General features: G+C 44.5%; 3 protein-coding genes and 1 pseudogene across 5 annotated transcripts; 3 read left to right on the top strand and 1 right to left on the bottom strand.

The window, feature by feature from the left end:
- The first annotated feature begins 30,443 nt into the window (after nucleotides 1–30,443).
- On the top strand, nucleotides 30,444–36,643 carry TEX55 (testis expressed 55). Its single transcript, XM_010719730.4, has 4 exons — nucleotides 30,444–30,563; nucleotides 31,609–32,054; nucleotides 32,326–32,388; nucleotides 33,144–36,643. Exons 1-4 carry the CDS (start codon nucleotides 30,461–30,463, stop codon nucleotides 33,255–33,257), a joined length of 726 nt encoding a protein of 241 aa, XP_010718032.2. The 5' UTR covers nucleotides 30,444–30,460; the 3' UTR covers nucleotides 33,258–36,643.
- A 1,191-nt stretch (nucleotides 36,644–37,834) lies between these two features.
- On the top strand, nucleotides 37,835–41,174 carry LOC146545457 (uncharacterized; annotated as a pseudogene).
- A 6,269-nt stretch (nucleotides 41,175–47,443) lies between these two features.
- On the top strand, nucleotides 47,444–59,828 carry UPK1B (uroplakin 1B). 2 transcript variants are annotated; one of them, XM_010719288.4, is made up of 8 exons: nucleotides 47,444–47,610; nucleotides 52,803–52,890; nucleotides 53,413–53,613; nucleotides 55,113–55,187; nucleotides 55,952–56,074; nucleotides 56,366–56,545; nucleotides 57,899–57,982; nucleotides 58,607–59,828. In XM_010719288.4, exons 2-8 carry the CDS (start codon nucleotides 52,822–52,824, stop codon nucleotides 58,655–58,657), a joined length of 783 nt encoding a protein of 260 aa, XP_010717590.1. In that variant the 5' UTR covers nucleotides 47,444–47,610; nucleotides 52,803–52,821; the 3' UTR covers nucleotides 58,658–59,828. The 2 variants fall into 2 exon arrangements, with proteins under 2 accessions (XP_010717590.1, XP_003202774.1); XM_003202726.5 differs by having other exon boundaries at nucleotides 47,444–47,645.
- Nucleotides 59,829–65,524: 5,696 nt separating this feature from the next.
- On the bottom strand, nucleotides 65,525–122,771 carry ARHGAP31 (Rho GTPase activating protein 31). 2 transcript variants are annotated; one of them, XR_795304.4, is made up of 13 exons: nucleotides 122,025–122,771; nucleotides 89,950–90,052; nucleotides 89,306–89,450; nucleotides 84,219–84,301; nucleotides 83,414–83,521; nucleotides 81,681–81,826; nucleotides 80,352–80,550; nucleotides 78,527–78,651; nucleotides 76,098–76,157; nucleotides 74,662–75,288; nucleotides 74,047–74,351; nucleotides 70,312–73,168; nucleotides 65,525–66,349 (listed from the first exon to the last, which is right to left on the bottom strand). XR_795304.4 is itself a non-coding variant. In XM_010719268.4 (12 exons), exons 1-12 carry the CDS (start codon nucleotides 122,122–122,124, stop codon nucleotides 70,703–70,705), a joined length of 4,467 nt encoding a protein of 1,488 aa, XP_010717570.2. In that variant the 5' UTR covers nucleotides 122,125–122,771; the 3' UTR covers nucleotides 65,525–70,702. The 2 variants fall into 2 exon arrangements, 1 of the variants encoding a protein (XP_010717570.2); XM_010719268.4 differs by having other exon boundaries at nucleotides 65,525–73,168.
- Nucleotides 122,772–140,567: the final 17,796 nt, after the last annotated feature.

Here is a 140,567-nt window from a genome sequence, read left to right as displayed (position 1 = left end):
CCCAAATCATTACAGTAGGTGAATTAAATCTTCCACTAAGCACCAGCAAATGGTGGTAATGACAAGTCTTCTAAGTAGCACACCCCATAAAGCTCAGAAAATGAAAATCAATCACTCTTTCATTTTTTTTTTCCAGAACTGCTGAAAGAATTTATTACACACAGCTGTGACAGAAAATAAATAGATGGCAAAACTGAGAAGAAATACATTGAAGTTTAGGACTCATGTGGACATATTCCTGTAGTTGTGATACAAAGTGGATCTTAGACAGAGAATCTTGTTGAGTAGCAGCGTTGCCGTAGCTGTGATGGTCTCAAGATATGTGAGGCTCAATAACTTCTATAGAGAAGCAATAACTTTTACTAGAAGAGCTGATGTAGCTGGAAAACAGCAGTATGCTTCTGGGCACGCTGACCTGAAGAAGGACTTCTATGCCTGAAAACTCATCTTTACTGTGCTTTGCTTTTTTTTTTTTTTTTTCCTTATTGTATCCACTGGTCTAATAAAATATACTGCAGCTTCCTACAGTTCTTAACTGCTTGATGTTCACTGGCAAATAGTAGCTGTACAAAACATCTTTTCAGTCCCTTACTTGCTTTTGCTTGTATGGGGTCTAAAAATGAATAGAGCGCCCTGGGAAAAAAAGAGGCTGAACTGTCTGGGGCAGTGAATTTATGGCCCGCTGTTCTTCATCCTGCGTTTGCTCATGGTGGCTTTATTGGTAACATACTGGATTAGAAGTTACTTTTACAAGTTATCTAGAAAAGCCAGAGATACCTGAGGAAATGTGGAAAACCCAGAGGCATACAGCACTGTCTGCCATGCCCACAGAGCACTGTAGGTATCCCTGTAGCACCAAGGGTTGCTTGGCTCCGGAGTATGATCTTGTCTGTACCACTCTGCAGCTGAGCTACACCATAGCTGTTGTTGTACCGAGGCACGAGACAACTCAGCCATTTAGTATCCACAGTGCAATGTATTCATATGGAAATAGGTGGCCCATGCAGCAATGAGGAGTTATGCACTATTGGTTGAAAGGCTGATTTAGGCAGAGTTCCCCTGGTGGAAAGGGTTTTCCACATATAAAATATGATGCCACTTATCCCTGTCATATCAAAATTACTGTTAATTTTGGGGAGAATGCACCTTATTGCTTCCATGTGACAAATGCTAAAGATCTTCTGGGTCTGCCTTGATCCCCCAACAAACGGAGCCAATCACATCCCAAGGGCAACCCCTCCAAAATCCAGGGAACAAACCAAACCTTCTCTTCTAGAAGCAACATAAGAATAAAGCAATGTAAGATGAAAATATAAGCTTTCATTTCTACACAACTTGCCGGTTAACATCTCTAGCTGCCCATGCCCTGCTTCAGATTCATGAAACCTCTCCTCTCAGTGGTATTTGCTGTGGTGGGAGGAAGCTGTTCTGAACCCATGCCAGCTGACTTTCCTTTCACCTGTTCTGGAAGGAGTCTAAACCACCCTGTAAATCACTGCTGACAGGAATGCAAATTTCCAGGCTATTATTGACAACATCGCCTGCCGTTGCTTAGCGGTAGCCACAGGCTGTGTGGTATTTGTCCTGAGGAGTTAAAGCGTCTTGGATGCGGGCAAATTTAGCTCTGCTGAGCATACTGCTTTGGCACAGTGTTCCATGGCTCCCCGCACAGTTCAGGGTGTGCATAATTCCCATTAACCTACATCAGAAAGGGTTTGTTTCAGGGAAAGAGAGGCAGAGCAGAATCATCCTCTCTTAGAGACCCTATAATGTTCACGGCATAACGAGGCCATGGAGGGTGGCTCCATTAATGCCAGAGTTTAGGGCAAACCCTGGAGCCAGAGTCTCCAAAGAGCCTGAACTGAGGGCTGCTTTTGGAGAGCTTTTGGCTCCAATTCTAACACGAGGCAGGTTTGCCCTTCCCAATCTCCCACCGCAGCCTCACAAAGGCAGAAGGTGAATTATGAAATAAGTTCATCGGTGCTCTTTTAAAGGCCTGTTCGGGGACTGTGATTCCAGAGCCCATTACAGTAAGCAACCATAGGACAGAGCACCACTTTCCCATATTGTACTCGGGCTTGGTTAGCAAGGCTTGTGAGCATCCTTCTCATGCTCAGATAGAGAGCCCGGACATTGAGTCCCAAGCAAAGAGAATGTTAATTGCTAGAAGGTTTTCCTGCTGAATGTATCCTCAATCAATTTTTGCTCCCCTTTATGTACATAGTGAGGCATTTTCTTCTCTTTCTATCACACAGAACCATCTTTATAGCTGGCAACTACGGCACCAACACTGGAAACTTGTCAGGCTCATAGACTGCAGCGTCCTCCCAGCCTGAAGCACGCTTTCTGCAGGTCAGTGCAGGAATGCAGCCATAGTCCCACTATTATGCCTGCAACTGGGAAAGCAGGACTTGGGTCTCCAGAGCAGAGCTGTCAGCCCCAGCACCTCATTTAGCGGTGCTTAAAAAATGTATGCTTAAAAAGCAAAGTTTGGTTGGCTAAGTGCAAAGGGAAATCTCTTAATTAGCACTCAAATCAAAAGGAGGGGGAAATGAAGGAAAAGCGTAAAGTGATTTAACATTTTCAAGTGAATTTCCTGGACCTTTTCCCCCTCCCTCCATCTCCTTTTTTTTGCTGAAACTACCGAGACAGCCCCATTGGGCCAGCTGGACCGAGGAGTGCTGTCTGTAAGGCAAGCCACGGGGACTGCCAGTTCATTTCATCCAGGCTGAGCTGATTTATACCAATGCCCGGTCAAGGATTAAACCCTTAATCAAATTTTAACAGCCTCTTGTCTCTTTAACAGTCCGATTTTGAGCAGGAACCCTTCTTGGACCCTGCATGTCTCTATGGTAACACAACAAGATTGTTTTGTTCTATCTCACCGCATTGTGTGAATATTGAAAAGCGCAGTTAAGATATTTTGGAGAGTCCAGATCAGCCAACTCTGAAGCCTTGCAAGAAAAATGATTATGCAAATGAAACTCCTAAAGGTGAATGGAAATGAATGCTTTCGACAACAATACGGGTACAGTATGAGAAATGAGAACAGTGGTCTCAGCGAGGTGCCTCGCTCAGCAGTACAAAACCTACTACACGGCTTGCCTTTTTGCTTATCTCAGCAAAATGGTCTGGGACGGAATGGGTCACACCGGCAAAAGAATTTCTCAGTTTTGGGACTGTGGTTGCAACACAGCGAAGATTGAGCACATCCATAGACTGAGCACAGAACACAGAAGGTTAGTCTTGGGAACATTAACTGGGTCCTTCTCACGTTAAGAAAAAGGAAATAAAGGTGGAAAAGGGCAGACATAGCACACAGAGCCCTGAGTTCAGTAATAGAATCAGTAATTTAAATGTTTGCTTGCCTCCATCTTCAGAGGAAAGCTGCATCTCACATACTTCCCTAAGTGCCATCTGACTTGCAGCTGGTGGCTGTCTCTGGTGCCTCTCACTTGCTGGTTTACCCAAAAAGTATCATCCCAAAAGGAGCTTGGCCTAGTGGGATACTGCACTTCCAGAGGACAGGAGAACATGTTTCATGCTGGAGGGCACAACCAGAGCCCAAGGAAGTTACCACCCCTTCCAGTCACTGTTTCTTTTCTGTTTGTTTGTTTTTTGGTGTTTTTTTTTTTTTTTCATAGCTATCTTTCAGCTGTTTGACTGCTGTTATTGCATTCAAAATCTTGTTATAGACAATATGGAAATGGATCTTATGTGTAAATCCAAGAATTTGCTGTCAGCATAATTGAAATCTTAACAATCTAATCAAATAATTATTATTTGCCCAGATCTCATTATTGCAGGAAAAAAGAAAAGAAGGAATATTATTACCTAAAAAAAAATCAGAGTGCTAATTCATCTGGAACTATTTTACACTTTTGCTGTCAAACACCCTTTCTTTCTCTTTGTCGGGAGTAGGATGGTGCTGATGTGTTCCTTCTCTTCCATCTAAGGTCCATATGGAGATGTTTTGATACATTTTCTACCAATGTTTTACACCTTACTCCTTCTTCCTCAGTCTATAAGTCCACACTGTATCCAAATTTACTGCTCAGAGAGAGTTATACACATGTTGGAATTTGTTCTATTTTATTTTTGATAACCCTAGGACTGTTTTTACCCAGCTCTGAGGCCCACATTTCTTCATCTCATTTCTAGCAAGCAATTATCCTGCCCCTTCTATCTTATCACACCATTCCTGCTTTCCTCTGCAACGCATCCTCTGTCCCTTCTTTCAAGGTCTCGGTTATCACACCATGCCCGCATTTCCCTCTGCTGCATCAGGAGCAGGGAATGTGTGACTTCCACCAAGGCTATCCTTTTGAAAAATGGCAGCTCTCAAAAGACAGGAGGTAGAAGCAAGTGGGTGCTGGTCAGCCAGAGACTGTGTGTTCTTCTGGGGGAACACAAAGTCCTTCACGCACAGCTGAAGAAACCAATTCTGGAAACCAATTGGAGTTTTTGCATTGGTAGCACAGATTCAACTCTATTTAGCTAAATTAAGTCCTTAATAATAAATTCACTTTTTTCTTCAACTGTATGTTCTTCAAAGGCATGCACTGGACCAATCTATGGGGGGCCTTATTACCAGTGGCCTCTAGGGGTGCAATTGGAATATGAATATGAAAAAATTCTGAAGAGTCCTAGATACTGATCCCAGTACCATTCACTGTGTACAAACACATCTAAAAATTGAGCTTCAAGTTTTTTAACTTGAACTTTTAGAGAAAATGTTTCTATTCACATTGCATCTTTTTGTGGAGTGCTTCTCCAATAGAGAAGAGATTTAAAAGTATTTTTTTCTTAAAGCTTTGAATTAAGAGTGTTGCCTATAAGGCAACTAAGTTGAGGGGAAGGAAAAGAATAATTGGCAAATTAACAATCTCAGCAGGGTCAACCTTCAATTCAGATTAAGCTCCTCAAGGCTTAGGCCAGTCAGTTCTTCAAAACCTCAAGGACAGAGACTTCACAACTTCTCCGGGCAATCTGCTCCAGCCATTAGTTATCTTCAATAAAGAGCCTGTCTCTGCCTTTTTGATGACCTCCACGTATGCAAGGACAGATGGCTGTTTGGTCCCCTGACCCCTCTCTCCTCCAGGCTGAAGAAGTCCAAGTCCCCCATCTTCTCTTCGTTTGCATGTGGTAGAGAATCAAAACCTCTACAGCACTGCAATAGTACTTGATCTCAGTCTGATTTAATCCATAGAGAATCACACCAAGTTCATAATGACACAGGGCTTGCTAACCAACTAAAGTTTTCTCAGTGTGGCATATGCTTTTTCTGAAGTATCCACCCCCACTCACTCAACTCCTGGTTTAACACGCCACAGATTTCTTCTTCATCGACTCCAGTTACCAGGGATACCATGTTCTATACAAGTTTCAAAGCGGTGTCATCTCCAAGGATGAATCCTTCTCCTGAAAGAGAACAAGGCAGCTGGCTTTCTCTAGGAAGGCAAAAGCAAGCAGATGCAAACCAGATTTTTCAGAAGTACATCATAAATTTGACTTTGATGTTGCGATGAGACAGGTACATAGTCCTTATCTTACCTCTACCAGAAGGATTCCAGAGCCCAGGGCAGACCCTCATGCTCCCCAGACAAATAACACTAGCAACTATTTGATAGTGTTGTTTGCCCCACTCCATGTTAAGTATTGCTATTAAAACTAGAGAGCTATGCAATTATGCATTCATGATGTTAGAGACAAAATTTCAAACCTTCGGCAATGGATTAAGTAAATGCAGCAAGTAACATGCAACCAAGGGCCAGAATATGCCTTGGCCTGCAGCCCAATAAATGAATCCTTAAGGAGCTGGCATCTCACTTCCACACAAATATAGCACTGCGGTCTTCTCTGCTCATTACCATTCCAGTCTGAAATACCAGGGAAGACTACAGGAAAACAGACACTTGGCAGAGACGCGAAGTTATTTCCCTGCATGATGATTTATGCAGCGATACTTCCTAAATCACTAACACGGAGAGTACAAACTGTGCAGTGAACAGGAGCCCCGAGGCATGACATGAGGTGCACAGTGGAGCTCCCACAGCAGCCTTGCATGTCCAGCCAGTACAACAAGTGAGGTCTTCAGTGCAGTGACAGCAATGAGGAGTTTGGGCTGGAATCCATTTAACAATTTTGTTGAGTGTGAATGGGCAGAAGTTTAGCTGAAGCCTGCTTTCCCTCAGTGCCTTTACTGGGCCGCTAGACATGGACACACAGGAAGAGTAGCTAATGCCCTCACAGGAGCCAGGAGCTCCAGCCAGCTGGTTTTCCTTATCCCCTTGGCTATGACTGCAATGAGGCACAGCAGCCTGTTGCTGATTGAGACAGGTGGCTTACTTTACAGACAAATTTGCAGTCCTGCATTGCAGTTTCAGCCCACCAGAAGGCAGGAACACACGTGGGCCTCACAAGCAAAACTTCAACATCTGGTGATCTCAGCACCCAAAAATCTCATCATCTACAGCATCATCAGACATCCATCTCCGCACTTCTTCTCTTGCCCTCTTAAAAAGCCTTCCTTTTCTTGTTCCTGGGACCAAACCTGGCCTCCATGATGGGAGGGAACAACCACGAAGACAAAAACTGGGGAATTTAGGGAAATGACCAGGAATTCATTATGTGTTAAAGTTTCACAAGTCCAATATTTCACTAGTAGCAGCACCGCTTTCCAAAACAGTCTCAGTATGTTTCAGGTGCTGTCTCTCACATTGTATCTTTATTTCTGATTGTACAGCTACAAGCATGCTGGAGCTGACATTCAGGTGTAGTACTTCTCAACTTTACAGTCACACAAATAAAGAATGTGATATGCCTAATTGGAGGTGTTTTCCAGGCTATAAATTATATAATCCTGTCAAAACTGAATTAATCACGTATATTTCACCAGCTCAGCTCTACTCTATCCATTAATCCCTCTTCACTGAGATGTATTCCAGTGTTACAAATAACTCATAGGTTTCAAAGGCATTTCTCCCCAGATCATCCCCACTCAGGATAGACAAGATTCAGATCGAGCCTTGGGCTAGTAGTGCTTTTCTAGGCACAAAAACCCTGTATAACAAAAACTCTCTCATCTTTGATGCCTGATAGTCATGAAGGGTTAGAAATGAGAGGTTCATGCTATTATAGAAGGGCAATTCCCAGCTGCGTTAAAGGGATACATGTCCTGAAAAGACTCATGATTTTAATGCTATGACATTTTTGTGATAGAAATGCATTTGAGTCATTTTTAAATGGTTGCACAGCTAATTCCCTTTGAGTTCTCCACAGTTGGATCCATTGAAATGGAGGCAACTGTGTTCACAGTGGTACTATTGTTGCAGTTGTGAAGGCTTTAGGCTGTAGACGAGACAAAGTTTATAGGGGAAGGAATTAATTTTTATTAGATCAGCTAAGAAATGGAAAAACCAAAGCATCTTTTGGGCACGCAAAGCCTTATTTAAGATTCAGAACAAAATCTTTGGAGCTGAACACTAGGGAGCAGGGAAGTAGAGAATTGTTTCAACAAACATTTTAACTTCACTAAAATATTCCAGTTTTTTGTTTGCTTGTTTGCAACAGCAGTTTGCATGTGATGGGCTACAGAGTCATCAAAGCTCCTTTAGGATGAGCCACATAGGTGAGCTTACTTTGGGACTTATGGAGAACAACTCCACTCCCACTCATTTCCAAAAAAGCTTATCTGCTGCACAGCTTGCTCTCATTCATACAGCACGACGCACAAAACACTTTCCTTCTTCAACCAAAACACAGCACAAGCAGGTCGGTCTTGGCTGAGATAATAAATGGTTATTCCAAAAGAAAACATCTTCAGCTGGAGTTCAGTTGAGTTTTTGTTGTACTTGTTTCTAATAAAAGAAATGCAACAAGAGATGGCATGAGGAGAAATAGTATGTATTTAGGAAGGTCGAAGAGAAGCTAAAGCAGGAGAATGTCACAAATTCAATTGGCAGTAAGTCAGGATTCCAGGACTGTCAGCCTAAATTTTCACAATGGTTGGGAAATAGTGTACAGTTTCATGTTCCTCTGAAAGGTGGCAAGCTCTGCACTCCATAACCCAGTGTGATCAACCCTTGTTACAGAAATCACATGCCTTTAGGAAGGGAAGAGAAGACTTCACTTGGGAAGATCATATATTAAATGTGTCTATATGCAATCTGAGCCAAAAGTTTTTGGCCTTTTCTAAATGCATGATGTAAGCACCCCCTGCTAACTTTGCATCTTTTGGGTCTATAAAATTCCTACAGCACAGAAGAAGGGAGAAAAACCTCTCACTCAAGATTACATTTGAGCTGAATTGAACACTAAGATGTACAAAAGCGCTAGCAGAAAGTCACTCCACTTTTTTCTCTAGACACTGCTCAGTATTTTCAGTACAGGAAAATGCTGCCCTAATGTGGGGCTCAGAAAGGTCTGCAATTGCCCACCAGTGAGTGCCAAATATGCACAGTGAAAAGAGGCAGAGCAGAGTCCCCACTCAAAGGGAAAGCATTTGCCCAACTCTTCCCAAAGCAGACGGTGCTCGGTAGCTTGCCTGGGCTGGAGCTACAGCAGGACCTTACCACAGGAACCAAACAAAGGATTTTTTGGCTTCTTTAAGAACGTCCATTGACACCACAGACGACTCAACCCAGTTTCACAATCAGCCTTGTTTATATAACAGCAACCAGCAGCAAAGCTGCAAAGGAAGACTTTCGAGGCTCTGTGCCTGCCTCTATTAACAGCATTTCTTCATTTAGCCCTCACAAGTTCCCTAGCAACATCCTTGCATGCATATTAACACATGGATTGGAATTTGCACCTATAGAACAATCATCTATGGGAAGGGCTGGAAAACTTTGCTTTTATGGTGACTCCAAAGGGCAAACCCCTTCAAAGTGGCAAAAGCTAACATTCTAGTAACTTATTTGTGAAACCACGGAGCCTTTAGGAAAGGGAAACCTGTTGAATCTGATTTCATTATTGGCATTTGCCACATAGGTAGGCAGTGAGTTACCCCTTCCCTGCAGCTTTCAAAGAAGATAGCTGTCAATACACAGAATAATGTTATGAATAACACATAAACAAGTCTGAGTGGCCAGACAGTCAGACACTATACTTGGGGTCAAAAGGAGTAAAAAATCATTCCTATGCAACCTATGCCAAACCCTGTGTGTCTCTCTGTCTACTTGGGCAGCCAGACGTTATCCTCATTTCTCACCACCTGAGGCAGGTGGGCTTTCTTGCCCAGCTAGCATGTGGGTTCACCTTGCCCAGTACTGGTTCACTGAATCCAACACAGAAGCAGGACTTTCCCATTCTGCTGGGTGGATTCAAGCCACTCATTTTATACATCATAAAGTGTCTGCTGGTCTGGGAGATGAGGGTTCACCAAGTGCCCAGAGCAAAATCTCTGTAACTTGTGGAAAAGAGAAACTCCTCTTTCTTAAATCTCGCTTGCAGCAGACACATGGATGAATACCACATCTGGCTGGGGCAGGGCAGAAATCATGCCAAATTCCTCATACCACTGAGGTATAAGAGCACCTCCCAGATCAGCTGCATTTACCTACCACATTTGCCATCCACATAACACAGAGCTGCATAACTGGCTCAGGCTGAAAACAGTAGGAGGTTCCTAGGCAAGCAGGGAGTATTTTGGGCACTTCTCAAGATCATCCAGTCAACCCTGAGGTCATAAAACTCCCAGTCCACCTCACTTTGTGTTTCCTTTCACGGTAGTGTTAATCTGAACTATAATTTTCCATTCAGCTGGAAAGTGATTTGGAGAACACTGAGTCCCAAACCTGTTTCTTGCCCTGCTGAAGCTTCATGCGGTAGAGATGTGGATGGTGCAAGAAAATTGCCTTGAGCTGAAACAAATGGTTTAGGGAGAGCACTTTGCTTTTGAAGCTAAGACAGCATAGTCTTGCGTCTTACCTAGAGAGTTACTGAGAAACTCCCTGATTTGCTGCTGCCTTTCCAGTGGGCTTTCCAAGCCCCATGAAAAGCTGATGTCCATGTGCAGTTCCTTCAGACTTGCAGGAAAGTTGGTGCCTTGCAGGTATGTGCCCTGCAGTGAGAGCCCAAAGTAAAGCCACTGTCAGGAAATGTGCATGTCTCTGACTAATGCTCTCAACCTGTCTGTTGACAAAAGCAGCAAGAGGATTTGCAATGCCTAAGCACATCATCATCACACTTTGAGAAAATCCATCTCCAAGAGACAGTGTAAATAAGTAAAGTTTTACAAGTTAACAGACTCTCCTAATTGAAGTAACACTTGTAAATTAATAACACTGAAGTAAATGTGCAAAGACTCTGCGGAGTTTCTGGAAGATGTCTAATAAAGTCCAAGTTTACTGAACTGCCCAGAGGAACTGGTCCCCAAATCTTAGCGTAATTTGCTGAGACACTAATGATAGCTAACTCCTAGAGGTTTATTCTAAAGCGCAGGTGTGAGGGCAGGAGAACCACCAGTAAGCCTTTCCTCCTGACCCAGCCAACTCCTTCCACTCCTATAGCCTTGCAGTCTCACAGTGAATGGTGGGGCCCTTCTCCTTCCTTCAAGGAGTTCCTGCAATACAACAGTGAGAAACCAGCCTCGGGGCACCCCTCAGAACCAACATGGAAAGTCTCAGGGGCAACTCTGCTTGTCACTGTTGCTGCCAGAGGGTGCTCCATCTTATAAAGATCACATCTTCCCACCCTCTGAGAAGACATTTGGTAGTTTAGCACAAGTGGTGAAACATGAAAGAATGTTTTCTGTTGCTTTTCTTTCGTACCTTTTGTTTTGCCTTCTCCCACTTGAGCCACTGCTATCTCAGTTGACCTAAGGAGAAACTGCATCTGAGAGAATAATCTAGAGTCAATGTACATTTTTAAATAAACTTTGTCTTTCTTTGCTCATGGATGTTCATTTACAGCAGTTCTTACTACTGCATTCACTGTTTTAAGCTATGAGGCCATCCATACTGTATTTTGACTTTAATGGCTATGAATATTCATGTTTTCAATCATTTTGTTTGGAGCTTATCCACCATAAAACTTTCCTGGGGTTACATTAAGTGGAAGGCTCCTCTCCTTTGCTATTACTCTAGAACTGGAAATTGCTTGTGATGATCCAAGTTAAGTTTCTAAGAAAATTAGAAATTAAAAAGCAGATCTAAGCCACTTTTAACAGGAATGGCAGTGCTCAAGGTGGAAGGAGATTGCTCTATTTTCACTAATCCGGGGCAGGGCTGTGAGTGAGAATGGTTTCAGGCCATGGACACGTGTCTTCTTTCAGACAGCCCTGACAGTAGAAACGCAGATGTATCTCAGCTTGCTCTTGCTCCCCCTGCAAGGACACTGAGATCCTGGACTTCTAGGAGAGCAGTTCATAGGAGCCTCCCCAGACTCAAGCCATGGGGAAAAAAACAGCACAAAACCAAACAGATTAGTTGATAACATGAATGATTTTATACAGCTCAGGCTGAGGAACAAAACATTCACAGCTTCTCTGGCAGATTGACAGGGCTGGTAAATCCCAACAACTGGCAGCATGTTGGAGCAGCTGTCTTTCCTATTAGTACAGCAACCTCTGCTCACCTGTAGATGCTTGAGGTGAAGTCAACTGGCATCAACCCCAGACCAAAAACTGTTTGATTGCCAATGCAGCACACTCCACACTTGCAGCAGTGGACTGCTGTGCCCAACCCAGTGGCAGTGAAGGGAAGGATAAAGGCTTTCACTATATGTAGAAGGGCTTCCAAGCTCCAAGGATTTCTGCATCTCACCTGCTCAGGTAGAAACTAATCTGATACACAAGATGAAACCTAGCTCAAAAGCACCACGGGGCTCTGTGTGTGCTTGCACTGAAATGCCTTGAACTAGCAGCTGTAGTCTAGTGTAGCCTGTTTCTAAGTCATGGGCAGCTTGGGTCATTGAAATATATCTGATTTGTGACTCTACTGGACTGCAAGATGTGACTGTGTGCTCCCCCTGCTCCCCCTTACCACTTTCCTTTCCTCAACTCCCTCCTTTCACCTGCCTTTGCAGACAAGGCCTTACACAGTGGACAATGAGCAACAGCATTGACAACACTTTTGCTAAGACAGGTTAATGGCCATAAATCTGCCTCAAACTTGAGGGCTAAAAGAACTGATAACTACTTGTTCAACAGCTGAAGGCCAATTGAGTATGAGCTGAAAAAAAAAGCAACTTACGAATATGAGTCAAACATCTGACCCCATAAGTACTGAGGAGCCCAAGAGCCCCCTTTCAGCTCTCCTAAATGGCACCTGGCTACATGACAAGATCTCCTCTTGAATAGGGACACCCTTTGAGGTTAAACATGTGCAGAGATCCTGTACTTGACATCAAGACACCTTGCCAATAGAGATCCTCAGTAAGTGACCAACTGTTTGTATTAGTCTATCTTAGCCTTGCTAAGATCACATATCTTAGATTGGTTTTAGGCTTTGTTAGCCTTGCTAAGATTATATCTTATATTGGTTATGCACATATAATCTCTTAGACATAAACCACAGACCAAGTCTGGGACTAGGAGCGGATCCAGACACACCTAAGCTCCTTACCTTGGTGGTTCATGGAGTTTAGAAAACAAGGGGGTCCACTTTGAACCTTGTGACTCAGCCTCTTATGTAAGTGTGTTTATCCAACCCTCTATACAGTAAATAATTAAATGTATCTAGCCATCTCAAATCTTAAGTTGCTGCTAAATCACTACGTTATCAATACATATATTGTAGCTTCTCTCTTACAAGTGCATTATAATATAGTTTGTTTCCATCTGTGATGCAAGTGGCTTGTTCCCTCAAGGAGCCCCAGATAAGCACTCCAGCACCAAGCCCAGCACAGACACAGCAGGACAGAAATCTCAGACACGTGCAATTGGATGTGCTGTTCATGGGTTCAAAACAGAGGAAATATATTCCTTTCACTTACTAAAAGCCAAATATTTCTGAGCTTTGCAAGACAGATATGCCATGCCACAGGAAGGTCTTGCTCTTAACACTGAAACATGAGTAACAATCTTTTGGCAAGTAAGTGCCTGTCTGTGGTAGAACAAAGAGACTTCTTCGCCAATGCATCAAGCAGAAGAAAAATTGTACTTGCTTGCATGCCCAAGACACAGTGCAGAAAAAACAGTGCTGAACTCGGGCAATGTTTAAGTGTCAGAGTCAGTTCTCCATATAGGAAATTCTATTCCAGGCTTGTGGCATCTGGAGACTTACAAGCTACAAGTCCCACAGGAAAGCACAGAGGGAGAGATGTTCATATAGGGAGAAATATGTATTTACAATGCATCCATATTGTGGAGCTGCACTGTGTATTATTACTCCAGCTTCTCATTTTTTAAAGTCAGATCACTGCAGAAAGGAAAGAGCTCAAATTCAATGGTCTAATGCAACATCAAAATATGAAGGTTGTTTTTAAAAAAAAAAAAAACAAAAAAAAAACAACCATGAAAGCTGTTGATAAATCCAGCAAAATTGATCGGTGTATATCATTCCAGTCAATAGAAGGTGAAGGAAACAGTGAGAAGCAGCAGCTGAAGGTGCTGATAGAATAAGAGAAGATAAAGGAGCCACTCAGCAGTGTTCCTCTCTTCCCTGAGAAGCTGAGCTAAGCCACAGTCTCCAGCAGCCTTGTATTTCAGAGAACAGGGACCCTAAGACATGCAGTAACCCAGGACTGTCTTGACTCTCACAAAAGCCCAGCCATGCCCATTGCTGCTGGCCACATTTCCAGCCCTGCTTGGCTCCTCACTGTCCACTCAGTGAGTTTCTATGCAAGGGGACTATGCCAAGACCAGCTGACACAGGTCACAGCATTTCAGACCCATGCTGCATTTGCTGGAAGGGCAACCAAACTTTTGCAGGAATGTGAGGTGCTGTGCACTCCTGGCTTCCACCATTCTCATGCTACCAGCTGGTCTAATTTCTCGTGACATTTCTTCCTTAATAACAACAGCAACATGTCAGGATTAATTAAGCCAAACAGTGGGCGAGTCTCAGAAGAGAACATATATCTGCAGTGATTTGCCCTCACCTAAAAGCCAGGGAGCTTAACTGGCATGGGGAGGAAAAGAGGTGAAAGCAGTAGGAATGGCACCCTCCAGAGGAAGGAGCACAGTGGGCAACCTTTAGCCGGTAGGGTGCAGAGGAACACCACCAAGGCTTTGTCACTTGAATCTGATATCAAGCACCAAGACCTGCTAGCACCATCTCCATGCTCAAGGAAAATGAGTCTGGTTCCAATTCCCAGCTGGGAGCTGAGACTTCTATCATCCCCTCAGCTTAGCAGGCCTCAGTGACACTCAGTGCACCTGCAGAAATACAGATCAAAGCAGGAGAAAGGGCACTTTGAGACCTCCCAGAATTTGGTCAGTAATGCAAGAAGATGTCAGTTAGAAATGACCGGGATGTTCTCACTTCTCCTTCCTTTTATTTCCTTCTCTCAATTCCAGCCCTGCTGCAAAGCCTTTCATCCTTCCAGAAGGCAGACAAGGCAGTATCTTCTGTGCTTATGGTTCAGCATTAATCCATACAAGTTGAGCCCTGTCCCTTTCATCAAAGCACCACGTGGCTCAGTAATAAGAGAAATCTGCACATAAATCTGCACACTTGTAATGTTTTAAGGCAGAAAAGGTATATTTTAGTAACAAAAAAGAGCTGTCTCAGTAACCAGCAATATATGTAGGAAGGATAGACATGTCATAACATCCAGTACAGACATAATTATCTAAATACTGGTGATGGGTGATTATTGAAAACCCTGATTTGTGAATCAGTCTTCTGCTTGTCATTGTATGTCAGTATCTAGATAACTAAGGAAATGATAGGCTGAATGTATTCTAATTTTAGCAAAGATTCACATTTGTCCAAAAGACTTCACCAACAGTGGATTTATCACTGTGCTCTTAAAATTAATCCTCTCATCAAAGATCACAGAGAGAGATCTCTGCATAATGAAGGAGACCAACTACAGCAAGAATGACAAGGAATTTACTGCAAAACCTGTAACTCATTAGACAAAATTATTCATTAATAACGTTCAAAGAAATCTATGGAGAGACAACAAGATTGAGGTGCAAGTCATGTACAGAAAAAAAAAAAAAAGTGTTACATAAGCAATGAATGATTGAGCCCACGTTACTAGGTAGTAACACTGGAACAAAAGCCTCTAAGCTGTCTTGTACAGATGCTACAATACAGGGTGTTAAAGGGTTTGACCTTGTTTGTAATACTCTGTATCCTTCAAAAGCTAAGGCAAAGTCTCAGATGAGATACTCAGCCATATTTCTGCTCCACTTCTATCAAAATTAATGTAGCTATTTGGCAGAAGGCACATCAACCAAACCAGGCTGGGTATAGAAGAGCATAAAGGATGTTTAGAGATTTGTGTTATTTCTATATGTGATGTGTTGTAAACGCCTAGAACTGTGGATTCCCTTCCTTGGAACAATCCTGATGTATATTGGTTTACACATACTCATACAGACATGACGGTATATAAAACAAATTCCAGTAAATCTGTAGATACACTCAGATCCCAAAGTTCAAGCCTGACTCCAAATCCAAGTCCTTCCATGCGCCTCCACTTATGAAGGGCTCCATCTCTGTCAGGGTCCATAATAAAGAAGCACTATATCTTCAAAGACAAGGCATACAATTCTCAAGGTCACAGTACATCCTTAGGCACACTCCATCTGCATCTACACCCCACAGCTTATTGCGCTTTAAGCCTGTCCACATGGTAAGTGGTTTTCTAATACTAGCCATAATTTTGCACCCACTTGGCATGTGGAAGGCTATATTAAGCCCAGACGATTAATGCTGTGTTTGCTGAGAAGCAAGAAAATAGTCTCTGTGCTATTATACTCTGTCAGCTTTCCCAAACACTTCAGGCAACTAATTCTGAGGACTTTTTGACTGAATTGACATAAAATGCATCCTTCCCCTCTTGTTGCTTTTTAAATGTGCTAGGTTATTTTTATACTGCAGTCTCAGAGGTCGTTGGCAAGAACACGTTCTGCTTCCCACAAGGCACTCGAGGAAATTTATGAAGACAGTCAGGTCCCATTTGTTCTGGTCACTCTTGGTGGGTTTAAACATCAGCAGAACATGAATGAGCACTAAAATGCTGTTTGTCATCAGGAGCCCCCTGGAGCTGTCCGTGGGGAGACGTTTTGGATCAGTCAGAGTGGTTGTTGCTTTCAACAGCTGCATGAAGAAAATATGGTCATCGGTAGATGTGAAGCTGGAGATAGACCATCTGGAAAGAACTAAGGAAGACCTAGGAAATGCATCACAGCAAAACCGTGAGATGTCATTTACAAGATAAGCAAGGTGGGTGCAAGATTTAAGAGAAGTCCGTATTTGCATATACTTAGCACATACTAACATTCTGGGACTGAGTATTTTGTGAATACATCATTCAGAAGAGATTCCAGCTCATGACTTGTTTTCCAGATCATTTATCCATTCTGCTGGTGTGAAACGAAGTGGAAGGACTGTTCTTAAATACCTAGCTGATGTTCCCAGAGAAACAGAGATTACACTTTGGTAACTTCTTTCTATAGGAACTTGCTGTTATTGATGGACAGAGTGCACGCCAAGGTGAGCTTTGCAGCTCAGGAGTGAGTGTGCAGGGATATCATATATGTAGGTTACTGTTTTGCAGTCTCAGGTTGCTTTGTAACATCATAATCAGCAAGACTTTAATTTCTCTGGTTCATGTCATCCAGGCAATAGGGCTTCAGCAATTCTAAACAAAAATCTGTCTGAGGGCAACCAATCGTATCATTGATTTGTATGCACAAAACGAGGTGTTGCTCAACTGCAACATTTTGGCATCCACTAAATATCAGATACAGTCCCACTGCAAATGAACTGTCTCAGCAGTATTTCTCCTGTCCACAGAGTTACCACCTCTTAGCCAATAAATGCTTTCCATACGGGTGCTGTATTTTGCTTGCTGTCTTCCCATGAGTTTTGTGAATTCCAGCGGTGCAAGCTCCTCACTTGGAATAGAGAGGGTACTGATAAAAGCTGCTTTCAAGTCAGATCCCTTTGGATCAAATGATGTTTGGGAGACAGAGGACCTTCTGTTGCAGCAATTAGAACAGAGTTGGTTGTTTTACTGTGGCTTACGATGTCAGCACAGTCATGTGCACTATGCAAGAGACAAAAGGGCCTATACCACTGCTGCTGTGCACTCCCATCTCAGTGGGAATTCTAGAATCTGCTTAGTTTCTTAAAAAAAAAAAAAAAAAAAAAAAAAAGACAAGGAATAGATTGTTTAAATCTGGTATTTCTGAGTTTGCTCCTAAGATTTTTTCTTACAGAGAGAGCTGGCAGCATACTTTCTACAGCAGCCAGGCGAGTAAATTAGTCCAGAGCAATGTAATCTGTGAGTACACTAGGGTTCTCAGGCCCTAGTATGGTCAAAAAGAAAAGAGCAGTCAAGATATTCTTCTCTTGCCATCTAAGATGTCCTAATATCAGAAGTAATCATGTGCTCTTCCCCATTTCTGACAAATTCTGAGTTGGCAAAGAGGTCCAGGGCCTTTCCTTCCTTTCCTCCAGGACTGCTGGACCAGCTTCACAACTCAAGAACTTACCAGTGGAAATTCTTGAGGGATCAGGAATTTTATGCCTGACGACCATTTACTGCCTGTAGTATTCTCATAAATAACACAGTAGAAACTTCAATATGATAAATTGCATCTTCTTTTTCAGGTAGATCCCCTCAGTGATGTGATTTATTCAAATGCTGAGCAGCCATTTGCCTTCTAAGACAGATGAACGCTATAGAGACCTTTTCATTTATGTCACTGGAATGCTGAAAGGCAGTCTGTTACAAAATCAATACAAAAGCTTTGACAAAGAGGGAGGAAACATTTTGTCCTCCCTACCCTGGCTGTATAGGACAATACACTGACAAGCTGGGCAATGTCAACAAAACACTGTAACAGCTTCACAGAGGTGCAGAGCCTTTGTCACTTTGATGCTTTGAGACCAGCTAATTCAGGATGGATGCTGGTAAAGCAGCCCATGCCTTTTTGAAGGAGATTGCTTAGGATAACTTCTCAAAGTCTCTTAAGGCCGACAGCTGATGAGACGCACCAGGATCTGGTCAGGTTCAGAGCCCCATGAGCAAGCATAAGCAAGCCAGGACAGACAGGATCACAAATGCATTCCTGTGAGATCCACAGCCCATGCTGCCCTTACTTCTGCATTCCCAAACATCTCCTGGAGGCAGCAGGGGTTCAAATGCGTGGGAAGAACAGGACTGCTCCTTGATATTCAAACAGTGGGAAGCCCCCTAGGATTTAGATGGAAAAAAAATAAAAAGCCGTCAGCCTCATGCAAAAGCATTGCAAAACTTTATTTGAGTTACTTGATGCAAAATATCTCTCTGCTCACTGGTGCTGCATCCGCTAAATTAAGTGCATTACTTTCTATAAATCCTTCCCATTGTCAGCGGGTTGCCTCTTACTTATGGCCATTGTCCCTTCTGTTTATATGGAGGAAGGAAACATAGCAGAGTGCTTTTGTTTAATGAGCCATCACATTTAAACATCATTTGTCTCAGCTGTTTTCCTTTTCTCATCTACCTTTGCTCGTTACACTCCACCCTGCTTGGCTGTTAAGAGCATAATCATGGGGAGTAAAAGCATCACGAGATTCCTTGTACCAGTGTGATGCTGTTACCTGCTGCTTCCCCCGTATTCACCATCTCTGATGGGACTGAGTTTGCCTAGCATCAGAGCCAGGGTAACAGCAGTTTCAGAGATGGCTTTCCCTGAAGGACAAACAGCTGAAAGCACACTTTCCCCATATGGAACAGGGTTTTGGCTGGATTTTCTTGGTGCTGCCTGTGACGTTCACCTTGTCCTTTTGCACGTCTGTCGCAGCCGGTTGCCAGCCCCTTGCCTCTGCAGAGGGTGTGGGGTGAGGGAAAGAGCCAGCAGTCTGTTCTGTACAGATGGCACATCAGCTGTGATAACACTCAATAGGGACAGGGAAGGAAAACAGAAGCAGCAAGGTGGAGGCCTGGTATTTGCAACTCTACAAAGAGGTGCTTCAGGAGATACCCCACCTTGAGAGTCCTCCTGTGCTTCCTTCCCCAGCCAGGAAGTACATCAGATTTAAGCCAAGCAACTGGGGAAGCAACATTTTCAAGAACAGGACAAACTTTGGCATAAGACAGTCTGGGGAAGGAAAGCTATTCCTATCAACTATTACATTGGTTCAGTTTCAGCATGAAGAACTACAATGAAAACTCAATGTCTGGTATTTATCTCCATGGCTTAGACTGCTCGTATTTTCTCAGCTGTCTAGCTTGTAGACATTCAGATGCTTGGCAGCACTTTCCAACTGTGAAGACAGTGCCAGGACCAGAAAGGTGCAGCTGTACCCAGTGGAACCTGTGGGTTGCATTGTTATCTGCGTGAAGGAATGTGTCTGATTAGTTTGGTTTGTAGATCATAGCAACTGGGTAAGTCAGGGTCCCAGTGGTGGGAGATGACAGCTGTAGAGCTGGCATTCACCTGGCTGGTGGGCAAACAGCTGAGTCTGGAGTTGATCAGTGAGTCTATAGAGCTTAAGAGACAGCTTATTAGACTTGCTAGAAAGGCAGATCATCAAAGGAAGCGGTCATATCCTCTCACTTGCTCCATTAGGTGATTTTATGTTTCTGAGCTATATCATTCAAATTGAGGTTTTGCTTGGTACTTCATCCTAGGACAAGTTGAAGACCGTCAGTACAGCAAAAAATGAGGAAAACATTTCTGAAAACATACCATAACCAAATCCCTATGGAGATGGTCAAATTTCAGTCTTCTTCCCAGACCACTAGGAATATTCAGCAGAAACTCTAACCTCTCACCAGTGGGGTGGTTAACATCAACCTCAAATGAAATTAATCAACTGGTTCTCATTCAGTCTTTCTACGAGCTGAAGGCAGCCAGGTCAAAAGATATGTACTTTTGGATGATCCCACTTTCTGCCAACACAACATGTGGCAACTGTACTTTGGTCACAAGGCTCACAGTTTTAAGTATTCATCTGGCAGAATGAACAACCAAGAAGTTCCACTTTTCTAATGGTTGGCAAATGCGTTTCTTTGTCACCATCCAAACCCCCAGCTCACATGAGTATGCAGAGTGCTGAGCCCACCTTTCCTAAGGCATATCTGGAGAAATTGGGCTGGACTGGGCTCTGAGCAACCTGATCTAGATGTAGGTATCCTTATTCACTGCAGGGAGTTGGACCAAAAGGCCTTTAAGGGTCCCTTCCAACTCAAATCATTCTATGAAGGCAGTAAACTAAGAGTACCTATGAGCTCACCAGTCTATCTGGAGGTGAAATGCCTGCTTCTCCGAGGTTTAACCTAGCAAGCTCTATGAAAAGGACTGGACCTCTTCCATAATGCAAGCCTATTCCAGTCTCAAAGGAGCAGAAGAAATGCATCTCCCCAACGTTCACTTGATATTCTTCATTTCCCTCTCCTCTTTTCTCTTCCCATTCAGACTGTAAAATATTCTTTCAACCTTGTTATTTATCCTATGTACCCTACCTTCAGAGGGAGGGAAGGGACTTTCAGAACATCATGTCCTACAATGGCACAACAGAGCTGATTCCTTTTTTATGTAGAGCTTGATCCAGAGCCAGGGAAGTCTCTCTTGCTCCAGTTTGGTTCTCATAGTCAAGATCCAACTTATTCTTTTTAAGCTGCATCTTTTTTATGCAGCAAAACTCTCTGCTTTTGTCTATGTGGCAAAATTTTACCCTTGCATGCTAGGCTATAAGAGTGAAAACTATGTAGTTTTACTATTGAATGTATGAATAAAAATTCCTTTCCTCCTTTGTTTTAGTGATGTTTTGGAAGAGGCTTAAATTAAACCAAAAAGTCATTTGTTCTAAAAGAATGCCTGCAGGGGACATAAACCAATAGCGCCTTAATTATGCTTGTATGCTCATTTTGATTGCTTTAATGTCTCTAATTACAGTCGTAACACTTCTCCAGTTTGACAAGCTGGGAAGACTATTTGGCTCAACCAAGGATGCTGGATTATGTGTTATGGGACCACCTTCCAAAATAGCTTGCTTCTGCCAGCTTGGAATGAAAGGATGCTCTCATTGGCATCCTGTTATTTCAGCCTGTTCTTCCTTCAGAGCACTGATGATGAGGTAGCATTTTCAGTGACAGTGCAGCAGCAATGAAAAAGCTGCTATTGTCACTTTTGGCAAGAAAACTTTGTGGGCATATGCAGAATTATGGAAAAATAAAGCTGTAAGAAACCTCAAAGAACAATCTATGCTCTCCTTCCAGGAGAAGACAACATCATTTTGACATGTTCATCCAAAATCCTCTAGAGGCAGAAGGCCTCCAGCCATTTAGTCCTATGTAGTATTACTGTACCATTAGTAAAGGCTTCTCGATGTCTAACTGAATCTTTCTGCTGTTTAAGCCAATTATTCTCCTATCTCACAAGAGACACGGCAAAAATGATTACTTTGAAGCATATTAAGTTCAATACAAATTAAACAGTAAAGACCGGACTGTGAGTGGAGTATCTGACAACTGATACTTAAATACATCTGTATGAAAACCATAGCCCGTGCAATTTTTAAGGGCTCTCCATAGACTCTATAAAGTGCTAAAAAACTTCACTGCAGACAATTTTAATCCAATTTGCTTAGATGGAAGAGAAGGACAGGAGCTTTTTCCTAATGCCTGCAAAGATGTGTTTGACATATATCCAGAAATATGTTAATTCAGATCCCTTAATAATATAGTCTGAAATATAATTTAATTGGTAAGCAATAGATGACATTTCTATCTTAGTAAATTTAATACTTGGTATCTGACTCCTTTTGAATGCTAGCAAGCTTTGAGTTTAGTGCTACCTACCATTCTCTAGAGGTACACCTAGTATCAGAATGACCTCTATTGGTATTCTTTTTCTAGCAGATCCTATGAAATGGTACCTCTATCCTCCAAGGCACTGGTCACTGGGAAGGCATCACTCCCAGAGCTAACAGCATGCCAAGCTAAAACCTGTACCTAATTCAAGGGCTGGGCTGGGGCTAACAAACTAGAGCATATTATTCCATGCCATTCATGGAGGAAGGCAATAAGATCTTCCAAAAAGTGACCTGCTTTTGAATAAACAGCCTATGAAAAGCCAGTATTTCTTCCCACTGTCAACACTACTTCTCCTTCTGTTCTCTTTGCCATCGATACTGTGCCTTTGTATTAAAATTTGTGTATTTCACATTTTCTTGCATGTATTCATTCCCATTACTTTAACTCTACACGAAGAACTGTTTTGTTCATCTTAAATTGTTATTTATCATCTTTCTGGAATGCATCTTTTGTGAAGTGTGGAACACTGCTGTGCTTCACTCCTGTGCCCTCCCAGCTACCAGCAGTTTATGAGGAGCAGTTTCAATCAGAGCTAACATTTTCATATTTAAAGATTTCAGAGGATCATCTTCCAGGAAACACGTACAGAAAGTTTTTAGTCTCTCAGCTTCAAGAAAGTGGTATATAAGGTCGCCAAATAATGGAGAACATATTAATATTTTTCTTTGAATAACATTTCTCTCTTACCAATCCAGAATCTTAAGGGCTTAAGAAATCCCTCAGCACGTTACAAAGGGCTTAACCACCAGCAGAAAGTTCTGCTTCACCCTTCTTGCCTTCGGTCCTTAGTCCTTGGAGCAGCTGAGGACGTACAATGTGGCCAACAGTTACCAGTTTATTATTCCTGAGCAGGTCAGTGAGACACAGCACAAATATACATACACCCAAGTGTTGGACTGAGATGACAGTGCAGAACTTTGCTCTTTTATTCCTTGGGCAGATTTGTGGAGACCTCCCTCCAAACTCCAGTGCTAAGGATAGGTAGTGTTAGGTAACCAACACATTGTATAGCCTACTGTATAGCTCAAAGATCCTGCTGTCCAACCAATGATAACCAGGGAATTTGTCATACATCCATCTCTATTGCACTTATATAGATGCAGTCAAAGGAAAATGTAGCGCTGCTCATCTCAGTTGACACCTCTTACATCAACTAGTTCACCTAGTTACCAGCCTGACCAGAAATAAAATTGTGTTAATGCACATCATTAACAGATGAGATAGGCCAACATTAGCAGTCCTTCACACAAAACGAGTCAAGATTTGGGCACATTCTCATGACCCACAAGAGTTTTGTCACCATTAGTCACTGTTGGGTCAAGATAGCCCAGCAATAAGGGATGGGAAAAAGAAACAAAACAGAAATCAGGAAACTAACACTTATGACACGTGTCAGCAGTTCACTATTTTCAGTCTTAATCCTGGATCGTACACATGCTCTGGCCTATACAGCCACCATCTTAGATCAGCTCTCTCTAGCCACTAGCTCCCCCAGCTCCAAGAAAGCATGTTAGGTCTCATTTCTGTAGGCACCAAACCACTCCTGTTTCTGCAGAGAACAGGAGCTATTCGGAGTCAGGAGGAGCATACACTTGTCCAAGCCTTGCATTCATGAAAGTTAAGGTAAATTAACCGAAGATGTTTCGTGAATGCATATGAATTAAAGCACATTAAGTTCTGTGTGGACATTGGGGGATAAAGTGACCTTGCTTTACTTTGTTTAATTGTCACCACAGTGAATTGAGGCTGTTTTCTTTCTGTATTAGAGCACTCACACGGGGCTTAATGCACTTCGACTTCAGTGCATTAACTCACACCTCACACTAATTTGTCTTAACTCTCCATGTAAACAAGCCCTCAGAGGACTGTTTTTTTTCCTCTCTCGTGTGACAGTTCACTTTATCACAAAGTGAAAAGTGTTGAAGAAAACTATTTGCAGTGATTTTTCCCTCAGTTGTTTTACAGTTACATCTTTATTGTGAATTACTGCAGAACTTCTCCCTCTGATTAAGTTTACCTGCTTTTTCCCACTTTACAACAGCTATATCTGAATGGCTCATAATTAGTAAAGCATAATCCCTCTCTAGGGATGATAGAGGATGATTGGTCTGGACTACAGGTCAGATATGGAGAGATCCATGGAGGTTAACTGCTGAGCTCCAGGCCACACAGGATTATCTGCAGCTGAGCTCAGAAACTGCCCCTAGAAACATCTTTTCTCCTTCCTCAGTGGATTTTTTCTCATTAGAAATAGTCAACGGGCTTCTTCAAACCTCAATATCATGCCAGTTGTGTGGGAAAGAAAACGAGAAAAATTACTGCCATCTCCATGACTCCTGTGAGGAGAGACAAATCTTTTCCCCTTCCTCTCCCCCTTCTCCTCCATCCCCTGTTTTTACTTAAGAGCTGTAGGAGAACCTCACATTACAATACTGAAGCCATCACAGTTGGAACAGACAAAGCCAGAGTGAGGAGGGAGGTGATGGAGGCTGAGACAATGTATTTTTAGTCATTTCGATGAATTATGGAGACGTGAAGTTGATAATTTATTGAAGAAGGGAAACGGGGGACTCAATGTAAATGTTTTCAGATGAATAATTAATGTGGCTTTTTAGCATCAGGGGGTCTTTAATTAAAGCCTCTGTTAAACAAGGCAAGGCAGACGGGCCCATCTCCTTGCAGCAGCTAATTGCACCTTTCCCATGTATAGCTATGATTCAGAAATGAAGCATCATTTGCATCCATAAAGAAGGACAGATCCCACCTGGGGTGAGTGGTGGAAGGCTGTGGAGACCAGCTCAGTGGCCCCGGGGCTGAGTTGGTTTGTCTCACATTTTAAATTAGTTTCACATACAGGCCAAATGAGAAGGGGTACGGGAGCAGGCTGGGCAGAGGAAGGAGGGGACACTAAACACAAGGCACTGAGGGGCTCAGAAAGCTACTCACAGACTTTTCAAGACAGCATTACCCAAGGCCTTGCTGTCACTGCGTGATACATTTGCCTTCCAAAAGCCTGTTCATTGTGGCTCTCTGTCCCAAGGCAAAAGATGGAGTCACAGCACAGGAATATGGTAGCATCTGCAGGCAAATCTGTGCCTTCTCTTTATCTTACTGCTATCCCTATCCTCAACGCCCTCCACAGGCACCACTCCCTCAGGTGAACATCAAGCCTGGATTCTTCCTTCCTGCAGGGATTTCACAGCTGATGTGAAGAGGGTGGGATAAGGGCTCACTATAGACACAAATCAGAACAAAGCATTCACTCCCTCTGGTGCCAGGCAAGGGCAAGAAAAATCTAAAGCCTTTGCCCTTACAAGTGCCTGGCATCCAAGAAAGTTTAGGATCATTCTCCATGGGAAAGTATAAAACTGTGATAGTTCTATGCTTCAGAAGTTGGAAACAGGGCAATCAGTGGATGACACAATGTGCACCAGTTAATATCACTGATGAACTTCCACTACAGTCCTCAAATCGCCTTCTTTAAACTCCTTAAAGAACAGGAGATGAGTTTCCAAACAGGAGGACAAAGTCTGTGCTTTTTTTTTCTAGAGAATGTTCTCTAAATTAGACACAGATTAATTAGTTTTGACACCTTGGCAAAGAAGCAGCTTCTCACATTTTTCATCCATTTTTGCTGCCAATAACATTTATGATAACTTTATAAAGTGAGGAGGGAACAAGAAGGAGACAGCTGAAACTTCATTTTTAATGGAAAAGGGTAGAATATACTAAACAAGTTTCCAAAAAAATATTTCAAAACACTGAACCTACAAACACATTTCTTTCCTGTGGGGTTGAAGGAGACCTCAAGGGGTTACCTAGTCTATGCCACTCAACTGTGAAAGAGATTTGTCTATTTTCTGAAGCCATACTTGAGGTATCCTCTTTTGGCTCTGCATACAAATATAACCTGGAGAGAGGATCTTCTCAAGAAAGGCTCCTCTACTGTCTGTGAAAACCCAGATTTTCATGGAAGCACCAAATTTATGGGATTGCTAGCACATGTTTTCTGTTTGTTCAGACCAATGCTCTTGATAGGTCTGACATGCCTGCAAGCTCAATGAAGGTTGACTGTTGTGTTTCGAGGAAGCAAGCAGTACAAGAAGTCTTGGAGGATGCTCTCGGAGTCCCTTCAAGCATCTGCGAGACTCTGCTGCGCTCTGCTGGGAAATGCAGGCAGAGCCCCAGATAGAGGATTTGCAGAGAGCTCTGCCTTGGTCGATGCATACACACAATCAGGTCCTCTGTACAAAAAATGGACACTTGTGCGTTCTCCCTCAAAGCATTGCTGTAGAAACTGGTCCCCATCAAGGGCTGCTGGTCTAATTCAGCAGCCCCTGCTTGCCTCTCTTCCTTTCACATCCTAGCCCCTTCCACCTCATCTGGGAAACTGTCTCTTTCCATATGGCTCTGTGGCACTTAAAACCACTCTCCCCACAGTTTGTAATGAACTTGATTTCTCAACACAGTGAGCTGTGCCATTATTGAAGCGTGGGACAAGATCACAATGCACTCACAGTCACAGAGCAGTGTGTGGATGGGTAGAGACCTCAGCCACCACCTTGTCCCTTCTTGAAGCCTGCTTTCCTTGGTTGCTTTGTCGTGCCACAATGCTGCCCTTCACTCTGCAGACCTCAGGAAAGCTTTAACTATATCTGGCTGTAATGTTGCAAAACCACAAGTCAGAAAGCCTCGGAGCCACAGGATATGGGAAACCACGAGGCCATGGCCTCTATGAGAAAACAGCTCTTGCACCCCAGAGAGGACAGATCCCACAGCCTGGCAACGAGCGGGGCCCTCTGTGCCTAAGGAAAGACAAGTCATTTTCTGATGTGCTTCGTCTTGTGCATCCCAGTATGATTTTCAAGTAGCAAGTAAAGCGACAGGAGTTTAGGATGGACACTTTCAGGGTTTGGCTCATATACATATATTTACAGCTCAATAAAATAAGTAGAAATATTAAAAGTGAAGAGACTGGGGAAAGTGATTTGTTCCAACTCTTCACTGCAGACCTTCAGGAAACGAATCAAAGACTCTCAGGAGTAGTTAGACTGTAATTTATTAACCCAAAAGGGACCGCATTGTTAACCAACATTATTTATAGTGAACAGCTCAACCATCTCTACTGAACAACTCTGTGATACTGCAGGGACAAATGCAATGAGTTACTACAGAGATAGGACAAAACCAGCAGCAGATCTTTGTTACAGCTGTTAGAAAAAGTGTCCCCAGGAGACAGACACTGAATCTCTAATGGCTATCTTATTTCTGTGACAATTTATTTAAGTTTTAACTTAACAGCAGGAATGATAGCCACAGTTACACAGTGACTCCCAATAAAGGAGCGTATTGCTGATCTGCAGCTGGTGTTTTCTTATTTATTTGAAAGTCTTTAAGTTCCAGACTTAGCATATGGTGCAATATAAATAATGATATAATAATATGGCTTTGCTTTCCATGTGCCTGGGTAGAAAAAAAAAGGTCGTGTGATTTATGTTACATGAGCATTATATTTAAGGCTTTGTTTTTCATGTCTTTAAAATGCATCTTCTGGTTTTTCTGTTGTTGGTTGTTTGGGGTTTTTTTGGGTTTTGATTTTTATTTTTTGTAATCTCTTCATTTGAAAGAATGAACAAAACAGCAATGTTTATTTAATGGAATCATTCATCTTACTTTCTTGTACAAAATCCAAGCTTTCCAGCCTCAGCAGCCAGATTCCTGCAGCAGATAGTGGGGCTGGAAATGGAGAGTTCTGCTGTTTACCAATGAGACACGGATGAAAGGAAAACATGGGGCTCGAGATTTGCCCACAGCAGGACTCTATCTAAAGCCAGCGGCATGCTGAAAACTGCTCAGTCCTGTCCAGTAAAGGAGAGAGAGGAGAAACCCATGGGAGAAGTTCTGCAGGGAGTCATGCTGTGGAGAAAACAGCACTGGGATGCTCAGCACACAGCTGAAAGCAGATGCCTACTTCAGCTAAATCCGCAACTGCAGTTACTGCGGCAAACACTGCCCTCTTTAAGTATGACACAGATATAACAGTTTACAGCTCTCCTTTCAGACCCTGGATACAGCAGCTCTGTGAACACTACAGTCATGCACAAATACGTAGCTGCAGGGAAGAGCTAACTCATGTTTCTGGACTTTGTTTTCTTGGACTGACCGGCAGCAAGATTTCATTGAGCAAAACCTCTTTATTACTACTAGGGTTACAAATGTGAGTTTAAACACGTACAGATTGCTGCAGAACAACAACAACAACAAACAGTATTTCTAAGGTGCATACAAGACAAACTAGTATCCCTAGATACTCGAGCCATTGGTCCTCATCTCCTGGAGGAAACTGTCAGGGTCCACAAACCAAAACTGACATACCCTAACACCAAGCAGTAAATGGTACTCTCTTTCCCCATGTGACAATTAGTGGTAGTTGAAGAAGTCAGATCCTGAAATCTCACTGACAATCCATGCAAAAAACTGCCTAAGACCCGTTCACAATTTCATCCGGCATCTTTCAAGATCTTTCCAAGTGAATACACACAAAGAAGAACTCACACTCAAAAACACAGCAACCACATGATGTCTGGGATTATACTAGTCACAAGGGCAAGCAAGAGAGGCAAGAGAGGCTCAAAGGAGCTGAGTAATTTCTTGACAGCAGCACTTCAGTACAAGAGGATCTTAGCGGTCAGCATATCGGACAGCGTTATGAACCTAGTATGGGAGCAGTGGGGAAGCTACTTCTTATAAAAGGGCAAGAGCTTAAACTGAAAAACACACTCAAAGTGAATACAAGTGGCATCTGTTAGTTTAGAACAGGTTTTGAAGTCCTGTATCTCTGTCTCACTCTCCCCCAATCAAGACCCATGGCACTTTCAACCACTCATGCTTCAAATCCAACTCCTGTCACACTGGAGCACGAACCAGAATATTTCAGAAGCTAGTTACTGTGGTAACCCAGTACTGCTTTAATCTTTTTTCCCTTTCATCTCCTCTTTGGGGGAAATTGGCAAGCTGTTTATTTGCTTTTTCTGAGTTCATCACACATTATATTGCCAAGATTGTAAAACCAAGAAGAAAAATTATCTCTTACTTGGGTGCACATGAACCTTTCTTTCAGTGTTCCACTACCCTCTTGCTTCTCTGCTTCTCTTTACAAGCTATTCACCATGTCCTCTGTGGAGGTCTTAGTCTCTGCTATGGTCTGCCCTTCTCCTCCAAGCCTCTTCACTACTGGGATACTTACTAGTAGGGCCAACAAGACAAATTAGATATCATGTACTTTGTTGCTTTCTTTAATAGAGCTTAGTAAACCAGAAAGGCCTCAAGTCAGGGCCTATTTCATCAAAAGGAGAAAGCCAACGGCACTGAACTTCCAGTGATGTCAAAAAGCTCCCTGTAAAACAAAATGGTTGCTTGGTCTGCAGCAGGCAGAGCTATATACAATTCCCCCCACGTCCCCATTCTCAGGTTAGAGATGCCTGCTTTCACAGTGCACAGGGACTGGCAGCCCTAGGTGGCAAGACATCTGAGGACTCACACCAGCAGTGGCAATGTGGGCCCTAGGACCAGTACCACGACTGAGATCAGCACCAAGATTCTAATCATAGAACCACTAAGCCTGGAAAAGACCTCTAAGATTATCTAGTTCAGTCATCAAACCATCTCCACCGTACCCACTAACCATGTTCCTCAGTGCCACATCTACACATTTCCTGAACACCTCCGGGGATGGTGACTCCACCACATCCCTGGGCAGCTGTGCCACTGTCTCACCACTCCTTCTGAGAAGACATTTTTTTTCTAATATCCAACCTGAACCTCCCCCAGCGCACCGTGAGGCCATTCCCTCTCGTCTTATCACTGTTAGAAGAGGCCAATCCCCACCTCACCACAGCCTCCTTTAAGGCGGTTGTAGAGAGTGATAAGGTCTCCCCTGAGCCTCCTCTTCTCCAGACAGTACAATCCTAGTTCTCTCAGCCACTCCCCATAAGACATGAGCTCCAGAGCCCTCACCAGCTTTGTTGCCCTTCTCTGGACACGCTCTGTGTCCTCAATGTCTTTCTTGTAGTGAGGCGCCCAAAATTAACACAGTATTCAAGAGGTGGCATCACCAGTACTGAGTACAGAAGGCAATCACCTCCCTGCTCCAGCTGGCTGCACTATTTCTGATACAAGCCAAGATCCCATCTATTGGCTTTCTTGGCCACCTGGACATACTGCTGGCTCGTGTTCAGCCAGCTGTCAACTAACACCCCAGATCCTCTTCCACCGCACAGCTTTCCAGCAACTTTGCCCCAAGTTCATAGCATTTCTTGGGGTTGTTGTGGCTAAGTGCAGGACCTGGCACTTGGACTTGTAGAACTTCAACTACTGGCTTCAGCCCAGCAACCCAGCCTCTCCCGATCCCTCTGTAACACCTTCCTATCTTCAGGCAGACCGGCACAGGACCAAGACAAGGACTAGAACTACACCTACAGTTATACCCCTCTCAGCTCTCCCCTTCCCAGCACTCCCGCCCCAACCTGAGATGGCCGCGCGGCACCACCTACCGAGAGAAAGAGGCGAGGCGAGGCGTGACGGCAGCGGTTCCCTCGGCAACCTCTCGGCGTCTTCCATCTCTCCCGCCTACGGTGAGCACTGCAAGAAGCCATGGAGAGCTGGGGGTTGGTGAGCGCGGGCGGCGGCGGCGGCGGCAGCGGGAAATCCCGGGGCCAGAGACCTCGATCCCCCGCACAGACCGGGACGCGGAAGCCGTCCCCTCCGCTTCTCCGGAGGCACAGCGCCGCGCCGCACACGATCCCATGGATTCCTATGACCCCATCCGTCCTCCCGGCCCCAGTCTGCCCCTGTCGTAGTGTCGGTGTGATTTCATGCCGCCTGAGCTCAGTCACAGACCGTGAGTGGGAATGTGGGGCACGGACAGGGAGCATTACCTGGCCAGCTGCTGGATGAACCCCCAGGAGAACCAGTCAGTACGCATGCACCGGGCACAGGCAGTCATACAACATGGTGAAAGCTTGGGGCTGAGTTTAAGTGGCGTTTCTGGGCTCGAGGGCAGAAAGCGTGGCCAGTCACAGAAATTAAAGCCTTTTGGTGCTCCCAGCATCCTAACGCTTGCTCTAAGAGGGGGATATTTCCAGAAGGATGCAGTAATTTGATGTAACTGGTCTTCAGGGCCTCAGCGTAGCCCTGCAGCATGTCCAAAGAAGAGCATCAAAGCTGTGGGGGGTCTGGAGCATGAGTCTTATAAGGAGTGGCTGAGGGATCTGGGATTGTTCAGTCTGGAAAAGAGAAGGCTCAGGGGAGACTTCTCTACAACTTTTTGAAAGGAGGTTGTGGTGAGGTGGGGGTCAGCCTCTTCTAGCAGTGATAGGATAAGAGGGAATGGCCTCAAGCTGAAACAGGGAAGGTTCGGGCTGGATATTAAGAAAAATGTCTTTTCAGAAAGAGAGGTGAGGCAGTGGTGGCATAGGCTGCTCAGGGAAGTGGTGGAGTCACTGTCCCTGGAGGCATTCAAGAAACATGAAGATCTGGCACTGAGGTCTAGAGCAGTCACAGACATGGGTTGACAGTTGGACTAGATGATCTTAGTGCTCTTTTCCAATCTTAATGATTCTATGATTCTATGGTTCTACATTTAAAACATTGTCTTTTTTTGTTAAATATTCTAACAAGATCTCAGTGATCATTCAGAAACTGAAGTGAAGAAATCTAGCATATTGCCAGCCGCTATACCTCCACTTATAGCTGAATCTGCACTATTACTGAAGGACTTATCTGTGATGGAAGCACCAGCATCTGTAGACCAGACATCTGTCATGAAACTGCCAAAGCCTGCAGACCATCTGGTTGTAGGTTCTGAAGACCAATTTCCCATACCTGGTGGAAACTCACCTGAGATTAGATCACCTGTGGATGAACAACTTGGTTTCAAAGTCAAAATATCCATGTCTGAATCCTCACAGTCTTGCAGTAAAATGTCTCTGAATAAATCAGCAGCAGCTGTAGTTAAACCAACAGAGAAAGCATGTGAAATATCAGAGCAGCCAATGGTGTATGAAGACCCTTTTGAAGCCTCCGTTAACTATGTGGAGAAACATAATATTCTGCAGATATTTCAGGTGAAATTTCTCTTTCTCTTCTTCCTGCAAAGGTTTGCTTGAGAAACCGCTTAAAACTAGCTTGTACCAAACAGTCCCTTCCTCTGGATCCTTCCTTGTCCCAAGATTTCTTCAATCTAAATTTAGAAAAAACAGTAGAAAGGGACACTTGGTCATCTCCAGGGACTGAAAGGGATGATTGCTTTTTAAAATTCAGCTACTGTCGGAGCTGTGCAGCCTCTCATCATCTTAAAGATCAATATTTCTTTCCTTCTGTCTGTCTCTGTTTCAGGAGATCACAGCAAAACTGTTGTACGAGAAACCTGATGACCCTTTGCAGTTCATGTTGCTGCAGGTATGGTGTTTTTGTGTTGCTCAGCAGGGACTGCCTGTTACAGGCACAGCAGAAAGCCAGCTTTGCTGACCATGCTGGAAACATGGGGAACTCATGACCCTTTTTCTCTCTGTCTGCCTGGTCAACTGGGAGGAAGAGAAGGACAGGGCAGAACAGAATGCCCAAGGTGCAAGGGTCCACTTGTGCTCTGAAGGGAGAGTGTTGAAATGTACAAGAGGATGGGTGTGTGGAAAAGCATGGTGTTGAGGGGAGAATGGGGTGATTAACTTTGAAAGATCATTATCTAAGATGTGAAGGAAGCTTGAGGACAGAGGTAGGGCTCATCTCTGTCCACTGTGACCCTTCTCTGACTTCCTCTGTCCCATACAGGGAGGAAACACTTTACCTGCAAGGTACTCCAATTCAGGAAAGTGATCTCTGATGATCCTGGAGGAGTTCAAAACAGGAAATTCAGTCTGTCAAGAGAGTGATAGTTTGGGAGTGAATTAGAAGTTAGAGTAACAAGTGTGGGGAGCTCCTTGTAGAAAGACGGAGATTAGAAAAAGGAGAGCAGATAAAAAGAGAGAGGGTCGTTTCCTTCACTGCCATCTAGTCAGTAAGGAGGAGCATCACTTTTGTGATTTGCTGCTGGGTTCATCCTGTACAGAATGTAGGCAGAACCTGCAGAGGAGTGAAAAGGTTGGTTCTCAGCAATGGTGGCAGAGAAGTATGTCCCCAAATGACCCTCTTCCTTTTCTTCTTTTCTTTTTTCCCAGGTGCAGTCCATGATAAATGCCAGGCAGGCAGAAAAGGAAGGAGTATCGGAGGAGCACAAAGATACAGAGGAATTTCTGGGGGAAGTCCTGGGCACTCCTTCGGGATTCTACTGACCTTGCTGTTGTAGTATTTCACAGGGCTTTCCAGCATTGTGCTTTTACAGCCAGTGGAAGTACCTTTGAAAAAGTCTGCCGGTATCTCTGTTTCCTGATTTTTCTGTTGTGTATGTTTGCACTTCCTCTTTTATTTTAAGCTGGATGCGCAAACTCAAACCTGAAAGAGTGCATGGATCTACATGCACATATGGCGCATCTTGAAAAGGCTGGGCTGCTGAACTCTTGTCTGGTCTATACATACTAATGCACAAATTCCACATTTAAGCCACTTGTAGTCTCTACTTTTCTGTGGAGAGAAACAATACACTGTAAAATTAAAAAGTAATCCTGGACAACCTTTCTTTTTCATGAAGCACTGGTGGCGTACTGCCTCAAACTATACAGTAACACCAATGTCCATCTAACAGATTGAAATCCACCCTCAGAGAGGCTGGGTCTGTGGTTTTTCTGCTGCCCGCAAAGCTCCTCTGTTACATGGAGATAACTCTATTTTTTCCACACAAGTGGCAGCAGCTGTCTCACACTTAGCCATCCTTGTTAGTTTCAGATCACTCTGCTTTTTGATGTTGTCTTGCTTTTATCATTGCAAGTATAGAATGTATTTTGATAAACATAACTGTAAAGCAGTAGTTGCATATGTGGCTCTGCGGCTTCAAAAGGTATTGCCAATAAGGAAAGTGAAAGGTGAATAAAACTAAACCAATCAAAACGAAGCACTGGTAGCACAACAAATTCAGAGTTAAGAATGACACTTTGCAAATACATCACTTGAAGTGCTTTTAATTCTCAAAACACTTGCAATGATCATTTTCATATTTTCCAAGTGTTGTTTTTCACCCTGTAAGGGACATTTGTCTTTCTTGACTCTTGCCTGCAGATCACTGAAAATGTGCAATAGCTCATACAATTATTTTGCCGTCATTTCATGTGTATGTGCAATAGGTTCCAGAAAGCTTTTTGTCATTACATACTTCTCTTTATTAGGCAAGTGTTCTGATTTCATGAGGGATGGTAGCATGTTCCCAAAAATCTGTCTTTGGCTATGAAGGGAGCACCACAGAAACTTATCTTCCATCTATTTCTTTGTAGCTAAAAGTCTGATGATCAGATTGGGCCCAAAACATTGGGAAATAACTGAAACAAGTATTTGGCATGCAGATGCTGTGTTTGAGGTAGAGTTGCCTTTCAATCAAAGGCTCTCAAAAAAGATGAGACAACTCATTTTTCCAGGTTAAAAAATCTTAAAACAGATGTGTTAACTCCTGTGTTTCCAAGTTAAAGGCAGGTAAGCACCTCTGTCATTTACAAAGCAGGCAGGTTTTTCAAGCCTAAAGGTAGCTAAAGATCCAGATAGATCTTCATAGGTTTTATTAGAGATGTGATGTAGAATTAGGTGTCTAGGCCCCACTGAAGAACCGAGATGCTCTTGAAAGCCCTGCTTATCATCAGCAACTGGAAGAATTGGACCCCTAATGAAACAGAGTGAATGTTTTTCAACCTCATATATTTCTGATCAAGGGTTTATAAGTGGCCCTGTACATTCACTCACTATGAATGTAGGAGGAGTGCTAATAATGTATCTCCATAAAACAGGAAATGAGTGGAAGATAGTCAACTTTACATGAACATACCAGCTGAGGTCTTTTGATCTCTGTCATCACTTATCAGCACATTTTCCAAGAGATGAAGTTGTTGTCATGTCTTTGAATTTTTTTGTAAAATGGGATTAAGGTTCTTCTGGGGACACTTAGATGTGAAATTCCTATGTTTCTGCCATTTTCATATTGTATTTTCTTGTTCTGTTTTACATATGGAAACCGAGCGAACTGTGATATATTATCATACAATAGATGTATGCCTTCAGCTTCACATCAGTTTTAAGTGAGTACTGAAAGGAAAGATCCTTAATTTCTCCTTCAGATAAATTGAGAGCTGGAAAGTAGTCTTCCTACAGGTAATGGAAGTTTTGCAAGAAAGGCCCTACACAGTGTTCCTCAGCAATCTCAGGGCCTAAATTTTCCTTATCTTGTGCAAACAAAGTCACTATATGGTAGCAAGAAGTTCTCTCCAGTGCCAATAAGCAGCTGTCTCTCCATTCTAAGGATTAAGCTCCCTTTCCTTTGAGAAGCAGCAGTTGTATAGCAGTGTATGTGGCTGCACTCAGGGCAGTTGTGTGCGCCTGCAACTGTCTTGCATGATTGGCAAGAGAAAGCAGTAGGCTTGGGGGCAATACCCTTACCAACCCCAAGTAGGGGCTTTAATAGAAAATCCTGGGAAACTTCGTAAGACATATGAGGGGACATGTTGCTTCCTTCTCAAGCCTTGTAGATAACTGGATAACTGGATTGTATTTTGAACTGTATTTTTTTTTAGAAACTTAGGCTAGGAACTTCAGTTTTGAAAATAAAAGTATTCTTCAGAAGGTGTGCAGATTACTGTGTTTAGGCTGATACAACACCACAGTCCTCTTTGATTTGCTTCAAAGTTTTACTGAAAAACAGACCTTAGCTCTAAGAAAATTCTACCTCACATTAAGGCACTAATGCACCACTGATGTTTGTGTGTGTGAAGGCTTTTCTGCCATGAAGAAAAGGAGAAAAGCTAGATTTAAAATGGAAACATTTATTGTGGTCTTATTTCCAGAGTGACTGTCTTTTTTCCAAGCTTTCTTTCCCAAGCCATTGGATCCATGTGTCTTCTTCATAAGTGGACATTTATCAACATGACATTAAGCTGTCGTTTAATTGCTCGCTTTGGGTGCTCTGAAGGAATCAACAGTTAATTGTGTGTAACTGAAAGTATTCCATATAAGTCCCTGTATCACTCTAGTCACTGTAGATTTGAATGCCCTCCAATAGCATGTTAAGCAACGTGACTAACATTTGCTGTTTGTTTTTCCCCCTCCTGACGTGCATTCTTTCTAAAAGAGTGTGTTGAATTTTTTTCATCCACACCTATGCATTGCTTTTGCTAATGGATAGAAATACGCTATGAACTGGGAGGTGGAGAGGCTGAAAATAGTTTGTTGTTTCTGTAGTTTGATCTGGTCACCTAGAAAGTGTGGTATTTTCACAGATGAGATTTGTTGTTTATCCATGAGCTGACGCAGAAGCATGATATCCATTTCAGATGACAAATAGCACTGTTTTGTCATGCTCAGACCATTTCTGATGTGAATCTTATAGAAAGAAATTGTACACACCTTGAAATATGTGTCACAGATCAAAATGCCAGACTCATTTTTTGCCGTCTCTCTACAGAACTTAAATCAACTGACGTACCCAAGCAGTACTATGTTGCCAGTATACTGCCTCTTACCAAGTAAAAAAAAGAAGATATTAAAAATCTTGTAACTGCTGATTAAAAATCCTTTGAAATGTTCACACAGTCTCTATTCTGCTTCTTAGTTGAAGTGCACAGGAAGGTTAGCTCTTCAATGGTCTGCCACTTACAGATAGCTTGAGACATTTCATTGTGACTCACTGGAAATGAATCACATCTACGTAACAGCAATTTTAAGTTAGTTTAATGCCACTGATTTTGAAGTTTCACAATCATGTGAAACTTAAAGTACTCAGCAGCAACTATTCCGAGCCTGCATGTCTAAAATGGAAGAAATTAATCTCTGCATGAAGTCTGATAAAGAGCTTGGATTAGGGGAGAACTCAAGCTGAAGATGAGGGAATTCGTAAGAGCTTAGAATAGGAATACACCAGGGCAAACTGACCTAACCCTGTCTGAAATGCCTTCAGGTTGTATTCAAGGGAAAGTTTCTCCTGACTGTTCTTACAGCCAGAAGAAATGCAGAAGGAAAAGAAGAAACACTCTGTTAAAGTCAGACTTTAGTATTCATAGCTGCATTGATTTTTTGGAACTATCTTCATTGGCAGCATTAATGTAGCAACTTCATCAGAAGTTTTGGGCTATATTTCAACATACACAAATGAAAAGGGAGAATTTGACTTGTTGAGGTGACGTGGGTTGGAGGAAGAGAAACTTATCATTCTCTCCTGGAGAAAAGTGGTGAGTTGGAATGTCACTCCAGAACAGTATAAGGCAAAACAACCCCAGGAGGCTTCTATACACGTAATTCAAGATCAGAGAATGCAGACGCTGTAGTACTTAGTCTGTTCTAGAAATGCCAAGTGCAAATGAACAGAGTGGCTCTTCCTTCTTTCCTTGAGGCCATCACTCCAATTCCCCATGCAACTCCTTTCTTGGTTGGGAAGATGTCAGCCTTCTTTACCACAGCACTAGATGCCTTTAGGCATTAAGAAGGACATCTCCATGGCATATGGAGTCTAGAGTGAGCTTTCCTGTATTTCCTGCCTAGGGCACAGGGTTTGGAACTAGGTGATCTTTGGGATCCCTTCCAGCCCAATCCATTCAATGATTCCCAGTGCATAAGATGGGAGAAACTGCTGGTGTAATTTCATTAACTGCAGTGATGTAATACCAGGGAAGGAACAAACACTATAAGAGAGGCTCACTTGCTTTTTTTTCGTGTGTGTTGTTACCTACTCTGAGACCAAAATCAAACTCTTCTTCATTGCCAGTGATTAGAGTGGCAAGAGATGGAGAAACACCAGTCTGCACAGAGCCAGACTTACAATGGTGGACAGGTACTAGTACAGTTTGCAAGAGTGAAAATGTAGATAATGTAGCTAAGGGAGTGCAATGACCAGTTTACACTTGCTTGTGAAAACTTCACTATAAACTTATAAACTATAAGCCTTTATTGGAAATGTCTTATTTGAAATCACCTGGTTCAATACCTAGAAAATCTTCTGAAGAGTTAAAAGCTGAGATTCAGTTGAGGGCTAGGTAGTTTGTAAGAACAAGAAGTGAACTCTGTCCTTCCTGCCTCCCTTCTCTCAGCTTCTCTTCTACTATAAAACAGGAAGTAGAGATGAATAAAGACGCATGGGATAGCACAATTGTTTGTTAATGGGGAAAACACGTCACACCAGACACTGAAGAAAAATTGTCCTCACCTTGAGGAGGCATTGGTGTTTGAGCAGGTGAGTAGACATTAGGGAGAAGGCTATATTAAAGTGCAGGTGAGTGAGTGATCAGAGAGTCACTGATTTTTAAAACTGACTCAAAGTTATATAAACAATATATGTACCTATATAAACAAACATAAACAACAGGAGTTCCTGTGAAAAGCAAAAAGATGCCTATTCTATCCAGCTATTTTTCAAGTATCCCCTTGGGTCTAGCATAATATCCTGTCTCTTTGCAAGGAGATCCAAGGAAAGGAAGTGTCAACAGTTTGCTGTTTGCTCCGTGGTATTGAAAGCAATGAGAACTCTGTCCATCAGGATGGATGAAAGTGTAAATGGGAGAAGTTCCACCTGTTCTCTAGAGCAACAGCTCCCTCTCTTTTTCCCTGTTAGATATCTGAATGTTTCCAAATGAAAAGCAGGGCTCCTTAAGAAAGGTAAGAGCTGGGAGGAGTCCAACACAACTGTAAATAGAATTAGTTTTCACAGTTATATTTCAGAGCCCTCCTAGAAGTTGTTCACAAACCTTTCTGCCTTTTCAGAAATCATGAGTGACAACTGGTGCTAGAGATACGTTGAAATAAACCGGATGAAATTTAATCTTTCCTACGAGTGTCCATGAGAGGGCAGCACAGACCGCCTGAGCCTTCGCTAGAGCCCTTCCGAGACTAATTCATGGTACGGCCGGCAGGAGCTACAAGCAGGAGAGAAAAAGTCCATACAAAAGAGCTTGATGGCCCAAAGTACGCCTCCATCTATCTCCCACCTGAAACTAAAACCCAAGTTGTGGTTAGCTAGGTAATGTGTTGATTGGGTCAAATTCTGTGTGCATGTGGCTCTTGACGGCTACAAGGTGTTCAGAAGGGACAGGCAAGGAACAAGGGGCGGGTGCATTGCCATCTATATCAGGAAAGGAATAGATGTGAAGAGCTATCCCTAAAGAGTAGTCATGAACAAGTCAAAAGCCTATGGCTGCCTGAGTTGTAGCAATCATGCTATGGTGGAGTTCACGCTCCTGAGGTATATGAGACAGTCGAAGTGTAAAATTAGGATGCTAAATTTTAGGAAAGCTAACTTCCAACTCTTCAGGGAGTGAGTCAACAAAACCCCATGGGAAATTGTCTTCATGGATAAAAGTGCAGAGCAGAGCTGGCATATATTTAAGGAAGCTTTCCTCAGAACATGAGAGCTCTCCATCCCTAGGTGTAGCAAGTCAGGAAAAGAAGGCAAGAGACCAGCATGGCTGAAGCGGGACCTGCGAGTCAAACCAGAGAGTAAGAAGAAAATGCACAGGCAGTGGAAGCAGGGACAGATACCATGGTAAGAGTATAAGGAAGCTGCTAGGCTGTGTAGGGATGGAGTAAGGAAAGCCGCAGCTCATTTTGAAATAAACTTGGCCAGGGGTGCCAGGAACAAGGAAGGTTTCTACAGGTACCTCAACTAGAAAAGAAAAGCTCAAGAGGGAATACCCCCACTAGTGAGTAACACAGGCAAGCTGGTAACAACAGACAAGGAGAAGGCTGAGGCACTTAATTTTTTTTGCCTCAGTCTTCTCTGATAACTATTCATCACACAGCCCTCGAATGATTTATTTCGAAGGAAGGGATTGAGAAAGCAACGCACCTCCTGCTGTGAGAGAAGATCAGGTTTGTGACCACCTGAGGAACCTGAACATCCACAAGTCTGTGACTCCTGATGGGATGTATCCCAGAGTCCTGAGGGAATTGGTTGATGTAGTTGCTAGAACACTCTAGATGATATTTGAAGAGTCATGGCAGTCAGGTGAAGTCCCTGGTAAGTGGAAAAAAGACAACATCATATCCATTTTTCAAAAGGGTAAAAAGGATGACCCAGGGAACTACCAATCTGTCAGTCTCACCTCTGTGCCAGGAAAGATCATGGAACAGATCCTCCTAGAAGCTATGCTAAGGTACGTGGAAGACAGGGAGTGATACAGGAGAAAAAACATGGCTTCACCAAGGGCAAGTCCTGCTTGACCAACCTACTGGCCTTCTATGATGGTGTCACTGCATCAGTGGATAAGGGAAGAGATACTGATGCCATCTATCTGAACTTCAGTAAAGCCTTCGACACAGTACCCCACAATATCCTTCTCTCCAAACTGAAAAGATTTGAATTTGATGGGTGGATTGTTTGACGGATGAAGAACTGGCTGCAGAATCGAGTACAGAGAGTGGTGGTCAATGGTTCAGTGGCTGGATGGAGATCTGTGATGAGTTTCCCAGGTGTTGGTGCTGGAATTGATACTTTTTAATATCTTCATCAATGACATTTACAGTGGGGTTGAGTGTACCCTTAGCAAGTTTGAAGATGACATCAAGCTATGTGGCATAGTGGACGTGCCTGAGAGACAGGATGCCATTCAGAGAGACCTAGACAGGCTTGAGTACTGGGCCCAGGAGAACCTCATGAGGTTCAACAAAGTCAGGTGCAAAGTCTCACATCTGGATTGAGGAAACTCCCACTACCAATACAAGAGAGGGGATGAAAGGATTGAGCGCAGCCCTGCCAAAAAGGGCTTGGAAGTACTGTGGATGGGGAGCTGGACGCAAGCCAGCAATGTGCCCTTGCAGCCCAGAAGACCAACCATATCCTGGGCTGCATCAAAGGAAGGGTGGCCAGCAGTTTGAGGGAGGTGATCCTGCCCCTCTACTCTGTGCTGGTGAGACCTCACCTGGAATATTGCGTCCAAATGTGGAGTCCTTACTACAGGAGAAACATGGACATGTTGGAGTGAATCCAGAGGAGGGCCATAAAGATGATCTAAGGGGTGGAACACCTCTCCTACAAGGACAAGCTGAAAGAACTGGGGCTGTTCAGCCTGGAGAAGAGAAGGCTCGGAGGGGATCTGGTAGCAACCTTTCAAGTAACTAAAGGGCAGCTATGAAAAAGAAGGGGACAGAGTCTTTAGCAGGTTCTGTGGTGACAGAACAAGGGGAAATGGTTTCAAACTAAAAAAGGGTAGATTCAGGTTGGATATAAGGAAAAAGTCTTTTTCATTGAGGGTGATGGGGCACTGGAACAGGTTGCCCAGAGAGGTGGTGGATGCCCCATCTCTGGAGACATTCAAGGTCAGGCTGGTCTGGGCTCTGAGCAACATGATCTAGCATGGATGTTCCTGTTTCTAGCAGGGGAGTTGGACTAGATGACCTTTAATGGTCCCTTCCAACTCTAAGGATTCTATGATTCCGTGATTCTGTGGCAGGATCTGAGTCTTGCAATCCTCACTGGGAAGTTTCCAGCTACTTACAGAAACTTTAAAATAGTTTCACAGGAAGTGTTTAGGATAGTACCTACAGTTCTGTCAAAGCAATCGGATGCCAACCACACCCTTGCCCAGGCAAGTGCTTGGGAGCACTATAAGCTCATCCGAGTCACATGTACTATTTATTTCCAGCCCAGAGCTCCCAAGCACTGCACCACCCAACACCCCTCTGCTAATCTCCTGTGTCCCTACAGTTGTGCTGCAATGCAACTTGATTTGACAGTCTTCCCTCTTCCTCTTGGGTGCTCCAGCCCTACAGCAAGGTGGATGGTAGAGATGCTGAGTAAAATCAGATAGACAGAGGCTTATAGCCACATGGCTTACAGCAAATATATTGAGAACAGGACAATGACAGACAACCATATGTAGATGGCAGTGCTCCACTGCCAGCCATTACAGCCAAATCAGAAGCAGCCAATGCTGAGGAGGCAAAGAGGATGGATTCGGGAGAAATGAAATATCCCACACACTTTTCAGTAATGAGCTGGAACAGTTAATGTGAAGAAATTTCATTGGCCCCATGCAAACAAGCAGTAATGATCTCCAAATAAGAGTTCCTCTTTCTACTGCTGACAGACAAGGTATTTTGAAGGATATATTTTTAATCATCAGCAACAGCAGTGCAATCATCAGGTCCAGATAGAACAGCTTGTTCCTAGTCTGTTAGATGAAATACAACTGAAACATTAGAATCAAAAGTCCATCACAGTGCCAAGGTCATTCAGGACCTGGGACCACATGTTAGTACATATATCAACACTTGATTCACCTACAAATCCACAACCAAGAGCAAGATGGATGCACTTTCTAGCTAATTTTCCCTGGACATTGCCAGCCTTTTAATGGAGCTATCTAAAGCATAATCAGGAAACTTCTGTCTTCTCAAAAGTCTTTTCTCCCACTCTACATTCTGCAAGATTCCAGGTAATCCTCTGTCCAAGTTTGCTGAGATTTCTGTCCTTCTGTGACCCTTCCCTTGCCAGGCTCCTCAAACAGAAGTGGGCTAGCCTGCCCTAGATTTTCTCCTCTCTTGGCCATTTTAGTCTGTGAGCATATTCTAACCACGGGGAAAACTACCCATTAAAACATCCTTAAACTCTTCCTGAGACTCGGATAGGACAGCGCTTGAAGGCAGGAATAATAGCTTTTATCAGATCAACTATCAAAGTTACAAAAAGCAACTAAGTGCACACAAATCCTTCTCCAGGTCCACAGCAAAAACAGCAATCTTCAAAGTGAAGTAAAAAACATTTGCTTTGAATTTCATATCCATCAACTCAGCCACCTGAGAGGAAAGGTAGATGGTATCTGGGGAAGAGAGAGAGTATTAATGCTGAAGGAAATGGTAAAGCAATGGTCCCCTACAAGAGAGAGGTAGACTTTATCTGTGAGAATGCAAGGAGATCAGCAAGGAAAAGGGAGATTGCACTTTATAAAAATCTGCTCCCTACAGAGTGCTTTCACTGTAGCAGACTGAAGAGAGTTGTCTCCCTTGCAAATTTTGTGCTGCCCTTTCAGCATATGAGCTGAGAGGTTAGAGATGGTGTGGCTGTAGGACGAGAAGTACCTCCTGCCACTGTTTGTGAGCCCCCAGATAGCAGTAGTGTGCTGTATACTTTCCAAGGCCTTCCCAGATCTACAGTACTCATTCTTTTCCTTTTTTATGATTTTTAATGCCATCAGCAGGGTCCATAACTTCCTCTGATGATTTATTTATTTGTGCTTCACAGCCACCATGCTTCCAAGGACCACAGCCCACCTAGGTTATCCTTAATGCCAGGAGGAGAGCAGAGCCATATCCACTGATGTTTTCTTGCTGCTTGGATAAATGCTCAGACAGGCAAACCCTCCACAGGAGACTAAAGATGTGATTCTAGAGATTCACGTCCCATTTACGTACCCTTTTACACCATCAAGGGTGTTGGCTGGAGAACGCTGCTCTGTCAGGGCTTGGCTCTCTTGCCACACCAGCAGAAACTGGCTGGTGGGACAGGCCCAGGGCAGGGCTTGATCCTAGAGCTTCTCCAGGCTCCTCCATGCTTGTTTTATCTCAGCGTGTACCAAAAAAGGACTTCTAAGTGCCTGAAAGACCTAGGTGACAGGAGCAGATCTAAGATGTAGATATTTCTGTCTGGGTTTTCTTTTGCAGAAATTAGCCTCAAGCCTGTGATAAGGCTCTCCTATCAGTCTCCTTCATAGTGAACAGAGTAAAAGAGACTTCCTTAGAAGAGATTCAGAGCCCAAACCTCTAGCAATGTGTGCAGGAAGGCACTCTCAGGACTTTCTTTCCCAATAGTAGTAGCAACCAGCAGAGATCAGCCTTTATAAATACCCACCATTTCTCTAAGTATTTGAACCAAGACCACTGAGGAGCTGAAATCAGCTGTAATCCAAAATTCCCTGGGGAGGCAGCTCCTAGCTTGAACCCAGTTCTTCCCCAGACTGAGCAGCTTTGTCCAACCTGTTTGGCCTTTGTGCTTGCTCACTTGTCAGAAGAAGATCTTTTGAAAAGCTGAAAGTACAGATTTTCGTGCAATCATCACATGATTCCAGTAGCTTGGAGTCCATGCAACCAACAAAAATTGCAAGTCCTCATGACACTGAAATAAACCATGTATCGTAAGTACGTGTATGAAATGAACCATGTATCACGAATAAAACTCTACCATATAAAATTAGAAAAATAAGGTGTAACTCTCACCTTCACAAAAATATTAAGAAACCCCAAACATCAAGAGCGTTCTTCTTAGGAATGAGGTGTGCAATGCCATATTCATGGGTGGATTATGCACTGCCAAATGCAAAACACCAGGATTAACAGCATCACAAAGATGTCTGTATCTAGCTTTTCTGTAGCACTCTTAAGTAACGTATCTGAGGTTTTAGAAAGAAATTACTTACTGCATTCCACGTTACACTAAATATATACATACAGTTCTGCTTTTCACTCTCTATGTTTTCAGGCTTGGATGGAGTGGCCAGCCCAGAAGCCCGGTGGTTTATCCTGTCCCACTATAATTAGCCCTGGGTTGTTGCTGGTGGTATGCCATTTGTCTCCCTACACTCAGCACTGTTTGGTAAACATTTTCTGGGATAGAGTTGTTCTACCCTGATCTCCGTAGGTGGTGCTCACTTGTTTATCCCCCGCACCCCTGAATTATCCCTCTCTCTTGAGGCTGAAAGGTAAAAGAAGTGTCAGAAAAAGGGCAAAACCTTGCAGAAAGGGATAAACAGCTGCAGCAAAAGTCACAGCCCAACAGGGATGCAGGGGCAGGAGGCCAACTGCAGACCTGAGGGGCTAGAGGACATCTGTCCCCTGCAGACTCACCCCGCACACAGAGGCAGCGGGAGGAATTCCCTGCTCCTCCAGGGAGAACCTGGCACCCAGCCACAACATGGGAAGGGTTTGGGTGGCCACAGCAAGCCTCAGCCCCCTGTCTGGTGGAGGAAAGAAGTTGGAGTGCAGAATGGGAAGCAGCTGTTCACAGGCCTCCTGGGAATGTGAGAGCAAGGGTGACACAGAGCAAGGATAGGGCTGCTGATGTAGGCACGCTGGGGGGGAGGTCACTGTAGCAAGGATATGTGGCTCTGAGAGGAAAGGCAGCAGCTCTCAGCCCATGGGCATCACCTCTGCAATGTATCGGTGCACAAAGTGCTTTCTTCATGATGATGGCATGAGGCAGGCACAGGAGTGACTCCTGGTACCTCGATGGTTTGGCCGCTACTTCCTTGTTCTTACAGTCCCTCCCTTCTCACACTCTCTCAGTCCTAAATCATTATTTGTATGTTATGAAGAGAAGACATTTAAAAGGTACAGGAAGATGAGATGGTATTAGGAGTTAAGAGCAAGGTCAGCCGATTGGAATGGCCCACAGCATCTCTTCAGCATTTATCAGAAGCTTTGTTCTTTCTTTAGGCATTCTCCAGCATCCCTCCCATGCCAAATTTGAAAAACTGAGGCACACTTGGTGACAGGCACATTCTCACATTGCCCTGTCTCAATATGCACATGGTCATAGTGATAATTCTCCCAAGGAATGTCATTTTCCATCTCCAGCTGTCCTGGCAAGTGAAACCCCAAACTGCAGTGTCTTCACACTCAGCCCAGCACTCTGCTTCTAACCTACAGGCAGCAGAGGTGTGCATATATGTGGATCTCTGTGTGGATTTGTGTGTGGAAACCACACGCACTTGTGGTTTTCTACATGCCAATGCTTTGTGTGTGGGGGGGAACATTTCTGAGCCTCTAGAGTTTGCAAATACAACAATTTTCACAAATGCATGGATCTAGCTACACAAATGTGTTGGCACACTCTCATCTAAAGTTACCAGCGCAGATGTACAGGGGAGGCTGAAGCAGTTGCAGGCACCCCACAGAGTACTCTGGGCTCCCACTGCATGGTTTGTCAGCCCCAACACACATCTTTCTCAGGCCATGTCTCGCTCTGACCCTCTGCTCTGCACACATATGCATGTAATTTCATAGCTTGCTTCTGACAAAACACAATTAAAGAAAAAAACCTACCACAAAAACCCACATACAGAAACCCATCATTAGTGTGAAATGTACAGTCCCCTCAAGAGTGCCGAACCAAGCTGGATTTTCATGCATGTTGCTGGAAGCACAAATAACGAGCAGCTGGCTCTAAGTTATTCAGGTCTAGACAAATATACATCCCTACTCTTAAGTATCCAAACCAGCACATTTCTTGTCCCTGTCTACCAGACCAGGCTTTTGCCAACCACTGCGATGCTTTACTTGTGCAGGAAAGGCCAAAAACATGGCCTGTTCCTCAGGGTGAAATCTCATGGGACGTATCCATCCTGGATCTCTCTTTGGCAGGACCTCTTTTGCTGTTCTTCAGTACTGTGGGGACCTGTAAAACATTGGAGCTATTGCAGTTACCACTAATTTCCCAGAAGACATTTCCAAGAATGGCTACAAGTGTATATGTCTTCTGCTGTTTGTTTTTGATTCATGACGGACTCTAAGAACGTGATGTTTCCATCACCCATTCCAAGCTCACTACTCAGTTGGGTTTTGCATCACAAATGAAGAACAACAACCACAAGTAGCTGTAGCTCAAGGCTCCAGTAATGGGAATGATTATTTTTTGCACACTTGGACTGGAATGTGTGAGAAAGTTGAGAGAAGTGCCTTTTCTGCTGTTTCTCAGCCTCAGTCCCAGTTCATCACAGGCAGATAAGTACATATGTATGTCCTTGATTTTGCTCAATCTTCATAATCATAGAATCATAGAATCAGTCCGGTTGGAAAAGACCTTAAAGACCATCAAGTCCAACCACAACCTAACCAAACTACCCTAACAACCCTCCACTAAATCATGTCCCTGAGCACCACATCCAAACAGTTTTTAAACACATGCAGGGAAGTGACTCAACCACCTCCCTGGGGAGCCTATTCCAGTGCTTAACATAAGATTGAATGAGTTAAAAAACCATTGGGCCCAAGGCAATGCAACAGTTGTTTCACTTTTCTGGCTATCCACTCTGTCTTACACAGCAGCCAATACCTACACATTCATTTCTAAAAAAATTCCCAAGCTAAAGAACATCACAGTGGTTCCAACCCAAACTGCTGTATTTTTCAAGTTTTTCCCATGCAATGCAATTAAATGAAAACACTAGTATTAATTTCTCTTTTTTCTCATCCATGCATTCTTTTTACACTCTGTTCAAACAGCAGTTCAGCAATGCTAATATTTAGGTTTACACCCTTCAAATTTGCCTATCCTCTTTAAAGCTCAAGTATCTCATATGGGTGAGTCACTCGTCCATCTTTTTGAGAGTACGTGGAGTGAAATTCTTTAAGCTTTCTGTTTTTGGCACAACAGCATTCCGATACAATCTAAGAATCACAGAGACACCCTCTGGTCCCACAAGAACTGGGGAACAGGTTTGGCTAGAAAAAAAAACTGTTCCTCATGTGATGGGCACCCTACCAATCACACAGCACTCTCCTCCAGCAACCCAGTCTCCTTAAAAACCAGCCGAGGAGGGGGAAAGGGGCTTCTTGGGGAATTTGCCAGCCAGACAGGTGGGTCTGCTTTTCTGCATCACCAGCAGGGAAGGGTGAGTACCTGGCTTCGGTCACTATCTTCCTCTTCAGACAGAGAAGCGAAAAGCATCTGGTACAAGAAAAAGAGGTTTTTATGTTAAATGATTTCCATTTGAGTCTCTGGGCTGTGTTTAGTATGAGGAAGGCTGCTACCTGGATAAGGTTAACTGCCTAAGATTGTTAAGAGTTGCTTTTTTTCTTCTACTGCAAACTCTGCCTTCTGTATGGCTGTTTTAATTTGTTTCATATTTTTTTTCTCCTAAAGACTGGGGAGGAGAGAATGGGAAAATTAGATCTGTTGCCAACATATTTGAGTATTGAAAAAAAATCACCGTTGAGAAAGACAAATCCCCCTCACTTATGAAAATAGGAAAGGCAAGAAAAAATATCTCTTGTTTTGGTTCTGCTGAACTAATGAGGGAGAGAGGAAAAAAACTGCCTCCCAGCTCTATATCTGAGGTAATTATGCCTGATGATTTACCAGCCGCCTCTCTGTACACAGAGGCTTCGTTTCATAGCAATCTCTCTCAAAAGGAAACTTAATTAGTCTCTGACCCCTGCTTGATGCTGAGCTATGTTTTTGCTTTACATTTCTCCCCTGGTAGTGTAAAACGACTGGCTGGCTCTTCCCTTTCTCAGCGTGGTTGGATCCTGGTGACCACACTGCTCTTTGCCTGGGGTGACTGTGTGCTGCTGGCAGGTGGGCAAAGACAGAGGAGAGTATGTGTGTTGGAGGTCTTTGCCTCAGAATAAATAGATTGACCTATACCCTCAAACATCTGCCTTTATGCAGCAGGGTCCAAGAATTCATCGATAAGTTATTTAATTGCTTTAACAACAATAACAGTGAATTTTGTTTACTCAAGTCTTGCTGCATGGAAGCTCACTGTCATGTGGAGTTGTGAAGGGGGCCTGTGTTTGGGGTCTGCGCTTGTGGTTTGTGACTTGACCACGTAGTCTTGTCCCATGGCACCAGTACAGCCAGCAGCTCCACCTTGCCAAATTCCCTCCCCTGGTACCCTTTCACTTATCATGCTTGTAGGGACAGACTGTTCCTCGGGCCCAGGCAAGCCCAAGGGATAGGAGGAGAGGTGGCTGGATGGGGTGAAGGGCAGGGCAGGGCTCACAGGCAAGGCTGAGGCTTCAGTTGCTGAAAGGCTGTGCTTGTTTGGTTGCGCTTACATGGCTCTGAGCCTTTCACTGAGGAATCTGGAGGCTGAAGAGTCCATGGGGAATTGCACAAATGGACCCCTTGTCTGTGCTTCCTTACACCAGGGGAGAAGAATGCCACGCTATGCACAGGCATGCTGAAACGTGGGGTGGGAGCAGGGAGCATGGGGTGAGGCACAGCTTGGCTGAGCCCAGCCATCTCTCCTCATGCTGCTCTCCAGATGTACCAATCTGTCCCAGCCCCTGTACCGCTGTGCTCATGATGGTAGGCAACAGCTTGAGTACCCCAACCCCTGCCTGTGGTGGGAGTAAGATGTCCTCCCTCTGGCCTCCCACTGATAGCAGAGCAATGGTGGTGAAGGCCTCCCCAGACCCTGGGGAGAGGGATATGCAGTGCAGAGTTGATCACAGCATGGTTGAGATTGGAAGGGATCTCTGAAAGTCTCCTCCACCCAAAGTAGGCTGCTCGGGACCATGTCCAGATAGGTTTTGGTATCTTCAAGGAGGGAGACCGTATACATCTGGTGGCAGGGAGGGCAGTACCTCATGCTTCAGAAGTGCTGGGGTGAGTGCTGTCACTTTGTAGAAACCCATGATGCTTACTGGTGCGTTTTTGGACATCCCTTGGCTGGACTTTTGTGATTCCACCACAGCTGGCACAAAACACAAGGCAATCAGAGCACAGCCTGCTTCTGCATGAGGCAGTGCCAAGCCAATTTCTATTCATAGGCGTTTTTTGGCTATAAACGGAGTGAAACCAAACAAAAGCAAGGGACATTCATCTGTAAGGCTACTGAAATCCTGTTTCAACCTGTAAAAATAGGATGCAGAGGCTTCAAAAGTTCAACCAGGCCAATGGGCATTAGGGATACACCAAAGACTGAATCACCCCTGAATCAAGGCACTGGTGCCAATACTGACCCTGTATAGAGTTGGTAATCTTTAACTCAGGGGCAGGAGCCAGCCTTTGCAGAAAGGAGCTTGCTTTTTGGCCCCCACAAACCTGCTGCAAGCCACTGTGAGTGGAAGAAGGGAGGAGAGATCGAGAAAGCTCTCAGGCCATGGAAGTAACATCTGCCTGCAGCTCCAGGAAACTATTTGGACTGTAAAACTAACCTTAACCAGCCCACACAGAAGGCTTCCCTACTTCCAAAATTATTTCTATCCTCAGGCACAAGCTGCTGGTGCCTGTCTCTCTGGGAGCAGGGACTGCCTCCCTGTGTCACTCTGGGTGGATGTCTGTGAGTCATGCCTCTGTGTGAGGCAAACCCAGAGGTTGGTTTTGTGCCTCATATTCGTGCACCTGCCCTAAGTGCTTTGGCTTAATGCGGCTGACCTATGAGGCGTAAGAGGGTGGGAAGGCCTAGATCTCCTGCAGCTTCTTTTCTGGGGTGTGTTGGAGGGTTGCCTCTCAGCTGTCATCAGATCCAGCTGTTGTGATGGCCTTGGAGCCCCTCCCCAGCCCTGCATCCTAGTGATTATACTGGTCCTTCTGAAGGGAATGGAAGAGGGATTTCCATTGCACTGCTCATTTTTAGGTCTACAACAAAGGCTCTTCTGCCCTTTTTCCATTTTCTGTTCTCTGTGCATTGTTTTATGTAACCAGCTCCACAGAGGCTTTCAGATCAAGCCCTCTTTCTCAGACTGGTGTGCCTACTGTAATACCTGCTCAAGGAGAGGCAAGAGCAAGTCAAGTCCTGGTCACAAGAAAGGGAATTCTGAGAAGCATCTGGGTTGGGTGGGGAGTCCATGTGCAAGAGTCTTCATATTAATTATTAAAAAAAAAAGCTGAGTTGTGCCCTTGGACAGCCAAGAGCAAGCCAGGCCTGGTGTCCTTTTGGTCTCAGTGCTCTTGTTATACTGCAGGGGTGCCCATAAGAGAGAAAGATAGGAGAAAGAAGTTTCTGTAATGCTAAGGAAAGGATTGTGGCTTTGTTAATCACAGGTGATCTGATCTATAATGATGCGACATGACACAGAACCCAGCTCTCTGCATGGCAGCTGGAGCAGACCCAGTTTTTCATGTGATAGAATTTGTGCACCTGTGTTCAGATCAGGGAGATATCACTGCTTTTTGGACTGCCCCTGACTTGCGATGACCCTTAGCCAGCAACAACTACAGGCTTTTCTAAAATCTCTGGTCTGTGAGCAAGGATTTAGGCTGTAGCCTCTGGAGCTTTCAGATATGTAGAGGACAAGTGCTCATCACAGGTTTGTCAGGATCTGGAGAACATGTGGCCAAACACTGCCCAAGCCCAGATCTGAGTATTGGTGAGGCAGTGGCATAGGCTGCCCAGGGAGATGGTGGTCACTGTCCCTGGAGGTGTTCAAGAATCATGTAGATGTGGCACTGAGAGACATGGTTAGTGTGCATGATAGTGTGCATGACAGAGAGACATGGTTAGTGTGCATGATAGTGATGGGCTGATAATTGGACTTGATGATCTTAGTGGTCATTCCAAACTTGATGATTCTATGATTCTGATCAGCAAGGTGTTGTGTGTGACTCCTGGATATATTGGCTAGTAATAAATAGGGCAAGTTTGGCAGCCTGCCATTCACATTCAAATACAGCATCATGCAGCTTTAGATATAGTGGGCCAGCCTCCAACCACCTGGCTGGGACTAAAAATGGCTTCTTATCTGGGAAATAATGGCCACTTGTGCTATCCTGGAAAAATACCTATGTGCTCTGCTGCTGCTTGTGTAGTGGTAAAAGAATTGGAAATACTGGAGATCTCTCCATGCCAAAACCTCAAACTGCTGCAGAAAGGGTGATAGGAAATTCTGGCTTTTCCTCTGTCACTGTTTTTCTTCCTCTGTCCTGCCAGCCACAAAAGGCAGCTACTGAGAGGCTGGACGTGGCCTTGTTAGAGAGGTCCCAGAGTGCCCTGCTCATCAAAAAACTTCTCATGGTTCATTAGCAGCTGCTAACGTCTGCTCTACTTTTTCAAAAGTTTATTTGAAGAATCTCAGAGCTGGTAGCCCCAAGAAGAGGGGTTCCAAGTGCAGGTACTCCAGCGGGAAAGTTAAGGTTTTTTGCCTTTTGCCTGCTCAAGCTGAGTCCGCTTCAGCCTTTCTTTCATTGCCTGTATTTTCTTAACAACACAACACATGCAGCTATCTCAGGATTGGAGTTCTTCTTCCTTGCTATGCACACCCATGCTCTGTCCCTTTGAAAGAAGGGCTTCATCGGGTCTGGAATTTGGGCTCATTTCTCCAAGAGGTCTGACACCTCAGAATAATCCTTTATGCTGCTCTCCCTGGAGGGAGCTGATTTCAAGGTAGAGTGCCTGGGCCCAGCCTGCAGGATATAATGTTCTCAGGAATTTGGTGGGAATGCTACTTGGCCCATCTCCCACAAGCCAGCTGCAGCCTAAGCAGCTCTGTCCCTCATACCTGACTAGGAATGGGAGCCCCAGCTTCAGTTCTTGGCATGGGGGAGAAAGAGGGAAATACCCTTAGTAAATAATGGCAAGCCCTGTGCCACAGGTATGTGTGTGGGATACAGCTCTATCTCTATGGTTATATTTGGTTCCATGCTAGTGCTGGCCAAAAGGGAATGGCCAATAAGATGTGTGATGTGCCCTGGAATAAATCTGGCTTCTTTGAAGGAGAAGTGAGGTGAGGAAATTGAACTCATTTGGTGTTCATCCCAGTAGCCGTTGATTCCAGCCAGACGGAAATGTGTCACCATGAGCTGTGCTTGTGCTAGGGGTCTGCATGGGTACTGGTGTGTCACAGAAAATACAAGCCAAAAGTGAGTTGAAGCAACTGTCTGTGCACAGTCATCCCACTCTTGCGTAGCTCAACTATCAGAGAACATTTCAGTTATTAGTTTCATGCCTCGGGAGGTTTTTCCTTTAAAACTACCATGAAGCAAGGAGTGGGAGGAGTACAGACAGATGGATTCTGTCTATCTTCTCCTCATGGGTAATTTCTGTTTCTAAATGAAGCCTATTGTACTGGTCTAACTGATGACTGTCTTTGATTTTTCCCAGTTTGCATGAAGATCTAAAGATGGCAAAAACTGACAATGGCATACGCATCTGTCAGGGTCTATTAATCCTGGGGAATGTGGTCATTGGGGTAAGTGAAGTGGGACATGGATGGGTGGCAGCTTCCTTACAGTAAGCTCTTCTGAGACACTTCTTAATGCTTCCTAGCCGAGAAATCCCTTTTCACATGTGAAGACTGCCAGTAAAAAGAGCAATGAAGCATTAGGCAAGGGATAAAGGAGAGCTGTTCTGGCAGGTCAGTTTGGAGGGAATTGTAGGGGTTAATCCACAAGACCAGCTTGTCTCTAGAGGAACAGCCCTTGCTGCTGACTAACATCTTTCCAGCCAACTCCTTCCATATAATGACAGGAAAGTTCACGTTAATTTTATTCTTAGCATTCTAAGTTCCAGGCCTGACTTTTGAGGTCTAGGCTGGGTGAGTTTTGCTCGCAGCTTTTGTGTTAAGGAGTAATAAAAGGGGTTGCAGAGTTGGACAGAGGAGGAGTTGAGGAGTTCCTGCAGGCAGGAGGCTGAATAGAATGAATGCAATCTTCTTTTCATGACTCTGTTATTTCCCACAGTTTAATAGTTTTCCCTAATTTGTGATTCTCAGATGTGTGGTATTGCCCTGACAGCAGAATGCATCTTCTTTGTGTCGGATCCCCACGGCCTCTACCCTCTGCTGGAAGCCACAGAAAATGATGACATCTATGCTGCAGCCTGGATTGGTATCTTTGTTGGCTTTGCACTCCTCGCTCTGTCTATCCTTGGCATCATTGGAGTCATGAAGTCCAACAAGACTTTGCTACTGGTGGTAAGTGTAGCAATGTTTGCCCGTTGATTCCTGCCAAACTTAAAAAATATTGGCTTATTTACCCTGTTCGTCTTGGTATTTACCAACCGAGTAAAGACAGCTTTTATTGGTGAAAAGAAGCCAAAGGTTCTTCTTCTCTCTGGCTGTGTTCTCCCACAAGGTGATAACTGTGAGGACACATGCATGAGAAGCTCTGAAACTAGGGTGGGGGAATTAATAGCAATAACCACAATGGCAATAACCACAATGAAGGTTTAAACCATGTGTCCTGACCCTGACCTGGCCTTGAGGCCCTGTAGAAGCACTTGTGCAATCAGATGCAGCTGGGATGTGGTTTAGATTCTAGTTTCTTCTTACTGCCTTTCAGCTGTCATGTACCATTTAGTTTAAGAGCTGATAAGTAATGACTTCTTTACAAGGCATTAGTATGTGTTAGTGTACCAAAAATGGGTGTAGCTGACATTATGCATCAGCAAGCAAATAGAAATTATAGGGATAGGATAGATAGTTTTGAATACGCCAAGAACAATGTTAAGATGTAAACAAATCTCTACAATTTCTTACTCAGTCCTTTAGGTTGACAGTAGTGAAACTTAACTGGTGTGCGCATTGAGGGAGAGTAGAGTTGAAAACTCTGCAATCAGCTCTATCTTGGCTTAATATGGGGTGGCAGGGTGTCCGTTTTAAAGAGGAGACAGAGATCTGAGCTCTTGTGCCAGGAAATTCCCCAGCAACAAGTGGTGGAAGAGAATTTCCTTAATTCTAAATGTTGGTGTCTTGACTGAAACCCAAGGCTGTAGTACAGGGCAGAAGCTGGTGAAAGAAGAAAACAAATGCCTGGAATCTGGGAAAAACATTTTGAATTGTAGGAGGAGAAATGGAGGCATGAGAATTGCAAAGGGAATACAGAAAAGACTGAAAGGGATTCCGCTGAGAAGGGAAGAGAAGCAGTGAAACAAACTGTGAGTGGTGCTCTTGAGGGCCAGTTTTCATGAAGGTTCTTTCCTTACAAAGCATGAATCAGGAGGATCTGAACAACACATTAAATTGCACCTTCTCTTTCCCTGAAGTACAGTCTCTCCTGCTAGGATTGACTGGCTTCTTGCTGAGAAGCTTCCAGCTTGCAAACAGAAGAATAACTTGCCAATGAGATGCAGCAAAGAAAATGGCTGATGTTAATCTTGGGCATATCGAGCAAAGTATCATCCATAAAGATAGGGTAGGATTAATGCCATTCAACAGGTTTCTGATGATATCATGTCTGCGAGATAGATTACAATTCTGGTCACACACCTTCAAAAAAGCAGATTGCAAATTGAAATGAGCACAGAGAAGGACTACATGAATGTTCAGAGGAACAGAGAAGACTGGGGACACTGGTGCAGCTCAGTTTCTTTTGGCTTGAACAGGGTGTGGGGCTTAAACTTGAAAAATACAGAATGGGAATAAACTGCTTAATTTTTTCTCCGATAGCTGACTCGACTCTCTCTCTCCAACAGTATATTATCCTGATGCTGATCACTTATGCATTTGAAATGGCTTCTTGCATCACGGCAGCAACTCACCGAGACTTTGTGAGTATTGCTTTTCTCATATCTTCATGCAACTGCACTGGAATATGTTGCAGTTTTATGGCATGCTGTTTCCTGTTTACTGGAGTAAATGGCCTGTGTGGTGGTACAATGTAAGTTCAAAGGACTACTGCTGAGTTAAAGTAAGACCCCACAAGGAAAGTATCCAACATTCATTCTAATGAAGGAATTATCTTTGTTGTTTTGAACAGAGTTTTGTTATTTTTGATGCTCCAAAATGTTTATAACCTTGCAGCTAAGGGAATAAAAGTGTGGGTTTGCTGAATCATCAATGCAGTGTTTAGTCTTTCAGCTAGAGGCTGATTAATTTCTCATACAAACCTTCAGCATCACAACAGGCAGTGTTACTAGTGAGGGAAAGATGACATAGGTTATTGCAGATATTGGTGGGGAAAATGACCTGAGGTACTTCAGCTCCAAGCAACATCAGATGTAACCCATAGCTTCTGCACATCTCCTTTGATCTGACATCTGGAAGGACAAGCTTAAGAGTCATGCTCTGTGTCTTTCTTGCTCCTGCCCCTTACATCTTGCTCTTTAGCCTCCTCTGTGTAAAACTGGGAGTGGTGGGGGGAACAGCATTCCAGTTCTCTAGCTGGATATTGAAGCAAGCAAACCCACCCACATATTTGCTTTGCATGGCCACTTATTTACATAGTTCCTTCATTCTTTTCTGATTTTTTTTTGTTTGTTTTTTGTTTTTTGTTTTTTTTTCCTGTTGTTTGTTTATTTGTTTTCTCCTGCAGCTTACTCCAAACCTCTTCCTGAAGCAAATGCTGGAGAGGTATCTGAAGTCAGATGCAGACAATAACAATGACAAATGGATGACCGAAGGGGTCACAAAGACATGGGATAATCTCATGCTCCAGGTAATAATAACACTGAATACTATCACTAATTACTAAATGCTCTGGGGCTCTGGAATTTCAAATCCTCCTCAGACCCACTCAGTAATAAAAAGGATAGCATCTGCCTTGAACCTTAGACAAAGTCCTGACACACTCCCCATTTTGCTTATTTGTCAGATGGCAGGGTGACAAAGGCACTTCAAAAATCTCTCTCATAAATCTGTGGTTAATGTCTAACCATATGTAGGGGCCAGCCTTGTGCAGGGCTGTGACCTTAGCCCATGAAGATCGTTTCCTTCTCTCACCCCACAGAACCAGTGCTGCGGGGTGAATGGGCCCTCAGACTGGCAGGAGTACACATCTGCTTTTCGTGTGACACACAACGACGCTGACTATCCTTGGCCACACAACTGCTGTGTCATGGACAACCGAGGTGAACCCATCAATCTTGATGGCTGCAAGCTCGGAGTCCCTGGCTTCTATAACAGCAACGTAAGATTTTCTCTGTTTTTTCCAGTTTACATGTGTTAGTCGAAAGTGCCTTGCTGGATGGGAAGGAAATAGGGAATAGCCTTCCTCCTCTACTGTAAGCTACAAGTGTCCAAACATTTTCTGAAGAAGCAGCAGTGCTTGTAGGTTCCTGACCATGTAGAACACAGCACAGACTGTGGTAAAGGCTTTTCTGACTATTAGGAATAATCACATAATCATTAAGGTTGGAAAAGACCTCTAAAATTACCAAGTCCAACTGCCAATCTATCACTACCATGTCCCTCAGTGCCACATCTACATAGTTCTTCAGCACCTCCAGGGATGGTGACTCCATCACTTCCCTGGGCTAGCCTGTGCCAATGCCTCACCACTCTTTCTGAGAAGAAATGTTCTCTAATATTCAACCGGGATCTCCCCTGGTACAACTTGAAACCATTCTCTCTTGTCCTATCACTGTTACCCAGGAGAAGAGGCCAATCCAAACCTCACCAGCACCTCCTTTCAGGGAGTTGTAGAGAACGATGAGGTCTCCTCTGAGCCTCCTCTGCTCCGGACTGAACAATCCCAGTTCCCTCAGCCACTCCCCATAACACTTGTGCTCCAGGCACCTCACAGCTTTGTTGACATTCTCTGGACACACTTCAGTGCCTCAATGTCTTTCTCAAGGTGAGGAGACCACACTTAACAATGTATGAGCTGGAAGAAAACTATTCCAATGTTACCAATATGAAGCAGTACCTCATACATGCAGGTGGTCACCAGCTGAATCAAGCACTGCCCAAAGATGAGTACATACATGAGTGAGCAAGACAGCAGTTCTCCTCCTCTAGGCAGCTGTCAAAAGTAATGGAGAACAGATGGCAAGAGAGGAAGAAGGGGTTATCCTCTGGCACTGTGCCCCAGGAAATGAATAGTAGGGCATCTCTGAGAAGTGCTTCCTACAGTGAGATCCATTTAGTGAGCACATCACTTGGTGAACTTTACAGTTAACCAGCTGGGTCATGAGCATGAAGTTGTCCACTAACAAGCATTTCCAGAAGATGTTCAAGCTTCCAAACTTGCCTACACCTTTGTATTCAGGAGTCCAGCTCTGTGTTGACTGTCTTTGTGTTCGGCAAGTGGAAAATTGTCCTTGAAATATTTAAGATAGGTCTGCTTTGTATCTGGAATTAGAAACATGCAGGTTATCTGCAAGTTGTCAATAATCAGTGTAGTTCTGGCCTGTCTTTTTGAATTACTCAAATAACAATAGCAGAGGATCATGCCACTTCACTCTCATTGGAGGTGGATGAGCTTGTAACTGAGCAACAGAAGCTCAAAGCTTGTGTTGATTCGTGCATGGTTGCCTTACAGGGTTGTTACGATGCTATTTCTGGCCCACTGAACAGGCAAGCCTGGGGTGTTGCCTGGTTTGGTTTTGCCATCCTCTGCTGGACTGTGAGTACTTACTTTTTGTTTTTATTTCCTCTTCTCTTTCTTTACTATTCCACACCACACCCACCTGGGTGGAGGTGGATGACAGGGCTGAAAAATATCTGAAGATGATATTTATTTCTCACCAACGTGCTTGTAGCCTGCTCCACTAACAGGACTACATGCAAAAGTTTCCCATCATCCCTGGCTACCACGCTCAAAGAGCTAGATGGCCTTCAGGCTTGCTGTGTTCTGCTGCAATCTCAGTAACACAGCACAGCAAACAGCTTGCAGGTTCTTGTTTTCAGAGGGTATTGGACCATCTAAACTGTAATCATGAGAGAGAATTCCATTTCTAGTTTGAAGACTTTGCAGAAGTGTTTCAAATACTTAGGGTTCAGCAGTTTCGTGACAGATAATCCCCAGTGAGCTGAGTGATCCGGTCAAATAGTTATGTCTGCACACATCTTTCTGCACTGTGAAGTTTCTGTGCAGATAAAAAAAGCTTTAGGCTCCCTGTTCCTGAATGAACTTTGCTTATCAAGAATTTCTGTTGTTCTCTCCTATCAGTAGGATTACATGGGACTGGGGGGAGAGGTGTGGGGAAGGAATGAGGAAAAGAGAAACTCAGTAGTCTTGTCTTTTCAGTTTTGCGTCCTCCTCGGAACCATGTTCTACTGGAGCAGAATTGCATACTGAAGGCTCAACATCCTCAGCCTTGTCCTGAAGCATTCTATAAAAAACTGCATTCACTCATCTCCTGCTCCATTCACCTTGTGCCACTGGGAACCTGAAGTTTTCCCACTATCTCTCCCATATTGCTTTAGCCCCTCAGAAAACATGACACACCAATGTCACACACTTCTTGTCCCTTCTTTTCCCCTTGTTCTGCTGTCTAAATGTCTCCTGGCTGAGGTAAAACCTTTATTTTGCTGTGTGAGAAGTCCTTGGAGCTAAGATAAGATACAATCTGATTTGTTCTGTGATAGCATCACAGAGGAAAATGTCCATCTATGCTTGCTCCAGAAAAGTCCCTCTCTAAAATCAGGCTGAATGTAAATCACAATGCTATAGGTTCTGGCAAGAACTGCCTGAGTAAAGCTGTAACCTCCTGTGACCAATAAAGGCGAGTGCAGCAAGGGAGAAGACTGCAGAACTCTCTAATATATTTTATCTTTCAACTTCTGTTCCTGGTATCCGTCACTCCTTGCCTTAAAGTAAGGAAGATTTTCTAAGAGTTTAAATGTGTCAGCAGCAAAGACATATCACAGATGAAAAGTCTGCTGCTAGCCAAGCTCAATGAAAGACTAGCTCACTCCTCTGCAATGTGCTGTGTTCAAGCCTACCTCCCTGTGAAACTATTGCTTCTTCTCTACCTTCAGAAGTGACAGACCATGAAAAATTCCACGAGCAACTCCATCAAAATCTGCACGTGCTTCACACAAGATATCACTAGAATATGTGCAGAATACAAGGAGTCCTGTGCTCCAGCTGGGTTTGTGGCAGGGGCTGTCCCACACCCCTCAATCAGCCTGCTGTCTACACAGATGTGCTCATGTCCTCTTTGCACTCCCCATCCCACATCCCCAGATCAGGCAGTCCAGGCAGCAAAAAAATGGCAAAAATCTTGTGAAAAATGCCAACAGGGTGCTCTCTGAACCAAATCCAGTCAGTTCAACTGTGGTTTACTTCAGCACAAGCTGATCTGGTGTCTTTCCAGTGAATGCTTCAGTTACATGTTCGTGTAAACATCCTCTGGGGTAGAGCATTTTAAGGTGTGCTGTCTCAGATTGTGACAGTTTACCAACTTCATTCCTTGTTTTTGTATATTTGCCAAAAATGATAATTAAAAACAAGTGGAAGTAAAAAATTTTTACTCTCGCTCGTGATTCTGTGTTTGGGAAGGGGAAATGATGGTATCTATCTGGGACACCCGGGGCTGCGAGGAAGGTCTGAATGCTCAGAGCCCTGATGCAAACAAGGTGTGCAGGTCAGTGGTGCCTCACTGGAGTACTGGGGGAGACAGAGAGGGTGAAAGGCTTGAAGGAGAATCAGGTGCCTGAAGCACAGAGGGGTTTTCTTTATGTCTGTGCGTTCAAAAAGAAGAATCCCCATGGATCAGCCCCTTCAGAAGGGAAGACCACGTGGAAAGGTCACTGTTTCAGCAAGGAGGTGACTGTCCTTGAGGGTCTGGACTCTCTGCCATTTCCTTAAGCCTTCAGTCTTCAGTCCTTTTTGTGAGACTTGAGGACACGGATAGACCACAGGCACCACATGTGTCAATGATCTGGGTTTGTTTTACAAATGTCTTTCCTGTTTGTTTGTTTGTGTGTAACTGACAGCTAAATAAATCCAAAGATTTATTTAGGCAGCAACAGTAAAGACTTGTCTGAATGCTCCTTCTTGAGAGCTGCAAATCCCTATCTATTTACTGCAACAGCAGAGAGAAGAGGAATGGGGGAGGAGGGACAGCACACCGCCTCTATCTTCGCTTGGGCAAATCCCTCCAAAACCTTCTCAGCCATAGTAGCTTTGCGGAGAGCTGCTCACCTGCCTACAGATTTCCTGCTTGGGTTATTTCTACAGGCCAGGTAGCTCTGGAAATAAGCCACATGTCCAGGTATGGAGCACCCTAGAGACTTCTGCATATGGATGTGGTTGGAGATACAGACTGCAGTAAACTTTAAGATCAGTAGCAGGTAAATTTAAAAATTATTTCCTCTTCTGGTCTGTTGCTTCAGACCCAGAAGTCTCTTTCTTCTTGCAACATCTAAATGCGCAGAGATTACAGCACAGCTCTCAAAATAGAGAAAATACAGCAGGATTTTGTAGGACAAAAGAAACTGAGACTATCTTGAATAGATCACTGCAATATTCACTGCTCCTATCACTTGAAAATGATACTACTGACCTATGACGCAAATGACAGTTTAAGCCATCTATGTTCATAGAATCATAGAATGGCCTGGGTTGAAAAGGCCCACAGTGATCATCTAGTTTCAACCCTCCTGCTATGTGCAGGGTCACCAACCACCAGACCAGGCTGCCCAGAGCCACATCCAGCCTGGCCTTGAATGCCTCCAGCGATGGGGCATCCACAGCCTCCTTGGGCAACCTGTTCCAGTTCCAGTGTGTCACCACTCTCTGTGTGGAAAAACTTCCTCCTGATATCTAACCTAAATCTCTCCTGTCTCAGTTTAAAACCATTCCCCTTTGTCCTATCACTATTCACCCTTTTAAACAGCCATTCCCCCTCCTGTTTATATGCTCCCTTCAAGTACTTGAAGGCCACAATGAGGTCTCCCCGAGTCTTCTCTTCTCCAAGCTAAATAATCCCAGTACCCTCAACCTTTCCTCATAGGAGAGGTGCTCCAGCCCTCTGATCATCTTAGTGGCCCTCTGGACCCACTCTAAGAGCTCCATGTCCTCCTTGTACTGGGCCTGGACACAGTACTCCAGTTAAAGTTAGTCAAGTTTACCTTTTGCTTTGGGGCCTTTAGCTCACACGGCACATTATGATTTAGAGGTTACAGAAAAAAAATTAAACTTGTGATGAACCAGCAGTCTCTGAAATGGTGGATCTATGCAGAAGTGCCAAGCACACCACACTTCAACCAGAAAAAGCCAGCTTTAGCTGCCTGAACTAAGGTGGGAGAAGAAAGAAAGATGCTGAGCAGGATTTTGAAAAATCCTGTACAGCTTCTTCTGTTTTTTCAACTTCTGAAGGCTGATCCCAATCTCTACGAGTTCCCTACCTGAGATGCCAGGGGAGGGTGAGGAAGGGATGGAGCCCATGACAGGAATGGTGGTGAACAGGTTTGTGTGTTGGCTGGGGCTTGTAAATAAATCCTATTCATTCTCAGCTGTTTGGATTACTGCTGGAAGTTGTGGACAAATCTGGTCATCGAAGCAGGCAATGTGTGGAGATACACAAAAAACTTCTGGACTAAAACAAGTTGAAGAAAAAAACCATGCAAGGTGGAACTTGCATGTTTTGTTTGCAGATTTGCTCTGCATATTTTTTTCTATGTAGGTGTGAATATTCACAGTTCTCTCCTGGCAAAAATCCATGTTTAAATTCTCCCACAGTTCCCAACTGTATTTTTAGATTATTAATTTCCTGCAATATTCCAATTCTGAAAAATGAGTCTCACTCAGAAATATCCTTTGTTCACACTTGACTGAGCAGCTTGACCTCTAAGACACCAAGTGTCTCAAATCCTGGCCACCCCTCTTCAATACACGAGCACCAAAGAACCCAACACTCCCTCAAATTACTGAATGTTTGTAGCCAGCATTACTGAAGGTCTTCATTCCTTCAGGCCACGGAGCTCCACAGGCCTGCCTTTGTCCTCATTTCTCCAGTAGGCTCTCCTACTCCTCTCCTCCTTTCCCCTCACCTGTCCTTCACCTGCATGAACCACCTTTGCATGCCCTCTCTCAAGCTCCATCTCTCTTCACTTCACGGTTCACTCAGCACACGGTGCCTTGTGTGCTTGCATCCAGCTGCCAGCTCAGTGTATAAACCTGCACCAGGCTGTTGGTGGCATTCAGTATCCCCTGACTCAGATGATTTATTTCCCACCCTGCTCACTGTCCTGCCATCTTCATTTTTTGCATTCCTTACAAGAGGGACTTGTGCCAAAAAAATGCTTATTGGGACCAAGTGTGACCTAAAACAAACTCATAAACGAAGCCTCCTTCTTCTACCCCTTGGCAGCCCTGCTCTCTCTAGCAACTGGGGAAAGCCTGAACAACGCGTGGTATGCTGGGAACCTCCTGCAGGAATTCTCCCTGAGATCTGTGGCATCCATCTTTAGGAGAGCCTGCTGCCTGGGGAGCTTAGGATGACTGCTGAGGGTTTATCCATAGCAGAAAAAAAGGTGAGGGTGTTTCTGACTATGTGGGCTTGCACGCGAGGTGAAATTCCAGCACAGGCAAGGTCATTAGCAGTTCCTGCATGTGCACTGGTGGAGATAAACTCTTGAGAGAACCAAGTGATGGGCAGCGAGCTGCTCTGTCTGCTTGGGGCTCATATTGAATGTGAGCGCAGTATGAAAACCTTCCATTTCTCTCTACTTTTCAGGCAATGCACACCACCAAGTGTACTGCTTTTCAGGCAATACACACACACTGATGGCACCGAGCTGGGAGAAGGTAAAACAACTACAGTTTGTGAGCACTTGTTTCTTCTAATATAAACTGATTCTTACAAAGGAGGAGGAAAATAAGTCACCTAGAATACTGGAATCATAAACTCATTACAGTTGGAAAAGACCTCTAAGATGACCAAGTGCAACTGTCAACCTGTCCCCACCATGCCCATTAGCACAAATCCCTCTGTGTCTGTAAAGGAGCAAGAACAAACACTTTCTGATATTTTCCAGGCTGGTTCAACTGTTATGGCTTATGGGTACTTTTTTTCTTCTTCCTTTTCATGTTTTACTTTTCTGGAAACTTTCCTTCTTTAATAATTATCATGTGTGTTACCCTCCTTTCTCCAGCTCTGGTTGTTGTCATGTTCCTCGTGGTTTATTCTTTAGCAGCTACTGAGCTTTCTTTGAAGTCATTTCCTCTCACTGAATTAAAATATTTCCTGGTCTTTTCAGATAAGGGATATGAATGCTAGAGAGATATGTGCTCCCTGCAGCAGATGTGAGAAAACAGGTCCAGTTTTAAGAAGTATCTGGACCCAAAGTACAGGACATAATTCCTGTGAATTTACTAGGTATGCAAAATACAACTTATCTCACTCTGCAGTTTGCAAATACTACATGTGAAAGCAGCTACCCGTTTTCCTTACGGAAAGACCCAAATGCTCTTGTTTTAACACTTGTGTTCTACCTAACCTCTGGGGGAATCAGGACCCAGCCAGGTGCAAGCTTCACAGCTCCTGTTCATTTCTAAGCCTTAACACGTGAGATGACTTTTTTGAAGAACTGATCCTGCTCAGAAAGAAAACGTATTCCAAGATCTCACCGCCTTTCTCCATCCTGGGCATTACCATCATGTTCTTGTTGCTGCCTTGTGCCAGATCAACCTAAGTTTCCCCCACTGGGATAAATTTCCTTCCCTCACTGCCTGCCTTACCTTTGCTGCCAGCTGACCTCAGATTCCAACCAGTGGGATACCAGAGAGGCATGTCCAGCTTTCCACAGCGCGATGCATGAGACACAAGTACATAGCTCTCCTTGGTGCTGGGTTATTTTATCTCCTGGTTAACAGTCAGTATGGGAACTAGCTTCGTCTTGGTTCTGACTTCTCTGAAAGTATCTAAGACGTTCCAGCTGGTGTTTCTAATGCAGCCAATGCAGATGCTTGTCCTGACTCAGACTTTCAGACACAAAGTGATGGGGAAGCAGGCAAAAGGAATTGGCTGAAATTGTGTTCAAGCACTTCCATGTGTTCAGGCATACTCGTGGGGCACAGTACTGACTCGGGCACAACCAGTTCTATAATGCCTCTTTTGCTTGATTTTGATAATAGGAGTGCTGGGGGCAGTTTGAGATTCTCCTCCTGTCTTATTGCCAAGTCACTGCTAGGCTGTGTGGCACAATGAATACACAAATACTGTTTCTCATACACCACTAATAATTGGCTGGGGCCAACAACAGTTGCGGAGTTCAGAGGTTTTCTGTTCCATTTTGTGTGCTAGTTGCCATGGAAAGCAGGAAGCACAACCCAGGCATTTTCCTAAAGGGAAACTGAATTCATGAAGTTGGTAGGAAAGGGAATCAAGTCCTGAGTTCAGCTGCTGATAGGAAAAAAATGTATTTCATTAAACCTAACGATTCTTCTGTTGTTTTGAGGGTAACACAGAGCAGGATAAACTGCAGATATGCTCACTGACACTACAGCCACTGGAACTCCTGTCTTTTTTGTTGCTGTCTTATTTTTCCCCTAGTGTCAAATTATGAACACACACTAATAATATTCACCTCCACACTAGAGCTGAGACTGAATCAATGAGGATTCAGAAGAATCCAGAGAATCAGGAAACTTAATAATTTTGTGAAAATCTTGCTTATCCTTTACAAATTGACAGAAATGCATACATGATGCATCAAAAGCTTCATGTTAACTTTTCTTGTTCATCTTCCCTTGTAAGTTTTGGCATCCCAGAGTATTTTTGTCCCCCTACTCTCTGTGGCTCGACATTACTGCAGACAGCAGAATTCTGCACAAGCTGTAATAACAGGAGGGCACGTGTGATTATGCGTCACTGAAACATCAGCCTGAAATATTAAGTAAAAAGATGAATTATACTCTTGGAAATTTTAAAGCTTTTCAGGTAGTGGTAAATCTGCAGAAGTCTCCAAGACCTCACTTCATTTTCAGATCTGCAGAACAGCTGCAGCTCTCAGAACTCCCGGTCAGAAAAATGCATCATCAGGGTTTTAACATTCACCCCCCAGTCAAACCAAGGAAAACGCAGCTCAGTACCCTGGCCACTCGTACAACAAGAGAAGGGTTCAAATCCTATCTCAGAGGAAAGCATTGGCACTGCATTCATAAACCAAACGTAGGATATACAAAATATTTTGAAACATCACTAGGGCACAGCTCTGTTTTTATAAAAACTCCAGTTTAATCTCATGGCTGAGACCTGGCAAAACACCTTTTTTGTGGATGTTTCCTTTTTTCTCTTTTTTTTTTTTAAGCAATAAGGCACAAAGGCAGACAAGTCCACACAGAGAACAAAGCTTAACAAAATTACAATCCAACAGGGCTAGCAGGAGAAATAATCAAAAACCAGAGCCAGCGAGATGGGGACAGTCTTTTTCACAGTGTCTGATTTCCAATTCTTCCCTTGACCTGGAAGCAAAGAATGTTTTGAAGGAGACCAGTGCCTGCAGGAGCAATATCCAAGGTCTGGGCTACTGCATGGAGCCCATAGGAAGCATTTGCTTCCTACCATCCTTTCCTTCCGAGCCTGTGGAAGTCCCACTCCATCTCCAGTTGAATTTGGTGACAAGCTTTCCATTCCTTTCTTGGAGCACAACTAGTTACCACCAAGTCTTTATATGATTAGGAGCAAGCATAAGCTAAACAGAATTGAGATCAGCTGCAGCTTCTCCCCCACCCCTGGAGATTTTATTTTATTTTTTTTAGAGATGGAGAGAAGCAAAAAGTACAACTGCAAAACCTGGGCCTGCCCAAAAGGGAATATGTGCTCTGGTAGATTGGGTGTGTTTTCAAGGACTGGGTAGAAGCTTGTCATTGAAAGCTGAGGCAGTCTTTGCATTCTCTTCTCTCATGATTTCAACCCTCCTCTCCCAGGATATGATCCCACTGAGGAAGGCAGATTCAGACCTTCTACCCACTGCAGACTAGGCAGAATTAATTAGCTTCTCTAGGGGCAGAAAGCCAGTTGGTCTCACGCTTTCAGTGCTAGAAAAGTTGCAAAACAAAATAGTTTCATGCATCAGCCCAAGTTTCACAGATGTGTAGGATTCTTTTTAGACAACTCCTTCATTTTAATTACATTTCCTTTTTAATATATTTATATATAATATTCTTATATATATATAAATTTAACACAATATTCACCATTTCAGGCATTTCAGAATTCATACAGAAAAAAGACTTTGATTGCACCTTTTGGACTCTGGGTGAGGGAAAATGTTGCAGGGCTTTATAAATGTCCTCTAATGCAGATCTAAGCTCCTCTGAAGCTCTAAAGGTGACAAAAGAAGTGCCTCAGTCTTTCAGAAGTGATAGCATAGGATGGGCAGCCCCAGAGGAATATGGTTTATAAGATAAAATACTCATTTCTGTTTACCTTCACTCAAATAAGGCAGCTCCCACATGGACTAACACCATCCATGACCCTCTTTTCCATTAGGCAATTCCAAACTTTGCTCACCCAACCATTTCACACCTAGCTACACTCCTGAACTTAACAGAAGCTGCGCAAAACATGGGAAGAATAAGGAAAGTTTAGCCACTTCTCATCTTCCACTAGTAGAAGTCCACAAAAGCTTGTGATATCACACCATGATTCAAACCAGTCCATCTGCAGACTTAGTGAGTCTTCAAACTCTTCACAGGAAACTAAATGTTCCTGGGCCTCTGAAATAATCCTTGCAAGTCTGCAGATGATGTGACCATCTTCCTAGGAAGGTCCCTTCCACAATGCCAAGAACAATCAGTTTAGCTCTCACACAAAACTTCAAATATGGGGCGAGGCCCATATCCCATTACACAGCTCTATCCCTCTCAATGCTTCACAGAAAATCAAGCAAACAAAACCAAGGAACAATTAAAAAGTAATAATAAAATCTTTCCTTAAAACCTTGTGTTTAAAGAGTCGTGATGGAGGACAGGAATCTGGTACCCACTATGTACAACTGCAAAACCCTGAACTTCAGAAGAGCTTCCAGTCTCAGGTTCAATCTGATCCTGCAGGGTTGCAGAGGACAACCTAGTGGCCCTAATGTGAAGACGACATCAGGTCTGAGCCTGGGGATGATCTCAGGAATGGCTCAGTAAAGCGGGCTCTCAGGAAGATCCAACCACAGTCAGTATTACTCATTGGTCGATAGCTTCAGGTTTTTGGCACTGTTCAACTACCAAACCCTGGTTCTTGAAGCTGACTGCAGATGTGGTATCAATAGAGACCCACTCTCAAGTGTTGGAAAATCTGCAGAAGTTGAGTCTACAGCTGTGGATGGTGACACCTGTGCAACAAAACAAGTGCTCCCAACTCCATAGGGTCTGCAAGGGCTTTATTTCAGCTCTGGATACAAGCCCACTTATGACCATACAGCTATTGTGATGTGCCTGCATTACACCCCCCCTGGCTAGGATCTTGGAAGTCCGATATATCAGCTGAAGGCTGGAGTTGAAGTTGTTAACAAAGTAAACTGTAAATAGCTACGTAATGAAAATCTCATTACAGAATCCATGCTTAATGAAAACCCAGGACCTGAATCTGAGCTCAAATTCTGAAACACCTTTAAAAGTACAGTCTGGATACAGATTTCATTTGCGGCTGATCTTTAATATTACATATAATTTTCCAGTAATTTTCTCTTGCAGAAACTTCCCCAATTATGCCAAAAATACTATTACTTACTGGAATACTGTTAAGAGCGTACTATATACAAATTGCCAGACCTCACTTCTTGTTCATAGATCAGCTTATATGAGATCAAGAAGGAAAAGAAAGAATGGTTTTAAGGTGCCAAGGTTTCATCACATTTTCTTTTTCTTTTGACACATTATTTTATGAGTTTGGCTGGCTCCATTCCAGATGCCTTGGCAGTCAAAACTTCTAGGGACTAAGAGAATATAAATCCCTGCCTAAAGTAAACTATTTTGTTGACGCCAAAAAATCTGGGCACCATTTCCGTTACTTTTACTTTCTGGAAAACCTTACCACAATACATCGTATCACACCTTCCCAAGTCATTCACATTTAACATTCACATGGTGGTTAAAAGTTTTCCCATAAGGCAACAAGAAAGGCACTTGGGTGCATGTAAATGCAGCACAGAGCAGTACTATGAGAAACATGGAGGATTGGCAGTCCCTGGTTTTAATGGCAGGCAGCACAGGCATTTTATGGTCTGGGAGGAAGATAATATGATCATTATGAAGCTGCATGTGCTGGATCTGCCATCCACAGCTTGCCCAGGTAAAGCATAGGCTGACATCTGTGAGACAACATGGACCCAAAGAACTCTAGGTTCTTTCCTGAATTAATATTCTTCCTCAATAAAACTGACAGCACAGACTTAGTTCTCTCCTCTGTTTCTTTTCATATTGCGTAACACATAAGTAAGGAGTGCAATGGGGAGGATCAAATACAGCAACTTGTGACAGGGAAAAGCCCTCTTGTTTTTTCATGCTCCCTTTGTATCTGGCAAGATAAAATCCTGCTGAAGATATATTCCCTGCATCTGTATGCCAGAGTTTCTCAAAAGCACCTTGGCATCTCTCTCCTTTAGCAATCAAAGTGTGCAAAGCACGATACAAATTTCGGGCCCTTCAGCCACAATGACACTAATTAAGTGACACATTCAGGACAGACCAAGATCTCATGGGCTGAGTTTGCTAACAATTTTTAAATAATGCCAGTATTTTAAGGAAAAAGCTCTAAATATACATCCACTGGGAAATTCTGACTGATACTCATTGTGGTGGCTAATAGTATTTCCTACCAGATGCTCAGATACCGTTCAGACAATAGCCCATAATACACAATGGAGGATGTACAAACTCAGATATCTCCATGAATGATGGTCCCTGTAAGTACCACTACAAGGACAATCTTGGTGCTGGCAGCAATACCTGTGTTCCCATCTCCTCCACAGCCACTAGTGGCATTTAAATTGCAGAGACAGTACAGACTGTACCCGGCTTTGCAATTGCCCATTATCACGTACCAGGCAACAGATGAGCCTTCAGTAAACTTAGAGTTAGAGGCTTTATAAAGGAAGCTTTAGTTCTATTCCCATGGCAGCTATTGCTTATATGAACATGTATTTGCCTGTAATGATAACAGCCCTTTAGGAGAGAGCTTAATTCACTTCAAATCCACGTCTCAGAATATTGTTCGTGATCTGTTCTGCAGTCCCACAAATCATCCTCTTTACCATACCCTCAATCAATTTGAAAGCACTCAGGAGCAGGGAGGTGAAAACCAGCCATGCTCTCGTAGAAACAGTGTAAAATGGTAAGGACAAGGAGTCTGAATGAGGAAGAAGAACCTGGGGACATGCCACACAGTGGCAATGAAAGACCAAGGGTCAAGGATTATGTCAGTCAGGACACAAGAGGGCAATAGCCCAAGGACATGCTGTTCAGAGGATCCTCTTGCTTTCCTCTGCTGTGTGGAGCATAGCTGGATATATTTGCCGAGCTGTCATCTGGCTCTAAGCAGTGACAAAAATAATTGATACTGGCCTTCATTATAACCATATTTTCATTTCCATTGATACCAGTCTGAGAAGGCTCAATTGCTGGACACTCACTCCTCAGCCTATCACAGGAAGGCGTGGCTGAGTACAACAAATCTCATAACCATGACTTGGAAAATTCAAAGAACAACTAGGCGTTTCCTGATCAGCTTTCATTTCACGCCTTGCACATGCTAGAAAGAGCACATTTTTGAGGCAACAGAAGCATTGGAGGCAGCGCCTTTGGGTTGCATATTTGCTACTGGAACATCCCTGGCTGTCTTACACCTTTTGTGTCTTGCTCATGCCAGCTTCACCTTCTGCTTCAGCTATTCTGCTTCCTACAATATTGACTTATACTGTCCAAAGAATACAGCAGAGATAGATAGACATGGCCATTCACTGGCTGTGAGGAAAAGACAGAAAGAGGTTCCAAACATTTGAACTTACCTCCTCACCTTATCTACATCCGGAGCTGCAGTGCTTTCGAACAGCGTCCCTCCCCAGCCCCATTCTGTAGTTATTCCAAGATTTATTTTTCCTTTGTTTTCTGTAGAGAGGATAAGGCTTCCACAGGGCTTGTTAGACAACAAGAATATACCTTCGGAATTGCTTACAAAAAAAAGTAGACGGTGAGGAACTAGAAAGGGGTAAGTAAGTAAAGGAAAAGCAAGACAAAAAGACTGACCCTCCATAGCAAGATACTTTGCAGGAAATGGTAAAGATTGGGTTCTTCTTGCACAACAATATATAATAACAACAGCAAAATGGAAACAGAGTTGGTCTTGGTGTGGACACTCCCATCCCATCCACCATGGAAAAGGAGCTAGGGAAGCATTTACTATTCAATCTGCCTCCCACTTCGTCCATCCAGAATCACAGAGCGCCTCTGTGGCTGGTAAAAGCAGCTGGTAGAAGTCTCCAGTCTCTGGCCATTCTTGGGGATGGTCATTTTGTTTCGCAGCATCACTCCCTCAGGTGTGGTCCGCGAAGTTTCAGACAGATCACCACAAATGGAACTCGAAGAGGAGGTCTGAGTAGGGCTTCTTATGGGTGATAACAACACCCTGGAGTCTGCTGAAGAGGAGGGGTGGTCCATAATGGGGAAAGGGGGACTGAAGAGAATCAAACTCTGGGGCCTCCCAGGCCTAGATCTATAGGAAGGCTTGGAGAACCCTGACGGCCTCTCCATCTTTGAAGACTGGGGGTTATCTCCACCTGTCTCCCCCTCAGAAGTACGCTTTCGGCGCAGAACAGGGGCATCCAAGCTAGGGTTATGGCTGGACTGAGACGACTCCAGTGGAGAGCCAAGGCTGCTGTGCCAGGGGCACACTGAGTCTTTTTGAGCTGGGTCACTGTTTTCTTTTTCCGCTTTGGCTTTCTTCTCTGTCAGTGGGCTCTTGGGGGGCTCCAGATGGCCCCATACCACTCGTTGAGTCTGCCTGCCAACCTGCTTGGCTTCTGTTTCTTTCTTCTCCACTTGTGGAGCAGAATTTTGAGCCTGCAGGGGCTGGGGAATCTGGGTGTACTGAATCTTGGGTGGTATCACAGGCACAGCTCTTGCCTGGCACATCTTAATCATGAAGGAGGTCCTGACCGCTGACACACTGACAGGGGCAGAGTTACGACGGCCAGTGGTGGCGTGGGCCACTGCCAGGTAATCTAAATCTAGATCTACATGGGCACTGAAAGGAGAGCGCCAGGAAACGCCTTTACTGCCAGCAGGGCAGGTAGTTGACAGAGATGGGACTGAATCACTGCTTTTCACTTCCTTCTGCCCATACAGGAAGTTCCCAGTGGCAGAAGGCATGGCCAGGCTCTCAAATGTTAAGAAATCTGGAGCTGGAAGGAGTGAATCCAAGTTGAGGGATGACGGCCTAGTTTTCACTTTACGAGGTGTTTCTTCATCTTTATTACTCTGAAGTGACTCAGTGGCAGAGCACACTTTGGTAACACTGTCTTCTGCCAGGGCAATGTCCCGAGACATGGATGACTCCTCCTTTGTGATCTTTGCTTGTAAAGAACTGTCTGGGGCATTTTGGTATGGTAAAGATGGCTCAAACTTTGACCTCCAAGGGTTTTCCTTGCTTACATCCATTTTTTTTCTCTCTGGCTCTGGAAGAGGGATTCTGGAGGGTTCTTCTTGCTTAGCTTGTGTTTCCTCCCTGCTGATGGGATACCTCAGCTCATTAGTTTTCAGAGGTTCTTCCGGAAAACACATACTACTCTCATCTTGCTTAGCTTTGCCCATGCTAGTTGGAGAGCTGGACTTTTTGGGCAGTTCATGAGCCAGTGGCAAAATGTCACTGCAAGGCTGCTGCTGTTCAGGGGCATCTATGAAAGAGAATGGGATAGTCCACAAACTCATCACTGTATCTTTACTATCCAGAGAGAGGCTGCGACTGAATCGTGGTCTAAGAGAAAGGCCTGCCTCTGATCTCTGATCTTGTGGCTGAAACTCTGGTATTGTCTTCTCCTGAGTGTCCTTAAAGGTTGGAGAATGGAGTGGGCTTGTGACCCATTGGTGATCCTCCCACGGTTCCACGAGCTCTAAGCTCTGCACATTATCTGCCCAGTTATCCTCGTCATCCTGGTCACCAGCATCATGAGTTCTGCTGACAGCACTGCCCTCCTTCAGCTCCTGGATTCCAGCTCCATTCAGTGCCTTGGAGGAGTATGTGTCCCTTCCATCAGCAGTCGCTATCTCAGGCATCCCACTTTGAGTCTGGACTCTGGTATGATCATCACTTTCCTTCTGCAGCTGGCAAGTGTTGTCTTTTCCTTTCTCTGATTCTGAATGTGCTCCTTTGGAAAGAGAAAATTCATCTCCTGGAGGAAGCTCATTAGCTTCTGGTTGACTACGAAAATTCCATTCCAAGGGAGGAGAGACACATTCACTCATACTGTCTTCCACCACTGGGTGGTGATTCTTTGGAGCAGCAATGCCAGTCAAGGGAGTTCCCAGTTTGGGTAGGACTGAAGCACAGCTCTGCTGTGCAGCCACCTCAGACTGGCAGTTTTGGTGGCTGTCTGGTCGTTCTGTGTTGGTGGCACCAAATAAAGGCACCTGAGTTGTGGTCTGTGGGGTTCTGCCTGCAGATTTCTGCTCAGACAGGGTAGAACATTGCTCTGGACCAGAGGAAAAACTATTTGATTGTACTGAAGAAGAGGATTCAGAAACTGGAACTGTCTTGGGGGCAGCTGCTGGAAAGAGCAAGAGTTCTTCTTCAGGTTCTATTATTTTCAATTCATGTTGTATCTCTGGCCACAGTGGTTCTACAAGGGCATTTGCAGGATCCTCCTCAGTCTGAAAAACAGAAGAAATGCCATGACCTGGCAGTTCACAACTTACTGCAAATACCCCTCAATTTTCCTCATACAGTCTCTTAGAAAAGACAGGCTCCTGGATAAGCATGTTCATGGTTATAGAAACAAGCACACACACATACAGTAATCAACCCAGTGAAGGAAATACATTTATAAACAAGTAGGTTTATGGAGAAGATCTGAGATGAGGCCAGAATGAGGCCTGAGAGGATGAAATGGAAAAGTGAGGTGAATGAGCAACTGGAATATCTCAGCCTATTTCTCAGCTCTTCCCATTCAGTGCTCACTTAGCCTTGCCAGGGGTTCTACATTCCCAAATCACACTGGAATGTATAATCTGTTTAAGAATATATGCCAACAGATCTTTAAATAGATGTCCTGCGATGAGTACCACTGTAAGAAATCTGATGAAAAAGGTCTGGCAGAAATACAGAGGAAGTGTGGGGGGAAAAAGTGTGTCCAGAAAATGAAATAAAAAAAGAAATTTTCAAGCTGTACGGGACAGTAAAATAGAACAGCAAAAATAGAAGAATAGTTCAGAGACCTTGGGTCAAAAGTATCAGACACCTGGACAGTCTCACATCTGGAGAATTTCACGGCTGACAGATTGTACTGACTGCAGTCATAGTTACAGGAAGGGAAAACAAAGAGCGGACAGTAGGTAGTTGCACAAAGATAAATCACCAAGTGCTTAAATGGACAGAAGTGAAATCAATGCAAGGTCAATTCTTGACGCTGCTTAGCCTAGATCATAGACCAAGTTTTCAGCACTATGGGCACACAGTGAAACTGTGAACAGCTTCCCAGTCACCACCATGACATTTTTCCCCAACTTTTTTCTTATGACTTCTTCCTTACCGCATCCTTTACGCAGGACCCTTCCTCTGGCTTAGCCTTCTGGATCTCCTGCTGGCTGCAACTGACTTCTGGGGAGTTGGTCTTCATCTCAAGCCTCTCTTGCTCTGTCTTAACTGCAGGGAGTGGCCCTGTATGAGTGTCTGAGGCTGGCGCTTGCTCCACAGTAGGACAATGCTCTGAGGATTGCTGGAGGCTGCTTGTGCTGTTGCTCTGCCCATGTAACGTCTCCTGATTTTCTGCTGCTGGCTGTGCAATTTCTAAGGTCTCCGGTTTTCTGGCGACTGCTAGTTCCTCAGAGAGAGAACCTGGATCAGAAACACAAATGAACTTTGTTACTACTTGTAGCCAAAAGCATGTATCTGGCAGTGCTCCCTGAAACAAAGCGGTGCTCTTGTGACCCAAGAAGAACAAACAGAGCTGAAGAGATCCCTTCAGGCAGAACAGGATGATGCTGTGAGGACAACCACCTACCCAGCCCCAGTACTTCAGTACGGGCCAAGTCAATCTGTGACTGCCTATGCCTGCCCTGGCACAGCTTAGTTTCTTCCCTGCCATGAGAGCAGGTTGAATGTCACCACAGCCAAGCTTTAGCTCCACTACCCCACACACTTTTACCTCTGGATGCTGCCATTGGCAGAAGAGGCCCAGGTGACTTCTCCTTCCTCTCTGCGGCCTGCTCCATCTTCATGTGGACTCCACCTTCCAGTGTAGAGGGGCTGGGGCTCTCGGGCACCAGGGAAGACAGCTCCTCGAGGCTGGAGAGGGAAGGCTTGTCCCGGGTGGGTAGACGGCATGGGGTGCTGTTGGTGCTGATAACTGCAGACACCCGAAGTGGGACAGAGACAGCGAAGGGCTCTGAGATGTTCAGCGCTTTCCTCTGGTGCCGAGGGGAGGCCTCCAAGGGAAAGAGACTAGTGGGAAAGCCTGATTTGGCAGCTGTTTCAGAGGTGTAGAACATGCGGCCACCTTTGGGGGACGTCTGCTCGTTTTCAGCATCTTCTGCTGCCCGGAAGACTTTCAGCTGCTCGGGGGGGCACTTGGCCTGCGATGTCCGGCAGGGAGTTTTTACCCCACTCAGCTCTGAGTTTCCTTTGGCTCCCATGGCAGATCCTTCCCGCTCCCACTCGTTCTCCTTGCTGAGGTCATATGAGCTGCCTGTGCCTCCTGTCCGAATTTTCATCACCGGGACAAAAAACCCTCCAGTAGTCACTGTCCGTTTGAATCTGCTCTTGTCATCCTCCCCTAGAGGAGGATATGAGGCAGTCAGTGGGAAACAAACAACTAGCATCAGTCTTTCTCTGAGAGGAGCCCCCCTTCATCCCTCCAGGAATGGGTTCTGCCCTTCATGTGGTGCTCAGGGACATGATCTAGTGGAGGGTTGCTAGAGGTAGGGTAGTATGGTTGGGTTGCAGTTGGAACTTGATGATCTTTCAGCTCTTTTCCAACCTGAGCTGTTCTATGATTCTATGACTCTATGATTCTGTGATTCTATGATTCATGAGCATCCACATATCCCTAGAGGGATGAGAGGGATGAGGGATCAGAGGCACCAAACAACTTCCAGGCTCCAGACCTGTGGCCTCCTTCACACTGAGCAGGTAGGACTGAATAGGATGTCCTCCTCTGGAAATCTTCTAGGATTTTTATTAGAGGCATCTTTCAATAAAATGCAGCCAATTCTACAGCTAGCATGCATTGCCCACAGAGCTCAGAGCTCTATTGGTTTGTTACAAGCATTTTTAATTCCTTTATATTTATTTTTCCTTATAAAAGGGAACTTTGTGTCCACCAAAGCAACCAAGAACAAAATCAAGGCAATCTCACTTCTAGTAAAGACATAGTTAGGTACAGTGATAACTGTCAGGTGCACAGTTGAAGGTTAAAAATGCATGCACAGAAGGGTGAGGACGCATGTCAGCAGCATGAGCACATAAAGATGCACAGCACAGTGAAATAAGGAAAGACGCAGACCACATGCAGGCATGGGGAGAGAGGTGAGAGTGCAGAGGTGCCACCCTTCACCCTTACAGCATAGACTGTTGATGTCTCACCTTCCACAGGCAGGGAACAAAGTGAGTCCATGCTCTTCGCGGGACGAATAGTTGCTTTTTCTGTGGAAAATGAGTTTTAGAAACAGGCTTCAGATCCCACGGCTTTGCAGGCTTCAGCCCATAAAGAACAAAGGCTGCACATAGACGGGCATGCCAGACAGACATCAAAGTTATTTTCCATTTCCAAGCATTCCCCCTCTGTATGTACACCATGCGGTTTACTACCCGCAACACTTGTCCACACAGCTGGGGATCTGCTAGTGCTAACAACAGCTTTGCACCTGCTATGCATATGGAGAGCAGTACTTAACCCAGCCAGTCAACACCATCTCCACTGCATAGCAGTTTGACGTCCCCAAAGCCATCATGCACCACTGCCCTCCCCAGTCACACCACGCTATTGCCTGTGGGGACTTTTTAACTAAACTGGCATAAATGCCTTCCCACCTCTCATTCCTCATAGCAAATGTTCAGTTATTTTTGTGTTCCACTCCCAGACTTTTGCTGGCATGAACATACCCATTCTTCAGTAGGCACTGAAGGAAATTCATGAGAGTATTAAGAAACTTATTCCTTGGTCATTCTCACTGGACTTACTTATCCAGACATGATCTGCCATTTGTCACCAAACGCTCTACACATCTGTTCCTGAGAGGTTTCAGAGACATGTGATCGCTACTGCTCTGAAAGGGGAGGTGGAGAGGAAAGTATCTGGCAAGAACAGCAAGTTTCTGGCAACCCAAAAAGGATCCGTGGAGCTCTGGAAAACATCTGGGAGCAAACTTTGCTATTTACAATAGTGCACAAAGTAGGTAAGGGAGAAAGTGAGAGGGCTTATTGGACTTCATTTGTTTATTTAATTAAGGCTTCTGGGACTGACTTTCACATGAGTAGAGGAGAAACTCCAGCTACCTTTCCCATTTGTATGGAATCCTGGCTACCTTTCTCATTCATGTGGCACGATGTCTTGAGCACTGGTGCTGCATTCCCAGAGGAACAGAATTCAAACAGCAGAGCTCAGATTTTATGTGACTTGTGTATAGACACAAAGTATGGGAAAGCATGTGCTGAGTTTCAACAGCAAGTTCATGTGTTTCCCCCGCATTATGCTGTAAGCAGAGAGTGCATGAAAATACAACATGGCAGCGCTAAAGCGTTGCTTTATTGCACTACTGCCGTGCTTAAATCTCTACATGCTTCAGCATTTCTGTTCAACTGCTGATGAAAATATACAGCCTCCTGTCATTCAGTATTGTGCTTGAAAAAAGGCTCAGCCCCCAAAATCACTGGGCTCCAAACATTCCTGGGCATCCTTGAGCTAGCGCTATTTTGGGACAGAGTATTCCTTATCAAAGTGAGAAAGTGATCCCATGATCAAAATAGGATGTAGAGCTATTTCAAGTTCTGCAGTGGGCACCCTATGTGAGGCCATCTGTACATGCAAAACACAGGGAAGGCAGGGATCCAAAAGACTGGATCCAGAATTTGGCTTCACACTTGTATTTGATCTAAAGACTTTCTCACTTATATATGATGGTAGGTAATGTTGTCAACATTAACTATTGTAAATCTTGCAGTGTTTGGTAGCATTCCTCTAAACACCAGCTCCTGGATTCATGAGATTATGAATTCACACCTTCATCTTCCTTACAATAATTCCCAATTTTGAGGATAGGTAAAAAAAATAACCTAAGCAAAATCTAGGAGATATGTGCCCAAAACACTTCTTTATAAAATTAGGTAAAAATAGGCTATGATTTCTTTCAAAAATAATTATTATTTTAAAGTTATCTTCATGGTTTTTAGAACTTGAGTCATCATTTCTTAATGCTTAGAATTTACACTCCCAGGTAATTTTCTAGGAACCACAGCACTTAAGATATTGAAGCTCGGGAGGGGCTAGAACTTGGGATTACAGCCAGGAGGAAAGACATCTTCTCTCTTGTCAATGCTACAAAAGTAATCCATTCACTCAAAGTGCAGAGATACAGGAGGCATAGAAACTCCTTCTTTTTTGTGAAGGCACTGAACACAGTTGGTTATTTAGTGCCTTTTGGTGGACGGACAGTCTGGAAGGACAACTATTCACCAGTGCTGTGTAAGGAATGTAAGGGTTTGGCTGGGTTGGAGTGGGCTAATCCAAGCCAATATGCTGCTTAGCACTTCTTAGCCCCTAGGCTTGACAGCTGGGCAATGGGAGCCTGTTTATCACATACCAAGATGGAATATTTGCTGTAGCTGCCAGGCATATCATCCTTTAGGGTGCTTCTTGCCATCACGCGAAAATAAGATGTCCATGAAACAAGGAAAAAAAAATGACTCCATTAGACTGAAACCTAATGGCATTAGTGTCGTGTGGGTACAGGTTTCCCCTTGCTATCAGTGCCAAGAGAGAAGCTGTGGAGAGAAAGAGTGAACTGTTTTCTTACCAGATAACTTCTGTGCCCTTACAAAGACACTCCCATTTCGACTCAGCTTAGATTTTGATTCTGAGCCAGAACGGCCCAAGTTAAATATCGACTTCCATTTCTTGGACTTGGTAGATAATTTTCTCCTGGAAAAAGAAAAAAAAAAACAGCTCAGGAAATTACCTAACCTCAGAGACTTTTATCTTTTTAGTATCCCATAAAAGCCTCTGAGCTTGCTCTACTCAACGCTACCCCTTTTTTCCTCTCACCTCTTTTAATTCTAGTGCATGCAAAGCACAGATAGCTACATAAATAATTCTCCCTTTTCTGCATGTGATTGCTGATTTAACTGTGTCATGGATGGAAAGATACCTAAGCCAAGTCTTCACAGAGGTGACTCTGGCATCATTCTACAGCAACTGTGATTGACTGAGTGATGAACCATGTGTGTCTCCAGAAAGGAGAGGTTTCCAAGGCTGAAAGTGTCTTGCAACACAGTAAAGAAAAATCGTCTTTTAGACAGATTTTAATGACAGAATGCAAGATAAATTCCAGCCTGAACTGATGGAACATGTACTATTCTGTGGTGCATAGAGCTATCCTTTAAAGTTATAGCTTTTATGGATTTGCAAAAATAAAAGGATCCCATAATACAAGTGGCTATTAATGCTTGTCAAGCCAATCTGAATTTAATCATAAGTGTTGATCATATGCTGGTATAACGTAATAACTGAAATGAGAAAGCTTAAGGGAATTAAATCAATTTCTTGTAAATGTCAGATGAAGTGGAATGCCAGTTCCCTGTGTCTCCTTGGAAATCCCAGTTTTAAAATGAAAGAAGCTGCTGATCCCGAAGCCAGTTTTCTGCTGTGAACATTGTTTAGTTTAGCTGTTAGTTCCTTCACAAACCTATCCTGATTCTTCCTTCAATCTTCAAGAGCAAGAACCATTTTACCTTTCTGATTTGTTCCCCAATATGGTTTTCTACCTCTACAGTTCTGCTTTTCTTTCAGAACAATACTCAGAAGAGCACAAAGACAATTAGCATCCTAGTAATAGGACTGTTCTCTTTAAGTGAGAAAAGAAAACACGCTGTAAAGGGGCAATACACCCTTTTGTTTTAAATTGGTTATCCTCTTGCCAGTATTCTCTTAGATGGCTCATTTTTCCTTTAATATATCAAGTGTGAAGAAATATTTTTGCTACAGTGCTTTATGGGTCAGCAGATTAATGAGTCTCCTGCTGCAGGGGCTATAATCTCTCAGAACAAGGCAGCTGAGTAGCCATATATCAACTGATAGATAGACCAATAGATAAATAATTAGGTTGGGCACCAGTACCAACAACTGCAGCAACGTCAGCTGAAATGGGACTCTTCTCAGTATTTATGGCAGTGTGTAAATATCTCCTGGGGCTAGAAGAGAAATTTTTCCTTGTTGCTTGGCCATGAGTGCAGAGGAATGCAGGGAAGAATGAAGCTACACAGGTCAGTGCCACCTGGAGTGCTATGAACCAGTCACCAGCAGGTGGAACTCATAGCAGAGCAGTGTCCTGGCCTGCTATATGCCCAGCCCACTTTTAGCCAAACCTTGTGCTCACTTGAGGATGCAGAGACAATTAATTCCTCCTGCAGGAGGTTCTGCTCTCGTGGAGGGAGGTGGACTAGTGAAGCTATGAACCCAGCAGATGAAACGCTTCTCAACTCTGCCACTTGAGAAGAGTATGCAATTTTCTCTCCATTTGTATGTGCAGGTGTGGGGCTGTCACTCTAAGAGAAGTTTCATTCCTAATCATGCTTGGGAACCTGCTCTTTTTGTTCACACTTTACATCCCTCTTAGCACTTACTTGCTGTCAGGGAGGTCAACAACTGTGTGGAAAAAGGACCCCATTACAGGGACAATCTCAGGCAAGCTGTTTTCTCTCCTCTCCTTCCGGGCAGGGTGGGAGGCTGACAAACTCCGAGCCTGTGCTTCTTCCAGGCTCACCAGCTTCATTGGCAGGGAGGTGGACGGGTGAGTCAGATTTTTCACAACTGGTGCATTCTCTGCAAAGAAAAAAAGTACATTCCAGCTGTGGGGTGAGAAGAGATGAGAGCAAGAGCTTCATGTCTTTATTTCACTGGGACAGCTCCTCTGGAGAGGGGAAAGGAGAGGCACGTGCAGAGAGAGAGGCTTTTGTCAGATAAGCCTTCTATCTCCCCAGCAACCTTATTCATCTGAGTGCATTACCAGCAGGGGCCACACTTGCCAGTCAAAGGCTGTGTTACACATATGCTGTAGATATTTTGGTGAGAAAGAAATGTCCCTGAGAAGCACCAGGTTACACATGTTCCCCTCTCTCCTTCTTCCCAAGATTTTGGAGCAGTTGAGTCTCCAGTCCATGCCTGGTGCCTAATTCTTCCTCACTTCCACATCCTCCTCCATGTCTTGTTCTAGGAAAGGGGGCTTTCTAAAACCCAGCACTACTATACCTTTCTGATGCAGAATCGCGGAATCACAGAATGGCCCTGGTTGAAAGGGGTTTCAAGGACCATGAATCTTCAACCCCCCTGCCATAGGAAGGGCCACTAACCTCTCCATTTAATACCAGACCAGGTTGCCCAGGGTGCCATCCAACCTGGCCTTGAACACCTCCAGGAATGGGGCATCCACAACCTCTCTGGGCAGCCTGTTCCAGCACCTCACCACTCTCCCAGTAAAGAACTTCCCTCTATTTGTAATTGACATAATGCATTTCGTGGCTATGGAGAGAACCTGCAGTACATCCAGAAGCCTTAGAATTTGCTAACTGGCTGCAGTAAGGACGCAGTCCCTCAATTACTTGCCTTCTGCATTATTGAAAGTATGGCTGATGGTCTTAGAGAGAAAATCTTGGCCCAGATTAAGAAGTTAATCAGTCTTCCTTTTGCAGAAAGGGTTAAACCAGATGGGATCATGCAAAATATGAGCTGTGGGGCAAACAAGGAGCACACTGAAAGAAGCTAGTGTCTAAAAATGAAACGCTGGAGATGGGGTGAGGAGGACTAGGTTAGTGAGGAACTGGGATCAAGGTTTGTTCAGGAGAGTGCATAAGCATGGTAACCTTGATGATTTTGAAATACTAGTGTACAGTAAATACAGTTAGAGCTGGAAAACAGGGCAAGTGATATGTGGGATGATGCAAGGAGGTGGTTACCAATGCTCTCAGCAGAGCTGGCTTTTCTGCTGTTGCTGAAGATTTGATCCACGTGGTTCAGAATGAACTCAATCACCAACTGCTGGACTCGCACTTCCAGGAAAGCTGCATCTCCATTGCAGCCAACAGCCTCTATCTCCTTTGACCTGCATAGAGAAAGAGGTATACTAGTAGCCAGTATTACCACATGTGACCTCTGAGAAGGAGAGACTGGCTTTCTGCCTGAAAGACTTGGAACAAGGATGTTTTGCTTGCTCTTGCTGCATCCTTCCTTTCCTTACCAGGCTCTTTTCTGCCTTTTCACTCTGTTCAAAATCCTTTTCCATTTTCCCTCTCATTTCTCTTATTTTCTTTCCTCTCCATGCTATTTTCCCTTTTTGTCTTTCAATAGAAGATAAAACTGATTTTCAAACTGCTTTCTCCCAACTTCGGTTCTCTTTTAGCACATTCAAAGATGAGTCTGAAAGATAACACAGGAGCCTTCAAGGACTACTTCCTGACCCCTTATGCAATACTTCAATCATCTCTCCAAGGAAGATTTGAGTGAAATCTCTCAGAAGCTTGTTCATGTCAACCCCATGTAAGTTTTGACAACACTCTGCTATGTGTCCCAATAGGCTCTTCACTGCCCCCTCACTCTCATTCTTGCTCTCAGCAAAGAAACATTCCTTATCTTGACATGCCAAAGTGTTGCTGAAGAAATAATCACTGGGCAATGGATCCTTTGTAAAGTTAATGAGTGGTGTGTTAGATAATAGCTTGGGGCATTGCCAACATGATAACCATGTAAAGAGACTGCAGTTGCATTGCTTTCCCTTTCCTATTCTCCTTGAGACTTGCACTTAAAATAGATTGCAGAAGGAAACAGACTTCAGATTTTTGACAAGGACAGATGCTGGAATGAAAACATCTCAGTTGTGATGTTCTCACTTTTTGATGTTCAGTAGAGTCAACATTTGATTCCTTTTCAGAAGCTGCTCTGTCTTTTTTGTGATTTGCCTGTAACTCTTGCAGTGTCCCTTCTGCTTGCCCTGCAGCAGTCCTGGACTCATCCTGCATAGCTCCATCCTCTGAACACATGGGTTTGGGATGAATGGAGAGGGCAACTTCACCAAGATATAAAATATTTCAATATAAATTTTTCAGGTGATACATTTTCTTGTTTTTCTCAGCTCTACAGCATATCAGCCAAACATCTGCCTGCATCTTATCTGGGCCTCTTTCCAGCAGAGTGCCAGGCAAAGCAAACAAAATTATCTGGTGGTCTTGCAATACACTGCTAGCTGCCAGTTATGTCTACCAATCTTATTTCACTTATACTCAAGCAGTGCTGGACACAGGACTGTGATATTGTTGCTCTGTCTCCTTGTCTTCCAAGCACTGATGTCTCACACCACACCACTGCAGAAGTACTGGCACCATTGGAAATGTCATTTCCGTTCCACAGTGATGAGCTAACTCCTCATTTTTAAATCAATGTACTCAACTTACAAATAACAGCTTTATTTTTGAAAAAAGCAAAACCACAACTTTCCTTGGATGATGGCAGTAAAACCTCAGATTATTCAACCTGAAAGAACTCTTTCTCTTTTTAAAAGCTACTTGTTTTGCTCTGATGTTCCCTTTAGTTGTTCTGTCTTTTTCCTGCTTTTTCATTTCTCTCAGTGGATGGGTTTCCAGGCACACACGCTGCTGCTTAACATAGTGCTCTGGCTGAGAGGATTCTACCATACCTGAGGAGATTGGGAGCCCACACCAAGGCCAGGTTTCTGGTGTGCATGTTGGTCATGCTGCTGAAGGAGGCCAGGTGAGTCAGGTGCTTGATCAGGTATTCCAGTGTTCTACAGTGGGTTCACACAAACGGAGAAAAAAGTGTCAGATCCCTCAGCATGCACATAGTAATGTCACCTCTAAGCTGTTAGTACAGTACAGCCTACTATGCCTCCTCCCTTCAACTCAGATGACCAATACTTGTCTACTGAGACAGCAGGCCTCACACTCAGTCGGTGACCTCAGGGTTGTCCCTTCCTCAAGGAGGACAGTGTTTGCTGTGACCCAACAGGTCTCATACGAGAGGATTTATAGAACCAGGGTTTGCATGGGGTAGCGTGAATGCCTGATCAACCTTGCTCTGAGTGGCCAAGAATTAAACACGAACTAAACAATCCTCAGCATAATGAGTGCAAGGAAAATGGCATCTGGATGGGAGAAAGGGAAGGTCCTGAAAAGGCTGATGGCTTAGCTCAAGTACCTACAGCAGATTATCTGCTTCTCACCACGCCCAGGACACTGTCTAAGGATGCCATGGTGTTTGTACCCAAGAAAGAGGAGGATAGACTGAGACAGAGAGAGTCTATTTAATAACAACTTCCTGGATGGCATTTAAATGCCAGATTAATTGTTGTCAGATTTGGAAACAGTGAGTCAGCTTTTGGGAATTAACTTCTGGAAATTAACTCTGTTGCTGTTTCAATCAGTATTTCCTAATGCTGAGGGCCACCATCTTGTTCCCCAGAGACTTGGTGGATATGTTTCTACCTGTAATGTGATGGTGGTAGCTCCTGGATGACATTTTGTATCCGTGCCAACTGCTCATCCTCGGGAAAGCGTGATACTGCTTCCTGTGGAGATAAAAGGAAATAGTCCACCCTGTCAGTGTGCTCAGGGGAAAAGGAAGAGGGATAAGGAGTGTTACATGAGACAGCCTGTCTCTGAGGGAATGATCTCTTGTTACCTTGCAGAGCTAGTGGTAGAAGACACTGCTTTGTGTTCCCAGCACAGCAGAAATCTGCTGCAGAAATCTTGGTATGCCTTCCCCAAACCCTGGGACAGGATGGTCAATGTTTTGAGGAGAGTTGGGGTTTGAAAACTGAGAGCTTCAATTAGAAATTATGTTTGTTGTCTCTTTTTCTTTTCTTTTTTTTTTTTTTCCTTTTTTTAAATTTGTGTGTTAATGGGTGAAGTAGAAATGAAGGGAAAAGAGAGATGAAAATAATGAAATGAAAAATAGTGAATCCCTCTTACCCAAAACCATGTTGAAAAATAATAGGTCTTTCAGGTCCTATGTTATGAAAACAGCTTGGATCTGCATGTTTTATATTCATAAAAATAAGCAATTTTTCATCTGACATTTAAAGATAGCTAGAAGGAGTATGCATGAGTTTGCATCTTTTATGATGAGAGAAGTAAAATCACAGTCCAGGTAGGTTAATGTATTCTTATACTCAAGGTTAGACTAGATTAGTTAGAATGAAGGTTATACAACTTGGTCTTGATCAAGTGGCTACGGAGCAAGAGCCAGAAGAGGCATGATAATTTTTGTCTTCATTTCTAGGAGTATACTGCATTGGTACTCATCTGTTCAGCTACTACTTTTCAATTTTTCTGTTGGGGGAGGGCAAATCAGCAGCAACTTCAAACAATGCGTGATGGGAACCCCTTGCCTACACTGCTGCCACTGGGGTTTGGATTGAGTTGAAAGAAAGATGTAGGGAGCTATGCTGCCAGCAGAAGTTTTGCCTTAACATCATGAACCTGAAATTATTAGGCACAATTGCAGAAATATCTTCTTGTCCTTGCCACAACAACATCCACGGTAACCAAGCTGCTATTCCTATTCAGGTCACCGTCTGCTTCCCTGCAGACCACCTCTTATGTGCAACCAAGTCAATTCTTGCTAGATTGAAGGTCAGAGATGAACAGGAATTCGTTTTACTCCCTAAGACTTGGAATTCAGATCTATGCCCTATAGCCATATTTTCTCATTGGTATCACGGCAAAGAAAAATGCGTGTACTCACAAGCTTGGTATACATGAGATGTGGATGTACTACTTCTACCTAAATTAAAGATAGCTTAACTCCTTGTGCTAGAATTTACTCCTTTCTACAGCAGAGGGCCAAATACTTATCCTAGCCACAAGCCCACACTCACATAAATGTCCAAACATCAACATCTTTAGGAGGCTGGGAATCAAGCCTTTCAGTGTCACAAATGGGCTGTGTCACCACGCTGCCATCACTACTACAACTCTTCCATGACCTGCCATGTCCCCACAGGCAGCTGCACACATGGCATGAATCGAATCTCTGCGTAGGAGAGCGATCCATAGTAGCAGTGTGCCAGGTCACCTGCAATTGCAAAATATCTGAACTGCAAAGGACAAGCCCTTCTGAACTGGCTATAAGCTTCATTTCCAACTACAAGCAGGAAACAAGACTATTCTGAACTTTGAGAAAATGATGCTAATTTTCCTCCCGTTTTTCTGATTATTCTGATGATACGATGCCTTGGAATGGAGGAGGCACCAAGTGAAAGATCCTCTCCGAGGCATGAGACTAATCAGAGTGATTAGGGGCAGACCTTCCACTTCAAAAAGTAAGAAAAGAAAGAAGAAAAAAAAACTTACTACTATAACCCCGCAAAATCTAACGGCAAGCACTCTCGTGATCTTTGCACAAGGCTGCAAGGAATATAAACTATAACTGGTGCATCTTAAATATTATATTTCAACTGGACTATTACACAGTATTTTTCCCCCAATGCTGATTTTCATCCCTACATTTAACTTCCAGGTCTCAAAGACCTAATGCTTAGACAGCATATGAATATCAGACTTTCTGAGTTTGTGACCCATTCAGATTCCAAGCCACATTTCTGACCCATATTTGTTGTGCCTTTGAAATGCAAGGCACTCTCCAAGCTCAGGATTAGAACAGCAGAACACAGAATTCAAGAAAGAACCAATAACTCCATTTATTATATTTCCATTAATCATGCCATTAATTACTGCCTTCTATATTTTAATCTTTCAAGCAGTATAAAAGCACTCTGAGGATGGCAGAAGGTATCTAAAGCAACTAAAAATCTTGGATTTTTTGTTACTCCATTGTTTTTTCTAGAATACACAGTTCACAAGTCCTTATTAACAAGTGGAATAGCGATCAGAAAAGGTAGGTTTGGCTTTCTACAGTTGATTTTTCATGAGGGATCATCAGTCTCTATGCTCAGGTTGGAACAAGCCAAGCAAAGTCAACTTATCTATCCCATAATACAAGTACATATCACCAGAATACTAGATGGCAAACTAATGAGTGTGGGAGGGCACTGTTCTGCAAAGGTTGGTAGCCACTGAGGTCGTGACTGTGATGCTACATCTATGACTGATGACCAAAAGGCCAAACCCTCTCTAGTCATTAAGAATTTGACTTTCCTTAGCTGTAAATGTCTGAATCACTCCGGTGACTCAAAGTGGAGCCTATCCCATCTCAGAGGCAGCTCCAAGTGAGTCAGACAGGCTGGGATTAGCATGCATCCTTTACTCCTACCAGCGTTCTTCTGCTTAGGCACAGCTGCCACCATTCCCTGCTCAGACATCCCACGCACATGCACGCTCCGATAGCGGTTTTTCTGCTCCTTGGGGATTTGGTCTTTTTTATTTCTTTCCTCCCTGTATCTGACTGTGTTTCCTGTCAGCTGGGTTACCCATTATAAATCTGTTCTGAGTAGAATTATGTGAATAATGGATCTTGTGCTGGAGAGGACAAACTAAGAAGCTAGAGTTTAAAAAAATCACTTTTATGTCCATTCAAAGTGATAACGTTTTGGGGAGCTGGCACGAGTTTTTAACAGACAGTTGTTCAATGCTGACCAAGCATCATACTCAACTAAAAGTGAAAGAAAACTTCATTTAAATTTGAGGCTGTTTAACCCCTTTTCTGAAATATGCTTTATTTGAGAGTTGGGCGTGTTGATTTAATGTTGAAACATTTCCTTTAGAAAGTATTTGTAAAAAAAACATTTGGATAGTTACAGAAGTGTTTTCCCTTTTGTTTTTGAGTAAAACTATTTACCAAATGTATCTAACCAAAATCTGCAAGTCATCAGCTCAAAACTGTGTTTTTCAGCAAACATTCTTTCCTAAAAAAGGTTTCCATCTGAATCTTCATGTTTCCTTTATAGTGCTTTTCTTTCATAAATCAGCAGTGATAGCCAGAAAGACACTAGCCAAGTATCTCCAGCAAGAATGAGGCTCATCAGTTACTATGAATGAGTGAGTAATACTCTGTATTTTCAAGGTCCTATTCATTCTTACTGTCTCCATTTTGGAGAGCCTGTCTTACATACTAAGGATCTCTATATCCTGAGAGTATAGAACAGTTTTTCAGATCTGCTTTGACTTAGGTTTTACTGTCCACCACCTCAAAACGCAGCCAAGTCTTACTTAAAAATTGGCATCCAAATAGCAGGACACCTAGCACTGTTGTCTGTCAAGCAGCATAGCAAGACTAGTAAATTGGTGTTCCTCAGCTCAGTTATAGTCCCTGGCATCTACCTGACTTCCCTGACCTTTTGCACAAGGAGTGTTTAAAGAATGTCTTCTTGTGTGGACCCTGTGGGTCTCTCTCGGTGCGTCCTGTGCAGTGCTGTTTCCAAGTGCTTGACTTAGGGTAGAGAAAATCCAGATAGCAGTACTTGAAGCTAAAGTTGCTTAAACATGATTTTGTCAACAAAATGTCTTCTCTGTAACATCCGACATTTTTGGCAATGTTTGTCCCTTCCACCGCCCAGAAAATAGGAAGAGTAGGATGATAGAAATTCTTAACAAAGGACGGATGTTTCTAACACTGAAAAAACAATCCTTCCCATCCCCCCGTAGCAGTTGTTTGAAGAAGATGGCGAATGCTTGTAGCTGAAAATCCACACCTCTAGTGCAGACGATTTCAGCCTGAATGACTGGATTTATATTTGTAGGTGTCACAAATAACTGAAAATGGATTTAGAAGGGTAAGAACCAGGCAACCTTAATGACAAGTGTAACCTGCTGTGCCATCTTTTAATAAAATATTGTCTGTCACCAAAATTAGCCAACTCTCTTAAAAATTCAGGTTTTGTGGTCTAATTTCTCAGCTCCCTGCAGTCTCCTGCTGTATCCACGTATAATCTATGGCTGTTTGACTTACTACTCTTTGAATTACAATCCCTTTAAACAAGGTTGGAGATTTCTGTTTGGCCAGCTGCCACTTCCCTCTGCTGTCTGTATTTACAACATGAGCATGATGGATTTGATATGTCATAGCTGGCATAATGTGTTGTCATTTGCTCTCTGACAAACTCTGAAGAAATGCTACAGATGCAGAAAAGTTGGTACATTACATGTGGGTTGAGCAATCCGTTTGTTCAGGTGTCAAGGACTGTGGGAGGGACAGGAAAGAGGAAATCACTTCCTAATAATTATGATCACAAGCACCAGGTGACCCAAGGGGCTTCCAGTGATGGACAGTAATGAGGAAAAGAAAAAGAATTAGGAGTTCTGGGAGGAGATGCATAGTGGGAAGAAAGAGTAACAGTGGGGAAGAAATGCAGTGGGGAAAAAATGAACAAAAGGAAGGAAACTACAGAGAAAATGAGAAAAATAAATACACAGAAACATGCAGTGGGGGGAAGAAGCAAGGACAGTGAAAGAGAGACAGCACAATATGAGAAGGGAAGAGCACTGAGAAGTGTTTATACAGATGCACGCACCAGAAACCAGGACATTGGAGTTGAAACCCAAACAGCTGTCACAGGGGAACCTGCGGCATGTCCATGCTGCTGGTTAGGAGTGAGGGCAAAAAGGGGTCTCACCGTGAATTTCTTGTAGAGCTCATAAGTGAGCAGAGGGTTGGGCAGCTCCCTGAAGTACAGCTTGCAGAGTGACCCCACACAGTGGATGTCCTGGAGGTAAACTTCCCGTGTCAGGTCTGGGCATTGGTCAGAAACAAACTCTTGTCTGAAACAACATGGAGGCAAGCAGTGTAGATGAGTAAGAGCTGTACCATGTCAAAACTCCACTCTGCATAATTTTTTCGCAGCTAGAGGATGAAACAAACTGAAAAGCAAAGACGTCTCTATTATCCACTGCTTGGGCCAGATTGGCTTCTGGGACCAGGCCTCAAGACTTTGACTAGTCTCTGGTTTCCCTAGCACAGTTCCACGAGGGGCCTCCAAACTGATATAAAGAGATTGCTTTGTTTTAAAGTGAGAGAGAACAACTCAGCATTTGTGCTGAGACCCTCCAGGCCTTTCCCATTAACAGATGTAAAAGGGAGGCTTTTTTCTTTGTCGTGTATTATATCCCTGTAATGCTGTGTTTCCCTGTTACCAACTTTGGACACCATTTCCCTTCTGCATCAGTGCAGAGCTCTGTTGACCCCAGTATGTGCCTGAGGGACTAACAACACAAAGATGCAGAACAATGTCACTGAATCCCTCCAGCATTCAAACCTTACCTCAGCTTTTGAATGTTGGATGTCACTCCTGAGAGGCGATAGATCCCATCCACGATGCCATGAGTCTCAATAAACTCCGCACAGCTCTTCAGCACATAGGGGACTAGGAGAGGAAAAGCAAGCAAGAGACTGAGAGCAGACCTTATCAATACTTACAAATATCTAAAGAAGAGGATGAAGCCAGGCTCTTCTCAGTTGTGCCCAGCAACCGGATGAGGGGCAAAACAGGCACAAACTGGAACACAAGAAGTTCCATCTGAACTTGAAAAAAAACTTCTTTAATTTGAGGGTAACAGAGCACTGGAACAAGCTGCCCAGAAAAGTTGTGGAATCTCCTTCTCTGGAGATATTAAAAAGCTGCCTGGATGCTTTCCTGTTGTAGGCAACCTGCTTTAGCAGAGGGTTGGACCAGATGATCTTCAGAGGTCCCTTCCAGCCCCTATTATTTTGTGATCCCTAGTGAATACATACCGAGAGCTTCCATAAGTCACCTCAGAGGAGACAGTTCTATTAAACACTTAGCAGAGGCTCTCGGCAGGCTCAGAGAAGGGTCCAATAACAGAAGAAATAGAGGGCAAATGAAAAATAAACCCCACAAAATATCCATGGCTAATTTGTGGATTGAAGATATGCAGTGCTTCTGCCATATCATACTGACATGAGACAATTATTGAGCCTGAAGTCATAGAAACACTGTGGAAAGAAAGGTAGGGCTTCTCTTTTTCTCTTTTTTTTTTTCCTTTCCAGAAAAAGAGGCAATTTCACTCTAATTGAAAGCATGAGGTAAAGCATGAGGGCCCAGGAACATCCCCCCTCCCCAGGATAGAGCTCCAGCCTTGCTGAATCAAGCCAAAAGGACTGATTGGCTTGGATAAAACTCAGAGAAGCATTCACACTTCCATATAAGCCTACATACCCATGGTTTAGTGCTCATAAACTCCCACAGAGGGGGTATAAAGTTCAAATATTGACTAGATCTGCACACTGGCAAAATCTGACATTGGCTTCAAAAGTACTCCATCAACAGAACTAGCCAAGGACTTAACAGCTTTCAAGCTGAGAAGAATCTGAGGCACAACATTTACATCCAGACCTGGATCCAAAGCTTGTGTTTATTTTTTCCCATTATATAGGCACAGGAACCCCCCCATTCTCTTGGTCAGACCAAGCCTCCCTGTCCCCAGTTCTATAACAACCCCAGCTATAACAATAACAGTAAGAGAGTCCTTCCTTATTAGGTGCTAGAAACTACTGTGTATTTAACGCAGTGCTTCACACAGCCATAAGCACAGAAGCCAGTAAATGCAAAAGTTGAAGTTCCTTGCTGTAATGCTGACTCTGCTGCACTGCGCATTCGGAAAGCTGAACAGAAGAAAACAGGCTAAGCCACAGGTTTTACTGGAAAACCAGGCATAGCAATTACTGCATCTTTCTGACACCACAGAGATAATGCCTCTGGCTGGACCTTCCCTGATCTTTCTTGCTCAAGTTCAGGGCTATAATGACACATTAGCACACGCTTCATCATACAGGATCCAAAGACAGCACCACAAGGACAGCCTGAAAAACAAAAAGCTGGCCTATTGTTGTTTTTCTCCAAGGTGCCACTGAAGCCAGAGGCAGCTCGTGGTTTCTCAGAAGCGTGGGCTTGCACTACCACGCAGACCAGGCTGCAGGCCTGGCTGAGGAGGGCTCCCAGGCTGGGGCCTGCCTCAGTGACACACTATTGCTGAGCCCAGAGTCAAGGAAGTGCTACTCTTCTGCCTCTCAGCTCCTACTGAGGGAGATAAAGAGGTCCTTCTTGTGTGTCCCTTAGCGTGGCCAACCCAAATGGAGGCCAAAGAAGTCTGTTCAGAGTAACAGAGAATATTGACTGGGTGGGTTTTGTTTTGGTTGTTTTTTTTTTAGCATGGTTTCATTATGCAGGCACAATAGCCACGATGAATCACACCTAAAGTCCTTGTGCTGATTTTTAAGAGCTTCACATTGCTGGGTTCAGACTAACTAGCAGCTGAGCCTCTGGCAGGAACCTTACTGTATGCAACAACAACATTCATGGGAAATTGGTGAAGTTACGGGGCAAAAGCTTTTCACTAAGCAGTCGTGGACTTTTTTACACCAGTGACTTCCCTGAGGAACAAGGAAAACATTCTTTGCAGTGCCTCCAGCACCCAACTCCTAAGAGATCTGGGTGATATGGAAGGATACAGAGCAAACCAAAAGTATAAAATTTCCTAAATGTCTTGCTGAGAAAAGCCCAAGTGACACATCAAAAAAGAGGACCTTCCTATCCCAAAATAAGTCTTGGTTATCTGTAACCGTAACAGAGAACTTATATCATATGATGATGAGCACGCTAGAAATAAAGAGGAAAGGCAAATGACATCAGGCCTCTTCTTCATTTTTTTCTGGTTAGTCTGCACTGTCTTTGTAGCAGAAGTTATGTGTATGTGGCGTATTAAGATTGCCTTCTTGGCTGAGCTCTCTTTGGGGGGACTAATGTAAGTAAGAAGTAAGCAGTCAAATGAAAGCTGGGCTGATCCTATTCCCTTCAGTTCCATTGGGGTGGAAGAACAGGTGAACCACTCCGTGCTATCTGGAAAAAGAAAACTCAGTTGAACAGAAATCCTATTTGAGTTGGAAAGCTATGTGACAAAATCTGTTAGAAAATTAAACAGCCTTTCATGTAGCCACATGAATACAGTCCATACCAACCGCGCCCTTTGTTAGACACTTTTTAAAACCCCAGTATTAAGAACAAGTGAGCCAAATAAAAATGCATACACTGATGTTTGTTGCATCTAATTTGACCTCTCATAAGTGAGACCTTTTTTTTGCTGAGGTTTAAGTTTCTTTGGGATAAATTAGGTCAGAAGGTCTCAGGCACATAAGCAAACCTCTTATACATAGACTGGAGAAGACCAGCTCCATCTGTTGAAGTAAGATAAAAACAGGCCTAAGGAGAATAATCTGCAGCAAACATATAAAACTCAACTCATTTTTGAAAGTGAGTGAAGACTCCACAGTAGAGATGACCTTAGAGACTCCAGGTGGACAGTATGCACCAACCTCTGTCAATATTTCTAACCCTGCAACCTGCCCTTCTCTTCCAGCCCTGGGCTTCTCCTGTATTTCTGCCAGTGCCCTTCACTCATTATATACATGACTTCCTGCCATACCAGGTCTTTGACTTTTATGAAGAGAAACAGCTAGTTATGCCAAAATGTGTGGCGGTTTCGTGATGTCAATAAAATCTCACACAGGGCATATTTCACTTGCAACCAGAAATTACAGACTTTGACCTCAGATCCTTGGAGGTGAAAGGACTGCATCAGATTCCTGCAAAGCAAGTCCCTAAATGCAGCATTTGTATGAAGCTGGAGCACAATAAGTGTTTTCTTTGAGCAGAACCTGCAGCTCTGAAATTCCTAAGCAGCTCTGACCTCCTATAAAGCTTGGTCTTTACTGCACTTGAGGGATATGAGGTCAGAGTGGCTGTCCTTCCCACATCTAGCCATCTTTGAGATATTTGGATCATTTTGGATCTGGCTACCAACCATAGGTGCAGAAAGAAACAGTCCCAGAGCTGGTGGTGTCTCCTGAAGGAAGATCAGATGGGGATGGGGTTTTGTAGCAGGAGCTGTGCGTGCGTGCAGGCACTGAAAGAGAGGGGGGATGGTCTCCAATCTTGACGCTTCTATAATTAAAACTGTGCTGGAAGCTTAGAAGTTGGAAGAGGCAGCTGGTGTCACACAGACCCCGCTTGTTCTGCCAGACAGCCAAACTGTCCTCATTTAAAACTACAATAGAAACCAGATGGAAGAGGAGAGGAGAGTGTGGAGCAAAGCATCAGTCAGAAGGGAAATTGAGTTATAAACATACTGCACACAAAAGACAATACTTCTCTTCCCCTAGACAAAAATAAACCAGAAGGGCAGTCACAGTAACTCGTTCTACTCTCACTAGATATCACCTCCAAGCTTAGCAGACAGACACTTATCTTCAGCAGGGTCTTTTCTATGACCACAGCTCATGCCAGCTTCATTACTTGTCTGCCACTCCTACCAAACCAGTTGTTACTTCTCTCTCTTCTGTTCCTATAAGCTTCCAGCAGAAGTGATGTGCACTAAGCCTCTCACATCCTAGTGTGGAATGAGAGCTCTCTTCCTTCTCCTGACCTTTCCAAGCCATGGTGTAGCAAAGGTTCCCACCAGTTAGCAAGGAGATCTCTTTCTATCTGACAACGACTTCATCTGTCATAGGGTTGATCTTTAAGGTTCAAAACCAAAACAACCTTTCAGCTGGTACTCAGTTAAATCACTTATCAGCCCTAAGAGGATCACTAGGAGAGAGGGAGTTACCCCATCTTACAAAGACAGTAAAAAGCAAGAAAGATACTAATCCAGCAGGACATGCAAACAACTGCCTGTGTGTTCTTCAGTGATGCCTTCTAGAATAAACTCTTGGTGTCCGTGCAGCATAGAAGGACCCTTGGGAGGAGGTTGTTAAGTTAGCCACACAAACTTGTCAGTGTGGATGCCGTCCAATGAGATTGTGCTTATACTTAGCTAACCTGGACTGGGTCATCTTGTCCAGAGCACACTTTACAAAACTGAACTGAAGAGCAGCAGGCTTCCTTTTTAATTTTCTCCTTTTGTTATTCTCTCCGAAATCTCCTGCCATGGATAAAAACTAATGACAGCTATTCAGATTCTCCTTAGTGCTTTGTTTATGCTACACTGAGGGAGTTTAATTTTATTTTAATTTTAGTTCAAGGAACTAGAGGAATAAATACAGGCATTTCATTTCACTTGAAAGATCAACTTTTGGTTTTTGAGTTGCAAGGAACGGTAGTTTTCTTTTTCAACAATTTCCCTCAAGAACGAATCCTGTGCATAAGAAGTTGTTGGCATTTGTGTTTCATCATTTCAGTTTTTTATTTTTTTAAGTATTTAGGTATTTTTAATTTTTTGTTTAGGTTTTCTTCCATTGCTCTTAACAATAATGCACGTTTCATCATGTCAGTTTGTGAGACAATAAAGATCTAAACAGTCTCTTGTTTCAACTTCTTAAATTACTGAACTAGGAGGTGTTTCCCTCTAGAAAGGAAATGTTTCAGTCTATATGAAGCAAGAGATATTTCTTTGTGCACACAAACATAACAAAACAGTACACATTTTAGAACACACCAGTACATTAACTTGGTCACTTAATCATAGGAAAGGAACAGCGCTGTTTAAGTGGCAATGAGCTTGAGAGTTAGTATATGAAGTGTGACATTTTTCTTCATTTCTTGATGATTCCTTTTTTAAATCACGAGCTTAAATGCTGATTCACTAGATTTTTTTATTATTATTATTTCTGCTTTGCTGATTTCCTCTGACTTCTACTAGGCACAAGGTTGGCTGAGAAGCAGATTCAAAAGATCAAACCATGCTCTTCTCTCCATGGCTTACTCAAGACCTGGTTCACCAAAGCAGCCAGGATTCCAGATTGCTTCCTAGTTCACAGTCCTAACCCATGAAAGCTAGGAACGAATCCTGCCTTGCCTGCAGGATTCTCCTCTGCGTTCCACAGTGCGCTGGTAGCAGCAGTCAGGGATGGAAGGGGCTGCAGTGCCTGGAATCCCTGCAGAGGACCTCCTCTGGCCAGAGATAAGGTGCATTGGCAGAACTGGGGATGGGGAAACTGTGCTCTGCCTACCAGGACAAACAGAGGACTTAATTCTCTGGGTTGTCTGCACATACTTTTCCCCAGCAATAAATTCATTTTACATAAGAAGAAAAAATAAAATGGTCTCATCATCAGCTGCTAGCTTTACTTTGGCTGCAAGCACCAAGCTACCAGAACCACCCTGAACACACACATGCACACCTATGTTTGAACAGTGTGAGGCTGCTAAACAACACCAAACAAGCTTAAAAAACAAATCATCTTGATGGAGCTTTCCTTCTCTCTTTCCCACTCACTGCCATAAACACAGTTAAAAAAGGGATGAATTGCTGATGCCGAGGTGACCCTGTCTGCATGGACAGCACTATTGAATCACTGTGTAAATCACACTCTTTGTATTTTTTTCCCCTCTATTTCTGTGGGAAACATCTCTGCAACGTCATGAAGGTCAGCACAACTCCTTGCAGTGACAGCACCATCCTGAATGGGCTCAGACATACAAAACACAGATGTGTCAGATGCTGTGAGCCAGCCACCTCCATGGCTGGTGTGGGACATGGGAACACTAAGCGCTGCTTGGACTGGGACAGGTGGATTTCAAACAAATGCACTTCATTATAGTCTTTAAGGCTAGTGTGATTTTGAATGGTCAGTGGCAGTGGCAGTCAAGTTTTTTGACTGCTTACATGTCACATTTCTAAACAATTTATAAGGATAAGATACGTAGGAACACCTAATTTTCCAAAGCAGACCTGACAACCAGGATGTTCCAGCAGAAATGAAAGAGCCCACAGCAGACCTGACCAGTACACCAAGGAAAACCTCAGAGAAAGCACTGCATAAGCAAACATTCAATCCTGACTCTCAACCCTAGCAGTCACCATAGCCCTCTGAAATGCTGCCCGTATCTTGACATGGCCAGCCAATTTTGTCGTGCAGGCACTTTTGAGAAGAGATTGTACTAAATACGAGAATAGTTTTGTTAGGGAAACATCCTGCTGTGGGTTTCCTGAAAAAAAAAACAAAAAAAAAAACACCAACAGACCAGATAACCAAACAGGATATCTCCACTCCTAACTTTTATAACTTTGTGGCTTAGGTTTTGCAGAATGGCTCATTGAGCTGTGCATGGTCTCAGCTACCATTCACATACCAATAGCAGATTAGGATTGGTACTGTAGTCAGTTTTGTTCAACGCAGGTAATTGGGGTACTTAATTCTGGTACCATGAGAATGAACAGGCTGTGAGGCAGAGTGCCATTAACATCATTTCTGACGATGCATGCTGAACACAATGTCAAGTTATAAGACTGTGTCAGAGGCTGAAGGGATGCAGGAGCGAGTGGGGCAGCATCAATGCTGCAGCTCAGAGGATCCAGGAGTAGCAGCTTGCAAGAAAAGAATGCCAAAAAGAATGGATGGACAGTGCTCAAGGCACTAGTCTCTTGAGTGCTCACTGACTGCCTTTCATTCAAATCAATAAACAAGTTTATGGACTGCAGCTGTCACACTGTATCCTATTTTTTTCCTTTCTCCATTCCCAAGCACAGACATCTATGTAAGCCATGCTAATCTACTTTGCTGCTGGTAACAAAACAAAGGAAAAAAATGGATTTCATAAGTTTTTTCTGCTCTCAGCAGCTTTTAACCTGAATGCTTTCATTTAGAAGGGCTTCAGCAGCAAGTCAGATAACAAACAGTCCACAGTATCCATATTCTACTTGAGTCTGCAAGCTGATGCTGGCTTGCTCATCTTCTTACAACACCGACATGATGCTAGGAGCAATTGTATGCTATTTTAACTATTTCTCGGCTGTAAAGAGCATAGAAACAATTCAACTGGTGCTTGGGAATTCTTACAAAAGATACTTAGGACCCAGAACCTGGAGAATCCAAGGCGATCAGTTCATATACTCCATGCCTGGCTCTCAGTGTTAGCTTGCTCCTTAATCCTTTCTGAGTTAGATTTTATTGTGCCAGGCAATCTGCAGTTCTCCCTGCTGTTCATTCCCAGCAAATCACTACTGTCACTGTGAGTACTCAGTGGTAGGCTGTAGATCCATCAACACTTGCGGTTCCCTTTCCAAGCTTTCTGCACAGTGAGTTGGTCACATGTGTACATGACAGCCATTCACCAGCCTTAAAGTATATATCCAAGGGTGTCAGCTAATGCAAAATGGCACTACCAGTGAGCTCAGGTATTTTAAAAGAATTCCAGGGGTCAGTCAGTCCCCTGAGAGCCCAGGTCACTGTTTTTTGCAAAGTGCAAAGTCACTGAGAAGCAGGTCCTGGATGAAGCTTTCATCTGGATGAAAACCTGCTCGGCTGAATCTCACAACATGTATTTATATACAATGCTATGTTTTTCTTTCCTTCTCATTTTGCCCTCTGTTACACTGATGGGCTGACGCAGACTGACACTAGATTATGCAGCAATTCTCTTTCACTCAGGCTACTCACTGATCTTGCCTCTAGGTCTCTCCTGGTGAAGATTGGATACAGCAATTTCTAGTGTTTACTCCAAATGGGCTGTTTTACAGATAGTCAACAACTTAGGGCAAAGAGCAGGGGAAATTGTTGAGAATCATTATATATTACAGACAGACAGATGAGGAGCCTAAATAACAAACCCTTAAAGGCTGCCAATGAGAAGTGAAAGGCAAATTAAAACAGACTTTCCAAAAAAGTAAATAAAGCTTTATGATGTCAATGTGATTGAAAACAAACGTGTGAATAATCAGACATTATAGTTTAAAGCCAAGCATTATGAAATTCATTCCATCTTTGCACAGTTGCAGAAGCATATATTTAGACTGAGTGTTTTTACTGCAAGGCTTGCTGGGCCTGACCCAAAGAACCTCACTCATAGAAAAATATCCCATTGAATTCAACTGCATTTTCCACAAGAGGAGAAAAACTCTACATCCAACTCTTACTTTTTACCATGGCATTCGAATCCTAGAAAACTAAGCGTAGGACTGTTAGGAGCATTTTTAGCAGCTTTTCACAAACATAAAATGACGGTATGACGGTGTGACGTTCAACACAGAATGGAGAGTAGAGATTGTTGCTGGCAGTGAGAGGTCACCCCTAAATGCTCCTCCCAGTCCTGCTCAGATGAGAACGAAGACAAGTTAGTCCTCATTTCAAGAGGATTAAGCTGTGAGTGATTTGGATCACTGGTGTTTGTCTGATGAAATGACCTGCTGTTCTATCCATCCTAAGTAACACTGCCCAAGGCATATGATTGCCACAGTCAGTGGACTTGGTAGCTGTGTTCAAGAGGAATGTAGAAAATTCTGCCAGAAAAAATTATTGGTCAGACACACGTACCCATAATATAAATACTTGTCTATCTACATGTATATCAACATGTAGGTGTAGTATGGGTGTGTACAAACATATATATATATATATTTTTTTTACATATACATACAAATAGATGCTTGTATGCATGTACGTGTATGTGAGAGAGATTTCCTATATATTGCCAGGAAATTCTTCTTAGAGAACTTAAATAAGTTCTCAATTGAAATCCAAAGGCCTACAGATGGTGTTTACCAAGTAAAAAGCCACAAAAGCCTTGCTAGGCTGATGTCATCGGTCTGGGACATGCCTCACTATGGGTTGGTTCCCTCATTTGTTGCAGCTTGCTCAGCTAGCCAGGGAGCAAGGCACTGCCACAGACATTTTCTGTGCTCTCTCATTCCAGACAAAGTTCATTTAGCTAGCTCCTTGCCTTGCATATTGTTACTGTACACTGAAGAATTTTCTGAATTAAGTACTTGCTCTTAGACACGGAAAGCAGTTTGTTTGGGGATTAATTCCTCATGCATGCATGTATTTCTGCATTGGGATGTCTCAGTGTGTTGGTTTCACTCAGCAGCTTAGTTAAGAGGAGTAGCCCATGAGAAAGAGGGTGTTTTGGCTGTACGTTTCCACCTCTGGAAGCTGCACCCCTCCAAGGTATGTCTTACAGCCTTAATCTCAGGGATCGTATTTTCCTTTCCATCCATCATGAAGCGTAAAGAGCCCTAAAGGAGGCTGCTAAGCAGCCTGGCCCCAACATCTGGATTTGGTGCTACACCTTCGGGCTTCTTGCAGAGGCAACAGGGAAAACCGCACTGCACCATCTGCCAGCCTCAAGGCAGATCTTGTGTTGCAAGAAGGCTCTTTGACCTCCACAAGATTCATCAAGGGCAGCACAGAAGGCAGAGCATCATTTGCAGATGGTGTTACACAGCCTCCAAGCCTTCCAGAGGCTGATGCTAGGCAGGATGGTTTAGAAGAAAAGTATTCCTATTCATGCTCCTTGTGGCTGCCTCCACTCCAGGACTCAGCACTGATGAGACGAAGCCCAACCACAAGGCCTGGTTTCTCCAAAGCTGAGCTGTAGGGCAGAGGGGTGAGTGTTTCGGAACCAGGGGAAAAATGATGAAAGGAGGCATGGTATGGCTTTTACAGCTCCTAACAAGAAGGGGAAAGAAATCAAGCTGAATTAACTCTTCCAGCATAAAGCTGCCTTCTCGTTCCCCAAAAAAGGCTTTCTATTCCCTCATCTGGCATGGACAAGTCAGGAGAAGTATCTGTCTATAGGGTGCTATGGGCTCTTCTGCGGGAAGAACTGTCCCTATGACTTTCCTCCTGCACAAAAAAAAAAAACAACATTATTTCGACTTGGGATATAGCCTCCCCCTCCCTCCATCTCTCAATAAATAGGCATGGCAACAGTTATCGAGCTGAGGGTCATTTTCTGTGCTAACAATGGGAAAAAAAAAGGCAATATCCAGCTGTTACCAAAGCAGTAAATCTCGTCATTTCACAACTGCTCTCCTCAGTTCCCAAGCCCCCCAACGGATTCCTGATACATTCCATATTTTGCTCTTTATTTTGTTTTCCATTTGGCAAAGGATAGGCTCCGAACCAGTGTGAAGAAAAACAATCTTTTTCTTTTTTTTTTCTTTTTTTTTCTCTTTTTTTTCTTTTTTCACCACGCTATCTCTGCTCCAAGTCAGACCAGGTAGTGCTTATCATTTCCTCTGCACTGCAAACACCAGCGTGCCTTCATTTCCTGCCACTGAGCCCTGGACCTCAGGCTGACATTGTTTTCAAGGCCTCTCTCGCCTGGACGCGCTTCCTGTTGATGTCAGGCCCCTCTTCCTCCCAGAGCAAATGGCCTTCCTGCCCGCACATGTATCCTTTTCCACCAGGACCAGCAGGAGCCATTTTCCTCTACTGAGGCTGAGAATAAAAACAAAAGTAGGGATGTAAAGAGGAGGAGAGGAGGGATGTTTGACATCAGGACATATTTGGAGCCCATCTCCAAGAGGAGGAAGGGGAGAAGAGGTCAAAGCAATAGAGCTGTGTCTCAGCGATGCCGGTATTTGTGAGTACCGGAGAAATCACTTATTAGCAGAGAACATCAGAGACTAATTGCAACTGCCAATTTCTCACTGCTAAGAAACACAGGTTCACAAAAGAAAAGGCTATAGTCACAGCCTCCATGCTCCAGCAGCGCTGTCATAAGCTACGGGAAATGCCAAGACCTTTATTCCACACCATGGCCTTCGATTTTATTCTTTTAAACAGAGGAACCTCTTCTGCTGCCAGTGCAGTTTCATCAACAGCAGAGAAGCTGATGGCAAATGCAGAACATGGCTTACACCAGACTGAAGCCCTTCAGCTTGGCACACTGCCATTGCATGCCCCAGGAGAGGAGGGAGAGCTTGACCCAACACCTTTTTGTATCTCGGCTGGACCACAGCATTTAAAGTTTGTCTTTGTTCCACCAAGAGAAGCTGATGGGCTTTCCCCACATCCCACCAAGAGTTATGAAGGACAAGGTGGCTGAGATGGCAAGGAGTGCCTGAGTGTGTTGAACCTGCCATCTGGGCACCATGGCACGCACAGGGAAGAATGCGGGGTGCAGAAGAGCCCGTGTGTTTATTTACACCACCCTTAGGACTGGGGCTGTGAAGCACATACTGCACCAATTGCAACCCACTCAGGCTACGAACACACCCAGGGTGATAGGAGGCTCTGCACTGTGCAAGAAGCAGCTTGGAAACGCCTGTTTGCAGGCTTCACCGCAGCGCGGGCACGCAGCAGAGCCAGCCCTCGCAATGGCATTTCCTGCCCTCTGGAGTATTTCAGCTGCACGGCTGCCACAGCCTCCGGCACTGGGCGAGGAGCTGGCTTACATTAGGACACATTCCTCTGCAAACTGAGGTTTCCCTTAGCTAGAGAATGACCAGGGAAATAGGTCCCCCTGCATTTTCTACACTGTACCTAAAAGTACTGCCAAAAGAGGGAAAGTGAGAAGAAGGTTTACTGTGGGGTCCCAGTGCTTAGCAATAACCAAATCAGGACCAGACCCTTTAAGTCATGGTCCTCTGGGGATGTTTGATGTGTATTTCAATAAAATTCACTGTTGTAACTTGTTTTTCCCCTTCCTTTCCTATTTGTTGCCTGGCCACATTCTAAATAAAGGGTTACTCTTCCAGCCACTGGGTGTAAATTGCCACAGAGGCTGACAAAATGACTCCAGCTTTATGCAACAGACCCCAAGCCTGGCAGAGCCAGCTGAGTTGCAAGAGAGCGAAGTGGGGCTTCTTACTCAAGGTGCAGTTGCAAAATCTGCTGGTGAGAGGGCAAGATGCAAAGGCAAAAAACCCACCTACATTCTTGTGGCAGAAGCTGGCCAGGGCAGCAGATGCTGGACACCTGGAGCCCAACCCCATGCAGCTAAACCCCAGTGGAGATAAACCCCACGATCACTGAGGACACCAAGCATGCCGCAGGATTGGGTTCCGCTTCCAAGTCTGCTCCCTGAGCAAAGTCTCGCTCCAAGGAAGGAGCACAGCCCGGGATCCCAGCGAGCTCACATTTTCCCTTCATGTTCTCTCTCGGTACGGCTTGCTGTTTGTGAATGAGTTACCTCAATCGCTCTTAAGCAATGTACTGACCAGGAAAAGGGTGTGGGGATTATTAATGGAAAAATCCTTGAATCTTTTAGCCCTATGCATGGCTACAGTTACAAGGAAAACAGGATACCACACTGCATATGGGGAGGAGGAAGAGAAAAGGAACAGAAACTAATGATCTACAGGGACTGACTCGCAGGGAAGAACAAAGTGACGGTGGTAAATAGGCACAGCTGGCCTGAATTAGGAGGAGAGAAGTGAATGCACAATAGCAGACTGCAGAGGGTATAAACACCGTGGAGGGAAAGGGCCCATTCCAGATGATCAAGAGGCTGTAACTGGGAGTGACGGAATGAAATTATGAGGGGAAATGTAGGTTGAGCAGTAGGAAAAACAGCCTAGGAGTGAGACGTAGAATCATGCTGCAGAATTGCCTCCTCCAGGGAAGGGGCGTGAGCTACACTGCCTGGATATTCAGGATCAGGCAAGAGATGCTCTGAAGGGAATGGTCCTGCACAGGCCTCTGCAGTAAAGACAAAATAATCCCACTGTCCTTCCCATGTTGTTATCAGGTAATGCTTCCTAAGCCACGGCAAGATCTTTGGAAGAGCACACTGTGGTAATTGCAAAGGAAAGTGTAGAGTGCCAGCACTTGCTACAAGAAGAGACGACCACAGCCAGCAGCTGGAGTTTGAATTGGATACTGAAGCATGCGGGAAAAAAGGCTACTTGAAAATCTTCCAGCAGAATGATTTTCCAGTGGGAAAGAGTGTATTTCACAGAATCAAAGTGTTTCACAGAAATGCAGGGATTTGGTTCAATTTTTCAACCAAAGAACCATCCAAATACGTTGTTTCCAGAAGGTGAAGTACTTCAACATCATTACTGTACCCATGTACTATCACCTTTAGGATAACTTTTATTTATGGGGAGTTTCTACATTTTTATTCTGATTTTAGGGATAAAGGTAATCTCTCAAGCCAGCTCTAATGGATATAAAGTGATATCCACAGGGGCTGGTTGGTGTCTGCTGCACACTTACGAGGATGGCAGCATCGTTCTTTGCAAGCCAAAGTCCAGACTATTGTGTGTGCTTCCTGTCAGCAAAGAGAAAAAGAAGGCAAGTGTCCTAGGATTTGCTTTTCAGCCCTCAGGTTACAACAAACCCACATTTGAAATCTTATTTGTATCTCACGTCCCCCATTGTGAGGATAAAACCCCAGCACGGCCTTACAGAACACTCTTTGCTTCCATCAGCAAAAATCCAACCCCTCGGCAAGGAGCCTCAAATTCACACAGGAGAAGTATCATTCTCATCCCATAGGTGCAAAAAATGAGAAACAGAAATAAGCCAGCAGCCTGAGGTCATGCAGTGAGTTAGTGGAAGAGCTACGGGTAGAGCTTGCAGTTTTGACACCCGCACCATAACTAAACCACAGCCAGGTTTCTTGCATCCAAATTCTGAGTAAATAGGAACTCACCTCTGAAAGTTCAGAAGCTGATAAAGCACACACAGATTGCAGCTGGTTTATCAGAACCACTGACCCCAAAGGTCAAGCTGAAAACCTCACGCAGATGTGTTTTTCTGGGAGATGCTCAACTCTTACCAGGCTCCTAACAAATCAGAAGGACCCTCCTTACCCAAACCTTCAGACAAAATCTGGAGGCACAGACTAAAACCACAGCAGGAGATTTGGGTCAGAGAGTGCCAAGCAGGTTATTGAAGTGGTGTTTTGGGTTGGTTGCTATAAGAGTTAGTCTTGTACCAAAAGACCAGACAGCAGTACCCCCGTGCTGGGAATGTTGGAATGGGATCCAAGTCTTGCGGCTTGGTCTCCTTTCCAATTCTCTTCTTTTTTCCTCTTGAATGATTCTTTCATAACTGAATACCACAATAATGGTGAGAAGCTACCCAGAGGCCATCTGGAGAGAAACTGTATTACTTCTGATCATTTCAGGGAATGGAGGTTGGTTGGGGGTGGTAAGAGAAGTTGAATTCACTGGTGAAGATGTGATGTTCGGTCTGTTCACAGATCAGTAATCTCAAACTTCTTGCTTTTCCCATCTTCTTCTCTTACCTGACCATTGATTTCCTTTCTCTACCTCTGATCTTTGTTTCACAGGGCACCCACTTTTCTGTGTAGACATTTTCCCTTGGAGAAAAACTCAAACCCTACTTTGGGGGTCTGAACTGAGGTTTATAACACTTCCCCTGCAAAAAGGGATTTGAGTCCGTCATTTCTGATTCAGTCCCATATCTTCCAGCTGCAGCTCTACACTAGATCAAAGGCATCTGTTCCCAGCTTTTGTTCCCTTCTGCATTCCCTTGAAATGTCAGCAAACATGATGGCTCTGTTGATGCCACGAGGGTGGTCTGACCGCTTCCCATGCCGGGCATGCACATTGGGTAGCCATGGAGCAGTCAGCAATTCACCGGGTGCCTCCTCTGGGATGTTGTTGTTCCTTGCACCACGGCAGTGCCCTGAAGCAGCAACACTGCCATGAAATCAACAGAAAACAAATCCACCTCCAGCTGCCCTGGCTCACTAAGGGACGCACAGACTTTGTTCTCAGCCTGCAGCTGGCGATGTCGAGAGTCCAGAGCCCATGCTGAGAGCTCGTGTCTCTCCTTGGGTGTGGGGATGGATGCTCACTTCTCCAGATATTACCTACTTTGTCTGGAGGCCCCTGAGGCCACCCCAGAGTGGGACACAGGCAGTCAGCACTGCCAGCCATGCTGGCTCATGTCATTCCATACAAAGCTAAGGGACAGCCCATGAAGAGCCCAGCCATGAGGAGTACCCACAAAATGTGTCTGCTGTCACAGCAGCACAGGGCAGCTCATGGGAGAGATGAGAGCAAAGATATGCTGTGAGTCGGCTACCAAACCCAGGCCATATTTCTCTGCCCCATCACAGGATCCATGTTTAACCTCCACTGCCTCAGCATCACTCCCTTGCCCATGTGAAGTATCTCTATCACAGAGGATCCTCATGGAACTTCTGGACATTTGTACTGCTCTACCAGCTTTGCCTGCCAATTGCTGCAAAATACCAGCTTTGAGCTTTCTGTCTTTCTGACATAACATGTTTGGCTTCTGTCTGAAGACAGAAGATTCGAAGCTTTGCTGCACTTCCCTGGTTGGTACCTATCATGTTATGGACGTGGTTTTGCTTAGGAATGAATTTGGGCTCTTCATGCTTTCTACTCTGCATCTCTCCTAGGCTCAGTGGACCTTCTGCCATGATGTTGTTTTTACCACAGTTTATAACCAACTCATTTTCTCCAATTAGATTAGAGAAGGGCCCTGGTCAAAGTAGAATTTTGCAGCAAGTCTCAAAATAGATCATATTTGTCTGAAGTTTGGTTTCATTTAAAGTTATTCTGTAGTCAAGCACTCTCAAAACAGACAACACCTCATCTCCAGGTGCCCAGAACATCCCATCCAAGTCACTGTCACTGAGGCTTTCCACTTGAGTGCTCCTCTGATACATATCCAATCTCACCAATGCTTTCTCACCACTCTGTCCCACAAGGGATTCAGGCCAACACAACCTATTTCTTTGGGAGATGATGGTACCACCATCTTCAATGCCAACATCAGTAAATAACAATAGCGTTACCTGCTATTACCTGCAAACCCACCTAAAATTTCATTCTTTTTTCTCACTCCTGCTGGGTTTGTTCTGGTGCAACCCTTGGGCTTTTCTGGAGCTAATCTGCGCCTCATTCTGGTGATAGTGAGGTAAGCGTGGGTGCCACCAAAGCAGTGTGTCACAGGATAGATTCACATCTATCCAAGTCACGTAGACATTACTTTGGTTTTGCTGTTTTGCCAAACAAAATCATGGCTCCTTTACAACAGGGAACACTTGCTGCATATGCAGATTTGAAGCACTTCCACACGGGTTGGCTGCAGCATCTCAGATTTATACTGGTGTCACTGAGGTCAGGAGCTGGCCCAGTGCCACACAGCCTGTGCTTCAAGAGGACCTCAATGCTAAAAAACAGCATACTGAAATGGAGGCAAACTGTTAAAGTGCTGGGGGGAAAAAACAAAAACAACAACAACAAAAAAAACTTTTTAGAGCAACAGGAACAAGATGAAAGACACTTTCTTTGCCAGCACGTGAATCCCTTCTACTGCTAGTGTTCTACTGTAGAGATTTCAAGTGTTGAAGCACTTAGAAAAACACACTGGGTATTGAAAGCCACATGTCAGGAAGGGTCCATGGGACAGCATGCAGCCAAGCAGCAGACTCCTAGCTGAGCCCCTTGGCTTGCACAGCCCTGTACTATCCAGCTTTGACACAAAGCCTTGCACATTCCCTTCTACTCCATAGCTTTACATCAGAGGACAGCTGAGCCCTTAGGGGAAACCAGTCAGGCCAGCTGTGCCTCCAGCCCACCCAGGCAGAGAAAGGAGGAGGCTGCATGGAGACACATCAGTGCAGATGTAGGTGTTGTGGGGTACAGACCAATGTGTTAGTCCTCTAGACACAGAGGGCCCTCAGTGCCATGCAGAGTTAGACACACACACGGTATTCAGACCATCCCAGGCTTTAGGATGGCTCTGGGGAGATCATGAGATGGTGGTATGAATCACATAACACACTACCCTTGATGTGAAATGCTGGGCGCGTTGCCATGATTTAACAGCACAGCCTGGTTTATTAATGTCCCTTTGGTTTTACAGTATGCAGGCAAATATTTGGGTGGATGATGTCTTGATGGACTCAGGGTGGAAAGGGAGCTCGAATATGGAACTCACAGGTATGTATCAGCAAGCTTGTCCTGCTCACAAACAAACAAGCAAACAAAGGAAATGTTGCAAAAGACAGAGATTCCCAAGTGAACCCAGGCAACTTCTGAATCTGGCTTGCCTGGCTATGACCTGAGACTACTTTATAAATCGCATCAGGAAGGCAGCATTGGCCAACTAAACGCAACAGCTAATCATAAAATCCAAAGAATATCCATTATGTGCTCAGCTAGTGACATTTTAAAGCCTCTAATTTTTTGCTTCTGTAGGCTCCTAGCCAGTAGTGTTCACTCTGCCTTTGGAGCCAAGCTAGGGACACACTTAGGTAAAAACCTTACAGCCCAACACTCCAGATTTCAGGGAAATTGATCTCAGGAGCCCGTACTTTGGATCAAGTAACACTTGGGTAACCCCAATCCTTTTTTATTCAATAGCCTGAGCACTCCTGTCTGAAAGCTCTGAAAACAAGAATTGGAAAAACATGATTCTGGCCAACAGGAATGTTATAACCTTGCTAGTGCAAAGGCAAAAGCCGTTGTGAGCACAGAAGTTCAGAAGCGGCAACGGCAAAATCCTTTGAAGGAAAACAGCGGTGATTTTTATTATTGCCTTGTATGAGTTCAAAATGCTGTAAAGTTAAACAAAGCAATTATAAAGCTGGGTATTTAAAAATACTTCATGTTTCACAGCCTGCTTTGAGATGAATCGGGTATCCAAACATCTGGGGACTGCAAAATCCATCAGGAAGCCCAGACAGATGAGACGCGTCATGGCAGGAAGGTTCGGTGCTGCCATTGGAAGACAAGGAACAGCAGGAGGTTCCCACAGCTCCTTTTGGGCAAGAAATGCTAGCACGACATGGATGCATATACTAAACAAAAAGAGGAAGAAGAAGAGAGAACTAAAAAAGGTTTTCTCAAGTCTCCTGCTGTTCTGCATCTCTCTCGCATTGCTCTGATCTGTCTGTATGTGTCACTGGCTGGCAGGATGACTGCTTCCTGCTTCATGATTTCGTAATTAATTCTTTCTATATAAAAGGAATTTAAAGGAAATTATTACAAACAATTTGGCCACACTGCATCGAGTCATTGGGTTCTATTTTATTACCCCTGCCATTTTCTTCTTTCCCAATCCCCCTCCCCCCCCTTTCATTTCTCCTTTATAAGTTAGATGCTTTCTTAAACGCTTTCCAGACTTGAGCTGCTCCCAGACTGCATGTGGACAGCAAACACAGCCCAGGCCTGGAAGAAAGAGGCTCTCACACTGGACACCCCAGTAGCTCGGGGCGCTGCAGGCAGTGTTCTCAGCAGCATTTCATTGCGGAGAGCCACTACAGCATGGAAACGCTTTGAGTGTAGCAATCCCGGGCTCATCCCACAGGCACTTCATGAAAGAGGCAACTGTTCTGTGTTGGGAACCCGGAGAAACCCCACTTAAAGCCCCATTGTTTCTCCCTCTCTAGCCAGCAGGGCTGGACCGCTCCCCGCCGAAGCCCTGGTCTGTCCAGCGATCGTGGAAGAGGCAAATAAATAAAGGCGGTCGTTGCTGGGAATAACAAAGATTGGGGGAGGGGGGCAAGAGGAAGCAAGAAAAAATCCTTTCATGCTCTATGTTTCTTCAAAGGCAAATGCCAAGGAGTTGCTTTTCTGGGCTGTGTTTCTTTGTCTTTCTGTCTGCTGGATCTTGCTGTACTAAGGGCTTTGAGACACTAACAAACACACTGCGAACACAAGAAGGGGTGTTGCAGGAAAAAGGCATTGAGGTCATGCTTAATCAAACTTCCTTACATTTTAATAGCTACAGTGCTGCCGTAGAAGTCAGCCAACTCTCTGCCTTTGCAGCTCCCGGCCAAGGCGTCAGGCCAAGACTCGATGTTGGTACAAGGCTGCGCAATCTAAACGCAGGAACTTGCTGAAGACTGTAAAACTAGAGAAGTTTTGATTCATAGCACCATCGCACAGGCTTCCAAAACGAAGGGAACTGATGTACTGCATGCCCCTAGCATGAGCATGTTGAAACATTAAGTATTGCAAGCTTATTCAAGCGAGACAAAGCTGCTGTTGCTCACGCCCATAGACTCTGGAACAGAGAATGAAGCTCATTTTAAAATCAATTAGGCACCAAAGGGAGAATGAAAAAATGCAATGAGCTGATGAAAAACCGAATCACTGGCAATGCAGTAACTCAGTGGCATCTCTACTTTCCAAATCCAAGCTAGTTTCAGGGGTTGAAAGGAGGCAGACATAATTCCTCCACCTCTCTTGCTGGATCAGTCCTGCATAAGAATCTGGAAGAGGAGTTTGGGATAAAAACCGTTGGTTCTGTGAGCATCTTCCTTCACTGACCATAGCTGGTGCTGAACACTTCCCAGCTGTTTATCTGGTCTACCCTCATTGAAAAGGGGCCAGAATTTTGTATCTTACAGTCACTTATGGTCCTCTCTCTTATCCCATTCACTGGTACAATCCATATGGTCAGTTTTGCTGCCAGGATGGTTTTTCCAACCTTGCCCTTCTCCAGCTCAAGCATATTGGGATTTCCTCACATGCTTTCTCCATTCCATCTTCGCCCTCATTCCCTTTCCACGTTCATTCCTTCTGGTCTACTTTTCGTTTCTCTGCCACACTCCTTCCCTCCCAGTTGTTTCTTTGGATGCATTATCACCTTCTATCAACAGTCTAAGGCTGGGCCTGGTCTCCAAATCAGAATCAATTGAAATTGCTGCAAGTGACTCGTAGGGGCAGTCCTTTCCACAAGCCAGTAATGAGCCATGTCCCACAACATGCAGAGGAAGCTGTCCTGTAAGCATAGCCTCCCTTCTAAATCAGTGGCTATAAAATGAATGTTGCAATCTTGCAAAAAGTTTTTGTAGCAATACTTTTTTTGCAACACTAGCAGAAATAAAGACAGCATCCTGGCCAAATTCCAGTTTAGGTAATCCCTTCTGCTAGCTTGGATAGATGCTGGATTGTTTCTCCATCTCCTAACTAACATTACTAACATTTACTAACATTAGTAAATGTCATGCTCTGCTCCAAGCTAAAACATCACGTATCGGGGCAGAGGCCTGTCTCTAGCTCAGAAGGAAGCACCAGCAGCCCTCATCTCCAGGCATGTGATGCCACCATGGTGTTCATCACTGCCTTGAGCCGTGGCAGGAGCGCACAGCCTGTGGCATGTCACCAATACAGAGTTCCACCTCCTTCCCCACTCAATGCAGTTCCAGCTCTGATCTGGGAACTCAGCGTTCATCCATGCAGAGCCCACATGCTGGGGACTGTCCCCATGCTGCTGGAATGGGACAATCGGACATTGTTTGGCTGCTGAATCATGGCTCTGTCAGGCTGCAGGCCGGACAGGCTCATTAGCATGCAGCCTGCCTCAGGAAGGAGGGTGCTGGGATGGCCATCACCTCCACGATGGACAGAAGGTCACCGCAGAGACTAAAAAGCTAGAGTATCTTTGAAGTAATATGGGCACACATCTTCCCTAGTTTTTCCATTTTTCTTTCACAAGTACACAATTTTATAAAGAAAACCCTTCCTGTCACCCATTGTCCACCTGCTAGGTCCTTGCACCATCCTGCAGTGAGTTCAGATCTGTCACAAGAGGTGCATGAGGTAGATCTTATTGCTCTCTACAACTACCTGAAGGGAGGCTGTGGTAAGGTTGGAGTTGCCTCTTCTCCCATGTAACTAGCGATAGGACTAGAGAGAATGGCCTTAAGTTGCACCGGTGGAGATTCAGGTTGGACATAAGGAAATATTTCTTTGAAATAAGTGGTCAGGCACTGAAATAGGCTGCACAGAGAGGTGGTGGAGTCACTGTCCCTGGAGGCGTTCAAGAAACATTTAGATGTTGTACTGAGGGACATGGTTTAGTAGGAGGTATTGGTGATAAGTGGATGGTGGGACTGGGTGATCTTGAAGGTCTTTTCCGACCTTCTATGATTCTATGATTCTATGAACCATTGTTTAGGGCAGGCCTGAGCTTCAAAAGCTACAGAACTGAAGTTCAAGTCTGTCTTTAGTGGCCAAGAGCTAACATCAATAATTTAATGAGTGCCTTATATCCTGAAATATTTCACAAACTGCAAAAACAAGACTCACTCCACCCACCTCTGGGCTGGGAGGTGGCAGCTGTTAAACTGGGCAGAGCCCCACTGCGTGACAGTATGGGACACTGAGTCCAAACAAACCACAGCTCCAAATGAAATTGCTTTTGGGAAATGAAGGAGGCAGCACAGTATGTTCGTGTATGAAAAGGTCCCTATTCCCTAGAAACAAAAGATAAACTGGAAGTTTTTAAAAAGCAAACGGCTGGTGCCCTTGTTTTACTCTGTGCCCAAATAGCAGCTTCTCCATAGAAGATGCTGAGTGAGGCTGAGCTGGCCATCTCCTGAATCACCACCCCCTGCCTGCAGCAGACCTTCTTGGTCAATTCCCATGCAAGCACTAATCAGATGTGAACCTGCTCAGGCTATAATTGCTGCGAGCAAGGCTTGAGGCTGAATAGCAGCACGCTTATTTAGCTGTCATGTTTAGGAGCCTAAGCAGTATCCAGTTAATCTTCTCAAATCCCATTATTGAAGTGGAGTGACAGATGGGTATTTTAGCAGGCTAGAAATACGGACTAATTAGAAGTCCTAACCCTGCTTTGTATTTGTTACACTTCCTTGGCTCTGAAGCAGATTTGATAGCAGTGCCCAGGTCCCCGTGCGTAGCTGATCTGGGGCCACAGAAGGACCTCCTCCAGGTTCCTCCAAGTCCAAGGTGGGACCCCAGATCCAAGCCTTGCTGGGATCTGGAACTGAATTTCCTGGCTCAGAGCTCTTTTGTGGCTTTGCATAGCAGACCTCGGGCAGCAGCATGTGACTGACACTCACAATCGAGCCAGGAAGGAAGAATAATGGAGTCAATAGATCAAAACCATCCCTTCTCATTTACTGCTCTTAAGCCTGCCTTAGGCACAAACCCTTGATATATTGACTTTGGCAAGGTGTGCATACTGCCATCCTGTCAATTAAGGTATTTGAATGGAAGGAGAAAAAATGAAAACTAAAGAGTTAAGGAAGGGAAATCAAAAGTTCTAGCAGCAGGGGAGAATCCCCCTTGCCTTCTCTGTGACCTGGAGCTGTCAGCTCAAGCCAACTCCATGATCTCTTCAGAGGATCCGGGCCATTTGTTTTATCTTCTCTTTGCTTCATTCTGTTACCTTGTTGCAGTTCTGGTTTCCAGCTGGAATGGGATGGGAAGGAAGAGAATGGGATTATGTAAGGAAGGCTGTTGCGCTGTTTTTCTGGCTTGATTGTAAGCAGAAGGTGCAATAAATCTCACAGGAGAGCTCATTCTCATTTAGTGTCTTGTGGATCTGAGTCTACCTGACAAGAGCAAGGGTGAGGCAAATACAATAGCAAGTAGAGAGAATAAAAAGAGCAAAATGGTGAAGTTGTTCCCCTCTCTCATTCTGCACAAGGAAAGAAAGCAATTCAGCCCTGCTGACAGCTTATTTATTTCATCTGAACTGCAGCTTTGGGGTCCAGAAGGAGAGCTCATCTTCCCATTGCACCACTGAGCCTCACAAGGGATGACTCTAGGGATGAATAGAAAAACAAGCATGAGGTGCACATGGAGCAAGGGTTTTTTTACACACAGGTTGGCCCTGTTTGCTGCCAAGCCACCTCTCTGCAGCAGGACAGACAGTCACACTCACTGCTAGAGACGGCAAATGCAGAACACTTACAGCAGCAACAATATCTCAATTGAAATACTCAGATTCAGGATGGCAGACCTGTCCTTTTCCTTCTTGTGTTTCTGGGTTTGCTATACCAGCATTTTTGATTAATTGAGGAATTCAGGCAGTGAGCATTGCAGAGCTCTCTCTAGACTGGATCTTGCCTTCTGTGCCCTGCATCCCACATTTAGGGACAGTTTGTGAGCATGTCAGCACCTTTCAGGTAAAAAAGGCAGCACTGATGCTGCTGTGTCTGGTGAAAACCACAGTGATATTCTCTACATGAAGTTTGTACCAGAGATCCTGAGCCAATCTCCTGTCTGTCATCTGTGGGAAACGAGTTACACAGCAGAGTAAAAGCAGGAATGTCCCCCGGCCCTTTGGATGCTCATTCCCTGTTTTAGAGATGCAGGTACATCTCCTCTAACCATTTAGCTACCTGACAGTATTTAATCACATTACAAACGCAAATGCACACACCATTCTAGGTGGAAGAAAGCAGAGTAAGGACATGAGATGCAGAGAGAGTTTTCCATTTTATTCGGGGGTTAGTTTTTGTTCTTTCTTTAACTGTTCTATGCTTTACAGAACTAAACAAAGCCTCCTGTTCCAGATGATAAATCTTCAAGCTGCTCTTGGCCCCAGAGAGCACAGAAGATAATAGCATTTCCAAAGGCATTTAGTTAGCTGAGCCTTGAGTGTAGAAGAGGGCAAAGAGGAGGAGGAGATAAATGGCCGTGAACCCAGCTCAGCTGCTCAGAGCATATTTGTGAGAGCAGCAGCCACAGCTGAGCATCCTGCATGGGGACACACACGTTCCCAGCCCTGCCCAGTCCCTGTGCTGGAGCAGGGCATACAACGCAGCCACTGGCAGAAGAACAAGTAAGGCCACCAGTCCCCAGCTTTCCACCTCCATGGGTCAACACCTGAGGATGATGTGCTGCCTTGCAGCACTGTTTGTAGCATTCTATTAAGCCAAGGCATGCACAGCTTTCATAACATACAGCATATCAGCCTATTATATAAAGCATACATTAAGTTGCTCAAGCTGGCCAGCAGCAAGACTGCAGAATGCATTAAAGAACAAGGGTTCTTTCTGAAAAGGTAATTCATTTTTAGTACTAACCAGAGCAGAAAGGATGCTCAGTACTGTCCCAGCTGCATTTTCAGCCTATGTTGGGAGGCCAAGGCCAATTTCTGACAGAAACCATGCACATTACTAGGAACATTAGAAAAACCATGAAAAGCATTACTTATTATTAAGTGGAAGGAGGAGATCCTTCCCCTCTGCTCAGATCTGGTGAGGCCATGTCTGGTGCACTGAGTCCAACTCTGGGCACCCCATAGAGGAAAGACAAAGGCTTCATGGAGCAAATCCTACTCAGTGTCATTGTCACATTTGCTTCTTTCCACATGCACGTAAGTTTACTTAATCTTACCTAATCCATCCAGCTAACCCAGCATTACTGGGAACTGGGGCTGTCACAGCTGCTGGCACCAGGATGGAGGCAGGCCACTTTGAACCTAGGTTAAGCTTCTCTTTGCAAACAGAGGACCAGCAACAAAATGCAAAAAGTGTGTGTTTTGCTCTTTCTCTTCTAGTGCTCTTTTGTTAAGAGCAAGAGAAGTCTCCACTGGGATGAGAACTGGGAATCCAATCCAGCTGTCATCATGCTTAAGGCAAGAGGGCGAGGCAGAAGAGGACATCACTATCTGTTTCAGTGGTGCACGCCAAAAGGCTTGTAGGGTTAGGGACTCTACTCCTCATTCCCATACATCATAATAGCATTGGTTTGGCTCTTTAGTGAGGCTAAAGTTTAGTATCAGTGTCTTTAACTTCATTATATGCAAGGGCTACACATGTGACAACAAGATCAGTCTCAAACCCATGGTAGGCACTTGCACATCTACTATCACACTGGTGCAGCATACCAGAAAGTCTGCTTGTGGCTTCAGATAAATATAGAAAACAGAGGGTTACATTATTGAATTACATATGAAAGTTAATAATACAGTCAGCACAGTTGCCCCACATTATTTAATTCCAGAGTAAATTCAATTTATGTTGCTCTGTTCTGTCTGTGTCCATTGTAAACATGCTGCAGATTTTTTTTGTTGACAATGCAAAACACATTCACTGAAGTTATCAGCAGAGAAGCTGAAGGTTCTGGCATACTAACAAAGGGGCTTGAGGCCCTGGGAATGGATGGAAAGTTGCCCTTAAAATAACTGTCAGTGGAGCCAGTCAGCAGCTTTGATCTTGTGCTAGGTACCTAGAATAATGCAGATAAGATCCTTAGATCATCAGGTCCAACCATCAACCCAACACTACCAAGTTCACCACTAAACCATGACCCTGAGCACCACGTCCACACACAGGTTGCTATGTCAAAGTCACAAGTTTACCCAACCCCTGTTGGTGGTTCAAGACTGGAGGCAGACACTGGTAGTTCTCTCTTTTTAGTCATCCTCAATTTGTACCTCACATGTAGGGAAACAACATCTGACACAGATCAGAGATGTGGTCTAAGAAGTGACACGGGTGGCCAATGTGTCAGCCGCCTCACCTCACACCCAGCAGGATGGATATGCTGCTGGTGCTGGGGCTGTTTTCATTTCCCCTAATACTATTAAAGGAGAAACACTGAATCATATGTCTTTGATACAGCTCTGACTGCCAGCAAATGCTGCTGCTGTGTCATATATGCAAAATCTGAGTTATGGGTACAACAGCCTCTCCAAAGCAGAATCAGGCCCACACTGAAAACTTTAGAACTGAGCACTGAGATCACACAGATCACTTGTTCTCACACCTACACCAGCTGTGTTATACATCCACCTCATGCAGTTCCAGCGTTTCATCCACCATAGGTATTTGCTTGAGCCACTGCAAGCTGCAAGGTACTGAGATCCCTATCCTTGCTGCCCCACATCTAGATGAAATCAGCTGTCACCAACAAAGAGAAAGCATCTGCTAAATCAAAATACATTTTCTCATCTAGGATCTGAAGGGAAGATGTGATTCACACTGTTTACCAAGCATGGGGGAGAAGGCCAGGTCAAAGCGGGGCTCAGTGCATGTAGATGACACATGTGCCTCCCGCAGTGCCTGGTGAGGGAAAGGGAAAGTAGGAAGCAGCATGGAAGAGTTCTCTGCTAATAACAGAGCTAACAACGAAAAGTCAATACAGAGCAAGGAGCTGAGCTCGATATGAATGCTTAACTGCAGTAACACCGTGCCACAGGGACACAAATCTCCAGTTCTCAGGAATCAGAAACAGATTGAGGAAGTAACACAAACATCGTCCAAAGCAAGGAGGAACAGTGGAGCAGCAGAAGCCGACAGATGGCTCCTGCTCCCGTTGTTCCCAATGTCTTGCTGCTCTCACTTTGTTGCCATAGAGGCTGATGTCTGGGACCCATAACATGATGCTCCGCTTGTGAGAGTGGGTGGAGAAAAGCAAACTCTGTTATTAACATTTTCCCCCTGCACTCTCCATTCTGACAGCACAGCATTTCACCTCTCTGTCCTCTACACATGCCTTGCACTCTGGAATGGTGGCCCTAGTCCACCTCCGATTCAATTGCTCATCCTTTTCTTTTGCCTCTAATTTTAGAACCAGGTTATCCTGCTGGCTCCCATCACAAAGATGAGGGTATGCAGCCTTAACATGCAGATGTCACATTCCCAACCTGGAGAAGACACCGAAGAGCACAAGTCATGGGGCCGCTTGGTCCATCAGGAGTGGGAAATGCACAGCAGACTGCAGCAGCACATCCAATGCCTTTCCAGCCAACCCAAAGAGGCTTTGCTTGTCCCCTTCTCCTCCCAGCCCCTGCTACTTCTTCCCACACCAGGTGACAAGCGTATGCATAGCCCCAGAATGATGTGGGTCAGGGAGCTGATCTGGATTGAGAGCAACCTGTCTGCAAAAAGAGAGAAAGGTTTCTTTTCAGATGAGTCCTTGAGACAGAACTCCCCAGTGCCACAGTTTCTAATTTCAAGAGCGGGATGAAGGCAGCTCTTCATTCTTCTGCAGCAGATTAAACGAGCATGTGGCGTTTTCATTTTACCAAGGAGACTTTAAAATAATGGCCTTGTCTTTTTCCTCCACATCGCCATTAATGATCCTTCAGCAGTTTTCCCAGGCCTTTCTGCATGCATCACTAACCAAAAGCACCTAATCAAAAGCAAGGGCATGCATTCACTTCAATATGTCAACACAAGAGCAGCTTGAAAAGAAATAAAGTAAGCAGACACAAATGCATCTTTTCTGGCAAAGTAATTCTGCAGCATCTAATTCCACTTTGGAGCCCAGAAATTCACACTGTGTCACAGGGTAAATCTTAGATGTTCAATAGCATTAGGCAAAAGCACACACCAGTTGCTACACACCTATGTGTGCTACAGGTTTTTGCACACACCCATGCTCAGCGCTGCCTGCTCCTATCCTAGAAACACGCAGCTGCACACATGAGGAAGGAAAACCCTGTGACCTAGAAAAGTTGCTCCACATCTGGGCTGCAGGTTTGAGAGCTGGCTCCAAAGGGAGCCTGTCCTCAAAGCAAACTTTCTTCCCAAGTGGCAGCTCTCATCTGTCTGAGCTCAGACAAGGCAGTTTCACCATGAAATACACGGCATCAGAACCAGGCGAGGTTGTCCCAAACCAGTCAGAGAGCACCCAGGGCCACCTTTCCTTGGACAAACCATTGAATTATTGTTACTGTTTCCCTTCAGAAACCCATGCCAATCCTCCAGTAAAGTCTTGAACCTGCTGCAGCTCTCAAAAACTGTTAGAATTTTGTTTGGGGAACTAGTGCCAGCCAGAACTTCTACATTTTTATGAGACCACTAGCTCTAAATGAATACTTTTCATACTCTTTCATTCAAATGCAGCTGTGACAAGGCAGGAGCAGTCTCTGCAAAGGCTGATAACATCTCCCTGTGCTACATTTGCAAAGCACAGCTCCCTTCCCTCTGTGCCTCCAGGGGATGATGCTGGCTGGCCATGAGCGTGGCCATGGCAAGGAGAGTACGAGGGGGCTGGTGGTTTCAAAGCTCCTCCAGTGAAGCAGCCCTATTTCTGCAGCAAACAACAAAGGCAATAGCCAGTGCTGGGCAAAGTGACAGAAAGTGCTTGGGTGCCACTGTGAGAGCTGCGGGGAGTGTGGTAGGGGGTTAAGGGGAAAAGCTGAGCTCATTGCATCCCAACCAGACAACATCAGGCAGGAAACAGATGTGCAGCAAACCACAGAGGGGTACAGTGACACCAGTATTAATGGCTAATGGGGGAGATTAGGATGTGCCTATCAGACCTGCAGGCTGAGAATAAGGTGTCTAGTCTGAGGTTTCGCTTTTGCAGTCTTGAATGCCTATCCTTGCCCATCATACTAAGATGAAAGAGAAAGACTCAGCCTTTTTCTGAGACCTATCTGGCTCTAAACAAATGATGCAAAGGTGGATCTGAGTCAGGAGCGATTCCAATGCAGAAGAACAGACTGTCTTTTACCAGCACAATCCTATTTTTATAGATGCTGCGGTTGTTGCTGTTTAAAAACAGTGGAAGTTGTACCTGATTGAGTACCTCGTAACCCAGTTTGAGTCTTCCAAATTAGAAGTACTGGTAGTATTAATCTCATTTTTTCTTAGTTCCTCTTATTTTAACAGCTTTGAACTTTTCAGCCTCCTCTTGAAACATTTTGTGATATGCCCAAAAGCAAGACTATTGTTTCTGACTGTTTTCTTAAGCAGATCAGATTGTCTCGCCTCAGTTAAGGTTTGTGCACAGCCTTGTGTCACCTATTCTCTACTGGCCCACCCATCACTATAAAATAGTTGTCATTAAGGAAACTGGGGTCCCAACATGCAGCTCCCACTGAGTTCAGCAGAAGCATTACGTGCTTTTGCCTGCTGGACACCTAGATGGTTATCAAGAGGCCAAAATAAGGCTCTAATGTTAACCCTTCAGGGCTAATAACTCGTTAGATCCATTGCAGCAGTACAACACTAACAAAGTCTGACACGATGAAATGTTTCAGTAGAGATTTAGCCCTCTTGCCAACAGAAAGACCTGAAAACATAACTTAGATGTGCACTGAAGTTTCAGAAAACAGAAAGCAGTTAAGGAGTCCAGCAGTGGTTTTTTTCATCTCATGATTTTTGTGGCCTGACTCATGACTACAGATGCTTGGGAGCACTGATAACAGCCAGCCCCCATAAGGAGCACAACAGCTCTCTGTGTCTAGACCACTGGCAGGAAAAGGCCAAGTAGGGTCAAACGCAGCAGTGACAGGAACTGACTTGAAATGTGGTAAATTCAAGGCAGCCGAGCTTCAAACCAGCCGCCAGACAGCAACATCTGTCCACATCATTGAGCTGAGTCAGGTCTGAAGAGTCATTGTAGGGCTACCAGTCTGTAATCTCCTGAACTACCCCACGGAACCTGCTGAAGTATTTACCTCTACACCACTCTTAAATACTTTGTAAGTCTGACACAGCTTTTACTGTATTATCATAAAGCTCATGACTAGGCTCACTACGCTGGTCTCGGCTCATCTGATCAGGGAACAGTGGGATCTCATCACCTTCCATTGAAATGCAGCCATCTCTGATGCGGACCACAGCTAGTTATTAAAGAGTTAAATGACAGGAGAGGAAACGCTGATACCTTAAGCAGAACATAACTCTCTCCACTGGAATTTGGCAGGGACACAGGGACTAAGGTCCTTGCAGAAAGCACAAGCCGCTCTTCAACAACCACAAGCATGCAGGAGCTCAAGTTGTGCATTTCCTCAGAGCATCACGCGCACCATGCAGCACCTCATCTGTAACAGCTAATCCCGAGGGAAAAAGCCAGATTGAATTGGCTGCGCTAGAACCTGCTTTCACAAAGATCCACAGCAAACCCTTTCCTGGAGAGCAGCCGACACACTCTTCCCCTCCTCAGCTGCCAGCTTCCATGAGCAGACAGGTACCAGCGCTGTCTCCAAGCAGGGAATGGACAGAGCCCGCTTCCACCAATTAAACACACATATCTCAAGCAGAGAGAAAGTCAGTGTTTTGCATCTGTGACAAAGCCTCTGCCTGCAGAAGTGCTGGCTTGTCTCTGAGAACAGGCAGGACAATGTAACTATCCCCAAATCAGCTCCCTCTCATGCTCTATTGCTCTTCTGATTTTGTTTCATAAAGTACAAGTTGCAAATTCACAACGTGCTGGTGACATCTGAATGTTCACTTCTTCCCAAAAGGCCACCTTGGCACTCTTGGTCACATTCCTACCGATCCAACACAACTTACTTCTCAGTAAACTTCTAACAACCGAGTCTTTCATTTCTGGATCCCACAGCACTGGGCCATGGGATGTGCTATTCAGCAAATAGCAGCACTGTACAAAGGGAAAGAGACTTCACGTCCTCCCCGGTTCTCCTCAACTCTGAGGGAGAAGTAGGTTGGCACTGTGAACCATCCCACAGATGAGACAATGCCCTTCTTTCTTGCACCCAAACAAACTATTTTAAAGAACTGCAGGGTTTCTGATAATAAATTTTGCTGTTCTGGCATAATTTCAGCTGCAGTAATTACATCTCACCCTTAAAAATCCCCCTTGATGCTCCAGCTGAATATACTGCCTGTACCTGTCTTCCCCATGCTGTTTTTCAGTGTTCCTGTAAACAGCTGTAAATCGTCCCTCCACCACTGCTGCTCACATAAGCTCTGAGTGGAGTTTATCTAGCTGTATCTTGCACTGCCAAAGCAATATCAGTTCATTAAGTCTGTTATTCTGGCTGCTTCGATTCAGTGGCCATTAAGAGCTATATAAGTTAAAGGATACGGTAATTGTTACTGTCGGCTCACAATGAAATTGAATGACTGGCTTTCCCCCATACCTGAATAAATGCATGTACATAACGTTTTATCTCAGTGATATATGCTCTGTCCTCTTTCCAGTGCCGTGGAAAGGACATCCACTACATAGTCCATCCCGCTGCCAGTGCCATTCCTACCTTCACTCCATCAGCCATGCTCATCAGCAAATGAAAGACCTGATTGTACAGCCCTGCTCACACAGTGCTGACATTGCTGCTGGAAGCTCTCCTGCTTGGAGCAGCCTGACAACGGTAAAAGTTAACTGACTCCAACTGGCACAGAGTACTAACATCAGGGATGCAAACAGGCGTGTATTTATCTTTCCTTATTCCTTAAGTCAAACTCTCTGCTTCTTCTCTCGTCCTCCAACTTTCTCTTGGAAAAATCACCGTGCATCCTCCCACAACCAAGACTGACTGCTTCCAGTTGAAGACCCTCTAATCTTATCGCAGTTACCTCTTATCTGAGCTACCATGTTTTCAATCTCATATCTGGAAGCACAGTGGTCAGGGGGAGGAGGAAAAGAGGGAAAGAGAGAAGGCAGAGCAGTGAAAATGTTAGCTCAGCTGCCCCTCACACCTCACACCCAGCCCTGCACCACCTCCAGCTTCTGTCCTGCCTCAGTACCCCAGGAAAAGGACAATATGGGGCATGGAATTAAGGACGGGCAGATGGGAAGTCCCCAGCTCCTCTACAGGCCCTGCTGCACTCTTGTCCCACAGTCTTCAGGAATACTGGATCTGAGTGGAGGCAACGCTCTTATCTCCAAGCCCAGCTCCCTAATGCCTGCCTTCTCCAAGGCCAAGGGGCTGGGAGAGGGCATCACAATGTGCATGGGGCCATCTGTGCCCTCACTAGTGCAGCCTCATCCCCGCACACCATGCTTCTCATGCAAGACCCATGCAGGCGCATCACCAAAGCAATCCTCCACTTGTTCATTCATTGTGAGTGCCTGGGCAGTGACTCCACTTCCCACAGATAAAACAGATCCAGGTTGCCTAACCCTCACCTTTGGGAAAGGTTCCGTTTCCAGTCCCGCCAATAAAAACTAAATCCCAAAACTCTGGACGCGCACTCTACTCATCTGCAATCAGAGTAAGAATAAAGAGCCATTTACCATCCTGCCCAGAGCTCTCCAGATGCTCCGTCAGGTCACAGCCGAATGCGCTCGCGGCTCCCTTCCTCTTGAGTTTCTGCTTGGCTCCCTTGTTCTTCATGAGGTTAGTCCCAAAAGAGGTTCACCCCCCTCCTGCCTTCCCCCCCACCCCCCGGCCTGGTGCGGGGCGACAAAAACTGGCTCTTCTCAGACCACCGCCCGCGTCCCGCTCCTGGGAGGTAGCATCGGGGGTCCCACACGGTGTCCGGACAGAGAAATCAACATTAATCCCCACCAGATGTTGGGCTGCTCCGGTGGCAGGAGAAGGTCAGGGTGCAAGGAGGCTGCCCAGCAGCGATCATAGCTCACTCCCGGAAGGCTTCGCATCGAGGGGAAGCGGCTGGTGGACGGGTGCCCGCATCCGAGCTGGTGAGATGAGGGCAGGCAGTGGTGGCAGTGGGAACTTCTGTCCCTCAGAGCAGCCCTGGGACGCTCTGCAGTCACCCTTCTGGGTTTCGTCAGCCAGGCTGTCGCTGCCGCCAGCCGCAAGCGTCCCGCTCTGGTCTTCCTTCTCCCAGCTTTTGGAGGAGAGTAGGTCCTCCAGCGGACTAATGGAAAGGGACTGGGGAAGAGCCTGTGCGAGGCTCCTCGCTGGCTCCCCCCCTTCCCCTCCTCCTGCCGTCGGACAGCGGGAGGAATGAGAAACCAGCTTCCTGTCCTGACTCCCTCGCCCGCTCTCCCTCCTTTCCCCCCTTTGACAAATCCTAGGATTATCCAGCTGAAAAAAATGCTGAAAGGAAGTTCGCCGAGGAGGAGCGGAGCGGGAGGGGGAGGTGGAGGGATGCAGAGGACGTTTTTTTGGCAGTAAAGTGCGTTTGTGAGCGAAAGGCTGCGGAAAGGCAACGAGGGGCTGGAGGACGGGGGAGGAAGAGGGAAAGCCTGCCCTGGCCGTGGGCAGATAACGGGCTGATGGAGGAAATCATAGCTCCCTCGGCACTGCTGAGGCCCGCGGTCGGGCGCTTCCTGAGCTGCCAAGGCTCAGCACCAAAAAGGCCCGAGAGGGGAGGCCAAGAGATCCCTGCCACCACTGGCCAGTTCCTTCATTCCAAGGCATCCCTCCACCGTGACTCTGTCCCTTCAGGGTATGCCTTCCTCTCTAGAGGCATGGGCTGGGATTGGCAAAGCATGAGACGGGAGCAGAAAGTTGGGAAACGAAAGATGGAGAGGCGGGAACCATCCTCCCTCCTCCCTGGCTCTCGGCAAGCAGAAACAGATGCTGTTCCTGTGTTGTACAGTCAGCTTTCAGAGAAAGCTGCCCTTTGCTGAAGAAGAGATTCGGAGCCAGGAAGCTGCATCACCCAGGAGTGTCAAGAAGGAAAATGGGACGGCTTTTCCATCAGCACCAGCTCCTGCACCCATCCAACACCTCTCTGCATTACACACATCTTGTGAGAGCAGTCCCTTACGCTTTCCCTATATTTTCTCTCCCAGAAACTCAGAGCTCCTTCCAGGGCTGGGGATGCCAATGGGATGCATGCTCCATGAAGGGAGGAAAGGTCTTCGCTGCCCCCTCTTGCCCCATGCCATAGAACACTCTGTGGGTCTTGGTGGAAAATGAACAAATAAAAACAGGTCCTTGCAGCTTTTCACTAAAAAACAGCTATAGTTAGTCCAAGAAGTTTGGTTGGTTGGTTGGTTGGGTTTTTTTAAGGAAATCTGGCCAGGAAACAGTGCAAAGGACTCCCTCAAAATCCCTCCTGCCTCAACTCCCACCAGCACAGAAATCTGGCCTCTTCCCACCCCTTCTGACAAGCTTTTGACAATGTTTCTCAGATAAACCAAGTTCCATTGCAATCCTTCTGCTGCCAAAATCCTTTCAGTTTCTGGCCCTTTATGTGGTGACTTTCTTTTTTTTTTTTAATTTTTCCTCAAAAGGTTTGAATGTTATCACATTGCATGTGAGGAAAAACTTCACCAGTCCTAGTGAAGGACCTTGAGCAATTATAAATCCTATTGTGCAGCTTATCATTGTAATTATCACCAGTATCCCTGTTTTATAGCTGGCTGACTGAAAGATGATTTGCAGAAGGGTATCGGAGAAAAGGTATCTTGCCTGTCAGCTCCCACCCTCCTGCTCCTGAGTTCTTTCCACAAGCCCTGGCTCGTTCTCAGGAACCCTCCAACCCACACAACACTTCAAAATGCCTTGAATCTATCCTGGGATTCTCCCAGCACTCACATCAGGATCTCTCCCTGTAAAAGCATGCCACCAAATCCATTGCATGCCACAGGACATCCTGCCTGCCTGCCTGCCAAGGTTTCCAGTGGGTCAGGCAGACAACAGGACGCTCAGAGCTGCATGTCTCGCCTGGCCGTCTTCTATAGGAAAAGAAACCCATCTCCTTGCCCTTTGTGTGGGAAGCACATCCTCTCACTCACATCTCACATGATGCTGAGACCCAGAGCAACTACACCACTGGGAATCACCATGCCATCTTCTTCAAAGTCAAAACGCCGTGGGGGTAGGCAGTGTGAAAGCGGAGTCGTGCCACGATGTGAGGAGCACCAGAAGAGCCTGGGCCATGAGAGGGTGGCTTGTGTTGCAGCAGGACAAGGTTCAGCACGAGGACAGAAGGGATTGCCCGGAGAGCCCAGGCTGGGAGGAGGAGGTCAGGCAAGGTGAGTGAGAACCAAACAAGGGAGGCTTTACAAACTAAGCATTTCATATCACAGCCTGAAATCAGTGCTGAGCCAGGGGATTTTTCTGAGGGAAAGAGGCAATGTTCTCCTCCACAGAGAAAAAAATAAGAAGCATGGATTTGTGCAGTCTGGGAGGCAGGGAAGTCTGCAATAGCTGGGGTGAGCAGTGGGGTTAAGATGTAGTTCAGTGTCCCTCCTGGAAAAGCTTTCTCAGATGAAAACATGGTAAAGCCAGAGAGGAAAAGATCTTGGGCCAGATGCATGGAAAGATAAAAAGAAAACAGCTGGCAAAAAAATGGGGGAATTTTTATCCCACTTTAAAAGAAAAAAAAGTGAGTCTGCAAAGTAAAAACAATACCAACAATACCAAGCCAAGCAGGAGCTCTCACAGGAACTTACAGACAGCATGATGGCATGAAGGTGGGCTGGTGGGCCACCTCCCTACCAACAGGGTGCTCACCCTTCAGCCTGCAAGCCCACACGTGTGTACGGATTAACATGGCATGGGTAATAACTATGTGCTCCTCCTCATCCACACAGGTGGGGTGTTCATAATCCCAGAAGCAGCCAGAGGGCCTGGGGAGCAGCCTTGGCCATGAGGCTTCTCCTCCTCCAGGCCCAGCCTGCTGCAGAGGCCTCACACATGCTATTTCTGGTCACCCACCTCTCCCCTCCCCACTGTGTTTCCTCCATCGTGTGGAGCTCTTCCCTACCCATGGCTTTCAAATCTCCACCAACCTTCCAGGCGCCGCGCAGCACAAAAGGGCGGCTGGGGGTGGGGGAGAATGGAAGGACCAGCGGGTGGATTCCCCTAAAAATAGCCTTGCTGAGTACGACTGTTTTCCTGACACAGACGGGTCATTGTTAGACCCTGACACGCCAGTTCAACATCCCTCCCCTCCCCTCCCCTCTGCACACTCTCTTTCCTCCCCTGCCCCTCTCCATCTGGGTTTCCTGCCTACTCCCATCACATTGTGAAGCCTAAAGGCTGCTGTGGAGGCTTTTGTTTCTTTGGGTGCCCATCAGAGCACAGATTTGGGGCTCCCCTTGCCACAGGGCACCTACCACTTCTGATTCCTAACTCCTCCTATTCCCTCAGTTCTACTCACCTTTTTTACTCTCTTGCTCAGACCAGAAACTTGCCTGAATGGTGATGGTTGCTTCATTCTGTGTTCGTACAGCATCTAGCACAGAGGACCTCTAATTCTTGGTGGGGGACTCTAATTGCTCTTTATTTAAACAATATAAAAACCATTATAGAAAGGCTTTATGTTTCCCAGTGCAAAACTCCATTGATAGTGCAATAATATGCAATAGTGTTATACAGAAGACATTCAGAGAAAAACTCTACCAGACCAGCCACACAGCTAGCGAAGGCTTTCTTCTCAGAGATGTGCTCTGAGCTTTCTCCAAGCATCTTACTAAAGATAAGTTCAGTGAGGCAGGAAGGCCACCAACCTCATTCCATGGAGCCATTCCAAACACACATGCCCTCTCATAAGCATCTTGCCAGCAGTTTTTGGATAACATGAAAGAGGCAGTCCTGTGCTGAGTACAAGAAAAACAGCACGTCATGGAGAGAGGTGATTCCTCAATATGTTGCCTCAATGCAAATGAGCATTCCCACCAACATGGGGATTTTTTGGCCATCCTTTTTCATAAAATCATAGAATCATAGATTCATAGAATGGCTTGGGTTGAAAACAACCTCAAAGATCATCTAGTTTCAACCCCCCTGCTATGTGCAGGGTCACCAACCACCAGACCAGGCTGCCCAGAGCCACATGCAGTCTGGCCTTGAATGCCTCCAGCGATGGGGCATCCACAACCTCCTTGGGCAACCTGTTCCAGTGTGGCACCACCCTCTGTGTGAAAAACTTCCTCCTAATATCTAACCTGAATCTCCCCTGCCTCTGTTTAAAACTATTCTCCCCTGTCCAATCACTATCCATCCTTGTAAACAGCCATTCCCCCTCCTGTTTATATGCTTCCTTCAAATACTGGAAGGCCACAGCAAGGTCTTCCGGGAGCCTTCTCTTTTCCAAGCTAAACAAGCCCAGTTCCCTCAACCTTTCCTCACAGGAGAGGTGCTTCAGCTCTCTGATCATCTTAGTCGTCCTCCTCTGGACCCACTCCAAGAGCTCCATGTCCTTCTTGTACTGGGAGCCCCAGGTCTGGACGCAGTACTGCAGATGGGGCCTCACAAGAGCTGAGTAGGGGGGAACAATCCCCTCCCTCTTCCTGCTGGCCACCCCTTTTTTAATGCAGCCCAGAACACAGTTGGCCTTCCAGGCTGCAAGCACATGCTGCTGGCTCATGTCCAGCTTCTCATCTACCATGACCCCCAAGTCCTTCTCCACAGGGTTGCTCTCAAGGAGATCATCCCCCAGTTTGTATAAATATGAATTTCCCCCAATTAGGTAAGCAAAGAGGCCTACAGTAATTGAACAACTTCTTTAAAGCTACTGTGTAAGTCTATAGGAAAGCAAAACGCCAATTGACAGCATCTATGAACGTGGGAAATGCTTTAAATGTAATCCCATCACTCCTCATGTGCTATCAGCCTGTGAGTACAGGTGATAACCAGGATCTCAAGCATAGCCAACATCTCTAGGAGCTGAGAAAACTTAACATGGAGAGAAAATCCTGTCTGTCTATCACTTCAGACATCCTTTGCTTAATCACTGTGTCCAGCTGCTATACCACAGCCTAAAAGAGAGCAGATGACTCTCAGTATCTTTTCCTTCACATTTGCATCTCACTGGTTCTAGGAATTTCACAAATGTTTACAGTATAGGCACTGTCCTAGCAGAAATGAGAAATCTGTAGAACTAGAAGTCTATACCACTTGAGAGAGAAACTATTTAGTCTCTCCTACATTCAGTTCTGACAATCGACAGCACTGCTAGTACACAACAGAGATTCCAATGGTTAGAACTTCTGGTTAGCGCAGTTATGGGCACTCAGAGAACACTGACACCAGCATCCTCTCCAGTGCCTGTATTCCCACCCTCTTATTAACAGGTCTGCCTGTTGCACTGGGAGAAAGAAGTTGTGGGTTAACCACAAAAACAGCAATTCATTACAGTTCCCTTATTTTAATGATGATGCTGGGCTAAGGATAGAGAAATAATCCCTATTCTAAGAAATAGTATGGAAGGGATGAATGGGTTTACAGAGGTGTTCACTCAAGCAATAATCAGTTATGATCACTTTCTCTAGAAGAGAAGAGCCATTTTGTAATAATCTGTTGGAAAAAAAGAAAAACATTGCTCAAAAGATGCTCATTATTTCAGGGATAAAAGCTAGCCTGTTATGTGCTTTTTTTAGAAATCACTTAAAATCTGATTTCCTTTATTTTGGGGTCTTCTCTTGATCACATACAAGAAACTTCCATGAAAAGCTACATCTTGTTTTAGCACAAGCTTTAAACTATGACTCCTCTTTGTCTTTGAATGTCTAGCACACCAGGGAAGAGCTCCTATGATGATGGTCTCCAGCTAGAGCAGACTGTTACTTCACCCCCTCCCTCTGTCTCTAGCAAGGTAAAATAGGATTTGATGGCAGGAAGAGGGAAGAGAGGAAATACAAGTTTGCAAAAGCCACATGCACTCTCTGCAAACACCTCTGCAAGAGGGATGTCAGCTGTGTTGGGCTGACTACTAGCAGCTGTGGCCGGCAAGGCCAGGTGTTCCTGCAAGTGGTGGCTCTGGCACATTTATTGTTTCTTGTTTCTGTGTGCTGGGCTACAACCCTGTAGGGAGCGTAGTGGTGGGTCTGTACAAGTCATCTCCTATTGTCTTCTCCACAAGGTTGACCATATCCTCTCTCCCTTCCAGGCTTTCCCTTCCTGCCTTGCACCACATCACTCTGTATGGTCAGGCATGTGCCTAAGTTAAGTGGAAAAACAACTTGCCCTTCTGTTTTGCTCTCGGATGCTGATGTTACTGAGCAGGGAAATCAGCTATGTGGGAAGAGTCCTGACGTTTGAGTGCCCTCCTCTCAGGATATACACATTGTTAAAGCTCCCCATATTCTCCCTTAGGGAAAGCTACACCTCTCCTATAACATTTATTCACCTGGCCATTGTAGCAGGTGGTTTTTTCTGGGGTGACATGCCAGGCTGTTCTGGTTTTATTAAACTTCTTTGGCCCACTTCCTTTTTTCTTTTTCTCTGCTGTTGGAAATGTCACCAGACCTGCCATGCTGTCAGCAGCATTGCGTTGCTTGAATCCTACAGGATCTCAACACCTCCAGAAAAAGATAGCACAGTTATCATCTTTCCATCACAGGCCAAACGTGCTTGGCTTGCCGTGGCTCTGACACCTCACATTGTCTAAATCTGTGGTTCAGATTATTTCCCGACTCACTCTGAAGTTATATTGGGTGTGAGTTACAGCAAAAAGCGCTCAGAAGACTTCAGGCTGGAACCAATAACGTGCTTTGAGTACTTCGCAATTACTTACACAGCTTAATTGACCGCTTTCAACTTTTATGGCTAGTTGAACATCACAGTAACAGGCCAATATGGGCAGGACATCTGGGGAGACATCTCCCATGTAACTGGGACAGCTGTGGCAGGACCGCTGTCTTTTCTGCAGAAGAGCAGAAGGGCTTTGTTATCTCTGGAATAAGCTTTGGCTAAGAAGCCTGGCTCCATAATGCTGCCCTGCTATTTTTAGACCCTCTTCTAGTGTGCCCACCCAGTGCTGTTCCCCTTGTTTGTTTCCTACCAAACAATGAGACCTGAAAGAATTGCTTGGAAAGGGGCCAGCACTCTTGCAAACGAAACTGTCAGGCGGCCAAGCTTTGCAACAGCCCTTTGTAACATACTGTACTGAGAAAAGGGAAGCGATTGTCCCTCTAGCTCCAAGGTCTAGCATGGGCTTATGAGCTCTGTGGTATGGTCCAGCCCCAAGCGTATCTCTGAGAGGTGTTAGAAGGCCGGGGAGGGTGAAGGCAAAGAGAAAACAATGCCAGGTGGTAAGGGGCAATGGAAGATCTGCTCTCTGTTCTCTCTCACCCCTAATCCTGTACTCCTGCCAGCGCATGGTTTAGCAACAGGTTGTTCCTGGAAAGCCTTTGCTATCAGCCTTGATTGTAGCAGAGGCTGCTTGTGTACATATAGGGTTACAGGTTTGGTGAGATGTCATTCTCACTCATCACCCTGTCTTTCTTTTTTGTGTTTTGTGGGGCTTGGCTACCATTTTCTGCAACCTTAGCACTGGGTGGTGAGGAAAAAAAAGCAGCCCCAGCCCCACTGGTGAGCAGAGCAAGAACCATGTTAAGATTCCTCCGGCTCACTTTGAGCAAATGGGGCCAAAGGAAAAAAAAAAAAAAGGAGGGTGGGGAAGAATGGAAAGAAAAAAATGCCAGACAGGGAGAAAAGAGAATGAGCAGAGATTTCTTTAAGAGCAGGGGTCTGCCTGATCCTCTGCAGCCTAAACGATGAGAGCTTGGAAATTGCAGATATCCATCCAAAGTGGATTTTGTTCCATTATCTTGGGTTCCAATTTTGTTGCTTCTTTTGTCCTCCTAAGCCAAATCCTCTCTCACCAGAAATGGATGTGTATCCCAGAGGGAAATTCCAGGAACGTCCTTCAGCTGGATGTGGTTTGGGTTTTCCTTTAGGCCCATAAAGCATCAGAGAGGTCAGAGCTTGCAAAAAATAGATGCCAACAAGAATCAACATTTCCAGAAGGGGAAGAAAGTTGCTGAGTATCGGAGCACAATTTAGAGCAAGGGAATGATCAGCTGAAAAGATATCTGCCCAAACCAACAAGCATTTGGTTCTCCTGCCTGAGAAGAAGGACAGAGGGAGCACGTGTCCCCAGTGCCAGAATGTTGTGCTTTCACTCCACCAGTCACCATGTATGTACTTTTCTCTGGCAAATTTAAGAGACGTTGGGACAAATCCAAAGGTTTGAGTTCTAGTCATGTAGCATCTTTCTTGCAATCATGCCAAGTATTTTCAAGTTGAAAATGGAACCAACACTAAGAACTGCCTAGGAGAATGAGTGCTGGCAGGAAAAATGCAGCTAGGGGAGAAAACAAGTAGGTAATAATATTTTAACACTATGGGCACCCAGCACCAATTGACAACTGTTGTAGGACAGCAGTTTTAGGAAGAAATTGAGAGTGGAAAGAAAGCAATTCAGACATTACAGCAGGCAAATCATGTAAGAGGGAGAAACTAATGCATCAAGGAAAGGCTGCATTTAGACTGATCCTTAGCAGACAGGATCTATTGGATAAAGTAAGCAAGATCTGGCACTGCTTCACTTCAAAGTAGTGCAGACTACTTGAATAACTCAAACATCACTAATAAAACAGACTGAAGGAGTCATTTGGGGATGGCCCTTTCGAGAGGGAAATGAAGTTTTATACATGTCAAGTTTTCTGGGTGGCAGTTTTATTTTCATCCATAGCAATTGTGTTAAAGTACCAGCTCTTGGAGTCCTGGGACTTCTTGCAACAATTTCAACTTCCTATTAAAACCAGAATAAAAAAAATAAACTACAGCCTTCATTAGTGCACAGGGAAATTTTGAAGACACAAACTTTAAAAGCTTGGAAGATTTTGGACAGCGAGTTAAAAAACAAAGGCCTATCTCTATAGCAGCTCCTTATTTGGTACACACAGTCTGGTCGAGAAATCTGGGATCCTCTTAGTTCATGTTGCAGTAATAAAGCAGTTTATTTCATACTTGCTATTTATTGCAGAACACAAGTCCACTGTGCTCAGTGACTAAAGATCATTTGTGCGGAGCCTCAATAGTCAACAGGAAATTATATTCTCATTTTGCCAAATCACTTTATCATAATGCCACTATGAAAAGACCGCTCGTCTATTTTAGTGGTTGCTTAGGAGATGCGAGAGGGATTGGCCAGCAGCCACTTCCCTCTTCTGACTTCTCTAAGATAGTGCTGCAGCCCCTTACCTACAAGCAAGCCAGAGAGGAATTGATTGAAATCAAGGAGATTTCACACTGCTTCTTGTGACCTTCTGTGGCAGGAAGACCAGGTGGAAGAACTCCTGAACTCCAACTGGATGAGAAGCAGAAAAACTTACCAGCTGGGAGGATCGGGGAAGAAGATGAATTAATGACATTCTGAGAAGCTCAAGGATGGCAAGAAGAGGGCTGCTGAGATGAAATTAATTATCTGAGTGACCACTGGAGAAACCCTGCATTGAGAGGCTGTATGGTGGACTCTGTTCCAGGAGGAGCCTCTTGCAAGAACCGTAGTTTGGAATTGAAATGGAGGAGGAGCAGTGGGAGGACTGCTAGGGACAAACCATAGCTGCCTAACTTTCCTTTTAGTTGTGCCTTTAAATGAAGTGAATATTTCATTCAGAACATGGAGCTATTTGAAAAAGGAATGTGAAATGTTGATATTTTTAAGGCCTAATCCCTCACCACTGAATTAAGGCATTAGTACAGGGTCTGGGAGAAGTTTGTTGAAGTCAAAAAGATTCCTTTCTCTATAATTTAGAGACTCTTCTGGAAGTTCTAAGGAAGACTTTCTTAGAATTATTCTAGCTCAAAAATCTTGTGGAACTTACTGACCAAAAATAAACAACTGAATTTACTACCTATGAATAATATGTCTTTTCATTAATTAATGAGTTCTGATCAACTTGTCTTGCATATCCTGCACAGTTCCTGTACAGCTTCATTATCTAATAAAAAGCAGAATTAAAATGCTGCTATTCTGCTCATTAACTGAATTCCTATTCTTATCCAGAGATAGACTGACACAAATCAAAAGTAAAAAAATAATTATCATGTAAATAAGCAAAGCCATTCACTATTTTCTAACATAACTAAATGCAAATTATGGATCTGAATAAATGGGAGTGATTAGATTGTTCTATTTACATGCACAGAGAGCTCTGACTAGCAAAAAGTTACTAAATTTAGTGGAAAGGTTATATTTAGTTTCAGATCAGGATGCTTTAATTACCAGCTGACAGGAAGCAACCTTTTTAGTTTAGTTTTGTTTTGTTTTCTGGTAATTATTATCAGGTTTTGGAAATAACTATAAATCTGAAACACAATTAAAATAGATTGCTCCAATCATCTTATTTTGCTACCTGATATTTTTATATCATACCATCTTGAGCAGACGTTATCACATCATGTCATTCTTGTGGAAACTTTACAGACATTTTTCCAAGATACCCCAATTCATTCCAAGTTATTGTTGTCTTCCTCTTAAACTTTCTGGGGTATCCACAAATGAATGTGACCTTGATCATCTCTTCTTTTCCAGTTAACCTTTGCAATAGGTAACACAGTTGATTATGTTTACTGATCATAGAATCACAGAATCGTAGAATGGCCTGAGTTGAAAAGGCCCACAGTGATCATCAAGTTTCAACCCCCCTGCTATGTGCAGGGTCGCCAACCACCAGACCAGGCTGCCCAGAGCCACATCCAGCCTGGCCTTGAATGCCTCCAGCGATGGGGCATCCACAACCTCCTTGGGCAACCTGTTCCAGTGTGGCACCACCCTCTGTGTGAAAAACTTCCTCCTAATATCTAACCTAAACCTCCCCTTGCCTCTGTTTAAAACCATTCCCCTGGTCCTATCACTATCAACTTGTGTAAATAGCCATTCCCCCTCCTGTTTATACGCTCCTTTCAAATACTGGAAGGCCACAGCGAGGTCTCCCGGGAGCTTTCTCTTTTCCAAGCTAAACAAGACGGGTTCCCTTAACCTTTCTTCATAGGAGAGGTGCTCCAGCCCTGATATCCCTCTCTCTTTATGGCCAGAGTAGGAGTGAACGGCAGTGGAAACCGTCAACTCTTTGTGCTCAGGAGCCTTCAAAAAAAAAATCAAAAGACAAAACAACTTTTCTCACTACAGTCTAGCACCACTTATTACAGTCTTTTGAAACAACAGACGCTCAACATCTGAGAGTTATAAATTTTTTTTAAACTTGCTACCTAAGCTTTGAAGTGCATCTGAGCACAGCACTTGCACCAGACACAGTTAGGCGCCGCATTTCCAGAAGACCTTGGAGTCTATGTCACCCCTATCAGCCCTCTTGCTCTGCCCTTTCCTGGTATAATGCTTCCTGTACTTCAGCTTTTCATGCCGTCCTTGGGTTCCCAGAGCCAGCATGTAGGCTGCAGAACAATAGCAATTGCTGAAAATACGAAATAGAAGAAAAAAAAACATCTTGGTAAAACACACACAGGGAGTAGGATATAAAAATAAGAAGTGACAGCTCAGCTCTGGGGCCCCAGGATCTATGGGCTGTGGATAAGAACTGCTTCTATTTTTCTTTTAGCTTCTTCCTTCTTGCTCTGCTTCTGAAAAATGCCACTAAAGAGCCAGATCCTCTTTGTCATCCTTCTGAGGAAGTGTATTCCTCACGTGCCAATAGCATCATAACTTCTATTTAACTTAGCATATTCTGGGCCCTTCTCCCTCCTTTTATTTGATTCCAATAGCTCAGTGAATGACTTTGCAATGAATTACTTATTCTGCAAGTCTAGCTTCTTTTTCAATTTGTGGACTGTCCCAGAGAAGATTGCAATTTCCTTAGGTTCTTTATTATCTTATGCTATCTGTCAAGTCTTCTGCAGTTTCTTCCTCTCATCTGTGGATTGATTGTGGACACTGAAGGGAATGTTTGGCTAGTTGTGGTTTGGGGCACATTAACCAGTTGTGAATAGAATTCATGGCCTGAGAAAAATCAAGTGCACAATCAAATGCCAGTTCTACACTACAAAATGGTCATCATTATTACTTTAAGTTGCAACTGACTTTTACACCTGCATTTTTCATTTAAAGAAAGTGAATGTGAGAGGAGTACACTGAAAGGAGAATCGTTCATATATAGGGGTGCATATCATTGAAGGGGGATAACTTTTCCATTATGTTCAGAACAGAAGAGAGCCCAGTTGGTTTCAGAGAAGAAAATGATGACTGAGAAACGATTCTGCCAAGCTGCCAACAGCCACTTCATTACATTGTTGTTCTGGGGCATCCTGGTGTTTTCCAAATCTTCATCCCAGTCCCTGCAAATTTGTCATCGGGCAGCAGGAGGCAGCTCTGAAGGCAAATAGAACAGGTAGTGGCACAGGAAAAAACAAAGCCATCCTTGCTCTAAGCACCACAAAACGGGTGTCCCAAAGTTGTTCGTATGAAGGAAGCCCTTTGAAGGGATGTGTTTGGCTTGGCTGCCCTGCTGGCTTGCGTGCTGGCCCCACCTTGCCATAATGAGAGGGTTGGTGCAAAGCACAGGTTTCCTCCAGGCTCCTGTCATCCCTGGGCTCCTTAATTTACCTTTCTAGTGAGGGAAAGAGAGGCAGGGGCTGGAGAGGAATAGTGTCCGTTTCTTTGAAGAGGCATTCACCACCAGCCAGAGCATTTCAGGAGAAAAAAAAAAAAGAAAGAAAGAAAGAGAACTCCACCCTCTGACCACAGAAACGTCTCACCACATCCCAAGCCCAGGCTAGCAACTGAGTCCTTCTTCACACTGAGGAGCAGGCAGGAAAGGAAGCCAGAAGAAGTGGGATGTATAGGGACCCGGAGATATTTTTAAACATGCTGGCGTTCTGCTTGCATAGTTTTGGACTGGTTTTGTTGGCACAAGGACCTTTCTTCCCTGGTCTTGATGGATCACACTTGCAATGAGGTCATCCTCATGTCAAGATTGAATGTTTTGACTGACAAGACAGCTGTAGGAATGGGTAACCAGTAGCATTTCTGAACATGCTTATTCTGCAGCCTGTTGGCCTAAGGAGACTCTCCTCTCAGAGTGTCCTGCCCTGTGCACAAATACTGTAATGTCAAAGAGGACCTGCTGTGGTCTTTCACGTAATCTGATGGGTCTGAATGAAGGGCTTCAATAGCCTTTCATCCCCACTCAGCTCTTGGGCTGTTAGCTGCAACCTGAGTCTCCGTTCCCTGTACAGGAGCAGGCCACCACCATGCCATGCTTGATAGACCCTCTCTGCTTACAGATTTGTGCCTCAGGGTCTCTGACCAGCTTGCTACTCATGGAGACAGAGCACGGGAGGGACTGTGCAGGCACCAAATGTAAATGAGACGTGAGCCATAACTAAGCGTTGTGGAGGATAGCAGCAAAATGGCTATGGCTGTACACAGGAAGGGAAATGAGTGAGGCTCCGAACATGTTTATTCACTCTGGGCACTGCCAATCCTACGGTGTTTTTATGATGGGAATGATAGTTTGCTCCCCCTAATGACCAGTGATCTGGATGCAGTGAAGTCCCTGGGGCTCTGTGACATTGTCCTCTTATGGAGGTTTCAGAAATTTTGCTCTGGCACTGTCAGAGGCGTAAGGCATCATTTCTAAACAAGAAGACCATAGGGATGTGATAGAATCCTCCCAGCCTTCCTGGCCACCCTTGATGACAATGAGGTACTGTGGGCCGGAGAGGGCCCAGCCACTTCGCCCCACATGAGATGCCTGAGGTGATCTCAGCCTGTTTCGTGCCATGGTGATGTGGGGCTTTGTGGTGATGTGGGACATCCTGTCACAGAACTAGTGACAAAGTCAGGGGCAGCTGAAGTGCTGGAGGAGAAAAGCCTTGCTGTGTTTATTTTTGTAGAAACAGGAAGGTTGCTGGTGAGGCTAAAAAGAGCCTGAGAGGTATCCTTTCAGAAGCATGCTCCTAACAAAACATATATTTTCCTCTATGTGGTAAAAGCAAGATCCCATCCTTTACATAATATGCTTTCATGGAAGAGGTATTTAGTTAGAAAGGAATTTCTTCATCTCCTGCTGAGAAGAAACCCCATCTGGGCAGGAACAGAGCTGTTGCTTAACAATGAGGTTGGAAAAAAGCACACATCTGAGAAACTAAACACATGAAAGGTGGTGAGTTCGAACCTGGCCACAGTGACAATGCCGTAGACCTTTTCTGAAGAAGGAAACACAGGACTTCTCATAAACACTCTTCATTCAATGCTTCGTTGCCCGACTCGTCTGAAGGGGAGCATTTCTACCATGTCCAAAAGAAGCCGACCAGATGCTCGTGTGTTGTTGCGTGCAGAATGACCTTTGATCCAAACACTGACCAGGATTTTTTGGTTTTGCATAGGAGTACTGCGAGAGCTGAAGTCCCAAGATAAAGGCTCCCCAGCTTTCTCTCTTTATTGGTTTGGGTTTTCAAGCAGCTCAGGCTGGCCAAGGGGGAACAAAGAAACAGCCTCTGTTGCTGATAAGTTAACATTTTCTCCATGGACCTATATAAATTGCTTTTTTTCATTAACGGTATGAGTAGGTAGATTTAATTTTTGAACAAAATCACGGTTAGTAACTGTTAGTAACATCGAGCCTCCTCCTTCTGGGCTAAGTGCCCCCTTAGAAATCCCTGCAGCTGCAGTAGCTCAAGCCCTTAAAGCACGTCAATCACTTTCCTCTGAGGTAAACTAAAAATCCATCCTGGCACTTGCTGAGATGGCTGCAGCTGGAAGAGCACGCAGGGGCATCCTCAGTGACACGGGAGGCATTGATGGATTTGGGACGGAGTTGGACATCTAGTGGTAAGGCCTGGTATAATCCCAGGGTTTGCATTATCAACTCCAAGGGGCACTTCCACAGGCGAAGCAGGCTGAGAGGAGAACCGCCCACCAGCAGAGAACACACGTGGGTGCTGCACGTACACTTCGGTGCTAGGAGTCATCTGTCCTGCACCAGCGTTTGGTTAAGGCAGAAAAACAGCTCTGAGGTCATGGTTCATCCAAACAAGCAACATCTTTTGAGATTCGTGTTTTGATCTCTCTGCTTATGGTCTCTTGTGTCATTATGCATGCTTTTACCATGCTAATGAAGCAATAGCAGGAAGGACTTGACCAAAGCGAAGCAAGAGAAGATGTCCAAATTGTTAAATTTGATGTCTGCCAAGAGGCCAAGTTTAAAGAAATTGAGCTGTTTCAGCTTCAGGTTTGATTGGGGTCAGTTATGATTGCAACCAGGAGAGTCTTCTGGAGCTGCTCTGCTGCTCGGAAATGAATAATGAATGCTCAGACAGAGCTGCCTCTATTGCGAGAAAATGTAGCAACGAGCAAAATTATTCAGGTGATGTGAGCAGCAGCCCAACCTAGCACTTCTGGAGGGTTCTGGAGGGTTACAAAGAGACTGAGATTTCTTTTTTGACTTCTCCACATTACCTACAGTAAGAATGGAAAAGCATCACTGTCTCTTCAGAAGAATGATTCCAGCCTATGCACCGAATAGCGTTGGGAAATCAGGCTCTCAAAAATGTTGCTGGGTTTCTATTTCAAAGAAACTCAGCCTGGAATTGCAAGTGTGAGTAGATCTGATCTCTCTAAATTTGTATCTTGTCAGAGAGTCAACCTGTAAAAAGAGAGAGTGATCAGGCAGTTGCTCCATCTGCCTGAAAACGTTAGATTAGGTATGTGCACAGGAACTAGTAACGTTTTACCAGGGGTGGATTTGGTCTGTCATGTAACTGCCAGAAGGAAAAGAATAAATGTTACTTAGAAATCACATTAGGAGTTTTGGAGACTTTACGGTAATTGTTTTCTATTTATTTTCAGAGAGAAAATTTAAAAATAATGCTAAATCTGAAGAGCAGTTAGGGGATAGAGCTGATGAAATCGCACACCCTTTCCTCCAGATGTAGCAGAGTAGAAAGCCTCCATTTCCCTTACTTCTTTGGGAAGCAAACCCATTTTCTGCATGCATTAATGCATGGGGTTGTGCCCGGTCTCTGTAGCATCATCATGTGAAACCTACAAGCTGCAGTGCAAACCACATTTGAAGTTCACCCTCTGGTGGAGTAGAACGATGTTTGCTCTTTGGGAAACAATTTATCAGCCTCAGGAGTGTATTGAAAGTGAACTTCTCCCAGGGTGCAGCTTAGCTGGTCACCTGAAAGGTGTCTGCCAGCTTCTTTCAGGCAGAAGCAAGCCCAAGATTTGTAAGCATCCAGCAGGAACATACGGGGATGTTCAACCAAAAAGGTCAAAAGCTTTGGCACTCTTTATCATGCTGTCTGCTTGGAAACACTCGTCTCCGGTAAGTGAGCCAAGCAGGGGGCTGGTTGACAAAAGAGACAGGTGGAGGAAATCAGGGCATCCCTAACAAGTGAGTCCAAGTCGCAGAAAACTCCAGCTACAAGAGGTGGAAAGAAGTAAGTAGTGTAAGTGGGCACCAGTTTGTGGTAAGTGAAATCTCCTGCTGGCCCTCATTCTTTCTGTCCTGCATCCCATTTACACATTGTACAAAGACGAGATCTCAGTGTAGGGGTATCTGTGTCAAGGTTTCAGAGTCTGCTCACAGCCCTGTTAAGCACTTCACAGTAACTCTCTTCCTCAGGCATTTAAATGAGATGTTACAGTTTCCTTAATGAGACCCTTAATTCTAAAGAGAGATATAGAGCATCCCGTCTCAGCACAGAGCAGAGAAAATCTGCACGAGCAATTCCCTAGAAGCCTTGCATTTCACTCTCTTCTCTCTCTATCATTAGGTTTGGATCCTTCCGTTTTTTTAACCTAGCTGCAGTCAATTGCTCTTCAGGGCAGGAACTGTGTCTGCCTGGCTGACAGAAAGGTGCCACAAACATAGCAGGGCTGTCTCTAGGAAGCAAGCACTTCTGTGGGAGGAGGAGAAAATGCAGCTGCAGCAGTAGATCCAGAGCAAAAGACCTGGTGCCCTGGCCAGTGGCAGCTCTAGGGCTTACTAACTTATGGAGAACTTGAAAGAAAATTTTGCAGTAGATTTGCTTATGCATATATCATATGATAGCTGTTTAAAGGAAGAGTATCAGAAAAGAATTAGGAATTCATAGTCAAGGTATTTCTAAAACATAGAATCATCATAGAATCATAGAATGCCCTGGGTTGAAAATGCCCACAGTGATCATCTAGTTTCAACCCCCCCTGCTATGTGCAGGGTCGCCAACCAGCAGACCAGGCTGCCCAGAGCCACATCCAGCCTGGCCTTGAATGCCTCCAGGGATGGGGCATCCATAACCTTTTTCAGAGTGGGGGGCAGTGGAAACCAGAAATAAGTGGCCATCATTTTGTAAAAGTCCCTGCAGCTTTCCCATCCATATCCAATCTTTGCTATCATTCTATGTTGCTGTATGTTCATCTCTGAGTCTGAGGACATGCAGTAGATTTCCCTCTGAGGACTACTACACAGGAGCACAAACACAGAAGTATTCTGAAATGTTTATGCCTTATTAAAAAGTGTAATAATCAATGGGAACCCATTGCAAGTACTTGTAACAAATTTCCATGCTGTATATATTTTTAAATAACACTCATGTATTTTAGAGAGTACTACTGAGATGATCCGAAAAAGGTCTGTGTAGAAAAAAGTTGTAAGGATTGGTTCTTCATAAGGTAACAGAAGTGTCTTTTGTCTTTCAGCATACAGCAAGAAAATGTTCTTGTCTTGTTAGTATTATCTTGATAATGATAACCAGTGCTGTTCTGACTTTGTACAGTATTGTTCTCTTAAACACTTACTGCATTGTGCTGTGACTGTGCATCACTGTTAAAAACAGAATAAGAAGGGAAGATTTTAGTGCTTTTTATGAAACTCTGGTGGGGCTGGACCTGCTGCCCTGAAAGTGAGATCTGCCCTGGTTGGCCTACAAAACACAAAATAAAAATAGGATTTTCATCTCTGCTTATAAAAGCCCTCCGCCCTCCTCCCATCATATATCTTCTCTAACAGATCCTACAGTCCTTTCAAGGTGGGACGGTAAAATCCTGGATAACCAGGTGAGTTCTGCCCTGAGAAGGCATCCTGGTCCTACTGCTGTACACTGTGAGTTTCTCAGCCTCAAGCAGAGGAGCAGAGCTGTTCGTGCCCTCTGGAGGTCCCGTCTCACCTCATCTTCAAAGA

The sequence above is a fragment of the Meleagris gallopavo genome, chromosome 1, assembly GCF_905368555.1.
Source record: "Meleagris gallopavo chromosome 1, MGAL_WU_HG_1.1, whole genome shotgun sequence".
Classification (NCBI taxonomy): domain Eukaryota; kingdom Metazoa; phylum Chordata; class Aves; order Galliformes; family Phasianidae; genus Meleagris; species Meleagris gallopavo.
This window is presented reverse-complemented; position numbering and strand designations above follow the sequence as displayed.

Bases quoted from the DNA above. Each gene is read 5' to 3' on its own strand.
- TEX55 (XM_010719730.4), top strand. From the start codon at position 30,461: ATGGCCGCGCGGCACCACCTACCGAGAGAAAGAGGCGAGGCGAGGCGT. The intron at 32,055-32,325 runs GTGAAATTTCTC...TCTCTGTTTCAG, and splicing joins ATATTCTGCAGATATTTCAG to GAGATCACAGCAAAACTGTT. The intron at 32,389-33,143 runs GTATGGTGTTTT...CTTTTTTCCCAG, and splicing joins TGCAGTTCATGTTGCTGCAG to GTGCAGTCCATGATAAATGC.
- UPK1B (XM_010719288.4), top strand. From the start codon at position 52,822: ATGGCAAAAACTGACAATGGCATACGCATCTGTCAGGGTCTATTAATC. The intron at 52,891-53,412 runs GTAAGTGAAGTG...TGTGATTCTCAG, and splicing joins TGGGGAATGTGGTCATTGGG to ATGTGTGGTATTGCCCTGAC. The intron at 53,614-55,112 runs GTAAGTGTAGCA...TCTCTCCAACAG, and splicing joins ACAAGACTTTGCTACTGGTG to TATATTATCCTGATGCTGAT.
- ARHGAP31 (XM_010719268.4), bottom strand. From the start codon at position 122,124: ATGAAGAACAAGGGAGCCAAGCAGAAACTCAAGAGGAAGGGAGCCGCG. The intron at 84,302-89,305 runs GTGAGACCCCTT...TTATCTCCACAG, and splicing joins AGCTCTACAAGAAATTCACG to GAAGCAGTATCACGCTTTCC. The intron at 80,551-81,680 runs GTAACCACCTCC...TTTTCTTTGCAG, and splicing joins CAGCTCTGCTGAGAGCATTG to AGAATGCACCAGTTGTGAAA.